General features: G+C 43.2%; 1 protein-coding gene across 1 annotated transcript; it reads left to right on the forward strand.

Moving 5' to 3' along the window:
• Positions 1-31295: 31295 nt before the first annotated feature.
• Positions 31296-77667, forward strand: LOC126260323 (proline-rich protein HaeIII subfamily 1-like). The gene is made up of 4 exons (XM_049957648.1): positions 31296-31368; positions 34488-34967; positions 39626-40105; positions 77567-77667. The coding sequence occupies exons 1-4, from the start codon at positions 31296-31298 to the stop codon at positions 77665-77667; spliced, it is 1134 nt and encodes a 377-aa protein (XP_049813605.1).
• Positions 77668-144179: the final 66512 nt, after the last annotated feature.

The raw sequence follows: 144179 nt of genomic DNA on the forward strand, positions 1-144179 counted from the left end.
GGTGACATAGATGTAGAGGAGACGGAAGGAAGGGGTGGTTTTGCCTACAATGATCGCCTGGGTCTTGGGACTACAAGATGCCAAGCGCGGCCTTATATGCTCCACCGCTGCGGTACTGTGCATGCGGGTCACAGATGCTGGTCGGCGGCAGAGAAATACGTTTACACATGCGCCGCCTGTGGCGAAGGCGTACAGACATCCGATTCGCTTATCGATGTATGATCGGCGGCGGTGACACCATGACGACTTCTCTGCAGTTTAAGTACCCCAAGAGCCAGATTCCATGCTTTGTCCAAATTAAAACCATTATCTCTATTTATTAAATTATTAGCTAATATAATCTCTATAGCTTCCTTGAAGACAGATTCCCAAAAAGAAGAGGTGGATGTTAAAATCTTCACATCACTGTAATTCATGGAGTGCCCTGTGTCAATACAATGTTCGGCCGCAGCTAACCTGTCTGGCTGTAATAAGCGTGTGTATCTTCGATGCTCCACACACCTCCCATGAACGGTGCATGTTGTTTGACCTATGTACGACTTCTCACAATTTCCGCGAGGAATCTGATACAAAGAAGCTTTACGAAACTGTAAATCGTCCCTCACAGAACCGAGTAAAGCTGCAATCTTCGTGGGGGGCCGGAAGATCACCTAAACACACTGTTTCTCAAGAATACGGCCTATGTTCAAAAGTGTGTGAAATCTTATGGGACTTAACTGATAAGATCATCAATCCCTAAGCTTTCACACTACTGAACCAAAAGTATCCTAAGGACAACCACACACATCCATGCCCGAGGGAGGACTCGAACCTCCGCCGGGATTGGCCGCATAGTCCATGACTGCAGCGCCACAGACCGCGCGGCTAATCCCGCGTGGCAATACGGCCTATCTTCGAGGAAAGAGCACCCACATAGGGCAAAAACGCAGTAGATTTGAAGGAATTATCTTCTTCCCCATCACATACCTACATTTTGGGTTTTACATCGAATGCTCTACGAATTTGTTGCGGAGAAAATTCATTCGATTTAAAAATACTCTTCAGGTATGTGAGCTATTCTTGCAAATTGTCTTTATCGGATATACAGTGTGCCCGATGCACTAAGGTCTTAAGGACATCTATGGCCTGTGAAGGGTGATGGCAGCTACTATCTACCGATGTAATTCATCCATCCCATGGGGCCATACCACATATGTGTCATCCACGTACCTCCAGAAGACCGTTGGTTTAAAACTTGCTGAGTCCAGTGCCTTATCCTCGAAGTCCTCCATGAATGAATTAGCTACCAGGGGGGAGAGGTGACTTCCCAGGCAACACCATCAATTTGCTCATAAAATTAACCATTAAACTGAAAATAAGGTGATAAAAGTACACGTTAAAATAAGGCCGTAATGTTCTTATCAAAATTTTGGCCGATAAGAGCTAAAGAGTCCTTTAAAAGTTCGTTGGTGTATAATGATACCACCTAAAAACCAACAAGCACATCCGTACTATTTAGCCTGACATTCCTGTCTCTGAACAAAATCCATAGAATTACGAATGTGCTGACTACATTTTCCTACCAATGGTTTTAATAAGGAAGCTAAATATTTGGCAGAAAAATACGCTGGTGAACCAATAGTGCTCGCTATAGGTCTCATAGACAAGTTCTCTAGACGCTCATCCTTACCCATCTTGTCAACTTTAGGAAGACCATAAGATCTCGGTGATACTGCATCTCGTAGGTTTAAACGTCCTATGACTTCCTTCGGTAGTGATGAAGCGTTCAGCAAGTCAGCAGTCCTTATTGTCACCTTGTTAGTAGGATCTTTGGTGATCTTCCGGTATGCACCACATGCACCACTAGTGCAACACATGTTTGTTCTGCAATTACGTTTGTTTTATTCAGCGATCCAATACAAAATATTATTCCCCACTCTTCTGTCTACAAAACCCCATTTCTACAGGGAGGGCTTCTATGCCCGTGTGGTACCGCTCTACTAACCACTGTCGGAGCCAACGTCTTGCTGCACCAATGACCTCCCCACCATCCATTTACTGCTTCCCACGGAGTACATCTCTCATTAGGCCAAGCCAATGGAAGTCTTTTGTTAGGCGGAGAGGGACCCAGGGGGCACAGACCACTGAGTTCCGCAGATGGAGAATGAGTGTGGCAGTACTAACAACAGAAACGTCCAATTGAACAGCGAGGTCTCAGACTGTGTGTGCGCGTGCGCGTGCGTGCGTGTGCGTGCGCGCGCGCGAGCGGGTGTATACCTGTCCTTTTTTCCCCCTAAGGTATGTCTTTCTGCTCCCAGGATTGGAATGACTCCTTACCCTCTCCCTTAAAACCCACATCCTTTTGTCTTTCCCTCTCCTTCCCTCTTTCCTGATGAAGCAACCGTTTGTTGTGCTAGCTTGAATATTGTGTGTATGTTTGTGTTTGTTTGTGTGTCTATCGATCTGCCAGCACTTTCGTTTGGTAAGTCACATCATCTTTGTTTTTAGTATATAATTAATTTTATTTTGATCACCCCGAAAAATAGTGTCCGCTCGTTCCAACATAGCAGGAGTCACAGCTGTGTGCGGCTGGGAGATAGGATGTGTTTGTGCGGCCTTTTGTTGCCATGACGCCAAACACCTCGCCCTATGACTCATCGTGCTTTTGTTCACTGCCACTTCTCCATACGTATTCTGCAGGCGCCTACGAATGTCTGTGCTGATCTGGATTTCCGCCAAAAGAAAGTCAGTGACAGTTCTTTGCTGAGAACGCACCACCCATACAGAATCTATTCTGAAGACCACGTGTTTAGCCGCCTCCTACCGGATCTTCATGTAACTTTAGGTGCTAAAGCAGGAATAGTCCACGATTCCCCACAGAAAATTCAGCATTTTTTCAGCAGAAATTGTAGTACTTATTGAAAGACCCTCGTAATAACCCAAGTAGTGTGGAAGGCTTATACTGACAGGTGAGAATACTGTCTACCAGTTTGACACGCTCTGCTTCCAAATTCCTGGCACGACAAATTATTTACAGAAGAAAGGAGAACCAGGCAGACACTGATCTTGGGGAGATCGCTTGCGTTATCAGAGGATGTAGAAACACGTGAGTAAATGGTGACCTTTCAACTTGTTGAAGATGATATGTTAATGAAAGGCAAACCTACGTTTATAGCGTTTGTAGATTTAGAGAAAGCTTTGGATAATATTGACTGAAATACACTGTTCGAAATTTTGAAGGGAGAGGCAATAAAACCAAGAGCAAAATGTAATTTACAACTTTCACACAAACCAGACTGCAGTTATTATAATATTCGAAGGTGTGGACTGGCTATGAATGGAATGTAACGGGGTTATAGCCAGTACACGATATTATTTCATCTGTGCAATGTGGTCTGCGGGGGTAGCGGTTTTGACAAGTAATCAGCACATTATGTGCTTTGGGTTGGAAATTAGCAACTGCTTATATTCAGACTAAAAGCTGTCAGCAGCGGTGGCAAAAGAATTCCGAAAAATGAAGTCACAGTCGTTCTGCAGCAGACTTGCCAAATATGACGGTGGAGTGAACAAGGTTCATTGCACACTCTTAGAGCTCAGATCTGGCAGAAGATTCGTGACTTACAAAATTTGAGCAAGAAATAAAGGAAATCAAAGAAACACTGGGAAAAAAAGAAATTTGAAGATGACATTTTAATTCTGTTAGAGACACTGAACGATTTTGAAGAGCAGTTGAACGGAACGGTTAGTGTCTCGAAAAGGGATTAAAAGACTAATATCAACCAAAGCAAACCAAGCGAAGAGGCACGTATTAGAACCACTTCTGGCGACGCTGACGAAACTGAACTAGGAAACGAGACAAACATTGTGTGTGTTTTCCTATTTGGGTAGCAAAATAACAATCACAGAAAAGGAATGTATTCGTACCACTTCAGGTGAAGCTGAGGAAATTGGACTAGCAAATGAGACACTGAAACAGTAGATGGGTTTTGCTACTTTGGAAGCAAAATGACTGATGGTGGCTCAAGTAAAGGGGATACAGACGCGGAAACTCTAGCTTTGTAAAGCAACGAAAACGTCCTAGACAGTTTTACTGTCAAATGGGTCTGGCTTTAAATCGGGAATTACGTTCCAGATTAGTCAGTTACATGTGCACATGCGAAGGCGCGCTTTCAACTGAAACGGGAGACGGTCTCAAAAACAGCTACAAAAGAGGCGTGTCTGGAAAATAGCTATAAAACAGTTGTAAAATTGTCAATATACTCAAAACATTTAGGGAATTCTCCTTGTAATTACTTGAAGGCGATACTGAATTCTTCAAACCTCGAGATTCTTCAGCGCCAGTGAACTTAGGGAACTGGACTGTGTGTGTCAGAGTGTGTCCCTTCTACCACCCGATTTTCTTTTTAAATGCATCGGCATGAAATCAGATCAAAGTGGTTTCTTGCAGTCTCTTACTGGGGGCAGTGTGCAGTCACGTTGACTTAAAATGCAAGGTCTGTAATCAATCCCGGATGTCCTGATTTTCGATCATGGGCTCCTTTTTCCTTCATAAATTCAACACTAGTGATATTTAAATCAAAAAATCGTTCCAGACATTCCCTTGATTTAACCATTACACTTTGTAGTGATATATAAAGTCACCATACTCTTCGTTCGGTTTCATCGAATACTGTTAAAACTGATAGCTGAATAATGAGTGCGACTTCAAAAGTTTTACTATTCGTACCACAAGCTTTCTCGCTTACTCCATACCAGCAAATTTAACGCAAAGTGTTTCTTGACAGACAGAACAATCAATCCTGCCCGTCGATTGTCGTAATTTTTTACTCTTTCACTGTCAACTAATTTTTTAAATTCTTTCTCATGGTATTGCAATGTAAGCAAATAGCAAATGGATAATATCCGTCCCTTATTTGCATGTCTAAAATGTTTATTTCTCGTCCCTGTCTTTTGTCATTCATACTCATTTTCAAAGCTTTTGACAACAGACCGCTAGATTGCCTCTTTTCGTGCAAACAACATCTGGACCTGTGACTCCCCTTCGTACTAGGAACAAATAGCGAAAGGTGAAAAATCTGACACCACGATTCTGCCGAAATGAAAAGAGTTTTGCCGCCCGAAAAATCCCACAGAGAAACGCTGTTCCGGGTGCATGCGAGATGCACCGAGTAAAGCCGAAACGTGACTGGGCCTTGGTTCGCACGTGGCCCACACACCGTGCTAGCACGAGTTTGGCATTCTGTGGCCGGCCGTTGTATACATTTCAGAGGAGGTCCAAAGCAATGCCTTGAATTGCATCATGGGTTCAAAAAATGGTTCAAATGGTTCTGAGCACTATGGGACTTAACATCTGTGGTCATAAGTCCCCTAGAACTTAGAACTACTTAAACCTAACTAACCTAAGGAGGTCACACACATCCATGCCCGAGGCAGGATTCGAACCTGCGACCGTAGCAGTCGCGCGGTTCCGGACTGCGCGCCTAGAACCGCTAGACCACCGCGGCCGGCATCATGGGTTCACTCAGTAAGTGAGAGAGAGTAAGAGAAATGTTAGGAGCAGACAGTACAAGAGGCATTGTGTATCACAGAAAGGTTTGCCGGTGAAATGGCGAAACAGTATCTTCTAAGAAAAGTTAAACAGTTCATTATTTCATTCCACTTACGTCTTGCTAAATTAGGATTATCGAAATTAGCTACTTTGGTGGTAGAAAACTGTGTAACAGGAATTCTTGATGTAATGGACAGTGCAGTACAAATGATGGTTCTCCTACTTTCCTCACATTGGCTATTAAGGATGTAATCCTAATTTTTAGACCAGTAGAAGATTGTAGCAATGCTAACATTTATTCATTTGGAAGTTCTGTATAAATTTTAAGTACAAATTTCTCTTGGCCAGTCTGACTAGGCTTACCCATGACCTAGAGACTGGACGTATCGATGGTATTAGATATTGTAGCTCATCGTATGATTGATTCACCTGTGCATGAAGGCCATTGGAGTTGGCATAGTATCACCACTACAAATGTTCTCCACGTAGACTGGCTTGGTGTCACGTAGCCGTTGATTGACAGCAGACGATTCTTATCGCCACATCGCCTTGCACCCATAGCTTTACCGGCGACACTCACTGGAAGTTAACTAGGGCTCTCTTCAATAATTTCTCCTTAGGCGCTCTTTAGTGATACCCTATTACAACTGGCGCAACTACTACCCGTAGGCATCAGGGTAAATACAGGAAGTGGATTCGCGAATACAGAGGAGAAGAGAAATTGTCATGTCACCTAAGGCGAAAGTCATTTTTTTTTATGAAGAATGGAATGCAAACTACGTAGAATGAACACAAATAAATTTACTGATCCCACCTTTAATGTCCTTGCTCTGGACTTCGTTCTTCTGCCCTAATTCTTGTATTTAAATGGTTCAAATGGCTCTGAGCACTATGGGACTTAGCATGTATGGTCATCAGTCCCCTAGAACTTAGAGCTACTTAAACCTAACTAACCTAAGGACATCACACAACACCCAGTCATCACGAGGCAGAGAAAATCCCTGACACCGCCGGGAATCGAAACCGGGAACCCGGGCGCGGGAAGCGAGAACGCTACCGCCCGACCACGAGCTGCGGACTTTGTATTTAATAACACCGGATTTTCTGTCATATCGTCGTATTATTGAGGGCTCAATTTGCAATCTACAATTATCAATCAACGTTGGAAAACTCACGGTTCCAGTCTTGATTACATGGCGCCACGATTTTCCGTCCATGAACAGCAGGTGTCGAAGTGTACGTGCACCCAGCAACGTTCCCGTTGTAGTCTGATACTGTCTTAGCTGCGCCATGGCCTATTGCTGTGGGAAGTTCCCTAGCGGCTAACACGACGAATTTTATTGAATGAGATTTTCACTCTGCAGCGGAGTGCCTTCCGGTGTGGCCGAGCGGTTCTAGGCGCTTCCGTCTGGAACCGCGCGACAGCTACGGTCGCAGGTTCCAGTCCTGCCTCGGGCATGAATGTGTGTGATGTCCTTAGGTTAGTTAAGTTTAAGTAGTTTTAAGTTCTAGGGGACTGATGCCCTAAGATGTTAGGTCCCATAGTGCTCAGAGCCATTTGAACCTATTTGCAGCGGAGTGTGCGCTGATATGAAGCTTCCTGGCAGATTAAAACTGTGTGCCAAACCGAGACTCTAAATCGGGACCTATGCTCTACACTTGCCCGCGAAAGGAAAAGGTCCCGAGTTCAAGTCTCGATCCGGCACACAGTTTTAATCAGTCAGGAAGTTTCACGGATTTCCTTGGTAACTGCGTCTAGGCGTTCATTCTCTATCTTCCTGTGTAGCTGAGAAGGCTTCAAAAAACACCAGATCGCTTTGTGATAGAAAGGCGTAGAAGTCCTTGCTAAAGTGTCTCATGTCCTGAGATGCCCTGGCGGTACTCGTCAGCTATCTGCCAGTCGTGGAACGGTATATTGCTTTCAGAGAAAAGAACAATGATTTTTCAATACACCTGTTCGCTGGTCCAAATTTTGAGGAAAATGCCAAGTCACGGCTTAGTTGAAATACCTATGCACGAAACGTGAGGCCACATAGTACAACAGTTACGACGAATGCTTTGTAACGAGGGTGAAAATGTACATAAATAAAGGAAGTTCAGATTTTGCAAGCGACATGCGATTTGTTAATAAAATATAACACTGCGATTATCATTGCTAAATGGTAAATTGATGAAGAGTCGTCCTGTGATGAGATTAATACCAAAGCTGCAGAAATATCGGTTGCAGAACATGTAGACCACACTGCACAGACGCATATCTCTGAATTGAGTAAGTCCCCCATAACACAATAAGCCTAAAGACACTTCTTGGAATCCTTCATTGGCATTTTACGCAGACTAATTCACAGAAGCACTGTACCTTCCACAAATGGAACAGAAAATGAGAAAAATGATCGTTGCACGTCACGTATCCTCCGCTACCTTACAGTGTAACGATACTGATTTGTCATACGTCGCTAAGCTACACTTAAATTTTATTTTGCGGACAATGGAACTTCACACGCACTTAGAAGCGTTAACAATTATCAATTAACCAGTTATACGATTGTTTTGGGTTCTATCTGAGCACAAAATCGCTCATATGGTCATTTGTATGCGGAGTTCACGAGTGAGGCAGCTTGGACAAACAACTAGTGAACCCCAGTCTACTCAAACATTGTACAAAAAGTACGACAAGTGACGGAAACATTTCAAATGGCTGTTTCAAAATAGCGAACATGTCTCCATTTTCTGTAAGAGCGCTAGAAAATATGTTTACTCGACTCTTATTGATGTATATAATTACGAAAGATATTTACTTTTAACTATGGGCTCTGAACTGCAAGAATAGTGTTCGGTTTTTATGCACATTCAGGTTACTCATTGGGAGCAGTTAAGAAAAGGGGAACAATTGCGTTAAGCTTTCAGTACAAGAGTCGATGTGCGTTCATCTCAATATTTTACTCCTATGAATAACACACACGCACATACACATACTAGTCTTGTGAGTTATAATTTTCTAGTCCTACACTCTCTGAAAACATGAAAACATCCTCTTTTTGCAATAACTCAATTTGTCATTAATAGATGAGACAGGAGGTCTGGATAATGGAGGGATGCCCAATCGCGTAACACATACACATCAAAAAACGTTTTTCATCACCTCGGTTCCGAGAGTTCCGGAACCTGAACAGAAAATTGCCATAGAGATAAAGATAAACATCATTTCCGTCCTTTTTATTGCTCATGAAAACCACACATTGCATGTTGTAGCACCATACAGCGCGATCTTCAGAGGTGGTGGTTCAGATTGCCGTACACACCGGTAACTCTCATACCCATTAGCACGTGCTCTTGCATTGACGCATGCCTGTATTCGTCGTGGCATACTATCCACTAGTTCATCAAAGCACTATTGGTCCATATTGTCCGATTTCTTAAGGAAGATTCAGCGTAGGTCCCTCAGAGTGGTTAGTGGGTCAGGTCGTCCATAAACAACCCTTTCAGTGTATCCCAGGCATATAAGATAGGGTTCATGTCTGGAGAAGATGCTGGCCAATCTAGTCGAACCATGTCGTTATCCTGAAGGAAGTCATTCACAAGACGTGTATGATGGGCGCAAAGAACTGTGGTCCATGAAGACGAATGCCTCGTCAAAATGCTGCCGATATGGTTGCACTACCGGTCGGAGGATGGCATTCACTTATCGTATAGCCATTGCGGCGCCTTCCATGACCACCAGAGGCGTACGTCGGCCCCTCATAATTCCACCCCAAAACAGCAGGGAACGTCCACCGTACTGCACTAGCTGGACAGTGTGAATAAGGCGTTAAACCTGACCGGGTTGCCTCCAAACACGTCTCCGACGATTGTCTGGTTGAAGGCAAATGTGACACTCTTCGGCGAGGAGAAGTTGATGCCAATCCTGAGCGATCCATTTGGCATATTGTTGGGCCCATCTGTACCACGCTGCATGGTGTCGTTATTGCAAAGATGGACCTGACACTGGACGTCGGAAGTGAAGTTGCTCATTATGCAGCCTACTGCGCACAGTTTGAGTCGTAACAAGACGACCTGTGGCTGCACGAAAAGCATCATTCAGCATGGTGGCATTGCTGTCAGGATTCCTGCGAGCCATAATCGGTAGGTAGCGGTGATCCTCTGGTATAGTAGCCCTTGGGCGGCCTGAGCGAAGCATGTCATCGACAGTTCCTGTCTCTCTGTATCTCCGCCATGTCCGAATAACATCGCATTGGAATACTCAGAGACACCTGGACACTTCCCTTGTTGAGAGGCCTTCCTGTCACAAAGTAACAATGCGGACGCTATCGAACCGCGGTATTTACCGTCTAGGCATGAACTACAGAAAACTCGAGCCGTGTACCTCCTTCCAGGTGGAATGACTGGAACTGATCGGCTGTCTGACCCCCTCCGTCTAATAGGCGCTGCCCATGAATCATTGTTTAAGTCTTTGGGCGGGTTTAATGTCATCTCTGAACAGTTAAAGGGACTTTGTTTGTGATACAATACCCACAGTCAACGTCTATCGTCAGGAATTCTGGGAGCCAGTGTGATGCAAACCTTTTTTTGATGTGTGTATTTGTGAAAAAATGGCTGGTTTGATTATGACACACGTGTAATAGAAATGTGCAAGAGACATGACTGATCGCTAGAATTATAAGTTAGGCTATAACAGTTCAGGCGGTGTAAGAATATCCCTGCCATTTGAAGGTTTCTGGGCACGGCAGGTAACCCGGTCTTCCCCAAGTCAAATGGTTCAAATGGCTCTGAGCACTATGGGACTTAACACCTGAGGTCATCAGTCTCCTAGAACTTGGAGCTACTTAAACCTAACTAACCTAAGGTCATCACACACACCCATGCCCGAGGCAGGATTCGAACCTGCGACCGTAGCAGTCACGCGGTTCCGGACTGACGCGCCTAGAACGGCACGGCCACCGCGACCGGCCAACAAGTCACGTATTGCGATTTCGTAAATGTCTGTATGGCAACACCTGGGTCTTGTCGGAGCTCCGTTTTCATCAGCAGCCGTTTGCGTTTCGGAGCTGAACGCTGGTAACAGTGCTGCCAGCTAACAGCGATCTTATAATGCCGACTCGACTGTAGCGACATGTGTGCATCCCTCCGTGTGACTGAACTCAAAAACGAATTCCAGTTAAATCACAACGATTTCCCTTGTGAATGCATGAGGTGGCAGTGCAGCACTATTGAAAAATGTGGAGAAGCAAAAGGATCACAACAGGGCCCTATTGAAAAAGCCACTGATATACAAAGGGCTGCCTAGCACTGCACACACCGGTTGACGAAGAAACCATTATAAAGAGTGAGGAGCGACATTTTATTAGAAAGTAATCAATTTTCAGAACAAACAGACACTGTGAGGAACTACTTAAACAACGAGCTGTATTAAAAACTGTCTGGTACAACATACAGCAGTCACAAGGAAAAGTTGGTGTAATTATAGAAATCACACCTGCGAACTATGAGAAAGGTCGGAGATACATTATCTAAGCAAATATATCGAAGAACAAGACAGTAAATTTTACTTAATAAAATTGCAGCCAAATAGCCATATACAGTTACTTTGCTTAACATTTTACATTTAGATTTTACATTTTTGCATATTCATTTATCGATTTCACTCTTTTACTGCACAGTTCTATGTGATATCGTTCACAGGCTTCGTTACACAGTTGGGTCGGGATAAGTTTTGTTTTTGCAGATTAGATGATGAAAGCCGTGAACAGAAAGTCTAGTTACGACATGTCGCTGTTCGAAGTTTGGTGCTGTCCATGAGCGGTTCGTCATTGCTTCGGTGCCATAAAACTCCGGCCATATTTTTTCTCGTTTGTCCTCCATGATCTTCAGTTGCTTTCTGGAAGCCCTGGTGTGTGACATCATATATCGAAGTCTGATGTCGTCAATTAGGAATGTCTCTCTCGCTAGCAGGTACACTAGTCTAGATCTTGTTGTCTTTGAGAGACCTAGTGCTCTTTTTAGATAGGTCGATTTTACCTTTTCTAGTGTTTCTAGATTTTTTTCTGTCAGGTGGTCCCATATAACCTCCATCCCATAGGCCAGGATTGGCAAGATTTTTGTTTTGAATAATTTCATGGCTGTTTCTAGACTGATTAGGCGGATGTTTTTGATGTCCTATATTGCTATTATTGCTTGGGCTGCGCGTTCTGCTGTATGTTTTGTGAAGCATTTGGCTGTTGGTTGCAATGCCACTCCTAGGTATTTAAAGTCTGATGAGATTTTTATTTTTGGTCCTCTGATACTGATTTCCGCATTCTTGGGTGTTTTGCCTCCTTTTCTGAAAATTACCATTTCTGTCTTTGTTATGTTTATGTGTAGTTTGTGTTCACTGCACCTTCTGTCTATTTTCTCAATGATTCTCTGAAGCTTCTGAATATCTGTAGAACCTACGGCTATGTCGTCAGCGTATGCATATACATACACATCTTCTTCATTTTCTCCAATTCGGAGTACTTCTTCAGTGGCAAGAATGTACAGCAAAGGGCTCATTGGGTCACCCTGTAAGACTCCGTTCGATTGCAGAGCTCAACTAAACTAAGAAGAAAACCAGAAGATCAAGAAATAAAAGCAGTCTTGTGGAATACAGAGGGAGTAAAAAGTGCTCTTAACCTAACACCAACAGACATTCTGCAAAACTCGGATCTTGCAGTTCTAACAGAACCTTCCTGATAGACAGCTGGTAACATAAAGATTTCTATAATTATCACCTAACGGCAAAGAAGGGAGAAAGAGGACGACCTATGGGAGGAATATCTATCGTACTGAAACCCTGGATGACGCCCACCAAAAAAATCATAAAACAAGAAAATAGTATGCTAATAGAAGCGGCAAACATAAATATAATTGCAGCCTATTTTAAACCGCACACAAATGCTGTAGAAATAATTGACGAAATAGTCACACTCATCAAACAATGCGACAGCAAACCCACCATTATTTCAGGCGATCTCAACTGCAGAATAGACACGGAAAACTATAAAACAAAACTAGTCGTTGAAACCCTAGAAGAAGATGGTTTCACCCTACTTAACGATAGACAGATACCTGGACTCGCATTCGGGAGGACGACGGTTCAATCCCGCGTCCAGCCATCGTGATTTAGGTTTTCCGTGATTTCTCTAAATCGCTCCAGGCAAATGCCGGGATGGTTCCTTTCAGAGGGCACGGCCGACTTCCTTCCCCATCCTTCCCTAATCTGATGAGACCGATGACCTCGCTGTCTGGTCTCCTTCCCCCAACAAACCAACCAACCAACAGATACCTACATACACATGCCACAATGGGAAGAGCACCATTGATATCACATTAACAAGAGGAGACATAGGAGGAAGTATTCAATCAATATGGCATGATTCCATTACTCCTATACGAAAGCACATTCCAATGAAGATAAAAATAAATATCGTCACGTCACCGCCAGCAAGAAAGACCCACCAAATCACACAGAGAAAAATTGATATAGAACAATTAACAAACCAGCAAGAACAATTAACACAAATAGAAACTTTCATAGTGGAAGGAGACCTTGAAAAAGCAACAGACCAACTATAAGACCTCCTAAAAAATTCAGTGATACAAACAATCCCCAAAACAAGGACGGCCAAAAGATGGTTCGATGCTGAATGCTACAGCAAAAGGAACACTGTTCTAAGAACCCTCCACAGACTGAGAAATCAGCAGGACGAGGAACCATACAAACTGTACACAGAGGAGAGAAGAATCTACAAAAAACTAACAGAAGAGAAGAAAAAAGAATACATAGAAAGAGAGGCAAAAAGAGAAGCGGATGAAGCCGAGAAAGACCCATACATAGCAGCAAGACCAAGAGAAATGGCTCATACACCAAATATAGACCTGAAGGAATGGGAAGACCACTTCAGTAAGATACTGAAGAAACGAGGACTCAAAACACCCCCAAAGAAAGAGAAACAACATCAAACTAAGGAAAAAGACAATACATGGGAACCCCTAAATGAAGATGACGTGAAAGAAGTAATAAAAGCACTGAAGAACAAGAAAGCAGCAGGATCTGATAATATATATAATGAACATATAAAAGATGCAAAAGAGGCCCTCCAACACATAAGGACTAAAATGTTTAACAAATGCCTGGAACTTGGAAGAATTCCGACACAATGGAGACACTCGACAATAAAAGTTCTCTACAAAGGTAGAGGAGACCCAATGGACCCAAAAAAGTACAGAGGCATAGCCCTGGAAAATACTCAGTTCAAGATGTTTTCAAAGATAATAACACAAAAAATCCAAGCCTCTGTGGACAGTCATCTCCCAGAACGACAAATGGGTTTCAGATCTGGAACATCAACACTTACGGCAGTCAGGCTTCTTCTAAACAACATCGATGATGCACTGCAAAAGAAACAAAATTTCTACACAGTGTTCATAGACTTTACCAAAGCCTTTGACCTATTGGAAAGAGAGCTCATAGTCCGAAAACTGGAAAACACAATGGGAGAAGATTGCGTATGGGCAAGAATAATCAAGTCAATCCTCGAATACAACTTAATTACAATATCAGACAACCTCTCTTTTTCGAACAAGACAGTAAAGACCTATTACAAACCACACAACATAACAAAGACTCAAGTAGCCACACGTGGTCAAAATCACAGACACTGAAAAATTTAAAAAAAATATTTGAAAACAGAAAAAACCATAAAGCAATAATTAAATAAATGTAACCCAGAGAAACCCAGAAAATCACAAATTAGCCCCTAACTAGCCTCAAACTTCTAACAGTGCTGGTACCTGGTGGTCAATTTCACCACTGCAGGAAAAATGCACTCAGCAGGTCTTGCTCCGACCAGGTCCAAGAACATGGTGTACGTTTATCCTTGTAGCAAATCACTTCCCTGCAGGTATTCAGCCAAAACCCCACAGACACCACAAAACTTGTGAGCCAATATCGACTTTTTCATCTAAATTCGTTTCGTTTGACCTCTCTGGCCAGTAATCTCTGATAGGTGTGATCTGTGTAACATTGAAGTCTTGGTGTACGTATCTTTCATCGAGCGAACGGTTCTATTTGATTGCTCAGTATGGAGCTATTGCTCTGAAGGGAACCTAACTAGTACACAGTTTGGAACGGAATACTTGGCTTCTATTAATGGTTTGGGCGACGTATTTCAGCATCGACGGCCATCCAGCAGCGTCAACCGTGTTGATGGAGGACTGGAGCGTCCTACCATTACAAATCGTTACCAACTTTGTGGGCAGCATGGCATTGCTATTCGTCGTGGTCGCACACCCTATGAAGAAGCACTGGGCGCCATTTGTAATGTTCAAATTACCATCGTAAATCATGTTGATGTTACTGTATTAGAGTAAATGTGTCATTTTTGTTCGTCCCAATGAGTATTCCTTTCAGTTACCTTGTGTGCTATACTGTATCAAATTTTTTAATGCATTGGCCAAGAATCATGGAGCTATGTTACTTGGCAGCGACGCATCATACGAAAGTTATTTTCGCCCTTAAGATTTGTATATCAGTGTATTAATTTTTTATTAACTCCCACTCATCGCAAATAGATTAATGTCATCCCACGCCTTTGCGAAAAATTGGACTTGGGGCTCGATTTGTGGTGGTTCCTTTATTGTAGGCCTTTCGTTTTCCCTTAGTTATTCTTCTTCATTATGCTGTCCCCTGTACACAACGTTTCGCTTTTCCACTACCTTGTCAGAATATTTTATACACCATCTTGTAGGTTTCCTTTGCTTCTTCTTCATGGATAGGCGACCTACCATTTTTAAAAACAACATACACGCTACCTCGTATATCGCAGACTTCATACGACTGTTTAACTTCTGCTGTCATCGTACACCCGTCAGAATATATCCTTTAAGGTGATGCGCCTTTTCAATTTCCTATCTGGTCATCATTACCTTTTTGGTGACTTTTACTCTCGTTGTCGTTATGTTATATCTGGTAACCGTTTCATCTAATTTAAGATAGTAAAAGGAGGGAGGGAACTTTTCTCGCAGTGGCAACACAGCGCTTTATTGTGCAGCCATTTCAGAGAAAAACACTTTCATTTTTTGACATTACGCACTCTCATACACACCGCTACAGCTGGTCCTGTGAGTGCAGCTTAAAGACTTGTTTCTGCGAAAACAAATAAAGCTGCTGAAACCATTATTTGATTGTCAGTGGAAAGAAAGAAAACGAGTAACAGCGGTTATTCCAACAACGAAAATATATTTCAGTAGAAGACTACTTTCTATACATCCAGTAAACCTGCATGTTATGTATTTTATGCTTCCGTATTCCCAGAAATCCTTTCACGTTCTGGTATTACAAGTTCAAGTTCATTCCACGCAGCTGTTACCTCGAATATTGTTCTCAGAGACGGCCTTCTGCAATACTGAATAAATCGACTGGGACATTTTCCATAGACAGAAACTACAAGTGTAAGATCACGAGTATCTTGAATGTATGTGATACTATTGTATACTATTTTTCATTTGTTATGGCTAAAATTTTCCTGTTCAGAACTTTGTTCAAAAATGGTTCAAATGACTCTGAGCACTATGGGACTTAACTTCTGAGGTCATCAGTCCCATAGAACATAGAACTTCGTAAACCTAACTAACCTAAGGACATCACACACATCCATGTCCGAGGCAGGATTCGAACCTGCGACAGTAGCGGTCGCGCGGCTCCAGACTGTAGCGCCTAGAACCGCTCGGCCACTCCGACCGCCTCAGAACTTTGTCACCCCGTGTTTAGCAAGATAAGGAGACCTGAAGATGCTGTGAACGTTCTTTGAACTGCCGTATCATCACTGCACAATGGTTCAACAGTCAGCTAATGTCACAAGCGGCCTATATTAAACAGAGAGCTACATATCCCTAACCCTCTAGAAGGGCGTAGTGGAAACGTGATGTTGCTCCACCATCTAATATACGGCTAAGACACAGATTTCTGTTTTTCTCTCTACTTTTAATGTCTAACCTGTGTATATGGGAATAACACTGTGCGACAGTATTTCCCATCAGTATATATTTGGACGGGCAGACCAGTCTCTACACTTAGAGGAAGGAAAGTTCGGAAAGCAAGACTGCATATTAGAGATTTTAGGCTCATTCAACGCAGGCAACAAAAAAAGTACAAATGTAAGGTGAAGCCTGTTAGACGAGCTGGCTGAGAGGAAGTCGTTCGACAAACCTAGCATTAGATCCCTGAGGCACGCTGTTTAAAATTATAACTAAGAAAATAAGATTCCCCAACCTGCCATTCATAATCTAGACTGAAGGCCGGATAACAACAAAGTGGAAGATTCCGCTGAAGTTCTTCATCAGGTTCTTCTGTGCGATGATGGAGAATAGGATACACAGAATATCACAATAAACTGAGAGAGATGCTCGATGACCTGATACGTAGGTGGCTAAAATCATCTATTAAAAGAGTGAGAGGAGCTCCTGGTTCCGATTGCGTAATAGGAGGGATGGTGAAAACATTAAGTCCCTGTGCATTTGCATATATGAGTAGATCATTCAATGAGTACAGAATACAATTTCATTTTCCTCAGTGCTAGAAAATGGCAAAAGAGTCATTATAGAAATGAAAGTAGATGAAGATCCCAAACTCCTATCATTCTGGCATATCTGCTTGATAAACATAGTGGCTAATATTTTGGAAAAAAAGTGTTTATTAATAGACTTAAGTGCCACAGAATTCTAACTGGATTAAATAATACTCAGTATGGATTCAGGAATGATAAATATACTGAGGATGCAACTAATGAGGTGAGAAAACTGATATACGCTGCAGATACAAAATATGAACCAGTCGTAGTGGTAGACAAGTGTGGAACGTTCGACAACGTTGGTAATCTTCATTCTTTAGACGACAAAGCAGAAGGGGATGCATTGGAATGTGTACTTCGTGGTTTTGGACCGAATCACCGATCACCAAACTTATAGTAACAGAATGCCCCAGGGCTCTGTTTGCAGCCCCGAATTCTGTGGCTTCAACTTAGAATCACTTTTGAATGTCTGAACAGACTACAAAAATCAGTAATTTTCAGGAGTTTGCAATCTCCCCCTCCTTCCTTCTTCCAGCTATTGTCGATATTAAACCATTCCCAGCCCAAGTAATTAACAAGCAAAGTGTTTACGAAGATTTTGAGAGGAGCGAAGGTCACAATAAATTTTCAAGTTTGCTTTACATGTTGACATGGCTCCAGATCTTATTGTCTAGAGCTCATATTCTTGAAGCTGAAAGTCTTACGTCAGGTCCTCACGGTTGGTTTGAACTAAATAAACATGAAGCATGTAGTTGCAGAATTTTGTCTTACGTAAATGTACTTTCTCACATTTTAATGTATCATACAGTCTTTTTATTTTTCGCACCTATTACACAAAAATACACCCGATCGCATCAGAGGCATGCTTACGACCCTCCCACTCTGCTGTAGAAACAACATTCCAAAGGGTTTAAAATTTTTCTTAACAAATGAATTCCTACTAGCTTTCGTTACATTATTAATTTCGACTATTATTTCGCAAATGAATCTAGAAATAAACATAGTAAACGGTACAGGAGTGCGTAATTAATAATAACAGAAATTTTAAGTGTGCAAATATTTCATAATTTCAAATGTTCTGTAAAATATAACTTTAACTGTAAATTCAGAACTAGTATTTACCGACTATAACACTTGAAATTAAACTATTTTATAAAGTAATTCTTTTTCAAAAATTTTATCTTTAGATATAACATACCGTGTATAAAATTATATGAATGTTTCAAGAGAAGCAATTGAGATAATACTGACGTGCCCAAAATTCGAAAAATAATACTGGGAATCCGAACTACTGTTCAGGAAAAGTAATGCTAAAGGAGGATGTCCCGTTACAAATTATAGTGTTTGCTGGTGACTTGTTAGTTTTAGTGCACACCAACAGCCGAGAATCGCTAGAAAATAATTGTGGCAAACTTCCTGGAAACATGCATGAGTCGTGCTTTCAGGTGTAGCTCAAGACATATCACCACAAAAATAGGACGAAAACTGGACATTCATTGCCCACAAAGAATTTTTACCAAGGAAAGGCAGTTGTAAAATGAATAAAATCATTAGTATTTGACAAAAGAGATTTAGTTCACCTCTGAGTGTAATTTGACTATGCTGCTAGTCTACATTAAGTGCAATTTTTACCTGTTTCTAGTATTAGGGGGCACCGGAAACATCTGACCAGATCTGCCGCTTCAGTGAGAAAAGTACAGTACCGAACTCTGCTCCGGTGCTGTTGCGCTTTCAGCACCACTTCTACAGACGTGCTAGCTACATTAATGAATGTCCCTTAAACCTACAAATAAGAATAAAAGGCTGTCATCAATTGAGTGACGATTAAATCAGAATGAAAAAATACGCGAAATTCTTGGAGAGCCGGAAATAAATCCGTTGTTAGTAAAGAATTTTATTTTTGTTAAAAGGCATTATGCCTCCTCAGACACAGGAAGGCGAAAGTTTCAATATCTTCCCGACGTAAACGAAAGGCTTCATATAACACCTTCTGAACCGATTACGGGACAGATCCACCAACTTTCCTGACATGGGCCATATCCTATTACCTTGGTAGCAGTGCAGCGATAAGTTGTGACTGTCCAAAATCTGCTCACCAGTTCATACCTACGGGAATATCCCTTAGTTGAAGATACAGCGAGGACCACTATGCAGTCTTTAAGAGGTAAAACTGTTTACGACATAATTAGGGTATAAGAGGACTGATACCTTAAATCTTATAGATGATGCTGTCCTAGAAAGAACGAAGTATAATTACGACTAACAGACAATATAGCAAAGACGGGCAAGGCCGATCTCATGTGGAACGTAGAGTAACCACATCCCATTAGTAGTAAATTCTGTGTGTGTACGTGTGTTCATCTTAGAATACAAAAAGGAGAAAAATGAAGCTATACAAGACAGTATGCTGTTTAACTGTTCTCTGAGTGTCAGTGACCCTAACATTATCATAAGTAACCGTAGTTGAAATACTGGTGTGAGTATTAATGAGTATTTGTAACGTAATTTCAGTAGTTTTCCTTCTGAAGGAAAATCAAGATTGTGATAGCTGTAATAGAGACTTTCGTAAGGTATAATATTTACATTGTTCGTTATCTTAATAGTAGTAGTATGCACTGTTTTACAATGTTGTTACCAGAAGGTAAAATGATAACTGTAAAATCAGTGAAAGAAATAACGAAATCCTATGGCTCTCTTTCTGCCACAACTAAGGAGGACCCAAATAAGTTTGGAAAGAGATGCCATATATATAGGTGGACATGTAGAGCAGAGCATAAGTGGGCATCTGAATATTAGAGACAGTAGTAGAAAGAACTGAAGCAAAACAGTGTATTAGGGACTCAGTTCAGAATTCAGAAAAGAAAAAAGGGCAAGGAAAACAGATGGTCTGTCATAAACATTCACATGAATATAACCCGATACGTAGCAATCCATTTTTCTCACGAAGAAAGTGAAGATGGATAAACAAATAAATAGAAAGTAATCGACATCGGATTAAAGTTCTGGATGAAATTAATGATAGGATTCATTAATAACATTCTTTCTCTCAGTGAAAATGAGGACCAATTCATTACATTGAACCGTCTAATGCACACAGAATACACTGACAGCAAACCAAAGGACGACCCAAATAAAATGAAGTATCAGAGAGGAAATTAGGACTGAACTTAAAAACAAAGTTTGAAAGCACGTAGCGTTCTGCTACGGTGAGAACATGGAGGAACTAAATAACATAATGATAAAAGTATGGAAACCAGTGAATAGGGAATGGGACAGAAAGATAGGATTTGTTAAGACATGGTAGCTTATAACGTATTAAAGGAGCTGTAAATAGCAGAAATGTGTAGGAAAAATAAAGACTCGAATACATCCAGCAAGTTAACGATTACGCTGAAGCTAAGTGCTTATCAGAGATGATGATGTGGGCACAAAAGAAGAATCGTAGCGGGTCACATTAAATTAGGAAACAGAAAAAACTATCTATACAGTACGAAAGAAGGAACTTATTTCATCGACATTGGTTAAAACATTACACAAACTATGATTGTCTATGATTTTGGCAGCATATTCAAGTTTTCCTACAGTCATAACACAAAATAAACACATAACATTAAAAACGTACATAATAACATTTGTACGTAGTAATTACTTAATCAGTTTTAGTGAACCAGTTTTAATTCGGACTAAAAGGCGTAAACTAATTTGTCCAAGTCTCATATAAATTCCTAAACCAATACAGAGAGTCCTGAACCCCTGTGGTTGCGAATTTTTGATACCTACGAAAACATTTACAAGATTTAAAACTAAAAACGTGGTATACATATAGTAAAAATTGTTTGCACGCGAATTACGTACTGCATGCGCCCCACGTTTTTCGATTTAAATCTTTAAATCAATTATTTTAATAGCTACTAAAATTGCACAGTCATAAGTTTTGAGGACTATCTGTATCGGACTACGAAACTGCATGGGGTGCTAAGAGAAATTACTTTACACTTTTTCTACCTATTTAAAAGCATGGTGTATTAAAAACTGATCTTTATTTCAGTCATTATTTTCTGAATTTTAGTTTCGTGATGACATTTATCAATCGATTTCATAAATTTTTCTGATGTTACAACTGAGGCATGTTGTGAATTTCAGCATTATTTTACTTTCTATTCACCTACGTCAACCACTATATATCTACCTTCTACGGGTACCTTGCGGAAAGACAGTGAATATAAAGATTAGAGAGATTCGACCTCGGACGGAGCCTTAGCAGCAGTCGTTCTATCCGCGAACCATTCACTACTGGAACAGGAAAACGGGGAAATGGCAGTGGTATAGAAAATAGATAAAACCGAGATAATATTGCATTATCATCGAGATCTGAGTTACGTTGAAACTTTCAACTCTCTCACCCACCGAGGAGTGACAGTAGTAAACGAAGTACGCTTCTTCAGACAATAGACGGGCAAGAAAATTAGTATTCCATTGTCATTCAGTTCTGAGCTACGTTCAAAGTTTGAGGTCTCGCGCTCATCGGGAAATAGTATTAAACAAACCAGACTGCACTACACACAGGTGAGCGAATTAATACTGCATTGTCATTCACTTCCAAGCAATGTTGAAACGTTAGTCTCTAGCTGTGCGGGAGGTCTGGTTAGGAATAAAATGCCAAAGTGTGCTGAATAGACAAAGAGATAAGCATGTGACCTGATAGAAACGTCTTAAAATCGAAGTACACCTCATAAATTTTTAGCGTCTTCCCGAAGACTTAAAAAGAAGTGACAGTAAGTGGCACGGCCCTTAATACGTTGTAGAGACAACATAAGCATTTACATTTGTGGAAGTAGACGTGGAATTACTGACAGAGTAGAAAGATGTGTGCAGCATTCTGCCACGTCACTAATATAAAACCGAAATAGTCACATGATATTAATACGAAGATGTTTATATTTTCCACTAAATCCTGATTTTTAATGTTACACCTGTTTCCTCTGTATTCTTACATTTGTATTTTTAGTAGCAGCTATGTTGCTAGTATGTTGCTATTAGTGACGCAAATATAAAATCCTCAACGGAAGAAACGTTGCTTTTCCTAGTTAAGTATAGCAATGATCGAATTATAGTTTTTATTGTAGTAAGACATATTCTATGTGTTCATCAACATCTAGTCCTATGAATGCATGGCGTCGTTGAGTTACTGGATGTGACTGTACGGCTGTATATCTTTGAGATAAGTGCTGGATATATTCGAAACTATAGAAGAGTGCTGCAAAATAATCCAATGAATATGGGCAAATTTCGAGCAGTGTTCACAGGAGACAAGAGTAATTTCCTTCGTATTACGCAGTTGTCCAGATCACTGGGTTTATTTTACATAAGCCACAAGTTTTCTGTGACACGGCGAATCATTACGCTCAGGAGACGCAATTGTTTCCCCACGGATGAATGATGACTAAACGATTTGTACGAGAAAGTAAAAACATAAGTATCTCGTCCCTTCAAACATATTTTAGACTCATAGAGCTATCTTTTGCTGCTTCTCATAGCTCTGAATACGATATGTTCCGGGACACTTTCGATATCGCATGCTAGGAAGGCATTTTGCAATGGCACCGCATCATAATTTATTGAAAAAGAGTCTCGGAATTACTGTCAAGACGTATCGATGGCTATATCTACTTTCCCTATTACAAAATATAGCGACATATGAGCTGTGACACCGATCGTAGATAAGTGAGATGTCCTTGCGTTTATCTCTTCAAAGCTTTGCACTAGTTTCATTCCAGACATTAAGTGCTACTTGGTAAGAAACTCAAGAACGCCAATACAAAAATTAAGATACTTTTGAAAGAGCTCTGCTGTCGCGAAGTAAAGGCATTCAAAACTGTTGCGCGCTTCGATAAAAATCTTAAGCCACACCACAGTCACCTAACGTTTGGAGTCAAATCATCTGAAAATGTTTAATGACTCAACTGTGGCTCAGTCACCCGTCCAATGTGTGGAAACTTTTTACACTTTAGATGGAAAATTAAGACGGGATACGCTAGGCTTTTTCAGAAAAACGCATAGTTTGAAACGCAACAATGAACGTTCTCGCTGTAATTTACTTAAGTGGCATGACGTCATTGTGTTCGGCATTCACTTTCGGAATGATCAGTGCTTTGGGTCACAGTAAATTCTCTAATAACAATTACAATGTCCCGAGATCGTCCATAGTTGCTATAAGATCACATAATCGTCATTTATTGTTACACACTACACCCTTCCGTCGTAGTTTCCCGTCTTCCCACTTCTCTCAGTGGAAACATGTGATTGTTTTTTTCTTTGTGTGCAGTCACTGCAATTGTTCAATATGCTCAAACTCCTTTGATGACGACCTGGACAATTCTTGTTCAATCGGTGTCTTGCTTTCTTTGTAACTAATGAGCTTCATGGTCACAGGGTGAAAAGAATGGCTACCAAGACCAAAACGTACATTTAATATCACTCTTAAATAGGAATAAAATAATTTGTCTTGCTTTCTCTGTAACTGATGCGCTTCTGCGTTGACTGTGGAAAGTCTACTACACCCGTAAATATTAACTTTCCGCTCCTCTTCCTTCCCTTTACTCCTTCGTCACATCTCGTTCCTCATTGAAACATTTATACTTCGAAGTTTCGTCATAAAATTCAATGACTTATTACAAACATGATGCCATCATTCATTTCTGACAATTTCGTCTTTTCACTGGTCTTAAAACATCCAAAACTGTCTCTCATGCTGTCGGCCGGTGTGGCCGAACGGTTGTAGGCGCTTCAGTCTGGAACCGCGCGACCGCTACGGTCGCAGGTTCGAATCCTGCTTCGGGCATGGATGTGTGTGACGTCCTTAGATTAGTAAGATTTAAGTAGTGCTAAGTTCTAGGGGACTGATGACCTTAGATGTTAAGTCCTATAATGCTCAGAGCAATGTTTTTGTCTCTCGTGTTCTTAATATTTCGATTCTTCTCTTCACACTTTACCGTCCGAACATACCACTAACGAACAACTTGAGGCGCACTCTGAAGATAGGGGAACGGTATACGGCCGAAATATTACAAAAAATGGAATTTAAGTTGCTGTATGTCCGAAAGTTAATGGAGAAAGCAACATATATTCCACAAAATACAATTCATTTCTCCGTCACGTCCACCCAGTCTAACGTCTTCTCTGGTCCAACTACAGCCAAATATCTCTTCTGTGGCGATAAAATTACGAATTTCTGGTTACAGTTGACATCACATACAGTTTTATGTACGATCGCCCATATAATAAAAAAAGTGCATAAAATTATTCATTACATTGCATTTGCTTCTACGTACGAACATTTGTGTTGCTATCCAGGGTTTGTATTAGAAAAAATAAAACACAAATTACTTTTGAATTTTCATTAAAACCGTAAATCATGGATAAAAAGTTTTACGCAAACGTATAACTGTGAAAACATTTACTTTAGAAAGATGCATATGAAACCCGGTCACAGAGTAAAAAGAATCACTACTAAGACCAAAATGTACATTGAATGACACTCTTAAATATAAGTAAAATAATTTGTAAGGAAATGCAGCAAATACTGAAAATTCGAATGCAGGATCTCAAGCGACAATTTCGCAGAGCTCACTAGTCCACAAGACCCATATCCTTTCCGTTCTTCGACGTAACAATGTTTACTCACAAGAAGGGAGGCAGTTGTGATGATTACCTACCTAACTCAACAGCTGCTAACGAAAGGTGTGGAGAACATATTCAAAAGAAGGTATGAGGCATTTACTTTAGGGTATCATTGCATATATTGTTGTATGCATCACGAGAGTGCTCATTTCATGTGAAAATGACTGTGAGCACTATGGGACTGCTGTGGTCATCAGTCCCCTAGAAGTCAGAACTACTTAAACCTAACTAACCTAAAGACATCACACACATCCATGCCCCAGGGAGGATTCGAACCTACGACCGTAGCGGTCGAACGGTTCCTGACTGTAGCGCCTAGAACCGCTTGGCCACTCCGGTCGGCCTCATTTCATGTGAACTGAAGGTGGTTGGGGAGAAGGAAACGGAAGGCAATGAACATTACTCGTTGACAGCGGCGACGAGTGAAAATGGGTGCCGGACTGGGCTTCAAACCGGGGATCTCCTGCTTACTAGGCAGGTGCGTTAACCACTGCGCCACCCGGGACACAGTGTTAAACGAAACTGCTCTGTCTACCTCGGTATGCCTCACGACCGACCAATATTCCCATCGGGCGCCACCTATCCGTAGTCCCTGCCCTTTCCTTCATGCTCGCTCTCTTACATTTCAGGAGGAAGTCGGACGTACTTGTGCATTCGAACAGAAGAAGGTGGATCCATTGCCCAGCTCGACGAATCAATTATGAATGCGTGGTGTCTGTCCTTTCGCATATTTCCGAATGAAAAGACATCACGAGGAATCCGCAGATGTTACACATTATACGTAAACTGAAGATGTAGGGGAGGGAAAGGAAAGGAAAGAAAAGGGACGGGGTTACTCATGACAACTGCATCGGGACATTACAAGGGATCAGCGAAAATGTATGCCGAACGAGGATTCGAACCTGGGGTCGCGGGCTTAGTAGTCAGGTGATGTAACCACTGCGCCACTCCGTGCACAGTGTTCAATGCAACTGAACGGACTGTATTGGCACGCCTGACGGCCGACCCGCGTTTCCATCGAGTGCCACCCATCCTCAGTCCCTGTCCATCTCTTGCATGCTCGCTAGTCTGAGGTTCCCGCAGGAGGTCGGCTGTACTGCTGCATCCGCACTGACGATGTTAGTTTCATTTCCCATCTAGGCGAATCAATGACATGAATGTATCCGAAATAAAAGACACCACGCGTTCATATAAGGGTCACTTTGTCCATTATCTTATCTGGTTGTTCCCCTTTCGCAAAATACGAGGTGACTAAAAGAACTAAGTTAAACATTATTGTGACAGACCAAGTAACTCTAACTGAAGGCTGCCCCATACTCCATTCTGACTCAGATACATGCCACTACTTTTCAACATGGTCAGCAAGTCTCTTTTAACAACAGGTGGAACGCTGTTCAGGTCGTTCAGTTCGTCGGCGACTGAACTCCACTCCACCATCACGGAGCTATTCGAGAAAAGCTGTTGGACAGTCTCCATTGTCCGACAATCCTCCATTGCCGCGACTTAGTTCCTCGAGTGTCTGGACGATGTCGCCTGTGTTCCATGTCGATGGCCTAACTTCCCGATCGTCATCACACTCGTCTGCAAGGTGTTGATTAAATTGCTGACATAATTTGATTAAGAACTGCCAATACACTGCGCTTGGTCCGCATACAGCAATAATTTCACTGGGAATTTATGTACAGTTTACACTTTTGCCCACAAGAACCGTACAAAACTGGAGCACACTGCCAGCTGCTACGCCATTTCTCACAAGATACTCTGTCTTCTGAGATTGTGTTAGTCTTGTGCAGAACACAGCTACTCAAAATTAACAGTCATTTCTAGATTCTAATCTAACAAGTTAGTGTAGTAGATTTAAGGTCGAGAAATTATGATTATACCGTTTATTACAAAACTTTAGTTGCAGCTTGATCGAATTTATCATTACAAGATGGAGCTTCACCACTAATGTAACAGTTATCATTCTTCGATGACCATACTAAACTTACCGCCAAAATGATTATTCTCAGCAAACCTTAAGGACATTGGTATTAATTTTCTCTTTGGAGAATGAGCTGGAATATTGGATAATCAATAAGAATACTTATCCGGACTGAATTAGGACAACCTTGAACTCTAATTGGAGATGACCAAATTTGTAATCTTATCAGTACTGCCCATGTATTCGTAATAATAATCTTTATTGGCAATTTTCAATGTGTAACCTAGACGAATGATTCTTCTGTAAGTATAAGAGAATAATCCTGTGAAATTATTAAATAATATTATAATAAAGACTGAAATGAAGATGAGCGTTCTGCTATTAAGAGTTTCTGGTTTTAATAGTATCTCGTCATAAGAGCTTCTCCGTATACGCAATTCAATATGGTCACACATTGTCATCCATAAAAGTGAAGTGTAACCCTGAAAAGGTGTAAACGGTGAAGAGTACAGCGTCACAATAACCTTTGTGGGTGAGTGTAAAGTGTTCAAAGATTCAGTATGGAGCCTTTCCAGAGCATTATACCTGAACCACCAAAACGATCATGTCCTATAATTTTCCTACCTGCTTTACATACCCTCATATGACCAGAAGTGAAAAAGAGAGGATAATAGGCGAACGGACAGGCTAACAATTCCCCTGACTTAAATCCTGTCGTGGATGTGTGGGACGGATTGGGTGAACGAGTTGCAGCATCTCCACCAGCACCAACGACCATCCGCCATTGTTGTCAACCGCTGTGTGGGGGAATGGAACTCCCCACTGCAAAACTTCTTATGAACCGTGTGGCCAGAATGGGAGCACGATTCATGGCATGCATTGTTGACCGTTTTGATCACGTCCCTGTTAGGAACAACGTCCCTCCTTTGCTAATGTCCTTCGGTCCATTAGAAATAACGGTGACTGCAGCATAATTATTGTCACTGAATAAAAATGTCATATCTATAAGTCTCGTTAGGTATTTGTTTCAGTTACCTGCTGCAATATACTCTAGCAGTTCTTTCTACGTATTGTGCAAGTTTCATTACGCTGTGTTGCTTGCCACTAACACACCACATATGTAAGTTATTTTCTTTCATGACTTTTACATGTGTGTTTAGTTATTTCAATTTTGTCTAAAGGTATGCCGAAATATGACGAATTCTTATCTTTTTTATTTCTTTGTTATTTTTATTTCTTTGTTTTCTTTTAATTTATTTTGTATCGGCAGCACTGCTGACTCCTTGGTCGTTTCAGCAGTTTGTTCCAAAATTTGAAATCATCTTCCGATAAAGATAAGCGTGACCTAGAACAGAAGCTTCTTCGAATATAATCAGATAAAATAAAGATATATGTTGGGTTCCTAAAAGTACCAAAAATATTTTCCATAACTACAAAGGTGATAATGTCTAAACAGTTCAGCGCACTATTTCCTTCCAATTCTAAAGAGAAATGTATGTTATAAATCACTAGCACCCGGCACTGGCATCGTATGAGTAACACAACTCATCAGTCCCAGACAACTCGTTTATAGCGATATACACAAAATTTCATCGTGAGTCAGCCTGTTAGCGAAAACCCTATCAAAAACTGCACAGTTGTTCTTGATACTAGCATTCAGACATGGGCAGAAAAACTCTGCGGCAGACTTTAATTTATAACATTTATAGATTGTGACCAAACATCCCTGCTCTCAGGAGTTGCGAGACGACTATTTACCGCGTATACTGCCTCATTTGTAGCTATACCAGCTCGTAGCTCTCCCATCACCACCAAGAGATTTCTCTCCAAACGCCAGTTAAACATGGAATAGGTAATCATAATACGTTACAGACTCATTATTACTATAAACAGTAAATCATATACATAAACCACTGTCGTGAATTAGACTGTCACTGACAACCTCATCAAAAGTCCAACAGTAGATCTTGAGACAGGTTATAACATTTTCCTTTTTTGGTCATCAGTCTACTGACTGGTTTGATGCGGCCCGCCAAGAATTCCTTTCCTGTGCTAACCTCTTCATCTCAGAGTAGCACTTGCAACCTACGTCCTCAATTATTGGCTTGACGTATTCCAATCTCTGTCTTCCTCTACAGTTTTTGCCCTCTACAGCTCCCTCTAGTACCGTGGAAGTCATTCCCTCATATCTTAGCAGATGTCCTATCATCCTGTCCCTTCTCCTTATCAGTGTTTTCCACGTATTCCTTTCCTCTCCGATTCTGCGTAGAACCTCCTCATTCCTTACCTTATCAGTCCACCTAATTTTCAACATTCGTCTATAGCACCACATCTAAAATGCTTCGATTCTCCTCTGTTCCGGTTTTCCAACAGTCCATGTTTCACTACCATACCATGCTGTACTCCAGACGTACATCCTCAGAAATTTCTTCCTCAAATTAAGGCCGATATTTGATATTATAACATACAGAGAGGAAAAAGCAGAATGCGACTAACTTAAAATATGTTTGGACAATGCACACTGTTTTGCTCTTCCTCTCACCCAACGAGGTGGCGCAGTGGTTAGCACAACGGGATCACTCCTGGGGGGTCCGCTGAAACCCGCGTCCGGCTATACTGATTTTGATTTTCCGTGATTTCTCTACATCTTTTCAGGAAAATACTGGGCGGGCTCCTCTGACAAAGGGCATGGCTGATTTCCTTCCCCATACTTACATAATCCAAGCTCGTGTTTCGTCTCAAATGACCTCGTTTTCTGTACAGTATAATTGCATGGATATTTGTTTCCTTCAATAGAAACCACTCATGGGCTTTGTGCCCCTTTAAATGTCTGAAAATGGTGACACTCTACTAGTTCTTAAGTTTACATTATTTAATATTAAAAGATACCCAGATTGCAAAGGAAATCTAATTACTTTAATGTTAACAGCTCTGTTTTAATTCCCTATTTCAGATGCCCTTGTTAGAATATGGGTCTCCAATTTACGCCTCATACGTATCTTTTACCATATAAAATTTGATCAGACGCAGCAGCTGGCACAGGACTTGTTATATCCTAGCCAGTAATGCCAACCGAGCCCGCTGCCAAAAAGGTTGGCAGCATCAAAGTCCGGACGCCGTCCGCATAAGCAGCGCCAGCGATACAGGAAATCGCCGCAAGTCTGTGCGCGCCACCGCTGGCTTCTGGCTTCTTAAGCGCTGGAGTCGCGAGCGCTAGGACAGTTCTGGATTCGCCGCTCAGTTGTATACTCGCCAGCGAATTGTGTACCTGCTAGTCAGTTGTGTGTTCATCGCAGCAGAGTTGTTGTTTGTCGTCAGCCGACGCTGACCAAGCCGCTCCGACTCGAACTAGACAGTTTTCTGTAGACCATGTTCACCACTGTGTTCTGTATCGTCGTTAATAAAGATAAGTACCGACTTTCATTTAAGCCGAGTGTTTGGGTTTTCATCTTTCTGTTCACTGTTCCAGCGGACCGGTCGGCCCGCTATTAAAAGTGTGGTGGTGACTTCGTAGGCCGTTTCTACAGCGAAGTGTTGTCGCTACGAAGGCCGCCACAAAACTGGCGACGAGGACTTCCGAACTCGTGTGCAGGGCTGGTTTAACTTGTTTCTTGAGATAGAATTTTGGGGGCTGGTTTAATTTGTGTTCACTATGTCTGCCGAATTACAACAGTTGATCTTGTTACAGAGTCAGCAAATACAAAGTCTGGTGGAAGCAATCGCCAAACAAGCGGCTAATCCACCACCACAAAAGGAACAAGCACAGGCAGCACCGCCTTTCCGTGCTTTTGATGCATCACGAGAAGAATGGCAAGAATATTTCGCGCAGTTGCAGGCGCACATGTCGGTCTACAAAATCACAGGTAATGAGCGGCAGCTTTATTTAATTTCCACTGCAGGCGTGGAAGTCTATAGACTACTTTGTAAGTTGTTCCCGGAATCCAAGCCAGAAGCTTTAGACTATGACGTTGTTGTTAACAAGCTTGCTGAGTATTTCGAGTCGCGAGTTCATGTGGCAGCAGCCAGATTCAAGTTCTTCAGATTAAAGAAACTGCCACATCAATCTAATAAACAGTGGTTAACAGATTTACGGGGCCTCACCCGTCAGTGCCGATTTAATTGTGTGTGTGGAACTTCCTACAGTGATGTCATGTTACGAGACGCTATTACTCAAAACATTGCAGATTCTCGTATTCGTGCTGCTATCTTAAAGTTGCCTGACCCGTCATTAGAGACTGTGATGAACATTATTGAAGCCCAAGATACTTTTGACTATGCTGAGTGTGAGTTAGATCAGCCATGTATTTCTCAAATTGCCTGTGCTAAGCACGTTATGTCACGCCCGCGGCCCCACCGGCAGAGTCAGACTGTAAACACTAGCCGGCCGCGTCATGTTAAACACATTCGTCAGCCGCGTGTGCAAAATGATAGAGTTAAGTCTTGCCATAAGTGTGTTCTTGCTCATCCTCGTGAACGTTGCCCGTTACGAAACGCGGTTTGTCACTTTTGTCAAAGGAAAGGACACATCCAGACTGTTTGTTTGCGTAAACGCAAGAACAATTCTAGTGCTGCCCAGCCCATGGATATTCATGTTCTTCAAAGCCAGCCCGCCCAGAAGGTCGCGTTTAAAGACTCTTCCACGGTTCCTGTGGGTAATAAACTTGTTCGCAATAAGCCACCCACCCGGCCCTCTGCTAGGCGACCCAAGCGTAATTCAAACGCTGTAACACATAATGTACAGACTGCAAGTGAAGCGGGAGTTGTTGATCCACCCGCCCAACCCACGAGTTGTAGTAAGCAGCGAACACGCGCTAAACGCGCTGATTTTGTGTCTTCCGCCTCCACTGCTCCGATTCAGAGGCAGTGTAATAAACTATTTGTGAAGCTACGAATCCAGGATGAGACCTTCAATTTTCAGTTAGACACTGGTGCGTCTGTGACTCTCATAAATAGTGCTACGTATGCGGCTATCGGCCGCCCTAAACTTTCAGCGGCAAAACATTCTTTGGCTACTTATAGTGGAGAACACATTCCTGTGTTAGGTGTATGTAGCGTGCCAGCCACATTCCGGGGCAACACAAAAACAGTTTCATTCACAGTGCTCCGCGCTACAGACGGTGTAAACATTTTCGGATTAGACTGTTTTGACTTGTTTGGCCTGTCTATCCAAGACAATGTGTTGCAAATTAATTTTGTTGTTGTTCCTCAAGACAGCATAACCGATTTGTGTAAACGATCCAGTGACATATTTAAAGACGAACTCGGTTGTGCTGCGAACTCTGCCGCTCATATTACGTTAAAAGATAATGCTCAGCCTCGATTTTTTCGTGCTCGTCCAGTGCCTCACGCCCTCCGGGCACCTGTAGAAGATGAACTTCGTCGTTGGCAAAACGACGGTGTTATTCAACCCGTTTCAGTGAGCCAGTGGGCTTCTCCCTTAGTTATTATAAAGAAACCGTCTGGCAAGTTACGTTCGTGTGTTGATTTTAAGTCGACAGTTAATCCTCAGACTGTCATTGATTCTTTTCCTTTGCCTAGATCGGACGAGCTGATGGATAAGTTAGGGGAAGCTCGTTTCTTTTCCAAAATTGATCTCCGTGAAGCATATTTGCAATTGCCCCTCGACGAGCAATCACAACAGTATTTTGTCATAAACACGTCGTTGGGGTTGTTCCGTTTTCTGCGTTTGCCTTTTGGTTGTGCGTCAGCTCCAGCTGTTTTTCAGCGTTTTTTGTCCCAACTTTTGGCTAATGTGCCATCGTGTTGCAACTATTTAGACGATATTGTTGTGTCCGGTCGGACGCCTGCTGAACATTTCCGTAATTTGGAGTGTTTGTTTACAATGTTGTCTCAGGCAGGCCTACGTTGCAACATCGATAAATGTTCATTTTTCCTTACGGAGTTGGAGTATATGGGACATGTTATTAATGCTCAAGGCATTCATCCCTCCCAGTCACATTTAGCAGCTATTCGTGATTTCCCGCCCCTCGCAATCTGCATGAATTGCAAGCAGTTCTTGGCAAATTGACATATTATATTAGGTTTTTACCTAATGCATCACGGATTGCTGCACCGTTGCATCGTCTCCGCCGTAAGAATGTTCCGTTTGTGTGGTCAGCTGATTGCCAATCAGCCTTTCAGCAGCTTAAAGAGGCTTTATTGAATGATCGTTGTCTGGTCCATTACGACCCTAACAAGCCTCTGGTGTTAGCTTGTGATGCTTCTTCTTTCGGCCTCGGTGCTGTGTTGTCTCACCGAGTCGGTAACACCGAACGTCCTATTGCGTTCGCATCTAAATTGTTAAACAAAGCTCAGTGTAATTATAGCCAATTGGACAAGGAAGCGTTGGCTATTGTGTTCGGTGTCACAAAATTCCATCACTACCTCTATGGTAGACCATTCTATTTAGTCACAGATCACAAGCCCCTGACGTCGCTGTTTCATCCGTCTAAACCAGTTCCTCAGCGGACAGCTCAGAGACTACAACGTTGGGCTCTTTTGTTATCACAATACCAGTATGAGATACTGTATCGCCCTACAGCTCAGCATGCAAACGCTGACGCGCTTTCTAGATTGCCGATTGCTGCGGATGATGTCTTCGATTCCTCTGACGACTCTTGCCATCAGATTGACGCCGATGAGCATCAATCCCTCCGGGATTTTCCGATTGATTATCGTCAGGTGGCACGTGAGACAGCTACGGATCCTCATCTCAGTTTACTATTACGTTTTGTTCAACGTGGTTGGCCGTCCAAGGCAAAGGACATATCGGATCCTGTGGTTCGTCGCTATTATCCGCAACGTCATCTGTTGTCTGTTTCGCACGGAGTTTTGCTGTTACGCACCGAGAATGACCAGCTTCGAGTAGTGGTTCCCCAAGTGCTCCAATCCAAGGTCCTCGACTTGTTGCATCAAGGTCATTGGGGAGTGGTCCGCACCAAGCAGCTTGCCCGCCGTCATTGTACATGGATCGGCATTGATAAGCAGATTACGAAGATGTCTACAGAGTGTTCGACGTGTGCCGAACACCAAGCTGCTCCACCTCAACGCTATTTTGAGTGGGCACGCCCTGCCGGTCCCTGGCAGCGAGTACATATTGATTTCGCTGGTCCATATTGGAATTCTCGTTGGCTCTTCGTGATAGATGCATTTAGTAATTTTCCGTTTGTTGTGCCCATGCAGTCTACAACGTCTGCACAAACTATACAGGCGTTGACTTCAATTTTTTGTATTGAGGGTCTTCCAGAAGTTTTAGTGTCTGACAATGGTCCACAATTTACCTCTGCTGAATTTGAAGGTTTTTGTTCTGCCAATGGCATTCGCCATGTTCTTACTCCGCCGTTTCACCCTCAATCGAATGGTGCAGCGGAACGTTTTGTACGCACATTCAAGGATCATATGGACCGCCTTCGTGCTACGCACTCTCGTCAGCAGGCCCTCATCACGTTCCTGTCGTCGTACCGGACCACGCCACGCGACGGCCCTTCGCCTGCGGAGCTTCTCCACGGCCGTCGTCATCGCACCCTACTACGGTTGTTGCACCCCCCGGATCGACCCGCCGCTTCTGAGCATCGCACGCGTTTTCAGCGCAACGACGCCGTTTTTTTCAGAGTTTATCACGGTCGCCGTCGTTGGGAACGTGGTACCGTGATAAGTGTCCAGGGTCGCGGTTTTTATACTGTTCAAGTTGCTACTGGGGTGCACAGGAGGCATCAGAACCAGTTGCGCCGCGCTGGCCGCCCGGATTCTGCCGCTCGTTCTTTGTCCACAGATTTGGTCCGCGGCGGGTTCCAGCCGCGCCTTCCGACTTCGCTGCCGCCCCCAGGGCAGCAGCAGCAGCAGCCGTCGCCGCTACCACGCAGACAGCCCGTCCCGTTGATGCCTCCCGCGCAGCTTCATCCGGGAGCGCCCCAGGTGGTCGCTCCGGCGCCTGCGGTCCCTCTTCAGTCGCCACGGCCTTCGGAGCTGATGGACGTCGACCCCACAGCCGGGCCGCCTTCCCAAGCGGTGGCTGTGCAGCCTGTCCTGCAGCCGCTTTCCTTGGGCACCCCCAAGGAGTCTGACACCACAGCGCCTTGTCCGGCGCCCACTCGGCAGCCGTCGACGCAGCGTCAGGAGACGCTGCCTCTCTTCGTGGGTCCCGACGCCCCGTCGCGTCCAGTACCAGAAGCTGCGCCCGTGGTCACAGGCGTGCACCCTGACCTCGGTTTTCAGTCGGTGTTTCCCGAGGCCCCGCGCAGCCAATGCTGGGGTGCGGACCGGGGACTGCCACCGACAACAGTCTCCGCCCCGGTCTCTTCTGCTACGTCTGTGGCCAGACCCCTCCCCCGCCGTCGACGCTCGCCACGTCATTATTCAACGACGGTGCGGCGATTTGGGGGGGGGAGGAGTGTTATATCCTAGCCAGTAATGCCAACCGAGCCCGCTGCCAAAAAGGTTGGCAGCATCAAAGTCCGGACGCCGTCCGCATAAGCAGCGCCAGCGATACAGGAAATCGCCGCAAGTCTGTGCGCGCCACCGCTGGCTTCTGGCTTCTTAAGCGCTGGAGTCGCGAGCGCTAGGACAGTTCTGGATTCACCGCTCAGTTGTATACTCGCCACCGAATTGTGTACCTGCTAGTCAGTTGTGTGTTCATCGCAGCAGAGTTGTTGTTTGTCGTCAGCCGACGCTGACCAAGCCGCTCCGACTCGAACTAGACAGTTTTCTGTAGACCATGTTCACCACTGTGTTCTGTATCGTCGTTAATAAAGATAAGTACCGACTTTCATTTAATCCGAGTGTTTGGGTTTTCATCTTTCTGTTCACTGTTCCAGCGGACCGGTCGGCCCGCTATTAAAAGTGTGGCGGTGACTTCGTAGGCCGTTTCTACAGCGAAGTGTTGTCGCTACGAAGGCCGCCACAAAACTGGCGACGAGGACTTCCGAACTCGTGTGCAGGGCTGGTTTAACTTGTTTCTTGAGATAGAATTTTGGGGGTTGGTTTAATTTGTGTTCACTATGTCTGCCGAATTACAACAGTTGATCTTGTTACAGAGTCAGCAAATACAAAGTCTGGTGGAAGCAATCGTCAAACAAGCGGCTAATCCACCACCACAAAAGGAACAAGCACAGGCAGCACTGCCTTTCCGTGCTTTTGATGCATCACGAGAAGAATGGCAAGAATATTTCGCGCAGTTGCAGGCGCACATGTCAGTCTACAAAGTCACAGGTAATGAGCGGCAGCTTTATTTAATTTCCACTGCAGGCGTGGAAGTCTATAGACTACTTTGTAAGTTGTTCCCGGAATCCAAGCCAGAAGCTTTAGACTATGACGTTGTTGTTAACAAGCTTGCTGAGTATTTCGAGTGTCGAGTTCATGTGGCAGCAGCCCGATTCAAGTTCTTCAGATTAAAGAAACTGCCACATCAATCTAATAAACAGTGGTTAACAGATTTACGGGGCCTCACCCGTCAGTGCCGATTTAATTGTGTGTGTGGAGCTTCCTACAGTGATGTCATGTTACGAGACGCTATTACTCAAAACATTGCAGATTCTCGTATTCGTGCTGCTATCTTAAAGTTGCCTGACCCGTCATTAGAGACTGTGATGAACATTATTGAAGCCCAAGATACTTTTGACTATGCTGAGTGTGAGTTAGATCAGCCATGTATTTCTCAAATTGCCTGTGCTAAGCACGTTATGTCACGCCCGCGTCCCCACCGGCAGAGTCAGACTGTAAACACTAGCCGGCCGCGTCATGTTAAACACATTCGTCAGCCGCGTGTGCAAAATGATAGACTTTAGTCTTGCCATAAGTGTGTTCTTGCTCATCCTCGTGAACGTTGCCCGTTACGAAACGCGGTTTGTCACTTTTGTCAAAGGAAAGGACACATCCAGACTGTTTGTTTGCGTAAACGCAAGAACAATTCTAGTGCTGCCCAGCCCATGGATATTCATGTTCTTCAAAGCCAGCCCGCCCAGAAGGTCGCGTTTAAAGACTCTTCCACGGTCCCTGTGGGTAATAAACTTGTTCGCAATAAGCCACCCACCCGGCCCTCTGCTAGGCGACCCAAGCGTAATTCAAACGCTGTAACACATAATGTACAGACTGCAAGTGAAGCGGGAGTTGTTGATCCACCCGCCCAACCCACGAGTTGTCGTAAGCAGCGAACACGCGCTAAACGCGCTGATTTTGTGTCTTCCGCCTCCACTGCTCCGATTCAGAGGCAGTGTAATAAACTATTTGTGAAGCTACGAATCCAGGATGAGACCTTCAATTTTCAGTTAGACACTGGTGCGTCTGTGACTCTCATAAATAGTGCTACGTATGCGGCTATCGGCCGCCCTAAACTTTCAGCGGCAAAACATTCTTTGGCTACTTATAGTGGAGAACACATTCCTGTGTTAGGTGTATGTAGCGTGCCAGCCACATTCCGGGGCAACACAAAAACAGTTTCATTCACAGTGCTCCGCGCTACAGACGGTGTAAACATTTTCGGATTAGACTGTTTTGACTTGTTTGGCCTGTCTATCCAAGACAATGTGTTGCAAATTAATTTTGTTGTTGTTCCTCAAGACAGCATAACCGACTTGTGTAAACGATCCAGTGACATATTTAAAGACGAACTCGGTTGTGCTGCGAACTTTGCCGCTCATATTACGTTAAAAGATAATGCTCAGCCTCGATTTTTTCGTGCTCGTCCAGTGCCTCACGCCCTCCGGGCACCTGTAGAAGATGAACTTCGTCGTTGGCAAAACGACGGTGTTATTCAACCCGTTTCAGCGAGCCAGTGGGCTTCTCCCTTAGTTATTATAAAGAAACCGTCTGGCAAGTTACGTTCGTGTGTTGATTTTAAGTCGACAGTTAATCCTCAGACTGTCATTGATTCTTTTCCTTTGCCTAGACCGGACGAGCTGATGGATAAGTTAGGGGAAGCTCGTTTCTTTTCCAAAATTGATCTCCGTGAAGCATATTTGCAATTGCCCCTCGACGAGCAATCACAACAGTATTTTGTCATAAACACGTCGTTGGGGTTGTTCCGTTTTCTGCGTTTGCCTTTTGGTTGTGCGTCTGGGACATGTTATTAATGCTCAAGGCATTCATCCCTCCCAGTCACATTTAGCAGCTATTCGTGATTTCCCGCCCCTCGCAATCTGCATGAATTGCAAGCAGTTCTTGGCAAATTGACATATTATATTAGGTTTTTACCTAATGCATCACGGATTGCTGCACCGTTGCATCGTCTCCGCCGTAAGAATGTTCCGTTTGTGTGGTCAGCTGATTGCCAATCAGCCTTACAGCAGCTTAAAGAGGCTTTATTGAATGATCGTTGTCTGGTCCATTACGACCCTAACAAGCCTCTGGTGTTAGCTTGTGATGCTTCTTCTTTCGGCCTCGGTGCTGTGTTGTCTCACCGAGTCGGTAACACCGAACGTCCTATTGCGTTCGCATCTAAATTGTTAAACAAAGCTCAGTGTAATTATAGCCAATTGGACAAGGAAGCGTTGGCTATTGTGTTCGGTGTCACAAAATTCCATCACTACCTCTATGGTAGACCATTCTATTTAGTCACAGATCACAAGCCCCTGACGTCGCTGTTTCATCCGTCTAAACCAGTTCCTCAGCGGACAGCTCAGAGACTACAACGTTGGGCTCTTTTGTTATCACAATACCAGTATGAGATACTGTACCGCCCTACAGCTCAGCATGCAAACGCTGACGCGCTTTCTAGATTGCCGATTGCTGCGGATGATGTCTTCGATTCCTCTGACGACTCTTGCCATCAGATTGACGCCGATGAGCATCAATCCCTCCGGGATTTTCCGATTGATTATCGTCAGGTGGCACGTGAGACAGCTACGGATCCTCATCTCAGTTTACTATTACGTTTTGTTCAACGTGGTTGGCCGTCCAAGGCAAAGGACATATCGGATCCTGTGGTTCGTCGCTATTATCCGCAACGTCATCTGTTGTCTGTTTCGCACGGAGTTTTGCTGTTACGCACCGAGAATGACCAGCTTCGTGTAGTGGTTCCCCAAGTGCTCCAATCCAAGGTCCTCGACTTGTTGCATCAAGGTCATTGGGGAGTGGTCCGCACCAAGCAGCTTGCCCGCCGTCATTGTACATGGATCGGCATTGATAAGCAGATTACGAAGATGTCTACAGAGTGTTCGACGTGTGCCGAACACCAAGCTGCTCCACCTCAACGCTATTTTGAGTGGGCACGCCCTGCCGGTCCCTGGCAGCGAGTACATATTGATTTCGCTGGTCCATATTGGAATTCTCGTTGGCTCATCGTGATAGATGCATTTAGTAATTTTCCGTTTGTTGTGCCCATGCAGTCTACAACGTCTGCACAAACTATACAGGCGTTGACTTCAATTTTTTGTATTGAGGGTCTTCCAGAAGTTTTAGTGTCTGACAATGGTCCACAATTTACCTCTGCTGAATTTGAAGGTTTTTGTTCTGCCAATGGCATTCGCCATGTTCTTACTCCGCCGTTTCACCCTCAATCGAATGGTGCAGCGGAACGTTTTGTACGCACATTCAAGGATCATATGGACCGCCTTCGTGCTACGCACTCTCGTCAGCAGGCCCTCATCACGTTCCTGTCGTCGTACCGGACCACGCCACGCGACGGCCCTTCGCCTGCGGAGCTTCTCCACGGCCGTCGTCATCGCACCCTACTACGGTTGTTGCACCCCCCGGATCGACCCGCCGCTTCTGAGCATCGCACGCGTTTTCAGCGCAACGACGCCGTTTTTTTCAGAGTTTATCACGGTCGCCGTCGTTGGGAACGTGGTACCGTGATAAGTGTCCAGGGTCGCGGTTTTTATACTGTTCAAGTTGCTACTGGGGTGCACAGGAGGCATCAGAACCAGTTGCGCCGCGCTGGCCGCCCGGATTCTGCCGCTCGTTCTTTGTCCACAGATTTGGTCCGCGGCGGGTTCCAGCCGCGCCTTCCGACTTCGCTGCCGCCCCCAGGGCAGCAGCAGCAGCAGCCGTCGCCGCTACCACGCAGACAGCCCGTCCCGTTGATGCCTCCCGCGCAGCTTCATCCGGGAGCGCCCCAGGTGGTCGCTCCGGCGCCTGCGGTCCCTCTTCAGTCGCCACGGCCTTCGGAGCTGATGGACGTCGACCCCTCAGCCGGGCCGCCTTCCCAAGCAGTGGCTGTGCAGCCTGTCCTGCAGCCGCTTTCCTTGGGCACCCCCAAGGAGTCTGACACCACAGCGCCTTGTCCGGCGCCCACTCGGCAGCCGTCGACGCAGCGTCAGGAGACGCTGCCTCTCTTCGTGGGTCCCGACGCCCCGTCGCGTCCAGTACCAGAAGCTGCGCCCGTGGTCACAGGCGTGCACCCTGACCTCGGTTTTCAGTCGGTGTTTCCCGAGGCCCCGCGCAGCCAATGCTGGGGTGCGGACCGGGGACTGCCACCGACAACAGTCTCTGCCCCGGTCTCTTCTGCTACATCTGCGGCCAGACCCCTCCCCCGCCGTCGACGCTCGCCACGTCATTATTCAACGACGGTGCGGCGATTTGAGGGGGAGGAGTGTTATATCCTAGCCAGCAATGCCAACCGAGCCCGCTGCCAAAAAGGTTGGCAGCATCAAAGTCCGGACGCCGTCCGCATAAGCAGCGCCAGCGATACAGGAAATCGCCGCAAGTCTGCGCGCGCCACCGCTGGCTTCTGGCTTCTTAAGCGCTGGAGTCGCGAGCACTAGGACAGTTCTGGATTCACAGCTCAGTTGTATACTCGCCACCGAATTGTGTACCTGCTAGTCAGTTGTGTGTTCATCGCAGCAGAGTTGTTGTTTGTCGTCAGCCGACGCTGACCAAGCCGCTCCGACTCGAACTAGACAGTTTTCTGTAGACCATGTTCACCACTGTGTTCTGTATCGTCGTTAATAAAGATAAGTACCGACTTTCATTTAATCCGAGTGTTTGGGTTTTCATCTTTCTGTTCACTGTTCCAGCGGACCGGTCGGCCCGCTATTAAAAGTGTGGTGGTGACTTCGTAGGCCGTTTCTACAGCGAAGTGTTGTCGCTACGAAGGCCGCCACAAAAGGACTGCTGCAGGCATTTGCACGAGTGACAGTGCCTAGCTGATCCCAAACGTCTCGCAGTACGTACCAAATATGCAACGTACATCAGGATGTCTGTGGCGGCAGGATATAAGGCATTCACATCACGTACTGATGTGCTACGAGATTTTCAGAATCGGTCGCGCTACGCTATATGGTTGAACACCCTTCGATACACTTATATCTCTAATCTCACTAACGGTCATTATCAAAGGCTTCCTCGGAATGTTTGGAATGAGTCGCTTGGAGTGGCTGAACGGACGGCAGCGATCTTGCGAGAGCATTGCGAGTTTCAGAGCTCCACTATGTTGTCAGTCAAGGCGTATGAAGTTTCCAGCTTCGTTGCATCGGACGATTACAACGGCAATACCTTTATGTTGGTGGATAAAAATCTGCTTACCAACTCTCCCAGCACACACTGGCTGCACAAAAATATTCCAATACCACTAGAAACAGATATTGGAACACAAATGCAGGTGATATCCAAGACTGCTAATTGCGCTTTTGTATTTGACGACGAACGGCATCTTTGCAATGTCCTCAGTACGTCGCAAGAGTCAGTCGTGGTCAGAAAAGCATTCTGTGTACACTATGTGGTCAAAAGTATGCGGTGCCCTCCATCGGTAATGGTGGAATTCAGTATGGTGTTGGCCCACCCTCAGCCTTGATGACAGCTTCCATTGTCGCAGGCATACGTTCAGTCTGGTGCTAGGTTTCTTGGGGAATGGCAGTCCATTCTTCACTGGGGAGAGGTATCGATGTCGGTCGGCGAGTCCTGGCACAAGGTCGGTGTTCAAAAATATTCGAAAGGGGTTCTTCATTATTCAGGTCCGGTCAGGTCAGGATGTTGTTGTCGTGTAACTACTCCGCCACAGCCGTGCATTATGAACAGGTGCTTGATCGCGTTGAAAGATGCAATCACCATCCCCAAATTGCTCTTCAACAGTGGGAAGCAAGAAGCTGCTTAAAACATCAATGCAGACATGTGATAGTGCCACGCAGAACACGAAGGGGTGCAAGCCCCCTCCATGAAAAACACCACCACACCGTAACACCAACGCCTCCCAGTTTTACTGTTGACAGTACACACGCTGGCAGAAGACGTTCACCAGGCACTCGCCATTTCCCCACCCTGCCATCGGATGGCCAAATTGTGTACCATGATTCGTCATTCCACACAACGTTTTTCACCTGTTCAGTCGTCCAATGTTTATGCTCCTTAAACCAAGAGAGGCTTCCTTTGGCATCTACCGTTGAGATGTGTGGCTTATGAGGAGCCGCTCGACCATGAAATCGTAGTTTTCTTACCTCCCACGTAACTGTCATAGTACTTGCAGTGTATCCTGATGCTGTTTGGAATTGCTGTGAGATGATGTAGATACATGTCTGCCTTTTATACATTACGAATGTCTCTATCAGTCAACATACGAGGTCGGCCTGTAACTTCTGTGCTGTACGTGTCCCCTCACGTTTCCACTTCACCATCACATCGGAAACACTCGACCTAGGGATGCTTCGGAGTGTAGAAATAACGCGTACAGATGTATAACGCAAGTGAAACCCAATCACCTGACCATCTTTGAAGCCAATGAGTTCTGCGGAGCGCCCCATACTGCTCTCTCACAATGTCTTGTGACTACTGAGGTCGCTGATATGTCGTACCTGGCATTAGGTGGCATCACAATGCACCTAATAGGAAAAACGTATGTTTTTGGGGTGTCCGGATACTTTTGAACACATAGTGTACCGCAAGTTCACTATGGAGGAGCTAGGCGAACGCTTGGCGCTCGTATAGCAAGTGCTTCCGTTACCAAGGTAACCCTAGTGTTCGGTGCTTCAAGAGGCACAATATCGGAAATATACACCGCGAACAGGGAAGGTGGAGATATATACGCTATGTCACAACTTGGACATAAGTCGTTGTCGAGTGACTGTGACAGACGGTCATTGACGACGTTGTTGTTGTTTGTTGTGGTCTTCAGTCCTGAGACTGGTTTGATGCAGCTCTCCATGCTACTCCATCCTGTGCAAGCTTCTTCATCTCCCAGTACTTACCGCAGCCTACATCCTTCTGAAGCTGCATAGTGTATTCATCTCTTGGTCTCCCTCTACGATTTTTAACCTCCACGCTGCCCTCCAATACTGAACTGGTGATCCCTCGATGTCTCAGAACATGTCCTACCAACCGATCCCTTCTTCTAGTCAAGCTGGGCCACAAGCTCCTCTTCTCAATTCTATTCAATACCTCCTCATTAGTTATGTGATCTACCCATCTAATCTTCAACATTCTTCTGTAGCACCACATTTCGAAAGCTTCTATTCTCTTCTTGTATAAACTATTATCGTTCACGTTTCACCTCCATACATGGCTACACCCCATACAAATACTTTCAGAAACGACTTCCTGACATTTAAATCTATACTCGATGTTAACAAATTTTTCTTCTTCAGAAACGCTTTCCTTGCGATTGCCAGTCATTGACGAGATTTGCGACAAAAAATAACGATGACAACCACAAAGTAACTACACTCGCGATCCTTGTCAGCACCAAAACAATATAAATGGAGCTCCATAATCTGGGGATGGCAGGGCGAGCTGGAATCCCAAAACTATTCACCATTAATCGAAACGTCCGGAAAGCGAAAATATGGTGCCGAAGAAATAAAACAAGGATCAGTGGAACAAAATCGTTTGGTCGCATTGGTTTTGCATCACACGGTTTCCAACTACTGGACGAGTTTGCATCCCATTAGTGAAACATGATGATCTGGTTAGGCATATCGAGATATAGGATACATGGTTACGCTGCAACGTGGTGCTCAATGTTTGTTTTCCAAAGCTGTAGCTACGTATGGAGACGACTCCCATCGTCCTGTGCTGGTTTTGTGAACACAAGGATGTATTGTCACATCTCCCTGGCCAAGCTGTTTTGCATGCCATGTTAAGGCGTTGTGTTTTTGTTGTTTCCATACTTCCGTCCTTTCCATGTGTGTTTGCGTAAGCTGTCGCCAGCACTCCAGTCGGCAAAGAGGTTGTTCAAAGGTCGATAGTAGGCACTGGAGCAAGGAAGCCAAGGAGAAACTCGCAAGAGGCCAAACTCGTTAGAAACTTGCAGCCAACGCCCTCTCGACGGAGGGCTCTGTCACTTATCCATTGAGTCACCGAGTCGAGTCATTAGTCACTTGCAGCCACAGAGTGTCGCAGCCGCAATCAGAGTCTCAGTGTCATGCAGCCAATAGCGATCAGTGTATAGCAGGACTTGCACTTCACCAGCAGTGAGGCTAACGTAGACTATTATGCAAGAGCTGGCATCACAACTAGAATAAATTAAGTACCTTTCTTATTCTTATGAATGAAGAACCCAGTTAATACATGCTTGCAGTTGTGTTATAGAAAGAGTATACCGGACAGCAAACAACATCTTCTTGCTTCTCAAATTGCAAGCCTACAGTGACAAGACGACACGAAATCCTGGCCATCTCTGACCGTGACTTATGGAGGAAGACCATTATCTTCAGTTTACAATCGGTTAATCCGTTGACCTCAGACCTATGCATTCGCCATTCGTTGGCACTATTCTGCCGTTCGTCCACTGATACTCGTATCACTAATATCTCAGCGACTCTGTTCTCTCCACAACTCTGATAAAGCTTTTTCCCAAGGTTTTAAAGTTGCAGAGCTCTCTCCCAAACGTAATTTGCTGCTGTTTTACGGCACGTCAAGGTTTCAGCTCTGTTAGTCTCTTTTCGGAAAAGCGATCACATCTGTGGCCGGCTCTTTGAAAGTATCAGGGTCTAGTGACTGCCTGCTACCGGGGAAATACCGGAATGCTTGAGCGTAGTGTTTGTGATGCCTTTGGGATGCTTTTTATTTACACCAGCGAAGTATCTTGACAGCTGGAGAAGACCACAACTTTCATTGTAATTTCAATACTCTTTTACGTCTCAACGACATCTAAGCAGACTTCCTCCACCTTAGAAATAGGTCTTGCATTGAAAGGGTACAGAACCGCCCGTCATTAGAAACAGGTACAACATTCTTCGTTATTCTTGTCAGCACAACATATTTTTTCAATTTCAATTAATACAGCGAAGCCGTATACCAGTGTGGGAAAGACTGACAATTTATTTATTTAATTGATCACAAGTGCACTCCCACAAAATAAATCTCTACATCCAGTTCTGTGAGATCTGTGAAATGAATGAATGTATGGTCGTCTGCTAACCGCAGATAGTGATTGTGAATATATGATCATCTTTGAGATGATATGTGGCTGACCAATACGGTAGCAAGGTGCTCCCCCACTTCGCAGAGGTGCGAGAGGACCTGAAGAACGGCCATGTTTCAGCACTCTGCCGCTGGATCTAGTGGTGGTAAGACCTGTATTAGGTGTGCTCCGTAAAGACAAAGTGGAGACATGGTATGCATGTGAAATACTTAAGAGTAGTTTGGAATAATAATATCTCTATCTCAGGAACTTTTGTGGGAGAATTAAATGTCAGGCAGGTAATATTAAGGGGATCGTAGTAATCTTCGGAAATGACCAACGGTCACAATGAAACCACGTGTAGCAATAAGTTGAAATACTTCCGAGTGCTTAGGTTAAGCTGAATTACTAGCGTGAGTACTATAAGTTGGAAATATTTAAGAAATGGCGTGTGCAGGACTTGAAATTACAGACGAGTACTTCTACGTGGTGAGTACTGTGTGAGTCTCAATCTGTGTGTGAGACAAAGGATAAAGACAAGTACTCGTCCATAGTGTCAATTGAGGACTCGCGTGTGTGATGAATATGTTCTTAGTATTGCTTTGCGTGTTATGATTCCGTGTGACACTTGATTCAAACTATAATGCTCTGAGAGAGAAGCAAGGTGAGTCAGCCGTCTATCCAGCAACGCCATTTGGCTTGCATTGCACAGGACGACGTGCATATATCCTCCAGAGTTCACAGTAGGAAAGAAAAGTTACGAAGTGGGGCAGTGTCGTGTGAAACTGGGATAAATACTAATTGAAATGGGAAAGCTGAAAGTGATGTGATTATAATGTTGTGACTATTCTTTGTATTGTATGTTGCCAGTGTGATGTATTTCATGAAATTTCAGTATGTGTGGTTGGCATGGGAGAGTAACAAGATAGTTTCAGAGGCAGTGGGTTATGCATGTTCCTTTTTGTACCGCTCGGTCTGGAGGAAATTTTCGTAATGATGGGTGTGAGAGTCGAAGTGTGAGATATAACAAAAGATCCACCATCCTATCCAGAAAGTGCACTGTAGCTTTAAATAATTACGAGACCATAAGATAGAGAATCACCAATGCAAAGCCATGCCCACTGGGCGGAATTTCTCATGTGTTATTGTTGTAGGTTATAGAATTTGTGTGTTTAGGTCATAGAATTTATCGGAATAAATAAGATAGTGAAAAGAAAAAGATTGGTGGCCTTTTCCTTCGAATAGTATGTTGTCATGATACCCAGAATTTATAATGTGTGCACCATTCACATTCAGTGTGGTGGTCACGTGTTGACCAAAGCCGTTAAATAAGAAAGAAAATGTGTTATTGCCAGTGCGTAGTGAACAGAGTTGTGTAAATTACTAATAGTCAGATGTGCGTTTCCGTTGTGTAATATTCAAACAGGAGAATAACTTGTAACTTAATTGTGAGTACTAGAGTTTATGTTACTCGATAAATAAGAATGAGTCCACTCGCTTGGCAGACCACTCATCTTGCAGGCCCGACTGCTTGATGCCACGGTACGAGCAAGGCATGTGTGTGCCTCTCAGCATATGCGAGATGATCGAAGTGAGAAGTATTGCCACATGACAATGACAGCCTATCTCCATCTGTATCCACCACACTATATGGCAGCCAAGTCCGTCCACTAATCACCGACTGGAAAAAATACAGGATATAGGGTAACGAAGTGCATCCCCTAGGAAGAAAAAACCAACCTTCATTCTTTCGTTGATGAATAAAACCTTATCAGAAACAAATGTTTCCACGAAAAGCACATCAATCGAAGAAGGAACCAAGTGAGCGAAGAGACAGAGAACTACGCAGCCATAAAACAGGAAAAAGGGGAAGCACATTAGAGAAGACAGTCCAAATTACTCTCCCTATCTCTCCTAATGGGAAAGTGGCTAGGAAAGTGGCACGAAATTTCGATGAGAGTCTTTTCTAAACGCCGTTAAGGTGATTCACGCCCAGTTGCGGATACCACAGACTGAGAATTTTCGACGCCAGAGTAGACAACACCCCTTACCTCTCCATAATTGGTTGATGGTTGACAACTTAAGTGGAACAGGAACATAACTAAGGGGGATACAAAATATAACGTCAGGTGCCGACGTCACGTACTTACAAGTCTGGTTCAGACGTGTAAAGTATCGACTAGGCACGTACATGCAAGTCAAAGATCTGGCTATTTGTAGAAGACTTCCGGACCGCCGATTGGCTTGGGCAAAGACAAACTATTGCTCACCTACGGAGAGAGAGATAATACCCAGAAGGCCATCAGCGCATAAAACAAATAAGTCCAAGTATCACCCTCCGTTGGGGATAGGCAAATATTTCGAAACACCTGTTATGGTGTACGAAGCATGTGTCATTCAAAATAGCTTCCGGTCGTCTCGGAATACATGAGTAAGGAACTATGCCCTCTGCATGGCTTTCAAAAGAATCTTCCGACATTATTCCTGCAAAAGAATGGAAAGTTGAGGCGCTGGATAAAACCAGGCAGCGTTTTCTCCAAAGTAAGCCACAAAGGCTCGATAATATTGAAACATGTCGACTCTGATGGCGACAGTTCATGGTCACAAAGCGAGTCCTGGATTATACGAGGTACGTGAACAAGGGTCGTGTTTCGAATTCGCTTAACTCCTTACGTAATGGACTCACAGTACATAGAACACAGTTATAACCACGGCTGAGTCTGGCAAAGTATTGAGGGCACTGCACAGGTGGCGTTCATAGTCCAATACAACAGCCCAACCGGCGGACTTTTGCATTTAGGTGCAAACATGCATTTGTCACTGTCTTCCAATATTTTTGTCTATCCCTGGTATTGCTTATTGGCAATGTGTTTAGTGTCGTTAGTTCGTCCAGGCAACGCTTCAAAAAGGCGGGAAAAGACAGAAAACGGGCCCCTTGAGCTATCGACTGCTTCATCCTGATTCCTCCTTGTGTACGGAGAGTTCCATTGTCGTCTTGACGGCCACTTCTCATGTCGCAACAGGTATAATTGTCTGTATCCAACTCCATTGCCTGAGGATAGTCATATTTGTTCAATAACCGTCCAGTCATTAGGGATCAGCGGGAGGTGTACCGTTGGCATCTAACAGTTTGATGGAAGTCAAATCCTGAGCTTCTCTGTGTTAAGGAGGGCGATTTTAATTTTAGAACTGATTTGGTAATGGAAGACCAATTTTGTATTTTAGCAGGCACGTTCAATGTGATGTACAACTATAGCAACAGTGTACTGTCTTGTGCAAACACAGATCCTTCCTTAACGTCATCGTCGGTGTGATCATTTTAATTTGTCAATTTCACATACCGTTCTTGTGGATGTTTGTCATTTGCAGCACAGCTTATTACTCAGTCGAAAGAGTCATATTTGTTGCTACTATGTAAATTACACTTTCTGCCGCTTACTTTATCGTTGTTTACAACACGTTCACCATATTCCCAACATGGCACAGCAGGTGAGTGTTAGTAATCAATAATAAAATGCATATTAGAAACTACGCATGATAACGTGGAAACACCGGAAACTGCGATGAGGAACAGCTCAGTATACACTTCAGCTGAAGTGCAATGGACATCTCCAAAAAGGGCTGTCGCAAAAGTTGGAAAGAAAGAAACAGGCACAAAGAAGGTAACTGTGAAGAAATCATGGGTAACAGGAGATTTAACTCAGTTGATTGATCAAAGAGGGAAGTAAAAAAATGTTCAGGCGAAGTCAGGAATACCGATACACAAATCGTGTAGGAATAAAATAAACAGGAAGTGAAGTGAAGCTAAGGCGAAGTGGCTGCATGAAAAATGTGAAGGAATCGAAAAAAGAAATTACTGTCGGAAGAACTCACTCAGCATACAGAGAAGTCAAAACAACCTTTGGTGAAATTAAAAGAAGGGGTGGTGACATTAAGAATGCAATGGGGATTCCACTATTAAATGCAGAGGAGTTGGCAGATAGGTGGAAAGAGTACACTGAAGGCCTCTACGAGGGAGAAGACTTGTGTGATGTGATAGAAGAAAATATAAGAGTCGATACAGAGGAGATGGAGCATCTTCTCATTCTGCCAACGGCCTTGTCAAAGAGGCCGGAGGAGCGGATAGAGGTTCAGGGCACTCTCTTGTCCTAGGGGTGGGAAATTCCCCCTAAAGGCGGAAGAATCAGCAATGATCAACGACATGAGGATGCAGAAGGCAATGGAAACCACTGCATTAAAGACACGTAACGTGTATCTACAGAACATGTGGCCTATAATTGAAGAAGTGTCAAGATGATCTCTCCATTGGCAAAAGATTCCGGTATAGTCCCCCATTCGGATCTCCGGGAGGGGACTGCCAAGGGGGAGGTTACCATGAGAAAAAGATTGAATAATCAACGAAACGATAACGTTCTAAGAGTCGGGGCGTGGAATGTCAGAAGCTTGAACGTGGTAGCGAAACTAGAAAATCTGAAAAGGGAAATACAAAGGCACAATCTAGATATAGTAGGGATCAATGAAGTGAAGTGGAAAGAAGACAAGGATTTCTGGTCAGATGAGTATCGGGTAATATCAACAGCAGCAGAAAATGGTATAACAGGTGTAGGATTCGTTATGAATAGGAAGGTAGGGCAGAGGGTGTGTTACTGTGAACAGTTCAGTGACCGGGTTGTTCTAATCAGTTGTAGGGGAAGGAGTAGAAGAAAAGGTTACAGGAGAATATGGGCTTCGGGCAAGGAATGAAAGAGGAGAAAGACTAATTGAGTTCTGTAACAAGTTTAAGCTAGTAATAGCGAATACCCTGTTCAAGAATCACAAGAGGAAGAGGTATACTTGGAAAAGGCCGGGAGATACGGGAAGATTTTAATTAGATTACATCATGGTCAGACAAGGATTCCGAAATCAGATACTGGATTGTAAGACGTACCCAGGAGCAGATATAGACTCAGATCACAATATAGTAGTGATGAAGAGTGGGCTGAAGATCAAGACATTAGTCAGGAAGAATCAATACGCAAAGAAGTGGGATACGGAAGTACTAAGTAATGACGAGATACGTTTGAAGTTCTCTAACGTTATAGATACAGCAATACGGAATAGCGCAGTAGGCAGTACAGTTGAAGAGTAATGGACATCTCTAAAAAGGGCCATCACAGAAGTTGGGAAGGAAAACATAGGTGCAAAGAAGGTAGCTGCGAAGAAACCATGGGTAACAGAAGAAGTACTTCTGTTGATGGATGAAAGGAGGAACTACAAACATGTTCCGGGAAAATCAGGAATACAGAAATAAAAGCCGCTGAGGAATGAAACAAATAGGAAGTGCAGGGAAGCTGAGACGAAATTACTGCAGGAAAAATGTGAAGACATCGAAAAAGATATGATTGTCGGAAGGAGAGACTCAGCATACAGGAAACTCAAAACAACCTTTGGTGACATTAAAAGCTACGGTGGTAACATTAAGAGTGCAACGGGAATTCCACTCTTAAATGCAGAGGAGAGAGCAGATAGGTGGAAAGAATACATTGAAAGCCTCTATGAGGGTGAAGCTTTGTCTGATGTGATAGAAGAAGAAACAGGAGTCGATTTAGAAGAGATAGGGGATCCAGTATTAGAAGCGGAATTTAAAAGAGCTTTGGAGGACTTACGGTCAAATAAGGCAGAAGGGGTAGATAACATTCCATCAGAATTTCTAAAATCATTGGTGGAAGTGGCAACAAAACGACTATTTACGTTGGTGTGTAGAATATATGAGTCTGGCGACATACCATCTGACTTTCGGAAAAGCATCATCCACACAATTCCGAAGACGGCAGGAGCTGACAAGTGCGAGAATTATCGCACAATCAGCTTAACAGTTCATGCATCGAAGCTGCTTACAAGAGTAATATACAGAAGAATGGAAAAGAAAATTGAGAATGCGCTAGGTGACGATCAATTTGGCTTTGGGAAAAGTAAAGGGACGAGAGAGGCAATTCTGACGTTACGGCTAATAATGGAAGCAAGGCTAAAGAAAAATGAAGACACTTTCATAGGATTTGTCGACCTGGAAAAAGCGTTCGACAATATAAAATGGTGCAAGCTGTTTGAGATTCTGAAAAAAGTAGGGGTAAGCAATAGGGAGAGACGGGTCATATACAATATGTACATCGAGGAAGCAATGATGGAAATAAAAGAAAGGTTCAGGAGTGGAATTAAAATACAAGGTGAATGGATATCAATGATACGAGTCGCTGATGACATTGCTATCCTGAGTGAAAGTGAAGAAGAATTAAATGATCTTCTGAACGGAATGGTCTAATGAGTACACAGTATGGTTTGAGAGTAAATCGGGAAAAGACGAAGGTAATGAGAGGTAGTAGAAATGAGAACAGCGAGAAACTTAACATCAGGATTGATGGTCACGAAGTCAATGAAGTTAAGGAATTCTGCTACCTAGGCAGTAAAATAACCAATGACGGACGGAGCAAGGAGGACATCAAAAGCAGACTCGCTATGGCAAAAAAGGCATTTCTGGCCAAGAGAAGTCTACTAATATCTAATACCGGCCTTAATTTGAGGAAGAAATTTCTGAGGATGTACGTCTGGAGTACAGCATTGTATGGTAGGGAAACATGGACTGTGGGAAAACCGGAACAGAAGAGAATCGAAGCATTTGAGATGTGGTGCTATAGACGAATGATGAAAATTAGGTGGACTGATAAGGTAAGGAATGAGGAGGTTCTACGTAGAATCGGAGAGGAAAGGAATATGTGGAAAACACTGATAAGGAGAAGGGACAGGATGATAGGACATCTGCTAAGACATGAGGGAATGACTTCAATGGTACTAGAGGGAGTTGTAGGGGGCACAAACTGTAGAGGAAGTCAGAGATTGGAATACGTCAAGCAAATAATTGAGGACGTAGGTTGCAAGTGCTACTCTGAGATGAAGAGGTTAGCACAGGAAAGGAATTCGTGGCGGGCCGCATCAAACCAGTCAGTAGACTGATGACCATCAAAAAAGAAAGATCACATAGGACAGAAGGGATAGACAAGATTTCATCACAATTTCTAAACTCATCCGGGGAAATGGGAAGAAAACGACTATTCACGTTGTTGTGAAGGATTTATGCGCTTGGCTATCTAACATCTTACTTTCTGAAAATTGACGTCCACATAGTTCTGAAGACTGCAAGAGTTGACATATTCGAGAATTGTCGCACAATCACGTTAACAGCTCTTGCATCGAAGTTGCTGACAAGAATAAAACAGAGAAGAATGGAACAGATAATTGAGGGTCTGTTAGATGACGATCAGTTCGACTTTATGAAAGGTAAAGCCACCAGAGAGGTAGTTCTGACGTTGCCGTTAAATCAGAATGGAAGCGAGACTGCCGGGAAATCAAGACACAGTCACAGGATTTGTCAATCTGGAAAAAGCGTTCGACAATGTCTAATGGTGCGCTATGTTTGAAGTTAAGGGGTAATTAAGGGATACGATAAAGGGAGAGGCGGGCAATATATGACACGTAAAACAACAAGAGGGAATAATCACAGTGGAAGACCAAGAACGAAGAGCTCGGATTAAAAAGGGTTTACGACAGGGATGCAGTCCTTCGACGATAATGTTCAATCTATTGAGATTCGCTGTCGTCGGTGAGTGAAGAAGAATTAATAGGATCTACTGCATGGAATAAACAGTCTGCTGAGTACAGAATACGGACTGAGAGTAAATCAAAGAAAGACGAAAGTATTGAGATATGGCATAATTGAGAACAATGTAACTTAACATCTTTACTGATGGTCACCATGTACACGAAGTTAAGGAATTCTACCACCTAGGCAAAAAATAATCTTCGGCGGACGAAGCTAGGAGGGCGTCAAATACCTAATAGCACTGACAGAGAAGACATTCATGGGCAGGACAAATCTACTAGTATCAAACGTAGGCCTTCATTTGGATAAGGAATTTCTGAGAACGTTCGTCTCGAGCACAGCCACGTATGGTAAAAACTGTATAGGAAGACAGAGATTGGAGTATACCCAGGAAATAATTGAGGACGAAGGCTGCATGTGGTACTCTAAAATAAAGATTTTGGTATAGGAGAGAAATTCATGGCGAGCTGCATCAAACGAGTCAGAAGCCGCAAAAAAACAAAAGAAAAGAACATAGGATTTTCTTTGATTGGCACTCAGACTCGTGAGGCCAATTGAAGAACTATTTGAGTAAGACGTATTGATTTCAAAGTCTGGAAAGCTGAAAACCGCTGGAAAAAAAAAATGGTTCAAATGGCTCTGAGCACTATGGGACTTAACATCTTAGGTCATCAGTCCCCTAGAACTTAGAACTAGTTAAACCTAACTAACCTAAGGACATAATACACATCCATGCCCGAGGCAGGATTCGAACCTGCGACCGTAGCAGTCGCGCGGTTCCGGACTGCGCGCCTAGAACCGCGAGACCACCGCGGCCGGCAAAACCGCTGGAAGAGTGATGTGTTAACCTCATGACCCTCCATGCCGCATCCACAGAACGACATTAAGAGAGGATGAGACGACGGCCCGTCACCATCCCGTGATCCTCCAGACACCATCATGAAATTATTTATTTATTGTTTTTTGAGATGAGCAGGAAATGAACATACTTGCTTAAAAGGAGGTTGATCTCATTCCTTATGATTCTCCAGTCGAAGCCTTATGTCCATCTCTGTGATAACTTTGTCTTTTCGTGTGGCTTTGTAATGTTTCGAATGTTTCAGATACCATATTACACTAGGGATAGCATGATTATAACACCAGTTTTGTTATACCAATCTACTTTTTTAGTCTGTCCTTCCATACCATACTTGTAGATCGCACGATCTAATTTGCGGTGTAGATGTTCCGTTCTATATATCTAACTTGTGTTATGAATGTAGCTGTAAAATTGTATTTTTGAGAGTAAGCTTAAGTTATAGAGAGTTTGCTTTCTCTTAGATAACGTGTATTTTACTTATTACGACCGGTGCAATGGCCTAATTTTCCTTCACATCCAATCGTTGTGATCTCTTTCCTTACTTCGAGTATATTTTACAATACTACCACTCTACTCTTGATAGAATTCTCGTACTTCAATGTCACCAACCCACTTCGTGAAGCGGAATCCGTTAGTCTGCATACACGACCGCTCTGTGAAACCACAGATGAAACTATTTTGACACCCAGTAACTACACATTATTCCGCTGTTTAAACAAGAAAGCGTCGTAACACAAATATTTGCTTTCTGTAGCTGGATTATGAAGTTGGATTCCGGCACTCTCGTTGTTTTCTCAAACGAACTCTTCTGTGTCTTATACCACATACTTCTTACGGCATAATACCCATTTCGGTATTCCAAGCGGCACCGAGCGAGGTGGCGCAGTGGTTAGACACTGGACTCGCATTCGGGAGGACGACGGTTCAATCCCGCGTCCGGCCATCCTGATTTAGGTTTTCCGTGATTTCCCTAAATCACTCCAGGCAAATGCCGGGATGGTTCCTCTGAAAGGGCACGGCCGACTTCCTTCCCCATCCTTCCCTAATCCGATGAGACCGATGACCACGCTGTCTGGTCTCCTTCCCCAAAACCAACCAACCAACCAACCAAGCGGCACGTTTAATTGCGTGTCGCATTCCATTAGGTGCAACTGCAGGGAATGGTAATCTGCACAGACACTGTGTTTACATATCTGCGCTTCTCACGTTCTATTATGCCCATATATTCGAATCCACGACAGGTACAGCAGCGGCAAAGCTACATTTTTCTATCCGCTAACGACGCAATACGGTCCCGTTCTTCTGTTGATTTCACTTGTTTATACACGTGTCATTGTGGAACTTATTTCTTTAAATCCACAACGTTGGGGCATTCTGAGAAAGTGTGTTGGAATTTCTTTGTGTTCCTTGTCTGACACCCGCAGGAGTGCTCGAGCTGATGGTGCAATACCAATTGCAGCTCAATTGGGTAAGACTGCCATTGCTGCTGAAACTCTCAGTGACTTAAATTTGTCAGCTGAAACACGTTTTTTGATACGGGGTGTTTTGGATTATGGGATATCATTCAAGGGTTTAATCATAGCGTCAGTTTAGCTGGGGTTGTTGGTATCAATTGACTACAGAATAAAATAACTAAAAGCACGAAAAGCTACAAATGATGATGAGATAAGACACTTTGTGAACTTCTTACATGTCCTAAAATATACGCGCGAAAATTGGGACCCCATTCTCCCTGATCTAGAGTTCTTGTCAGTGCAATTACTATCAGTCCTTAATTTCCGAAGGTGTGCGTTAAGAACAGGGAATTATTTAATGATGGAACCAAGAATGAAGTGGAAGGTTTGAATTCAGAAATTTTTTTGAAGAAAATTGTATTTTATATCATTATTGACAATTTTATATGAAACAGTGAAGATTTCAGATGAAACATTTAGGTTTTATGGGAATACTGAAACATGAGGTCGCTGAGGCATGCGCATTATTTATCAGTGAACACTGTAATTATGTCACAACAGATTTAAAGGAAGAACTTAAACCTTTGAAGTCAATTCATACTTCCAACTTCGAATACATTGCTTTTTAACCATTCCATATCTTGAATAAAATGCACAAGGGTAAAACTTTCAATTTGTTTCTGAATTTATATGTAGCTATGCGCATTTTTTACACTCTTTGAGTCACTTTATCTGAAACAGAAAGGTCATTCAGCCCTCTGTCTCGCCTTAAAAATTGTCCCAGATCAACTATGCATCAACCATGCCTCACACATTGGGGAACCTAGGCAACTGAATATAATTTAGCAAGACAACTAGGCTCTGAAGAAAAGTCTCACAAAGCATCATTGATAGTGTTATAGGCAAGTAGATTATAACACGCTGCCCTATGGGCAATTCATGGCGCTTTGTACGCGATTGCGCTAATGCCTGTTTACTGAAACATATGGGCACGCCAGGGAACGAGTGGGGCAGAACACTGCTTAACACAGCATTACTAGCACCAGACATTTCGTCAATGTACAAATCAATAAAATTCTTGGCCTTTTCTTTTAAAATGAAGTGAAAGAAATTGAAACCAATTCAGAAATAAAATTAAGAGATGAGTACATACATTGTACAGTAATTCATTTCTTGAGTAGCATCTGAAGCCGAAATTGTTAGTCAGTCAGTCAGTCAGTCATATCAGTTTTCACCCTTACCATGTTGGTCGTGGCTGAGCCATCATTCTGTTCCCTAGCCAAACCCACCACAGGGTTTGGCTCCTGATAACTGGCTTCGTCATCACTTTCCAAACCAATTTATGACTATTCTTATAGTCTGCTACTCGATGAAAACTTACGGCTGTAGTATTCCTTCTCGATATATTTAGCTTTCGCACACTCTTTCATCTGATTGGTGTATTAGTTTGACGCATTTGTAAAGTAGGGAGATGGTTCATGACTATTTTTGTTTTATTGCATTCCAAATAACTTTGATTGCTATATCATGATATATAAGGTGTATCATAATAGCTATTACTACTTCTGAAATAGCAGACGGCATAAAATTAAACAGCCGGCCGAAGTGGCCGTGCGGTTAAAGGCGCTGCAGTCTGGAACCGCAAGACCGCTCCGGTCGCAGGTTCGAATCCTGCCTCGGGCATGGATGTGTGTGGTGTCCTTAGGTTAGTTAGGTTTAACTAGTTCTAAGTTCTAGGGGACTAATGACCTCAGCAGTTGAGTCCCATAGTGCTCAGAGCCATTTGAACCATTTTTTTGAACCATAAAATTAAACATTTTTCTTAATAAAGGAGTATCCAATAACGAGTCGTTTTGAGGCTCCACTGGGTTGGAGGAAACTGGATATTGTAATAAAAGTGCTGGAAGGTCTTCATTGGAAAATTGTTGTGAAATTTAGAACATGGTCTTAGCGAGGGTATACCACACAGGTGGGCTATAAACCTTTTTGTTCTATGACATTGTTATAATCAAATACAATGTAAATTGTAAGTGTGTATGTATAAAAGTTAGTTAAATCTGCAGCTACCGCAATCTACTCTAATTCTAATCAAAAATTTGTATGGAAATCAGAAATGTGAAAGCATGAAATGTGCTCGGACAAAAATTACGCTCTGGAGGCATATAAAATTGTAATTGACACCAGTTCATAAAATTAAGTAACTTGTAAGCATTCATTTCAGTGCACACATTTCTGTTGGTCATAGCATAAGCACAATATGTGACAAGTTGGGACTGTTAGTGTTTGCACATGTGTTAATAATTCAGCAAGGGACTGGTTAACAGCATTGCTGATTCTAAGGACAATTCCAAAAACTTTGTGAGTGCACAAGTGGTGGTTCATGGACTTGCTATATTGTCCGCAAGACTCTTCGATGGTGATTGTGCACCTGCACAGTCTCAACAGATGGCTGTAGGCCGTCTCTACAAGGACTGCAGTGGGTCTGCACCTCTGGTGGAGAACCAATACCGTAATCTCTACCAGGACTACAGTGGGTCTGCTGTGTGATGACCTACCTACCAATATTCTTCAAATCTTCAACTGACTCTGCGGTGGGTTTGATCTTCTGTGGCGCATTACCAGTCTGCATGTCAAGAGTCAACACTGTCTAGCCGGTGAAAGGACAACACTACTTCTTCAAGACTGCATGGAAATCCACTACTTCCACTCGCATTTTCTTTTACTGCTCAGACTTTGAGAAAAAAAAAACACTGCAATTTTACTGTGTGAATGATCAGGACTGTCTTAATGGCCTGTGAGAAAATTTTAGCTTTTGACCAACATTGTACCAATTAGTGTGTGCATTTGTTATCTTTGTTATTGTAATTATAAAAATTCTTTTCAAATCTGTATTGGCCACTGCCCAAAACAATTTGTAAAATTTTATGTTGGGAGCATGGGGGCTATGTAACTAGGCTTTTTAGATGTAAGTAGACTGTTTAGGTTTTTATGTTGGTAACGCCATGTAGCGCTCTATATGAAAAACACTAGCTGTTCTGTGTGTAGTCTGTGGCTGGTTTGCATTGTTGGAATTCGCCATTGTAGTGTTGGGCAGTTGGATGTGAACAGCGTGTAGCGTTGCGCAGTTGGAGGTGAGCTGCCAGCAGTGGTGGATGTGGGGAGAGAGATGGCGGAGTTCTGAGAGCGGATGATCTGGATGTGTGTCCATCAGAGGCAGTAAATTTGTAAGACTGGATGTCATGAACTGGTATATATATATATATATATATATATATATATATATATATATATGACATTTGAACACTATTAAGATAAATACATTGTTGGTTCTCTATCAAAATCTTTCATTTGCTAAGTATGCCTATCAGTAGTTAGTGCCGTCAGCACTTAGAATCTTTTGTTTAACTGGCGGTGTTGGCGCTCGCTGTACTGCAGTAGTTCTAATAACGAAGATTTTTGTGAGGTAAGTGATTCATGAAAGGTGTAGGTTATTGTTAGTCATATAAAACCGTCTATTGAGAGATAATCTGTTTTTCAACTTAGTCTTTCCTATAAAATTTTTCACTTCACGTTACTAGTACCCTTTGTCACACTTAGAAACTGTTAATATGCAACTATGTTTTAAAGTTAACTATCCAGTCAAGAGCCTAGGGAACTTATTTAGACAAGTAATTACAAATGCATTGTTTTAGTGAACAGAGGACACTGTGTTATAGTGAACAGAGGACACAGTGTTACTGTGTGTACATTCTTGCTTGTTAGTTGCACGATTGCGTAACGACTATAAGGTTTACATACTTAGATCATATACTGCTAATGAGATTTTAATGCAACATTTAGGTTTACTTGAAAAGACATTCTTTATTTGAAGTACTTTCTGTGAGATTAAAGATGACTTAGTTTTTTGGTTTTTTGACAGCTACACGATTATATCACGACGCTACTAATGTGTGACACAATTTAGATTGTTGCTTTTGTTCTGTATCTGTTTTATATCTGCACAGTTTTTCTGAATTCTTCTGGAATGTAAAACATGCTTTAGTAGCAACTTTTGTGGTATAGCTACAATGAGACAGCCCGTTTTCGTAGCACAACAATACGTTACAGTACAGTACTTTCTTCATCACGGCAATAAACGTAATAACTACGATATCTATACGCATAGCATTTCACTTTGTTTATTGCGAGGTAAGTACATTGACTTCTACATAACTTTGCTTACGGGCGACGATAATTACGACACTTGGCACATTTTTTACACTTAAGTAATGGCAGAGATTATCTTACAACGAGACGCACAGTTTAGCTCTACAGTACACGCATTTCAGTGATTAATTTTGTACTTAAAACATTTGTTTTTAAAGATTTTTGAATTACAATGATACAAATGTATTCTGTGATACATTTCATTCTATTGCTGTAATCTGTAACACCTGAGGGTATAATTACATTAATCCTCAGGGGGGTACACGCCTACTTTGTGCACCATGTGTGTAGCAAGCACAAGGAGCCCTAGCTAATACGGTATTTGCTTATACAACTTTACACATCGGTACCATATTTCTCTAACACATAATTACACAGCCATCTGATTATTGAACAGAGAAACAAACTTTTTTTACTACGTCAGTGACAGATGTTTACCCAATTACACAGTTGCATAACTTCACACTTACGAAAATTGTATTTTGTCTGTACTTTGTGAACTGTCGATATTTTTTCGGAACCATTGTGATACTATGAGAGCTTTGAATGTCGTATTTATTAAGGGATCATGATTTTTGAAGTACGTTTGAGGTAGATGACTTTATTGGAAGAAACTGCGACGATTTTGAGATGTGACTGATCTGTTATGATGTTATTACGACGACGATGTGTATTATGCTGCTGAGGTATGATCAGTAAGCTGTTGCTATATGAGGAATTTGATTATGCTGCATATTTATTATGATGAAATATTGAAGAAGTGTCGACGAATATGTATATGTGTAATAAGATAAGGAGTAATGAGTAGTGGTTAATTACTCTGATTTGTAAAAAAAGATGTTGGAAACCAAGAAGCGTAGTTTAAGACTTATGAAATGGTGTAAATGCGTGAATGTGTCACAATGCCACCGAAAACTGTTTGGAATCCGTTATATTTATAGGATTTTGTTTCTACGCATTTGTAACGCAAATTCTCGACCTGCGAAATTTTTAATATGAGACTGTCACTGTAGCGCAAACTGATGTCGTAAATATTTAGGTAAGAAAGGTAATTGACCTTGACATAATGCATTGTGGGCTTCCATCTGTGCCAGCCATCTGGAGAAACAGCCATTAGGTGGAGAAAATATCTCGTGCAACATATAGTATCATAGTGTAAACCAGTGGATAAATGCTCTTGTCTTCGTGCCAAAAGCGGCTACGTTCATCTTGAAAAGACTCTGAGAGAGAAGCTGCGTCAAGTATCATTTCGGTTCCTGACCAAAAATTTTGGTATGCGGATATATTCGCAGAATAAATTTCATTATTTCACGTCTGTGATCACAAATAATGTAGGTCCTCAGACTAACGGTTTTGGTTGGCAATTACCATCTTCTGATATGCAGTAAGAAACAAATACAGCTATTGGACATCTACAGCTTGAATCAATAAAATAGGCCATGAAGTGAAGTAATACTGACATACATGTGAAAATTATGCCCTTTACATATGACGAGGCATACATGCTTCATAAAAAAAAAAAGTGGCGTCGTCAAATAATGAACACAAAATCAGCGCCAGCATCACCGCAGATATACAAATTTTGGTATATACTTGATACTTGAGTCATGGTGTTACCAGTGCTGCTGTTCAAAACAAACTACCGCAGAGAAGATACAAAATTTTTGGGTTGCAAACTCGCAGAATGTCGTTACTCTAGGTGTGCACATATCCTTCAATAATAAAATTATGACATATAAAACAAAAAGAAATATACAGTCAGTAAGTTCTGTAGAAGGTTTACCATTTCTTTATTTCACGTCTATTATCCCAACTATTGTAGGTTCTCAGACTACCGTTTCCGACCGGCAATGACCTTCTTCAGATCTGCTGCTAAACAGAATTAATACAACTAGTGGAAGTCTATAGCGTAAAACTATAAAATAGATATAATAAATTATTACTGACATATATGTGAAATTTATGCGTTTTAAATGTGACGAGGAATACCTGTTTTATGTAGAAAAAACCATGTCCTAATGTATAGGAGCATCAGCGCCAGCATCGTCATAAATTATGGTATATACTAGAGTCATCTTGTTAACAGTGCTACTGTTCAAAACAAACTGCCTTATGATAGCACAAAATTTTTGTGTCGCAAGCTCGCTAGTTGTTGCTACTCTAGGGATACACACATTCTTCAATGGTATATTTGCACAATTAAAACAAAGAGAAGAATACAATCAGTAAAGTATGTAATAAGCGGTAGTTTGATGACCTACATTATTTGTGATCATACACGTGAAAGAAGGAAATTTATTCAACGTTTTTGAATCACAGTTTTATTCGCGACCATGTCGCAGTCTGTGGAACATATCAGAGCTATTTTAACACAGAACATTCTACATCCTTTTACGCCGTCTCTTTTTGTAGAGGAGCCTTAAACGGCAGCATGTCTCTCTCTCTCTCTCTCCCGCGGTCTGAGTCTTAGTTCCACCGTCTCATTTTTCTCCCATTGATTAACTGTATATCCCACTACCACTGTCTCCTCTTTCACTGTCTCCTTTTGTCTTTCTTTGCCACTGCCACTGTCTCCAAAATATTTCGGTAGCACAAGAACTTTGGAGGAGGAGGGAATCCTACTTATTTCCCCCCCTATATCCACGTGTTTAAAATTTCGGTCCGAAATGCACCCTCCCCTATACCTGTTGAAGTTCGGCAGTCTGGCTGACTCCAGACACCCCTGCCCCCCCAAGCCTACGTATGGTGTCCACTTATCTCTTTCTTGTTTCCACAGTGTCCTCTCTCTTTTCCTTCCACTGCTTGTGTCTCCTTGCATTTTGCTTTCTCTTTTACTGCCACTGTCTGTCACTGACAATCAGCATCTCCTCTGTCTTTGGCTGCCATTGCTGTTTTCATCCATCTCCCTTTCTCTTTCACTGTCAAATTTACTCTCTATCAGCATCATGTTTCGTCTGTTTCTCTCTTCCACTCACACTGTCTCCTCTCTCTTCGACTGTTACCGTCTCTCTGCTATTCTCTTGCAGCACAAAAGACGCTTATATGTTCGCACGCCAAAATGTTTAACGAAGAATGCAGAATGAGAATTGTGGCGGCCTGGTTTCTCTAAAGAGTCTTTACTGGAGGAACATATTCACCTTCTTGTCCTCCAACTTAAACGTTTTTCCGCCGATTCCCTTCTTTGTCTTGCCACAGCACCACGTGCAGCTTATATGAATTCCATAGGTTAATAGAGTTTCGACAGTTTATTTATACACTTCGACACACTTATGTACTTTGACACACATACGCAACAAATAAGTATTCATAATATGAGCTTAATGCAAAATTGGCTGCTTTAAATTTTTTTCTCAATACTTTGCTCATTGATCGCTATTCATTGAAAACGCCCAGCTTATGATTTGTATCATAAAAGATTAATAATGTTATTACAAATATTTCTTTTTTGCTGTCATTTCAGTGTTACATAATTTATTTACAGTCATTTATAGCTCTTCACAGGCATGTTAGGTCCATTTTAGCTCATTTTTGTTGCTGCAATACTATTTTGTGATATATGTATAATCATGAAGTGGTTTTTATGTAAAGAAATATTATCATAAAGTTTTATTGGTGAAAAAATGATGACTAAAAACACAGTTCGGTGACCTCAGAAACTTTGCGATTACCTTAGAGTACTTTTCTTGTGTCCTAAACGTCAGTTAAAACAACATTTACACCTCTCTCCTGATATTTGTGCTATTTTAGGCCTACTGCATAAGTACAACAGATTTGAACCTCTGTATCTTGGTAACGTATAATGATACCAAAAATGTTTAGGTGTCCTCCCAAAGAAAATCCACTGTTTCTTTTAACCAAAAAATCGTGGTTTTCGAATTTCTCTCATGAATCGCCCATGTCCAAATCCTGTATTCCATGAGTGATAGTCACTGAATGATTGTTTGGGTATTAGAAAATTAACGTAGCATGGAGACAAGGAAAGAATAACAGGCATGAACTGAATGTTGGTTGGACACTTCATATGCAAGGAATCTCTACCTTTTGAACGAAGAAGTCTTTTTCTGGCCAGCGTGGGGGAGAAATGACAGACAAGAGACATCAAATATGACGAATCTCTCTCTTCAAAGCTCCCCACCCCCTCACTTAATGGTATCATTTCGCTAGCGGATGTTTTCAAATAACGCCTGACAGAAGTGGACAAGTGTGAGGAATTCGTCATTTGAGTGCTTTGGCATGGTATTGGGAAAAGCTATTAGACAGTCTTAGATTTTTGATTTCTCGTTTTTTATGAGTTTAGTCCAATTATTTCAGGGAATTGTTTTGTGGTTATTTAGTTTTACATTGAGTCTTGATTAAAAAATTGTGTCATAGGACTTTTCGTTGTGCAGCAGACAGTGCAACGTTCTCACTCTGTCACCCTCTATCAGCCTCAGTGAATGGTAATTAATAGGAAGGCACGTTTTCCACGTAAATGCGCGATGAATATTAGAGAGTACCATTTTTCCTTTATCTGAAATAATTATATTTCCTCCTCAGTGAGTGTATTTTCCATTATTTTTAGCCGAATCGCAAACCACTGCATGCCAGAGAAAGGAGTCACTGATGCTGTATATATTCTGATTAAAAATATAGTTCTTTGTTAAACTATTTTACTTAGTCTAATGAAGTAAACAGCTAGAACTGCAAATTATCATAGCATTTCACCACTCATGGATAAAGAACCTGAACTTTGCTGAGACATTTACGCACCTCAACCTACACTCTGAGAAAGATTCACACCCTTTTTCAAAATAATCACTTTAAAATTGTATCTTGAGCAGTGTATCCAAATGCAATATGCACTTCAACAAGTTACTTCTTCACACCTGTTTTCTTGTAAGCCGTTATCATTTTGTGTGAAATTACATTATCTTTTCATTGGGTCATGATTTCTGTCTTTCATACTGATCACTAAGGCAACATGCCAGGCTACTGACCGTGATGGAACACAGTTACGGCAAAGAGACATTTCCACGTTAACAAAAGTGTTTAAGTTCGTGGTTTTACACCAGGATAATAGCTCTAACGGCTAAATTTCAGCATGATCGATCAACTCGGTCAAGATACACGAGAGGAAAGATAAAGAAAGCAACACCTTTCATAAAGGTTGAGTGTAATGAAATGCGGGCACTTTCGACTGACACTCTCATATCATATGGTACGTTAATATTACTGTTCGATTTATGGACGCCACGAGTTTTTCCCACTCGTCCAGTAGAGTCGGTTCACCGTGCTTCACCTTGGCATCTGGGAGTCTGTGCTACCTCGATCGGCCCAGTTGACCTGTTGCCCTGTTTCACATTTAGAGTTTCACTATTCGACGAATTATTGGATGCTACTAAAACTCTGTTGTTGCTTTGTTCTGACACACTGAGACCCAGTGCCGTCCCCTGAACAGAGACATATCAGTTGGTTGGTTGGTTTTGGGGGAAGAGACCAAACAGCGAGGTCATCGGTCTCATCGGATTTGGGAAGGACAGGAAAGGAAGTCGGCCGTGCCCTTGCAGAGGAACCATCCCGGCATTTGCCTGGAGCGATTTAGGGAAATCACGGGAAACCTAAATCAGGATGGCTGGACGCGGGATTCATCCGTCGTCCTCCCGAATGCGAGTCCAGTGTGCTAACCACTGCGCCACCTCGCTCGGTCAGACATATCAGTATTGTAACTGAAATCATTAACAGTTTCAGTTCACGTAGAAAACATAAAATAATTTAACACTAGAAAAATTGAGCATCAACCAATAAAATAATTGTGTCCCAAAACTTACTATTTATTTTATCGGCTTGGTGCTCACAACTAGAAAGGTAAATCTCGGTCACCGAATGTCAAGTGAAAAGTTAACTGGACTGCGTACAAAGATCATCAAACAGTACCGTCGCACATGTTACTGACAATAGCGTCCTTTTAAGAAACAAATCCACGAGTGAATGCAGGAGCATCACTCCCCACAACTGATTACTAATTTTACGCGGCGACGTCAGCACTAACGTCTCACTGCCAGCAACCGCATTGCAGGGTGCTAGCAGTGGAGAGACTTTGCCTTGACCTGGAATGTCTGCAAGTGCAGTCCGCTCGAGGTGACTGCGAATACAAGAGCAGGTACGAGAATGTCGCTAGCCAACGATTATGTCAGGATCAGAATGTCAAAAAACACTCTTGGGATACCATAATGTAACTGATAGGAATTTAGTTTCTTCATTTACTCTTCGAGCAGGGGAATTTACGCTAAGTAGCAGCTTCGAACAACAGTCCAGAACTACAGAATTATCTCACACACGCCTAATCGACCCCGCCTTCTGAACACCTCAGCACACAAAGTTTCCTTTTAGCATGGACCACCTAAGCTGCGGCAACGTGCCTCTCTGCCACTATTCCTGAGAGGTGGCATGCCTTTACGATGCACACAGTGACTTGCCCCCTCTCATATTTATATCTTACTCTAATTCGATTTGGAGAAGTATAGCCGAGTATGGTCACTACAAGGCTAGTATTGAGAACTCAGAAGATATGAATATTTTCCTCTGTAACTGCAGGCAATGAAAGGATGCTATTGCTTTACACGCAGACTTCCCACACAGTGTCTCTCGTCACCCGGGTGGTCCGGTGACAGGCGGGTTCTGCTGATCCTGAAAGGGGTATACCGACGGGTGTGAGGGAGCCGAGTGAATGCTGTCCAGACGCGGACATTGTCATAAGAGTGGGGACGACCACCCACAGGGGCCTGAAGGAGCAGCTGGGGTCAGAGACTCCGTTACTTCGCAGAACTTAGTGAAAACGCTTTCTGACGGGCTACGAGCGAGACGTGGGAATAACGTGTGTTCCCAGGCATTCTTGGCGGGCAAATTCCCGCGTTTTCTGAAAAGTCATAAATGTGATTGGCTTGCTCAGGGGATAGCTCCGTGACGTAGGAAAATCGGCGCAAAATTTGGCACCAAGTACCACCATTGGTGGAATAGTAGTGCTTTGACAATAGAGTGGAATTTTCCGCCGGTTTTCGAGTTGCTGATTGTCACGTTTAACCACGGCCATTGTCCTGGGGGCCGTAATGTTCTGTGTTCGGCTTGTACGGGTGCTCTTGGTGGAGTCGGCTCTCGCCTTTCGGTCGGAATAGGTTACAAGACTATGCTCTTCCAGCTCTGGACAGCCTGCCTTCCGTTGGCTGTCTAATATACTTTCATCTAATTATAACTGTTTGATGAAGTTGCTGAAGATTCGACTGCAAGGTAACTTTCCGAGTACAGATGGCAATTGAGCATTCTGCGCACAAGCGACCAATGTTGTCCGCCTTGAGCAGTTTTGGCTAAAGTTGACTGTATCGGAGTTACTGTGTGACTTCACTTGTTAAAATCAGTCACTGTAGCGTCAGTGATTGCGTGGCGAGCCTTCGTCGTCTCCCTGAGAGGCGCATTTGTTTTGCTATGAAGTCTTTAGTCTGGAACAACAAGACCAGGATAATTTGTTTCGGGCTATACTCGCAACATTATCATCACCATGACGGGACGTCGAAGCCACCAGCCATCGCCTCCGGTAGGCCAGATCATGTTCTTGCAGTTAAGAAGACAGCCTGGTAATGTATGTCCGCAGCACCGGTAGATTAGGGAATTTTGCTTTGTGATAATCAGAGCTGAGCAGAGCGCGCCTATTCCCATCTTTTCTAATGTAGTTTTGTCTTGGGTGTTCATTGTCTGAGTTCTCACTGCTGTAGCAGCAATTAATGTTGGGTTGGCTGGGTGGTTCTCTTACGATAGGAGTTGCAAGGAATTGGCTTCCCATACACTTGGTCATAAATGTCACAAGCTAGTTTATGAACAACTTCACCTTCACAGCATTCATTTGAGTATCCGATTGGACGTATTGTAAATGTTTCATGCGTTTTGTTTATTAGTTTGAGTTTGGTGATAATAAATCAAATTGTTATTTTGGACAGAACTTTCATTCTGTGGCTCGGTAGAGGAACCCTTTCATTTCTTACTACGTTAATGAAACTTCCCTTTATCAAATTAATTTCTATAAAATTAAATTATTGCAGGTGCCTAACTCTTTTCAACTCCACTTGCAAGGTCGATTACAATCAGTTAGCGTTTCTTCTTAATCCATGTGCAATAGCAAAAGTCGGAGATAAAAAGTGGGGGCTTAGAGCAACAAAATTCTATAATTTTGCAGGATTTTATTTCTTAAGCGCCTCCCCACATACACACTTAGTAGAAAACTATTTATTTAATTAATATAGATATATTTCACAACATAATCAACATTAAATCGTGTAATGTCAACTATCAAAATTTAATATTACAACAACTCAGTATGCAGTCCTGCACAGTCAGTATTTATCAGAGATAACGTATTCACCAGAAGTGCCATTGGAAAGTCTGACTGGACCGCTCTTGTTCTCTCCATGCTTGTACGCAAATGACCTGAAGAACAGGGTGAGCAGCAACATCCAACTGCTTGGTGATGAGGCTGAAGTGTATGTGAAGGTGTTGTCGTTGAATGACTGAAAGAGGATACGGGACGACTTAGAATTCTTGTTTGGTGTGAGGAATGTCAGCGTGCTCTAAATTCAGAAGAAAAACGTAAGTTGATGCACACGAATAGAAAAATAGAACACTGTAAATTGCGAAAACAGTGTTAGTGGTGTGCTCCTTGACTAGATCTGCTGGAAATTGTATGTGATATTTTCTGTTGCTGCGGCTATTGTTATATTGTCTTTGCTTTTCAACGAGCGTACTACTCATTCACCAGTACCACGATCTTTTCAAAGGGCGCTGGTCACTAGGTTGTTTAGCGCCTTTAAATCCGTCCTTGACAGAGTCACGAACATTAACTATCTAGGAGTAAACTTGCATAGAAGTACGAAATGGAACGAGAACGTGAAGTCGGCAGGAGGAAAGGTATTGGGAGAATTCTAGGAAAATGTACCTCATCTATTAAGGAGATCGTGTATAGAACACTCATGCGACCCAATCTTGAATACTTCTAATGTGTTCGGGATTCCCACAAGGTCGGATTAAAGGGAAACATCGCCGTTATTCAGAGCCGTGCATTCGTTACCAGAAGAATCGACAAAAATGCGAGCATTAAGAAAATACTGAATAGTGAATCCCTGGAGGAAAGACTGTGTTCTTTTCGAGAAACAATATTAATAAAAGTCATTAGTACATTTGGTACGCTGGTTGCAAAAAGGTTCTACTCTCGCCAATATATATTTCGCGAGAGGACCGTGAAGACAAGAGGAATTAGGTCTCATACTATGGCGCAGAGACAGTCTCATTTACATCCCATCTTGTGCGAGCGGAGGGCAACGGCCTTGCCACAGTGGGTACACCAGTTCCCGTCAGATCACCGAAGTTATGCGTGTCGGGCGTGGCTGGCACTTGGATGGATGGCCATCCGGGCCGCCATGCGCTGTTGCCATTTTTCGGGATGCACTCAGCCTCGTGATGCCAACTGAGGAGCTACTCCACCGAATAGTAGCGGCTCCGGTCGAAGAAAACCATCGTAACGACCGGGAAAGCGGTGTGCTGACCACACGGCCCTCCTATCCGCATCCTCACCTGAGGATGACACGGCGGTCGAATGGTCCCGATGGGCCACTTGTGGCCTGATGACGGAGTGCTTTGTGCGAACGGAACAGGAAAGGGGGTAACTAGTGACACGACATGCCCTCCGCCAAGTACCGCATGGTGGCTAGCAGAGTATGTATCTTAATGAAGATGTAAAGTAACCGATGAAAACTTCGCAAACCTAGATCGCTAAAAAAGCATTTTATTGGTTGACCTGTTTCGAAAGAGACATCTGTCATCATCGGATCTTCTGCTTTCCAATTTTTACATGTTGTCCATCAGTGTTACAAGTCACTTCACAGTGCGTATGTACTCCCCACTACCATTGATATAATTACACATGACTTGTTAAATGTAAAAGGAACATGTACAAACACAAACAGGATTACATTACCACAATTGCAACTCTTCATGTTCACTAGCACTTGGCAACTAAGTAAGTTCAAATAATTCTTACAGGTATACAGTAGTTTTTTGCGACAATGCTACCAATTCTGTTTTTAGCACGGCAGAGCGGCAGGGAAAATAAGCAGAAGGAGAGTTCGTGTTTGTGGAAAGCTAGACAATTGTCCGATGATGGAGTGGTCGTGTAATGAGTAACCAGGTGGTGCTCCACGTGTAAAATACTCTGATGCTTGAAGACATCTCATTTAAATTTCATCGAGATCTTAGTGAAACTGACGCAGCAACATAGTCTAAATGACCACTGGAAGGCCACATCAGATTTGACGAGTAGTAAGAGGTGAGAGTACGTTCTTCAGCACCAGCTTCGTTATTTTTGTAACATAAATCATACGCACTTCATATCCAGTTTTCTGTGCCTAGCCTATATAATGAAAGGTATATGAGAATGTATTTTGGTCAGTGACAAATGTTCGGCCAGCAATGTTGCAGATGAAGTGGAAATGTTATCAAAAAAGTTCATGTGAATGACATTTCTTCATATTTTTATTAGAGTTTCGCGCAGAGTATTTTGCTGACTAATCTAGCCATTCTTCTGCTCTGAGTAGCTATTCTGTATGGTCGTTACCTGGACTACAGTCATCGTCCATCCGGAGTTCCCAGCAGTCAGCACACGGAGTCTCACTGATCGGAGCACCTACAGAAAATCATTAGTTGGACGAAAATTAAATCCTTAATTCCGCTACTAGAATTTCGACCGTGTGGCTATGGTCAAGTCGGGTAGCTACGATGTAGTACATCCCAGAATCTAACACACGTCTGACATACTAAGTGACAATACGATCTACTTTATAAGCACCATGTGTTAGAACCATTCTCTAAGCTATCTCTTCGTAAACGCTGGTAAACTGTAAATTTTTTTCCTCTCAGTACCCAATGAAAACATTTTTCAAAAATTTTGTGTTCACTGTATTAACGCAAATAAGCATGTAGCTCCTTTTTCCCTTGCTGATTTATTTCAGAGTTGTTCCAAGTATTGGCTTTCGCATTCCTACGCAAATATGTTGTGAAAAATCCTGCAATTTTACTTTGATTATGTACCTAACCATACAAGTTGAAAAATTGAGGCATAAAAATACTCATTTATGCTGCTACCCCAGACAAACGCTAAATGACGTGGACATTGAAACAGATCGAATTCTACGTCTGTATAACCAGCAGATAACGATAAATGTAAAGTAAAAGAATTTGGACACAATTTAGGAAGCAATATGCCAAGCTGTGACTCGAGTTTTAACTGAACGCGTATAGGAATATTGATACCGAAAAATACTGACCGGTATGAGACGTTATTTTCGTTTATTATACACTTCCAATTAGAGACACAGTCTCTCTGTTAATAAAAGAGAAACACACGTTACTTTCAAAACCAATTAAAACGTGCAGCTCTCGTCTGCGTGGAGGAAAAAAAATCTCGGCCGCTGGGCGAACAGACTCTACTGACCGTGCCTGCATGGCCGTCTGCTAATTGACATTAAAAATTCAGGTCACCATTTGCGTACGAGGCTGGCTGCGTGACTGAAGTGGTGGTCACGTGTCGATAGCAACAACGGGAAGCCGAGCCACAGCGGCGAAATTTAAGCAGCACCTTGCTACGCGCCGCGGCAACCAGTGTGATAAGAAAAGTATTAGATACGGGAGATTTAGGCGTCAGGCCTCTAGTGAATACTACACGCGTATCATTTTAGAACGACAATTTACGTTTGTTGCACTAGATGAAATTTAACTTCGTTTTAATTATTCCCCACATACGTCGACTCCCTACCTGGAAGACTCTTATGTACTAGCTTCGAATGATACACTAATGTTTGGTCGTTGATTTCTCAAATGTTGCACGACCACGTGTTGATTTGACGTCTGGTATGATACTGAGAATTCAAATCGAAAAAAATAGAATAAATTGTGCGGATGTTCAATTAAGGCCATTCAATGCAAAACAACGGCATTTGATTTACTTCAATATGACAGACACCGATGTTGCTACCGAACTACTTTTATTTCTGGTCATCAGTCTTCTGACTGGTCTGATGCAGCCCGCCACGAATTCGTCTTCTGTGCCAATTTCTTCATCTCAGGAGAGCTTCTGTAAAGTTTGGAAGGTAGGAGACGAGGTACTGGCGGAAGTAAAGCTGTGGGGACGGGGCGAGAGTCGTGACTGGGTAGCTCAGCTGGTAGAGCAACTGCCCGCGAAAGGCAAAGGTCCCGAGTTCGAGTCTCGGTCCCGCACACAGTTTTAATGTGCCAGGAAGTATCATACCAGCGCACAGTCCGATGCAGAGTGAAAATCTCATTCTGGAAGCATAACTACTGCCACAGCAAATTAGAAAGGACTCCGTAAAAATTAGCTAAGTTGTTGTGGTACGCAGTCGAAAGCGTGGTTAGTCGCAACTATCCACGGTAGTCTCCTAATAGGGGCAAAGATACTGAAACTTACACACATTTGGAAATGCTAATTGTATTCTGGCTTTAGTTTCCTTCTAGCTTTTACCCCCAAGTTTCCATCCACCACCTAAATGTCGATTGTGTCCTGGCAAGCAATCACTTCTTTTAATTTCTTTGTAGCAAAAATATCCCCATTTCGGTTTCCTGTTTCATCAGTATTTAAAATGCCTTCCCATCAAACCTGCCATATTATATATAACACAATATACTGTGAACACACAGGATGAAAACGGCACATATTAACACTGAAATAACAGAAAACTAACAGGATGTGTTATTTAGAGTAACCTGAGACAATGACTGGATCTTTGATGGACAGCAAATGTTATATACTAAACACTGAAGAGGCCTGGACTGCTGTTCAGTTTCTCAACATCAAGCTTCCAATGCCTTTGGAAAGAAAAGCTCATGATCAGTGTCAATTAACAGTTAATCATTATTGTGGGAAGGAATGAGGTTTTATTAAAGGCATTCACAGACTGACAGGCTATTAGCTACCACTGTTATGAATTACTTGAAACATGCTGGAAAACATGAAACGGATCAGAAACACTCTGGAGTGGAACATACACTCCTGGAAATGGAAAAAAGAACACATTGACACCGGTGTGTCAGACCCACCATACTTGCTCCGGACACGGCGAGAGGGCTGTACAAGCAATGATCACACGCACGGCACAGCGGACATACCAGGAACCGCGGTGTTGGCCGTCGAATGGCGCTAGCTGCGCAGCATTTGTGCACCGCCGCCGTCAGTGTCAGCCAGTTTGCCGTGGCATACGGAGCTCCATCGCAGTCTTTAACACTGGTAACATGCCGTGACAGCGTGGACGTGAACCGTATGAGCAGTTGACGGACTTTGAGCGAGGGCGTATAGTGGGCATGCGGGAGGCCGGGTGGACGTACCGCCGAATTGCTCAACACGTGGGGCGTGAGGTCTCCACAGTACATCGATGTTGTCGCCAGTGGTCGGCGGAAGGTGCACGTGCCCGTCGACCTGGGACCGGACCGCAGCGACGCACGGATGCACGCCAAGACCGTAGGATCCTACGCAGTGCCGTAGGGGACCGCACCGCCACTTCCCAGCAAATTAGGGACACTGTTGCTCCTGGGGTATCGGCGAGGACCATTCGCAACCGTCTCCATGAAGCTGGGCTACGGTCCCGCACACCGTTGGGCCGTCTTCCGCTCACGCCCCAACATCGTGCAGCCCGCCTCCAGTGGTGTCGCGACAGGCGTGAATGGAGGGACGAATGGAGACGTGTCGTCTTCAGCGATGAGAGTCGCTTCTGCCTTGGTGCCAATGATGGTCGTATGCATGTTTGGCGCCGTGCAGGTGAGCGCCACAATCAGGACTGCATACGACCGAGGCACACAGGGCCAACACCCGGCATCATGGTGTGGGGAGCGATCTCCTACACTGGCCGTACACCACTGGTGATCGTCGAGGGGACACTGAATAGTGCACGGTACATCCAAACCATCATCGAACCCATCGTTCTACCATTCCTAGACCGGCAAGGGAACTTGCTGTTCCAACAGGACAATGCACGTCCGCATGTATCCCGTGCCACCCAACGTGCTCTAGAAGGTGTAAGTCAACTACCCTGGCCAGCAAGATCTCCGGATCTGTCCCCCATTGAGCATGTTTGGGACTGGATGAAGCGTCGTCTCACACGGTCTGCACGTCCAGCACGAACGCTGGTCCAACTGAGGCGCCAGGTGGAAATGGCATGGCAAGCCGTTCCACAGGACTACATCGAGCATCTCTACGATCGTCTCCATGGGAGAATAGCAGCCTGCATTGCTGCGAAAGGTGGATATACACTGTACTAGTGCCGACATTGTGCATGCTCTGTTGCCTGTGTCTATGTGCCTGTGGTTCTGTCAGTGTGATCATGTGATGTATCTGACCCCAGGAATGTGTCAATAAAGTGTCCCCTTCCTGGGACAATGAATTCACGGTGTTCTTATTTCAATTTCCAGGAGTGTATATGGAAAATAGAATATAAGATGGTGACAATATAAATCTGTCTGCTAGTTTTGATTCCAAGTAATCCTAATATGTACTGGTAAATGGAAGTCTTGTACCGCCTTCCTCGGTTTTATCTCCCACTAGTTATAGTTATCTGTTAACTTAGTAGACCTACTTTCTGTCATATAACCGTGGTCTTTTTCCTTTCCGAGCACATGAAAGGTGGAGAAGCTATTAATTTTCTTATTTATTGTGTATAACTCTTGTCTAACGCACGCTAAGTTCTCTTTTCCCCGCTAGTGTTCATCCTTTATTAATCCCTGAATCCAGAATGCGCAACGGTGAGACGCTATGGATACGGTACCGGCACATGAAGACGGCGCAAATGATCTGTTTTATTCATCTAGGTGAAATTTGCTAGTCTATTATGTTACCTCTTGAAAAAAGCGACTAACTGACCATTCGTGGGATATGGAAAGGTGAGACGTACTTCAACATTTGCAAGTCAATTAGAATCTAAATTAGAGATTTTTACAATAATCTGAGTACCCATGGAAAGAAAACCAGTCAGTTAACATATGAAATGATAACACTCTGGCAAGACTCAGCTGGCATACGTTACTTGTGAGGGTATGGACATGAAACTAGCAACTTTCACAAAAGGGGCATAACTCAGCTTTATACGTGCAGCCACGTGCCCAAAAAACCATTCAGACCTAAAAGGTTTGACTCCAGTGGGACCGAATTCGACATCAGAGGTTTCGAACAGAGGTCCATGAATTCAGTAACTTCATTTACATCGATGTCCCGCTACACAAACAGGGAATTGTTCTTTCTACATTCCTTTACTCTTTTCAATGATACGATCCCTGTCCGGAAAGTAGTTACTTTTATCACACGTGACGATCGCGCAACCTGCAGAGTGAAACAACAGAAAACGCTTACAAAATCCGCAATAAACTTAACAGGAGTACGCACAAGAACTGTGGTCTGGTCACCGAAAGCTGTTACCCAAACAGATAGTTACAGATTTTACCCAACACGGATTTGACATTGAAATCATCATTCAAGATTTCAAACTACTCTTTGTCCCGAAAATTCAGTTTAATAGGCCACTGTATGTCCTATGCCGCAAATGTCAAATTATCGAATTTTTTGACCCATTATCTTCGAAACTTTTTAAGACACCAACTTACAATTTTCCATAGTTGGTGAATGCACCTTTCTAGATACACTGAACTCGAATTATTACTAAAATTGTATTGTGGGGAAAGTTTTTTTTTATCACTCAGTTCTTTGACAGAATTTTGTAAATAAATGAATACAAAAACAAAATAAGTAAGGGTATTTTAATTATTTTAGTTCCATATGTGTTGAATCTCACACTCGGCATGCTGTAAAAATTTCATGTCTCTACCATCAGTACTTTTTCAGAAAACGGGTCGTTTATTGGAAAAATATGTAGTTCACAGGTATTGAGGTTTAAAACTTTTTTATTAGAAATTTTTAAACAGTCTTATATATCTGTGCCTTTTATGCACTAGAATTGCCCTGGCTCATATTCCGTGACTTCTTTAGTGGCAGAACATCCCAGTGAGAACGTGTGGTACTAAATTTTGCTAAAGTCTAAGGTTTTTTGCGAAACGCCGACTCAGCGGCGGCCAGAAGAATCAAGAAAAGTGCCAGTCTAGCTTTGGTAAGAGAGAGAGTTCGCTTCACGCGGTGGCGCTTGGACACTACCAAGAACTCCTACAGTTACATCTACAACTGGCAAACCGGTTCAACCCCTGGACGTGCGATTAGGTTGATGGTGTCACATGGGCCACAGCGGACTCAACCCAGAGGAAGTCAGCCGAACGACAGGCATCCAAGTTTGAACGTATATCGGAGAAACAACCTTCTGATGGCAGCGGAACGACAATCATCAATCTCACTAACAAGGAACTGGATGATGATGCTATTTCGGTTCTTAAGAAATGATTGAATTTTGCTCCGACTCCTGAAGATGTACCCATTGCTCACATCATTAGCACAGTGGAACGAACAGCTGCTCGACTTCCACCTGAAGCTGCTGAAGAAGTTCGTCGCGAAACCTGCAGAGCCCTAACCAGAACAAAGCTGATGAAACCGAACACTTCCTACAGGGACATGGCCGCCATACGGGAGCTAAGAGAAGATCCAGACATAGTAATATTACCTGCAGACGAAACAGTGATCCTATCCCGACAGGATTATGCTGAGAAGATGCGGGGCCTACTTGGTGACAGCTCATACCGCAAGATTGACACCGATCCTACCAAGAGGGTCGAGATAAAGACTCTGGCGCTTCTCGAGGATTCCGGCTTCCCTGACGAGATTACCAAGAAGCTACGCTCGAGGGCTGCTGTTCCTCCGAGACTTTACGAACTGCCTAAGGTGCACAAGCAATCGATTGCGCTATGTCCCATTGTCATCAATATTGGTGCCCCAACGTACCTTCTCGCAAAGCCCCTCAAACAAATTCTTAGCGCTTACGTTGGAGATGTACACACAATATCCGTAACCACGTGGATTTTCTGGGACGCATCAACAACCTTACGCTTAAGGAATCTGACATACTGGTGAGCTTCGACGTGGTATCTCTATTCACTAAAGTTCCGTTACGAGAATCCTTGGAACCCATCAGACAGAAATTTGACGAAGGGACCACCAACCTTTTCAGACATGTTCTGACATCAACTTACTTCTTATTTGACGGTGAATACTACGAGCAAACAGGAGGAGTAGCCATGGGGAGTCCACCCTCACCTGTTGTCGCAAATATGTTCAAAATGTTCAAATGTGTTTGAAATCTTATTGGACTTAACTGCTAAGGTCATCACTCCCTACTCACTACTTAACCTAAGTTATCCGAAGGACAATCACACACACCCATACCCGATGGAGGACTCGAACCTCCGTAAATATGTACATGGAGCATTTCGATGAGGAAGCTCTTGAATCAGCACATCTAAAACCCATCTGTTTCTTTAGATATGTGGATGATACCTTCGTTATCTGCCCACGTGGAAGAGATAAACTGGCAGACTTCCTCACACATCTCAACTCCAGACACGAGGATATTATGTTCACCATGGAGATCGAAATGGATGGGATGCCCCCTTTCCTAAATGTGTTGATTAGAAGACGAGCTGACGGCTCTTTGGGCCACAGCGTGTATAGGAAGAAGAAGCACACCGATTTGTACCTACATGCGGAAAGCTACCACCATCCGGCACGAAAGAATGGCGTGCTCAAAACTCTTTTACACAGAGCTCACACCCTCTCCGACAGGGACAGTCTCCAACAAGAATTGGACCATCTGAAGACCGTGTTTCGGAGGAACGGTTACAGGGAAGGGCAAATTCGGAAGGCTCTAAATCCCACACCTGCAGCACCGGCGAAAACTGAGGAAGAACCTCAGGAGGAGGCGGCCTTGGCTATTATCCCGTTTTGTGGGGCCTTATCCAGAAACGTTAGACGCATTTTACGGAAACACCAAGTGAAAACCATCTTCCGCCCTCCAAGCAAAACAAAGAGCCTTGGTCTAACAAAAAATAGGGTACCAATGCGGGAGTGTATACACAGGTCAGACCAATCGTACCATTGAGGACCGATGCCGAGAACATCAACGGCACACTAGACTGCCACAGCCCAGTAAGTCGGCAATCGCTGAGCATTGCCTGTCGGAACTCCACAGCATGGATAATGAACAAACCAAAATCCTGACACAGACTTCCAAATACTGGGACTGTGTCATCAAAGAAGCCATAGAGGTTAGAGTAAGGGAGCCACAACTAAATCGTGACAGCGGTTACATCCTTAGCACGGCGTGGGAACCCGCTATCACCCAGATTAAGAAGAGAAAGGATATTTCCCAGAATGTACCGACATCGGGGGAGTAGGGAAGAATAACGAGAGCGGTGCCGGCAGACCCTCCTGAACGAGAAGACCTAGGACGCAGCTCCCAGACGGCGGGAGAACGGACGCTGTACCTGGACAGCGCGCGGGGCGCGGACCGCGCCGACTCATAGGAAGCGCCTGAGGGAGGAACGGGAAGGGGATTGTCCTATATATACCTCACGCCGGCCCACCGCCGGTCAGTGCATCAGCGCACCTGATGATACCAACGTAGTCGATTGCCGAAATATTGTGTCCTATACACACTCATACCAGGCTGTTCACCCGAGATTTATTTCATCGAATTAATCCTGTCTTCGACGAGATCAAAAGTGAATGTTTCTGCCGACGCATTTGCGTACAGCTCCACCTTACAGCATGTTAGAGAGTTTCGTGGGGTGTCACTCACTATATCGGTGCAACATGTTGACGCGAGGGATGCCAGAATGTGGCGTGAAAATGCATGCTTTCAGAAGTTTGTTGAGTGATTTCAAGTCCATGACGATTTCCCTGTTACTAATTTTGTTCTGTCCATCAGCATGGGAATCGTAGGGGATTACTCAATCAGCTGCCACAGAGTCACTGAAATTTGCAGTTTCTCAGTGCTTGACCTGATTGGCCAAACATTTGACAACATAAGCTTCGTCCGAAAAAGAAAAAGATTATTCCGTACACAAAGATTCAAATCCAAGGTGATCACTGATGGAGAGGAATTGCCTGTGAAGTGAAACCATATTCCACCTGATAACATACTTACAGTATACATGCCGACATCTCAAGTAGAAGATGATAGAGAAAGTACATGAGGATACTGAAAAGGTAATACAGTACGTAAAGGGAGATGAAAATCCGATGGACATTAGGGACTGGAATGCAAAGGTAAGGGAAGGAATAGAAGAAAAGGTTACAGGAGAATATGGGCTCGGGACAAGGAATGAGGGAGGGGAAAGACTGATAGAGTTCTGCAATAAATTTCAGGTAGTAACAGCGAATACTGTGTTCAAGAATTACAAGAGGAGAAGGTATACTTGGAAAAGTTTGGGAGATACTGGAGGATTTCAGTTAGATTACATCATAGTCAGGCAGTGATTCCGAAATCAGGAACTAGATTGTAAGGCGTACCACGGAGCAGATATAGACACATATCACAATGTAGTAGTGATGAAAAGTACGCTGAAGCTCAACAGATTACTCATGAATAATCAATGTGCATAAAAGTGGGATACAAAAGTGCTAATGAACTACGAGATAAGCTTCAAGTTCACTAAGGCTGTAGCTACAGCAATAAGGAATAGCACAGGAGGCAACAGAGTTGAAGAAAAATGGATTTTTCTAAAAATGACAATCAGAGAAGTTGGGAAGAAAAACATGGGTACAAAGAAGGTAATTGCGAAGAAACCATGGATAACACAAGAAGAACTTCAGTTGATCGACGAAAGAAAGAAGTACAAAAAAAAAAAAAAACTGCGGGGAAGCTAAGACAAATTGGCTGCCTGAAAAATGTGAAGAAATCTAAAAAGAAATTATTGTCGGGAGGAGTCACTCAGCAAAAGGAAAGTCGAAATGGAAAGAGTACACTGAATGCCTCAATGACGGGGAAGATTTGTCTGATGTGACAGAAGAAGAAACGGTAGACGATTTAGAAGGGACCGGGGATCTAGTACATGAATCAGAATTTAAGAGAGCTTTGGAGGACTTAATATCAAACAAAGCAGTAGGTATAGATAAGGTTAAAACACAAGTTCTAAAGTTACAGGGGGAAGTGACAGCAAAACGACTATTCACGTTGGTGTGTAGACTGTATGAGTCTGGTGACATTCAATCTGACTTTCGGCAAAATACCATCCACACAATTCCGAAGACTGCGAAAACTGGCAACTGCGAATGCTATCACTCGATCAGCTTAACAGCTCATGCATCCAAGTTGCTGAATAGAATAATCTACAGAAGAATGGAGAATAAAATTGAATAATTGTTGTATGACGATCAGTTTGGCTTAGGAAAGGTAAAGGCACCAGAGAGGCAATTCTGACGATGCAGTTGATAATATAAGGAAGACTAAAGGAAAATCAGGACACTTCACAGGTTTTGTCGACGTAGAAAAAGCGTTCGACAAAGTAAATTGGTGCAAGATATTCGAAATTCTGAGAAAAGTAGAGGTAAGCTATATAGAGAGAGAGCGGGTAATATACAACAGGTACAAGCGCTAAGAGTGAGTAATATGAGTGGACGACCAAGAACGAAGTGCTCGGACTAGAAAGGTTGTAATACACGGATGTAGTCTATCACCCCTGCTGTTCAGTCTCTACATCGAAGAAGAAATGAAGTAAATTAAAGAATGGTTCAGGAGTGAAATTAAAATTCAGGGTGAAAGGTATCAATGATACTTCGCTTACGACTTCGTCGTCCTGAGTTAAAGTAAAGAAGAATTATATGATCTATTAAATTGAATGAGTATTCTAATGAGTACAGGATGTGGACTGAGAATAAATTGAAGAAAGACGAAAGTAATGAGAACTAGCAGAAATGAAAACATTGAGAAAATTAAAATCGGGATTGATGGGCACGAAGTAGATGTAGTTAAGGAATTCTCCTATCAAGGCAGCAAAATAACCAATGACAGACAGAGCGAGGAAGACATCAAAAGCAGACTAGCACCGACTAAAAGTGCATTCCTGGCCAAGAGAAGTCTATTAGTATCAAACATAAGCCTTAATGTGGGGGAGAAATTTAGAGAGCAGTATTATATGGTAGTGAAACATGAACTGTGCGAAAACCTGAACAAAAGAGAATCGAAGCATTTGAGATGTGGTGCTACAGAAGAATTTGAAAATTAGTGGACTGACAAGCTAGGGATTGAGAAGTTTTTGCGCAGAATCGGAGAGAAACGGAATGTATGTAAAACACTGACAAGGAGAAGGATCAGGATGTTAGAGCAGCTGTTGAGACATCAGGGAATGACTTCCGTGGTACAAGAGGAAGCTGTAAAGGGCATTCTGTAGGGAAAGATAGAGATTGGAATACATCCAGAAAATAATTGTGGACATAGGTAGCAAATGATAACATGAGAGCAAGAGGGTGGCAAAGGAGAGCAATTTGTGGGAGGCCGCATCAAACCAGTCATAAGAATCATGACTAAACAAAAAACAAAGCACTCCTCCAGACATCAGATGAACAGCTTGAAGAATTCCTTTACTATGAGGTGCCACCCTGTCCCTTCTCACTATTCGGTGCAGCTGGAATGAGGAAGTTAGTGTTATACTCGTATGCCATGTCCACATCACTGGGTGAGGCAAACCAGGAAAGAGCAGCTTTTGCTATCGACGGTGGATTTCTTATCCACGGGGTTGTGTTCAAGAATGGCATTCCAATCAAACCTAATCCAGTACGTTGGTTACTTAAAAAGGCACTACAACCGAAGTGCGACAGGTGTTGAGTTCGATGGCTAATCACAAGACCTGACCACCAAGAGCATCAAATATTCTGAGCGCCCGCACCGAACCACAATACACAAACAATACTCCTGAGGTCATCTTCAGTGAGTTAATGGTGGTAACTAGGCCTCAGGATGAAATTTCTTTCCAACGACAGAGATAAAGAGCTTCTCATTAGCTTGCTTACATAGAAGCCTTAAGATGAAAGCTTCTCACTAAAGCAAGTTAATGAAGACGCAGGCCACCTGGTCGCTTCCACAGCCCTTGAGGTATCACTGAAGCAGAAGAATGCTGTGGTAGTTAATAATGATACGGGTCTTCTCATCGTGCTCAGTGCCCGCGCCACACCATCAGCAAACATGTATTTCTCAAAACCTGGAAGAGGGACGACACCATAAAAAGAAATTGATTCCAACAGCTGCAATGCGACAGACAACACCGGAAGACCACTCACTTCTTCACGCTGTAACAGGATGTGACAGAACTTCAGCAGTCTTCAAGAGGGGCAAGAAGAAGGAGGCCAAGCTCGGATTCTAAAATAAATACCTTCTAGAAGAAATCAAACATTTCTTCGAGCATGAAGCTATTTTCGAAGCTGGTCTACGAATTTTAACAGTCTTGGCGGAGGTTGGGCAGGAAACACTTAAGATAAATTGCGATTCGAACCTTTTTTCAAAACCAGAGTGAAATCAACATTTAACATGGCATCCATACCACCAGTAGCAGAAGCAGCCCGCCAAAATTGCTTGTGAACTTGCGTACAAGTACAAATGTAGTTGGGACACCAGATGGGGTGGCAAGCTTCAAAGTTTGGTCGTCACGCCGTTCCTATCTTCAAACACCCAGCGCCTCAGTCTCTTCTCCCACGACTCTGAAAATGCATCGAGGGGTGTGCAGGTTTTTGTGGGTGTCAGAAGGGTGGGATTAAGTGCTCATTGATTCGTACCAACTGCAGGGGGAAATCCTGCACTAACTCCCTCCCACCGGATTAAATTGACATTCCAGATATTGGCGAAGAGTTGGACTGCATATATGGTGCGACGAAACTTACAGACTTTGAAGAGCCGAGTGATGCGTCAACGGACTCCGAATCAGAAATTACAGACTCTGAGACGGCGAGTGGCCCAACGACAGTGAAACGGCGACGTCTGTGAAATTCTTGATTCTACCTATTTTACGCTTTTCATCTTCACACCTTTGAAGATAATTTTAATTATTATGAAAAACAATCATCATTAATTATCTTGCCTCCATCTTCATATCAGTAGAATGTATCTCATCATATTCTACATGAAATCTTTTCTCAAAAATTATATTTTTATATATTCTATATTTTCAATATTTTATTGTATTACTATATTCACTAAGTACAAGATTAGTACAATGGAGTCCTATAGTACTACAATATAGTGTAAAAAACACTTACTGAAGAACTGCAGTTCGAACAGTCTTCACTGATGACGAGAAATGGTCCACTTTTATGAAGGAGCTGTACGGAAACGAGTGGTCCAAAAATTTCACTTTTCGCTTCATGGAATACATATTTATTTCTCCATAAATTTTATATGGAGCACTATGTTGACAGATAGGTTAATTGAGATGGTATTACCAAAAAATAAGAAGTTAGTACGAAGGTTTCCTATAAATACGTTAAATTTGTTCAGATTTCATGACCAATAGTAAGGGAACGGGTGGCCCAAACAATATGCGTCTGGTCTCATTCAACGCAGAATTTACTGTCCTACAACTTTTAATAGAACCATGTTTTCGATACTGTGAGTCCTTTACAGGATATAACTGGAAAACGGCAAGCATACCCTTTTGGGGGTACTTTTTACATCCAAGCACTTGAGCGCAACTCAGTCGAGGTGAAGAAGCTAGGACAGTCCTAATGGACCACAAATGAAGTCATCAACACAATAAAACTTTCTGTAGCAAATTGTTTCCAATTTCTCTACCTCTCTGGTTTTACACTGCCTGCCTTTTTCGGAAAATCAGAAAGACTGAAATTCTCGTTAAAAAGTTACTAGTTTCACTAAGAACAAATTTCGAAAAAGTAAGAGGAACTCTGTTCCGTTACAAACAGAGACTACGATATGAAGTTAGGTACACGAATGTTATTAAACATATGTAAATGCAACTCGTATTTTTATAGCTGAGGATCACAATGCGAGCAAAATTCTAGAGGACGGATTTATCGAGCAGGGAATAGGAGATGATTAATCGTTGTTTAAAACAAAAATGTAAACTCATCGCGTGTGCGTGAACAAAAGTCACACTGATTGTAGAGGACTTGTTTGTTGGGTACAAACAATAAGTTTTAAGACAGGGTTTTTGAAAATAGAGCCCATGTGTCAGTAATTAAGATCCTCATTCCACTGGAAGAACTTATACGTATCAAACAGCCTCTTTGTGTTTAATTATACTTCTGTTTTTCGTCTATATAATGTTTATAAAGGGACTAATGTCTTTAGGAAAACAATCTTTTTACGACTATATTTCTTTGCTGATGTTGTGTGCAATATCTGCTTTGTTTAAACTGTCTGAGGTTGTTATAGAAAGTAGGAAGTCAGTTCGCAAAGAACTTCTTGTTCTTGTTCTCCACCTCAACTTTTAGGCACATGTGCCTTTCTTCACTTTTCACTGCCACCTCATTTTATTTCTTCCTACGTTTGACAAGACGTGAGATTCTCTCTACACTAATTTTCTTGTAGGTGAGGTTTTATTTTGTTCAATCTTTTCATTAATGTTGTAAACATCTTCTCCGGTAAAACCAACCAACGTTCCTAGAAAATCTCACTTCTGCTTTTTGTAGGCTGCTTTTATTACGGTTTTGAGGGATCCGAGACTTACTTCTACGTAGCATTTCAGGTATAGACACGGTTTTACAAAATTATGATTTTGTTTCTTTCCGTATTTGGTTCTAGAGTGATTTTTATCATTCCCCATATTTGTTGATCTTATTTTTTGTGTGTTTGTCCAAGTCACAGCTACACAGCATCCTAAATTATAGTTGGAGACATGCTCAAGTGGTGTGTTATTACTATTTTCGAGTGTGTGGGGTATTTACCATGGTAAGCCACTACTTTAGGTTTCTTTGTCGGTATTCGAGGGTTATATTCTGTTATCCCTAACTGATGTAATTTGTAGACTGCCTTTGTAGCTATCTTCAATTTCTTCCAAAAGCGGTAACATCATCTGCGGACATAGGTGCAGTGACACACTTATTTCTATTAATCTGTATATTCGGATTTGCTTCCTGCCTCCAGCATTTAATCAAATCGTTTACATATTTATTAAATAAGAACTATAAAATAAATACTATTTTGTAATATCAGTAGTGTGTATTTCAGTTTTTAAGATCCCTACAATTTGGGGAAAATATAATGAAAATAGCGAAGACGAGAAAAGCGACGTGATTTAACATCTACATACAGTATTTGACACTGCGTTATGAGACACAAAGCCATATAATAAACAGGGTGACATTTATAAGTAACAACAGGAACAGTCACCATTTGATTCGTTGTGAAGTTTCGTTTTTGACTGGGAGAAATAATAATTCAATAACGAATTCTAGTTAGTTTGCCAACTCATCAGTTACGTGATCATACTGAGGCACGTCACTCACGGGTCCATTCCAGAGCCGTTACATATTTGTCATGGGTAATTATTCCAGGCTCGCGATATTCACGCCATAATGAACAAGCATTCAGTTGAATAAAAGCTAACACACGTGGCAAGTTTGTACTATGGATGGGCGCTACGTCAACACCTCATTAATGTTAGGCTACCGCACAAGGCCCGGCCTTATTACGACGTCACAGCGTAGCTAACTGTGAAGAAGGGAATGCTGAATTTAATGAAAATAGGCGTTGATTCACTGTGTGTATCGACGTACAATAATTTGTGGATAAATAGAGCTGTCTTGACAATAATTAGGAAACATGTGGTATAATACTACAGCTTCTCCTCAACTTCTGTGCTACAAGGAAATTTACATTGACTGTATAATTTTCTACTATTTCAGAAGTGTCTAATGTACTCATACTAAAAGTTAATGTAAAATAAAGTATTCGAAAGATTTTGCAGTACCTGCGGCTTTATTTGTTAGTATATTCTCGTGTGCAGTGTATAGGGACTTTGCACGTTCCTACTGCAATCAGAGTATTGTACGAAGGGATAAGTACGGAGATTTGTATTCTACACCTAGACGCATTCTACGAAAATATGATTGATGGAAGGATATTGCTCAATATTATAAACAAGATTATAACGAAATGGTTCCTCCTTTACTTTACTAAGTGACCATCTTCCATTCTTTTCATTTATTTCCTAAAATAGTACGATACAGTTCTTAGTACATATGTAAATAAAAATGGGATAGTGTGTCTTTTGAAGGTTATAAGATATCTGAGCACTGTGAAGTAGAAAAATTTTCTAGGTTACCTACAGAGTCACCTGTAGCAGAGTGGCTGAACAAAAGTTTTGATATCGAGAAGTCACTGGATTGATTCTCGTTGGTAGCAACTCACTTTCTACTTTTCTTTTGATGCGATATTTATTAACAAATGGGAGTGAGAAGTAAAAAGTACTGAAATATATTATGAAGGTGGTATTGTACAGCTTTAGTGAATGTTGAAAAGTACATTGTGCGATGTGCAAGTGTACCAGCATATTTTGTTACAGACTGTCGATTTCGCTGAAGGTTCAGACAATTATCAGCTCCAAAAAACATTTCAGCTACGCATTTACGTAAGTGGAACAACAGCCACCTAATGTAAAGTTTTATGGGTAATGTAAAGTTTTATGGGTATGGTACCGAGTCATAATGTATAAAACTACTGCTGTTTGAGAAAAACCAACGTTTCGGCCGCTGCAGCCGTGGCCGAAACGCGGTTTTTTCTCCAGCAGCAGTAGTTTTATACATTATGACTCGGTACCATACGTAGAAAACTTTTATGTCGACTGACTCTGGCCGCGGAAACCTACGCAGTTACACTAATGTACATTGTAACACCACTAATTACAGCTGTATATACGTGACATATGTGTTCATTATCCTCATGAAGGAGATAGTGATAATGGCAATGATGATGATGATGGTGATGTCTATTGTGTAATGCAGTTCTTACCTTAAAAATTGTTAATTATAATTAAACCTTTATTTTTAGTTACTATTGAGGTGAAAATAAAAGTACTCACAGTGGATTAAAATTTAGAAAAACGAAACGGTAAAAAAAAATACTTTTGACTTCTAGAGATTGAATAGTATTTTTGTAGTGTATAATTTTTTTCATGTATCAATTTGCCATTTTCCGTTTTTGCATGTATCTTCATACGACTAACAATTAAAAATAGAAGTTTTATTTTTATTACAATTTTTATCCTTATTACTGAAGAAAAATTTCCGTCTGTTAAGACATACAGTACTTAAACGAATAAAAAAAATTTGTTACTAGCTAGATTCGAAGCAGGGACTTCATGATTTTACGTCCATTGCCCTAAGCACATTTTGTAGACGTTAACTGAAACAAATATGCAATGAGAAGGAAGAGAATTACCGCTTTTATTCAAACGCAATAGTAACATTGCAGTCACGGCGATTGATGATGATCCCATGGACACTACTAAAGGTGGGACATGGTTCGTAGTAGGTTGTGTGATCATCACAAACCGCAACGCCGGTTTTGTGACGCTCACTCATGCTGACCGCGAGGTTGGTAGGGAGGTGTAGGCAAAGCGCTCTATTCCTCCACCACGGCGCTTGACAACTGCTGTATAGCATTTGGTACATGTGGATGTGCTGTCTTATGTCTCCCAAAAGGATCCCATACGTGCTCGTTAAGTTCCGGGAATCTGCAGAGATGTCCATTCGCTGAATATCCTCCTGTCTGAAAATCTTCTCCAGCTGCGCTCATCGATGCGGTCGCGCCTAGTCACCTATCTACCCACGAAAATGCAGACAAGGCCGAATAGTCTCATGAACAGACGCACAAGGGGGAGTAGTACAGTGTCACAATAGTGCTGGCTGGTACGTATACTGTCTTCAAAGATGTAGAGTCCAGTATGCCCAAACAACATTATGCTCCTCCACACCATAACATCTGGGTCCTCCAAACGATTATGCCAGACGATGACGGACGTACCCTCATACGGCGCGAGGTAGGAAGACGTAGTGCACCCAAGAATATTGTCCAGCATGATCGTTATGATGGTCCAATTGTTATAGTGTGGGGAAGTATCACGATTCATGGCCGTACTGACCTCCAAATCTCTGAACAGGGTACACTCACTGATCAACGCTACTGCGACTCTGCACTCCTTCCCAACATTCAGGGATGCATTCAGTTGTGACTTCATTTTCATAGATGACAATGCCTGAGCACATGGAGAAGTCCTTGGAACGAGAGCGTATTCGGCCAAAGAACTGGCCTTCAGGTTCCACTGACTTAAATCGCAACTCTTCCACGGGCGTCAACAAACATCCAGCAGTTTTCAACCATGTGGTGAAGGAATGGAACTCCCTACCACAATAATTCGTTATCAGTCTTGTGGAAAGCATATGAGCACGGTTCAGACAATCCACTGCTATCTGTGTTGATCACACAACCTATTAACAATCACGTCACGTATTTCTTACTGTACAGGGGATCGTCGTAAATTATGGTGACTTACTAGCTTTGCATAAAAGTGGCATTTCTGTTCTCCTAATTGCGTATTTGTTTCGGTTAACTTCTGTACTTTTCTGAAGCAGTTCTTTCTACGTGTGGTCCAAGTTTCATCGAGCTACCCTGATCAGCCAGAACATACGATCACCTAGCCGGTAGCTGGTATGTCACCTTCGAAACGGATAACAGCGGCGACGCGTCATGGCATGGAGGCAGCGAGACGTTGGTAGGTAGCTGGAGGGAGTTAGCGCAACTTGTGCACACACAAATCACCTAATTACCGTAAATTCAAGGGAGGGGGCAATGAGTTCCGACGCCACGTTCGATTCCGTTCCACATCGTTCCGATTCAGATTTGGCGAGTTGGGGGACAGCACATCAATTGGAACCCACCACTGTGTACCTCGGACCACTCCATCACGCTACTGACCATGTGAGCTGGCACATTATCTTGCTGGAAAATGTCACTGAGTTTGCGAAACTTGGTCGTCATGAAGAGATGTCCGTGGTCTGCAACCAGGCCGTTATGGTGCCTTCAACGATTTCCACATGACCCATCCATGCGCATGTGAATGTTCCGCAGGGAATACTGGAGTCACCACCTGCTTGTACAGGTGTCAAGGAGCGGTTCCCCTGGAAGAAGGCGGATTCGAGGCATCCCATCGGCACAGATGAAGAAAATAAAGGTATTCATGAAACCATGCAAAGCTCTGTCACTGCAGCAACGTCCAGTACCGATGGTCACGTGCCCATTCCAGTCGTGGTTTACGATATCGTTTTGTTAACGTTGGCACATGCATGTGTCGTCGGCTTCGGAGACCCACCGTTAGGAGTGTTCGATGCACTGGGTGGTCAGACACATTTGTACTCTGCCCAACACACTGTCCTGTTTTCCCAGTCTGCCCAGCCTACGACGTCCGACAACAGTTTCTTGGTTGGCTGATTTGAGGGAAGGGACCAAGCAGCGAAGTCATTGATCCCATCGTCTTAGGGCAGGATGGGGAAGGAAATCGGCCGTACCCTTTCAAATGGACCACATCTGCATATGCCTGAAGTGATTTAGGGAATCATGGGAAACCTAAATCAGGATTTCTGGACGTGGGTTTGAGCCGTCGTTCTCCCGAATGCGACTCAAGTGTGCTAACCACTGCACCACCTCGCTCGGTTCCGACATCTGTAATGACGGATGGCCACCCAACATCAACACGTCTCGACATGGTTTCACCTTGCTTTTGTCACTTCTTGTAGACATTCGCCTCAGTATTCCTTGAACACCCTACAAGTTCTACAATTTCAGAAATGCTCGTGCTAAGCCCCCGGGCCATCACAATCCGCCCACTGTCACGCTCAAGTAGACCGCGCGCCTTCCCCATTCTAATAGGGACAATACGCTCACTGATACTAAATGTACCTAACGTGTGTTTGACAAGCAGTCACTCGTCTCCTTGCTGACGTTGCTATCGCCTCGACGGGTTTATACCGATAGTAGGTCGGTAGTTATAACGTTGTGGGTGGTCAGTGAATGTTCGTTGCCGACAGTTAATTTCGCCCATACGTTTTGCTTGCCACTGTATATCAGATATGTTAGATGTTTTGTTACGCAAGGAGCAAGTGAATAGATGTGCACTAGATATGAACTAACGACGTGTACTGGCTGTTCGGCATTTCGTAAGATATTCAGATTGACATTATTGACAGAATATTTAATACTGGTATATCTGCCTTCTATGAACGTTCATAGCTAGCTTACAATTACATAACCGTATTATAGAATGAACTTGTAGTGTAAATTGATACAAGCAGTTATTAATAAAACCTTAACTCAGAATAACTATTAAATGAAAGTTAATTTCTTCTTTTTGTTACATAACACTATCTTTAATAAAAGTTTTCCTGGACAGAAGTGTGCTCCCTGCCGCCGTTGGATAAGCAGCTGCAGCAGCAAGTCGTATACTCCTAGCTCACTCATTTCTTACATAGTTTAATTCTTAATTTCTTTGCGTGTTTTTGATACTTGCATTGTTTGATACATAAGTTTCGGGCGTATTATAGTATTTGAGAGTTGTAACATCGCGTTTTAGTACCTGAATAGTGTAAATTCGCGTAGTCGTTTGTCTTATGTTTTTGTTTTGAACGGCCAGTGTCGGTTGGTCACAGTCAGTGTGCTCCCTGCCGCCGCTGGATAAGCAGCTGCAGCAGCAAGTCGTATACTCCTAGCTCACTCATTTCTTACATAGTTTAATTCTTAATTTCTTTGCGTGTTTTTGGTACTTGCATTGTTTGATACATAAATTTCGGGCGTATTATAGTATTTGAGAGTTGTAGCATCGCGTTTTAGTACCTGAATACTGTAAAATCGCGTAGTCTCCTTCCGCTGCCGAGCAGTGTGTCAGCAGTGCGTTAGTAGCAGCATTACTGCATTTACTAGGCAATCTTGTATTTTAATAACCGTTTAAATTTTGTCGATTTGTTTGCGCTCTCTGTAGATTAGTTCAGACGTTCTTTGCAAAACAGTTTTTAGCACGGATAGGGACTGCAACTGCTGTGTTCGGATGCAGGCTGAGTTGGCATCCCTTCGCTCCCAGCTTCAGGCAGTGTTGGCTTCGGTCACACAGCTTGAGGCTGTTGCCAATGGGCATCACTGTGGGGGTCCGGATGGCGGTTTGTCGGGGACGGCCAGCTCGTCCCACGCATCCCCCGATCGGACTAAGACTGTGGTTGCCCGGGATACTGCCCGCATTGAGGCTGATCCCTCACCTGTGGTAGAGTGGGAGGTAGTCTCAAGGTGTGGCAGGGGGCGAAAGACATTCCGGAGGGCTGAACGGAAGGCCTCTCCAGTTTGTCTGACGAACCGGTTTCAGGTTCTGTCTCAGGCTGATACTGATCTTCGGCCTGACATGGCTGCTTGTCCTGTTCCAGAGGTTGCCCCTCAGTCTGCAAGATCCGGGCGGTCGCAGAGGGTGGGCTTACTGGTAGTTGGGAGCTCCAACGTCAGGCGCGTAATGGGGCCCCTTAGAGAAATGGCAGCAAGAGAGGGGAAGAAAACCAATGTGCACTCCGTGTGCATACCGGGGGGAGTCATTCCAGATGTGGAAAGGGTCCTTCCGGATGCCATGAAGGGTACAGGGTGCACCCATGTGCAGGTGGTCGCTCATGTCGGCACCAATGATGTGTGTCGCTATGGATCGGAGGAAATCCTCTCTGGCTTCCGACGGCTATCTGATTTGGTGAAGACTGCCAGTCTCGCTAGCGGGATGAAAGCAGAGCTCACCATCTGCAGCATCGTCGACAGGACTGACTGCGGACCTTTGGTACAGAGCCGAGTGGAGGGTCTGAATCAGAGGCTGAGACGGTTCTGCGACCATGTGGGCTGCAGATTCCTCGACTTGCGCCATAGGGTGGTGGGGTTTCGGGTTCCGCTGGATAGGTCAGGAGTCCACTACACCCAGCAAGCGGCTACACGGGTAGCAGGGGTTGTGTGGCGTGGACTGGGCGGTTTTTTGGGTTAGATGGCCTCGGGCAAGTACAGAAAGGGCAACAGCCTCAAAGGGTGCGGAGCAAAGTCAGGACATGCGGGGACCAAGCAGCAATCGGTATTGTAATTGTCAACTGTCGAAGCTGCGTTGGTAAAGTACCGGAACTTCAAGCGCTGATAGAAAGCACCGAAGCTGAAATCGTTATAGGTACAGAGAGCTGGCTTAAGCCAGAGATAAATTCTGCCGAAATTTTTACAGAGGTACAGACGGTGTTTAGGAAGGATAGATTGCATGCAACCGGTGGTGGAGTGTTTGTCGCTGTTAGTAGTAGTTTATCCTGTAGTGAAGTAGAAGTGGATAGTTCCTGTGAATTATTATGGGTGGAGTTTACACTCAACAACCGAGCTGGGTTAATAATTGGCTCCTTTTACCGACCTCCCGACTCAGCAGCGTTAGTGGCAGAACAACTGAGAGAAAATTTGGAATACATTTCGCATAAATTTCCTCAGCATGTTATAGTCTTAGGTGGAGATTTCAATTTGCCAGATATAGACTGGGACACTCAGATGTTTAGGACGGGTGGTAGGGACAGAGCATCGAGTGACATTATACTGAGTGCACTATCCGAAAATTACCTCGAGCAATTAAACAGAGAACCGACTCGTGGAGATAACATCTTGGACCTACTGATAACAAACAGACCCGAACTTTTCGACTCTGTAAGTGCAGAACAGGGAATCAGTGATCATAAGGCCGTTGTAGCATCCCTGAATATGGAAGTTAATAGGAATATAAAAAAAGGGAGGAAGGTTTATCTGTTTAGCAAGAGTAATAGAAGGCAGATTTCAGACCACCTAACAGATCAAAACGAAAATTTCTGTTCCGACACTGACAATGTTGAGTGTTTATGGAAAAAGTTCAAGGCAATCGTAAAATGCGTTTTAGACAGGTACGTGCCGAGTTAAACTGTGAGGGACGGGAAAAACCCACCGTGGTACAACAACAAAGTTAGGAAACTACTGCGAAAGCAAAGAGAGCTTCACTCCAAGTTTAAACGCAGCCAAAACCTCTGACAAACAGAAGCTAAGCGATGTCAAAGTTGGCGTAAGGAGGGCTATGCGAGAAGCGTTCAGTGAATTCGAAAGTAAAATTCTATGTACAGACTTGACAGAAAATCCTAGGAAGTTCTGGTCTTACGTTAAATCAGTAAGTGGCTCGAAACAGCATATCCAGACACTCCTGGATGATGATGGCATTGAAACAGAGGATGACACGCGTAAAGCTGAAATACTAAACACCTTTTTCCAAAGCTGTTTCACAGAGGAAGACCGCACTGCAGTTCCTTCTCTAAATCCTCGCACAAACGAAAAAATGGCTGACATCGAAATAAGTGTCCAAGGAATAGAAAGCAACTGGAATCACTCAACAGAGGAAAGTCCACTGGACCTGACGGGATACCAATTCGATTCTACACAGAGTACGCGAAAGAACTTGCCCCCCTTCTAGCAGCCGTGTACCGCAAGTCTCTAGAGGAACGGAGGGTTCCAAATGATTGGAAAAGAGCACAGGTAGTCCCAGTCTTCAAGAAGGGTCGTCGAGCAGATGCGCAAAACTATAGACCTATATCTCTGACGTCGATCTGTTGTAGAATTTTAGAACATGTTTTTTGCTCGAATATCGTCGTTTTTGGAAACCCAGAATCTACTATGTAGGAATCAACATGGATTCCGGAAACAGCGATCGTGTGAGACCCAACTCGCGTTATTTGTTCATGAGACCCAGAAAATATTAGATCCAGGCTCCCAGGTAGATGCTATTTTTCTTGACTTCCGGAAGGCGTTCGATACAGTTCCGCACTGTCGCCTGATAAACAAAGTAAGAGCCTACGGAATATCAGACCAGCTGTGTGGCTGGATTGAAGATTTTTTAGCAAACAGAACACAGCATGTTGTTATCAATGGAGAGACGTCTACAGACGTTAAGGTAACCTCTGGCGTGCCACAGGGGAGTGTTATGGGACCATTGCTTTTCACAATATATACACTCCTGGAAATGGAAAAAAGAACACATTGACACCGGTGTGTCAGACCCACCATACTTGCTCCGGACACTGCGAGAGGGCTGTACAAGCAATGATCACACGCACGGCACAGCGGACACACCAGGACCCGCGGTGTTGGCCGTCGAATGGCGCTAGCTGCGCAGCATTTGTGCACCGCCGCCGTCAGTGTCAGCCAGTTTGCCGTGGCATACGGAGCTCCATCGCAGTCTTTAACACTGGTAGCATGCCGCGACAGCGTGGACGTGAACCGTATGTGCAGTTGACGGACTTTGAGCGAGGGCGTATAGTGGGCATGCGGGAGGCCGGGTGGACGTACCGCCGAATTGCTCAACACGTGGGGCGTGAGGTCTCCACAGTACATCGATGTTGTCGCCAGAGGTCGGCGGAAGGTGCACGTGCCCGTCGACCTGGGACCGGACCGCAGCGACGCACGGATGCACGCCAAGACCGTAGGATCCTACGCAGTGCCGTAGGGGACCGCACCGCCACTTCCCAGCAAATTAGGGACACTGTTGCTCCTGGGGTATCGGCGAGGACCATTCGCAACCGTCTCCATGAACCTGGGCTACGGTCCCGCACACCTTTAGGCCGTCTTCCGCTCACGCCCCAACATCGTGCAGCCCGCCTCCAGTGGTGTCGCGACAGTCGTGAATGGAGGGACGAATGGAGACGTGTCGTCTTCAGCGATGAGAGTCGCTTCTGCCTTGGTGCCAATGATAGTCGTATGCGTGTTTGGCGCAGGTGCAGGTGAGCGCCACAATCAGGACTGCATACGACCGAGGCACACAGGGCCAACACCCGGCATCATGGTGTGGGGAGCGATCTCCTACACTGGCCGTATACCACTGGTGATCGTCGAGGGGACACTGAATAGTGCACGGTACATGCAAACCGTCATCGAACCCATCGTTCTACCATTCCTAGACCGGCAAGTGAACTTGCTGTTCCAACAGGACAATGCACGTCCGCATGTATCCCGTGCCACCCAACGTGCTCTAGAAGGTGTAAGTCAACTACCCTGGCCAGCAAGATCTCCGGATCTGTCCCCCATTGAGCATGTTTGGGACTGGATGAAGCGTCGTCTCACGCGGTCTGCACGTCCAGCACGAACGCTGGTCCAACTGAGGCGCCAGGTGGAAATGGCATGGCAAGCCGTTCCACAGGACTACATCCAGCATCTCTACGATCGTCTCCATGGGAGAATAGCAGCCTGCATTGCTGCGAAAGGTGGATATACACTGTACTAGTGCCGACATTGTGCATGCTCTGTTGCCTGTGTCTATGTGCCTGTGGTTCTGTCAGTGTGATCATGTGATGCATCTGACCCCAGGAATGTGTCAATAAAGTTTCCCCTTCCTGGGACAATGAATTCACGGTGTTCTTATTTCAATTTACGTGAATCCAAATTCTTTAGTGGGGCTTCTTTCATTGAGAATTCTCTCTCGTCAGTCAGTTCCACAAAATAAAAATAATCGTTGCACGGAATTATTAACGTTTATGAGACGTCTCAAACAAATTATTGTACCCATTGTTTTGCTGCTCTTAATACGATTCCAAACTGCGGCCGCATTCAAAGTTCGTTTTCTCCTGTATACATTGAACTGCTCAGTTTACTATTTTTCGTCTCCAGCCAAGCATTTTTTTCATCTACATCTACTGATTACTTTGCAGTCCATAATTAAGTGCCTGGCAGTGGGTTCATTGAACCACCTTCAGGGTATTTCTATATCGTTCCACTGTCGAACAGTGCGTGGGAGCTGTCATTTCACTTGCTTTATTACGCTGATCATTCCTCACTATGTAGGTGGTCATCAACAAAGTATTTTCACACTCTGAGGAGAAAGTTGGTGCTCCAAAATTTCATTAAGAAGATCATACTGCAATGAAATACGCCTTTGCTTTAATGATTGCCACCCCAATTCACATATAATATTCATGGCTCCTCTCCCCATTTCCGTGATAGCACAAAACGAGTTACCATCCTCTCAAAGTTTTCGATCTCCTCCGTCGATCCTATCTCATGCTGATCCCACATGGCACAGCAATGCTTTAGAAGAGGACGTACAAGCGTAGTGAAGGCAGTCTCTTTAGCAGACTTCTTACATTATCTCACTCTTCTGAAGGCTTTTGTTTGCCTTACCCAGAACGTTACCTATGTGATCGTTCCAACTTAAGCTATTCCCACTTTTAATCTCTAAGTATTTTGGCGCTGAATGACCTTTCGCACTCAGAGATGGACACTAGAACTGTACGGATAACTTGCATTACTCTTTTGAAAACGAGGAGCGGCGCCAACCGACCGCGTGGTGAAGGGATGCCGGGGCTGTGCCTTACTCTGGCATGCTATAGTAATTTTATGCTTCTGAGCAAGGGTAGATTAACTTAGCCGAAACCTGGTAAAGACCAGAAAATTTGTGGAACTGGCGCTGATTCTTCAAAATATTAGTCTGTCACAGTTGCTGACGGAGCTGCAATACGCTAAAATTATTAGAGCTACGATAGTTTACAACAACAGGATCGATTGTTTCTAGTTTTTCCAGCACATTTGTAGACCGACACTCTATCTGTAGCTCTCCCAGTCCCCTACACATACACACAACTACCGATGTATTGTACCACTCCAAAGTCCAGCATGCCCATAGCAAAGTTGTACACTCACCGGGCACTTGGGTTTCAACAGATTCATTGTTCCTAGTGTCGCCAGTATTGGAGACACTGAACACATTCTCGTACCTCTACCAGGGTGACTTACACCCGCGGTTCCTCGTTTTGAGGTACTTTTCAACCACTTCAACATCTGTAACTTTGGTACTGCTTTATAGGTAATACACACGATTTCAAACTGATAGGTAGCTGAAAACACATGCATAGTACCACAAAGTGCGAACTAAGACAATGGCAACTTTGGTGGACATACCGATTGTCTCCGAATATGCCCAAAGCTTTCGGAAGAGCAAATACGAAAACCGAGGCCGAAATTCATAATCAAATATTGGGTCAGGCTGGGCAACAATTGCTCTAAATTTTACAAAAAAGTTACTGAAGATTAGGACGCTTGTGTGTGGAGAGTTGAATAATGCGTCGTCGTTGTTAAAAAATATACTCGCATTTTGAATCGGAAATTTAATGTTTTATAACAATATGATTTTCCAGGTTGCCAGTGCGGAAAGAGGATAATCATTTTGTACGCAGTACCTGTGAACTTCGGCCAAGTTACAGGAGAGATTTTCTTGATGGAGTACTTCAGTTTTTAAAATATTCAGTATGATACTAGGTTTCACGCTGGATCTTCAGAAAATTCTTCTCTTCGTAATTCTTGCCTCTTGTTTCCCTACTTTTCTTCATAATTTTTCAATGCTTGCAAAATACTCTTCTATGTAAAATGCCGGAATTAGTTCCCGAAATCTTGATGAGTTATGGCAACAATGTTCTACACCATGTTCTCCGTCTCTATACACCTTTCGATGATCTTCTTAACTTTCTGAACCTACTATTTACTAAAACGGTTCTGCTTTCCTCAAAATATTTAATTTTTTCACTAACTGACTCCGTGCAAGATTCGTGTATTCATGCTCATCTGACCTACAACAAAGACTGATTTTTTTTAATATGCACTTACCCACTTACAACTTTTTACATGGATAAAACGTTCTTTACCGACCCAAGTTCTCGAACACACAGTGGTTACACTTAAATACTTGAATGACAATAATATTACAAATTCATACAACATTTTTCTTTACATTTTCGCTTAAATTAAGACATCAAAGGGAGACGAAAATTTAATAGTAACGGGGACTGGAATTCGATAGTAGGAAAAGGAAGAGAGGGAAAAGTAGCAGGTGAAAATGGACTGAGCGAAAGGAATGAAAGAGGAATCCGACTGGTAGAATTTTGCACAGAGCATAATTTAATCATAGCTAACAATTGGTTTAAGAATAATGAAAGAATGTTGTATACGTGAAAGAGACCTGGAGACATTGAAAGTTTTCAAATTGATTGCATTGTACAATGGTAAGATAGAGATATGTGAACCAGACTTTAAATTGTGAAACATTTTCAGAGGCATATGTGAACTCTAACCACAATTTATTGGTTAAGAAGTGCTGACTAAAACTGAAGAAACATGAAAAAGGCAGGATTTTAAGGAGATGCGACCTCGATAACTGAAAGAACGTGAGGCTGCAGAGAGTTTCGGAGGGACCATTAGGGTAAGACTGACAAGAACAGGGGAAAGGAATACAGCATAAGAAGAATGGGTAGCTTTGAGAGATGAATTAGTAAAGGTAGCCGAGGATCAGTTAGGGCCGGCAGTGGTGGACGAGCGGTTCTAGGCGCTACAGTCTGGAACCGCGCGGCTGCTACGGTCGCAGGTTCGAATCCTGCCTCGGGCATGGATGTGTTTGATGTGCTTAGGTTAGTTAGATTTAAGTAGTTCTAAGTTCTAGGGGACTGTTGACCATAGATGTTAAGTCCCATAGTGCTCAGAGCCATTTGATCAGTTAGGTGAAAAGACGAGGGCTAATAGAAATCCTTCGGTAACATAAAGCACTCCGTCTTCAGGCCACAAGCGACCCATCGGGACCATCCGACCGCCGTACCATCCTCAGCTGAGGATGCGGATAGGAGGGGCGTGGGGTCAGCACACCACTCCCCCGGTCGTTATGATGGTTTTCTTTGACCAGAGCCGCCACTATTCGGTCGAGTAGTCCCTCAATTGGCATCACGAGGCGGCGTGCACCCCGAGAAATGGCAACAGCGCATGGCGGCTGGATGGTCACCAACCCAAGTGACGGCCACGCCCGACAGCGCTTAACTTCCGTGATCTCACGGGAACTGGTGTATCCACTGTGGCAAGACCGTTGCCCTGGGTAACATAAGAGACATTAAATTTAATTGATGAAAGGAGAAAATACAAAAACGCAATAAATGGAGCAGGCAAAAGGGAATACAAACATCTAAAAAATGAAATTGACAGGTAGTTTAAAATGGCTAAGCAGTAATGGCTAGAGAACAAATGTAAGGATGTAGAAGCAAATGTAAATAGGGGTAAGATAGATGCTGCCTACAGGAAAATTAAACAGAGCTTTGGAGAAAAGAGGACCACCTGTCTGAATATCAAGAGCTCATATCGAAAACCAGTCGTAAGCAAAGAAGGGAAATCAGGAAGATGTAAGTACATCGAGGGTCTGTACAAGGGAGATGTACTTGAGGGCAATATTACAGGAATGGAAGAGGACACATGAAAATGAGAAGGGAGATATGATACTGCGTGAAGAATTTGACAAAGCACTGAAAAAGCTAAGTCGAAACAAGTCCCCAGGAGTAGGCAACATTCCTTTAGAGCTGCTAATAGCATCGGGAGAACCTGTCATGACAAAAGTCTTCTGTCTGGTGAGCAAGATGTATGAGACAACCGAAATATCCTCAGACATCAAGAAGAATATAATAATTCCTATTACAAAGGAAGCAGGTGCTGACATAGGTGAAAATTACCAAACTATCGCTTTAATAAGTCCCGGCTCCAAAATGCTAACATGAACCCTTTACAGAAGAGTGGGAAAACGGTAGAAGACGACACCAGGACAGAACAGTTTGGATTCAAGAGAAATGTAGGAACACGTGGGGCAGTACTGACATTACGCCTTCTCATAGAAATAGGTTAAGATAGGTATAAGAGTCGAGGGGTAAAAAATGGAAGCAATGGCTGAGAAGGAAGTGACATAGGGTTGTAGCCTATCCCCGATGTTGTTCGATATATGTATTGAGTAAGCAGTGAAGGAAACCAAAGGAGAATTTTGGGTTGGAATTAATGTCCAAGGAGAAGAAATAAAAAGGTTGAGGTTGGCTGGTGTATTGAAATTCTGTCAGAGACAGCAAAGGACTTGTAAGAGCAGTTGAATGGAATTGACAGTGTACTGAAACGACGATGTAAGATGAACATCAACAAAAGAAAATCAAGGATAATGGAATGTGGTCGAATTAAATCAGACGCTGCTGAGGGAATTAGATTAGGAGACGAGAAACTTAAAGTAGTAGATTCTGTTTAGTCCCCCTTAAACATCCCAACAACCACCACCAGTAGTAGATGAGTTTTGCTATTTGGGAAGCAAAATAACTGCTGATGCTTGAAGTGCGGAGGATATAAAATGTAGATTGGCAATGGCAAGGAAAGAATTTCTGAAGAAGAGAAATTTGATAACGTCGAGTATAGAATTAACTGTAAGGAAGTCCTTTCTGAAACTATTTGTATGGAGTGTAGCCATGTATGGAAGTGAAACATGGACGATTAACAGTTTAGACAAGAGATGGATAGAAGCTTTTGAAATGTGGTCCTACAGAAGATTGCTCAAGATCAGGATGGTAGATCATCTAACTAATGGTGCTGAACAGAACTGGGGAGAAGAGGAATTTGTGGTACAGCTTCACTAGAATGAAGGATTGGTTGGTAGAACACGTTCTGAGGCATCAAGGGATCGCCCGCTTTAGTACTGGAGGGAAGTGTGAGCGGTAAGAACCGTAGGGGGAGGCCGAGAGGTGAATATAGTAAGCACATTCATTGGGATGTAGGCCTGCACAGGAAGGGGCAGCATGGAGAGCAACATAAACCGGTCTTTGGACTGCAACCACGGAAACTCGTATTTATGCCAGCAAAATGCGAAGTATAATTAACATTGCAGCTGAATATTAAAAAGCGAGAGGCGGTTGTGTAAGCACAGAAGGGATTGAAGACACGCTCGTTACAAGGCACAAAGCACAGAAAATATTCCTCCTGTATTTCTGAAATCAGAAAAGAAAGTGGCAACTAGACGTATGTTCATGCTCATTTACAGAACACCGGGAAACCATGATACTTCAAAAACTAATACTTCCATGTATAAATTAACTTCAAGGTTGTGATTACTCTAAAAAAATGGTTCACATGGCTCTGAGCACTATGGGACAACTTCTAAGGTCATCAGTCCCCTAGAACTTAGAACTACTTAAACCTAACTAACCTAAGGATATCACACACATCCATGCCCGAGGCAGGATTCGAACCTGCGACCGTAGCGGTCGCGCGGTTCCAGACTGTAGCGCCTTTAACCGCTTGGCCACCACGGCCGGCGTGATTACTCTACTAATGTGTATAAGTTAATATTTGAAGTTAAGCATGGAAGCGAAATAAAATTTAGAAAATGTTTGAAACTACTCTTGATGTTTGTTAGAAGTCGCTTGGTGCTCTCATTATGAAACAATAGATGAATATACGAGACTTTCCGCTCCATTTCAAGCAAAAGCATGTCCTTCATGCATTTCAATGTTTGTATCACTCATCTCCTTAAATATCTTCGTAAAATTTCCAGCAAAGGCATGTCTTTCCTATATCTCAAAGCTTGTGTCACACATCTCCTGAAATATGTGTCGTACAGTGATATAATTTGGGATGTATATTTATCATATATATGGACACTGCCTACGAAGTGTGTTGCGAACACAGTTAGTACTGAATAAGTAATAAATTTTAATGTCGCGCGTCATGTTATCCACATTACGCAGAAGCTAATTTTTCACTCATCTAAAAAAATTTATTACGTCAAGTGTCCTATTGTAGTGTCGCGGAATAGTAAAGAGTTGGAAACGTGGAATATTGTCAAAGTTTCGTGGCCTATGTTGAGAGCCAGAGGCAGTAGGTTAGCCAAGAGATAGGAGGATTGCACATATATAGGAATGTGTCGTCACGCAGGGGCAATGGCCTGGTTACACACAACAGGTGAGAGAGAATTGCTTAGCATGTGGGTTTGTGTTAGATGGAGACTTTTGTAGAGTGTAAGACAGAGGTATAGAGTCAGCTGTACTGCATTTCACAACTTCGCGTAAGTCTGCCGTAACAACACATAACTCTGTCGCAAGAACACCCAAGAGGCGAGTACGAGAGATGAATCAGCAGTATAAGTTGAACGAATGCATTCATTACAAATGAGCATGACGTCAGGACGTCGCTCGTGCTTCCTTTAAATACGCCAGCTTTGATAGCAACAAGGCACTCGCAGTTACACTTGCAGTTAGATATGTACTGGGTCGCTGCGTAGTGCTCAGCTCGGTGATCGACATGTTAATCTTTATTAAGGAGACGTTGCAGTAAGGGTGGCCCATTCAGCAGCAGATGTGAGGGGACAGTACCAGCTATGGTCCTCTCAGCTGCTGCTGTCAATCATCAAGCCAGGATTAGCAGACATTGCGGCAGACTCGCTCGCCACCAATGCTGACCACATCAGTGGGCCGTCATCGAGATTGTACAGGGCCTAAGTCCTGTGATTCCGCCGTCACAACCGGGTGAGCCGACGACGCTGGGGGACTGTAGCTCGTTCTGCCCGTCCACCGCGGGATAGCCACCAGGAGGAGCAGGGAAGAAGACGGGGTGGGATAGAGTACACTCCGCACTATGAGAACACCTCTCATGCCGACAGCGCCACGTGCGGCCGAAGTACGAAGTAAGGACATTCCTCCGCTACGTTACGGTACGCGGCGCTGCGCTAGCAAGGCTCACGCGGCCCGGAGCTGGTGTCATCGCTACAAGTCAGCGAAGACTCAGGGAAGATCGTTGATATCACCAAGCTCAGCCAGCCTGTGTACACGGACCACACTGTACTCCGCAGGAATAAAGGTGTTATGAATTAATAGTTTCAGCTAGTAATAGAAAATACCCTGTTCAAGAATCACAAGAGGAGGAAGTATACTTGGAAAAGGCCGGGAGATACGGGAAGATTTCAGTTAGATTACATCATGGTCAGACAAGGATTCAGAAATCAGATACTGGATTGTAAGGCGTACCCAGGAGCAGATATAGACTCAGATCACAATAAATTAGTGATGAAGAGTAGGTTGAAGTTCAAGACATTAGTCAGGAAGAATCAATACGTTAAAGAAGTGGGATACGGAAGTACTAAGGAATGACGAGATACGTTATCTAACGCTATAGATATAGCAATAAGGAATAGCGCAGTAGGCAGTACAGTTGAAGAGGAATGGACATCTCTAAAAAGGGCCATCACAGAAGTTGGGAACGAAAACATAGGTACAAAGAAGGTAGCTGCGAAGAAACCATGGGTAACAGAAGAAATACTTCAGTTAATTGATGAAAGGAGGAAGTACAAACATGTTCCGTGAAAATCAGGAATACAGAAATACAAGTCGCTGAGGAATGAAATAAACAGGAAGTGCAGGGAAGCTAATACGAAATGGCTGCAGGAAAAATGTGAAGACATCAAAAAAGATATGATTGTCGGAAGGACAGACTCAGCATACAGCAAAGTCAAAACAAGCATTGGTGACATTAAAAGCAACGGTGGTAACATTAAGAGTGCAACGGGAATTCCACTGTTAAATGCAGAGGAGAGAGCAGATAGGTGGAAAGAACACATTGAAAGCCTCTATGAGGGTGAAGATTTGTCTGATGTGATAGAAGAAGAAACAGGAGTCGATTTAGAAGTGATAGGGGATCCAGTATTAGAATCGGAATTTAAAAGAGCTTTGGAGGACTTACGGTCAAATAAGGCAGAAGGGATAGATAACATTCCTTCAGAATTTCTAAAATCATTGGGGGAAGTGGCAACAAGACGACTATTCACGTTGGTGTGTAGAATATATGAGTCTGGCGATATACCATGTGACTTTCGGAAAAGCATCATCCACACAATTCCGAAGACGGCAAGAGCTGACAAGTGCGAAAATTATCGCACAATCAGCTTAACAGCTCATGCATCGGAGCTGCTTACAAGAATAATATACAGGAGAACGGAAAAGAAAATTGAAATTGCGCTAGGTGACGATCAGTTTGGCATTAGGAAAAGTAAAGGGAAGAGAGGCAATTCTGACGATACGGCTAATAATGGAAGCAAGGCTAAAGAAAAATCAAAATAGGATTTGTCGACCTGGAAAAAGCGTTCGACAATATAAAATGGTGCAAGCTGTTCGAGATTCTGAAAAAAGTAGGGGTAAGCTATAGGGAGAGACGTGTCATATACAATATGTACAACAACCAAGAGGGAATAATAAGAGTGGACGATCAAGAACGAAGTGCTCGTATTAAGAAGGGTGTAAGACAAGGCTGTAGCCTTTCGCCCCTACTCTTAAATCTGTACATCGAGGAACCAATGATGGAAATAAAAGAAAGGTTCAGGAGTGGAATTAAAATACAAGGTGAAAGGATATCAATGATACGATTCGCTGATGACATTGCTATCCTGAGTGAAAGCGAAGAAGAATTAAGTGATCTGCTGAACGGAATGAACAGTCTAATGAGTACACAGTATGGTTTGAGAGTAAATCGGAGAAAGACGAAGCTAATAAGAAGTAGTAGAAATGAGAACAGCGAGAAAATTAACATCAGGATTGATGGTCACGAAGTCAATGAAGTTAAGGAATTCTGCCTCCTAGGCAGTAAAATAACCAATGACGGACGGAGCAAGGAGGACATCAAAAGCAGACTCGCTATGGCAAAAAAGGCATTTCTGGCCAAGAGAAGTCTACTAATATCAAATACCGGCCTTAATTTGAGGAAGAAATTTCTGAGGATGTACGTCTGGAGTACAGCATTGTATGGTAGTGAAACATGGACTGTGGGAAAACCGGAACAGAAGAGAATCGAAGCATTTGAGATGTGGTGCTATAGACGAATGTTGAAAATTAGGTGGACTGATAAGGTAAGGAATGAGGAGGTTCTACGCAGAATCGGAGAGGAAAGGAACATGTGGAAAACACTGATAAGGAGAAGTGACAGGATGGTAGGACATCTGCTAAGACATGAGGGAATGACTTCAATGGTACTAGAGGGAGCTGTAGAGGGCAAAACTGTAGAGGAAGTCAGAGATTGGAATACGTCAAGCAAATAATTGAGGACGTAGGTTGCAAGTGCTACTCTGAGATGAAGAGGTTAGCACAGGAAAGGAATTCGGGGCGGGCCGCATCAAACCAGTCAGTAGACTGATGACCGAAAAAAAAATTAATAATGTTTCTTTGGCGTTTCTGACGCGTTCACAGTAATTTCCTAGCATCCTGACAACTGGAGAGGTCACGGCTCGGCCTCCAGTCCACCGTAGGCGACCGGGACCACCGGGGCGCCTATAATATTCTGTGTGTTGTGCAATGATATAATTTTTCAGTTATATTCAGTGGTATTTGTAGATATTGTCTACAAACTGTATGGCGAATACAGTCGGTGATAAGAAATAAGTAAAGATAATCGTCACCTGTAGTACTGAAATTTAACTGTATGAACAGCGGAAATGTAAAAAATGTAGTAAGCAACAAACTTTTTCCTATCATCATTTTGTGGCTGTTGTCGGCAAGGGAAACTACCACAAAGTTTGAAATTACATGTAAAATTCATTGGAAGTTTGTAGTGCTTTCGTCCGGATATTAGTGTGCCCTCAGTTACACGTCCATAAGAAAAACACACTGATTTTAAATGCAATACTTGTCTTATTGCGTTACTCTTTTAACGTAAGATGACACTTCTGAAAGAGTGATAATGACATCATATTAAATTTTAAAATTCTGTCAATAACTATGCGAAATATTGAAAATCAAAATTTTTTAGGCCCTTGGAAGCAGTTAACAGCCAGTCTGCAACTAGTACTGCGATCTGGGATGGTACCTATGCAATATAGATACGACTAGCGTTGCCTGGGTGTGTACTGCATTTATTTTAATCTTCTATTAGCATCCCCCGCCCCTATACATCTCATACGGCCCCCTCTCTCTGTTCATCTCCTAGTAGCCATCTCTGTCCATGTCCTCTTTTTAAGTGTCGCACTTCTAATCCCCCTGTCTCTGTCAGTCTCCCCTCTCTGTGTCATCTCTCCAAATCCCAATTTCTTTGTCAACTCATCCTCTCCCACTTTCTGTCCCTCCCCTGCCCCCCCCCCCATCCTCTACGCATTTCCTTTTGCTCTCTCTGTCTTATCTCCTCCACCCTTCTACCCGTCCATTTCTTTCTCCCCGCTCTCTCTGTCCATCTCCTCCTCTTCCCTTTCTCTGTCCGTCTCCTCCTCTCCTCAATCGGTATCCACACCTCCTCTCCATATCTCTGCATATATCCTCCTCGTACTTTCTCTGTCCATCCCTTTCTCTGCGTGTATGTGTGTGTGTTTCCACCCTTCCCTGTCTGTCAACGCCCCCTCAATAGGAAGTTTTTGGCAGGTAGTAAGTAATATGTGTACATAGTTTGGTTGAGATCGATCAAGGGATTTAGGTGGAGCTTCCTTTCCGTAACTTCACCCATGTCCGCTAATGTCACATGTATTTTATATATATTTAATTTCCTTCATACGTATTTGTAGACATATATCAGCTGTATCTTAACGAATCTCGCCCTGCAGTTTCGTTTCCATTCCGCTCGATGTTCATGACGTCATATTTCCTGATGCATGTGTCGTACAATGAGGTAATATAGCAGGTCTATTTAGCGTCATACGTGGATAAAATATGCGAAATGTTTAGGAGTTAGTAGCAAAGAAGTAATAAACTAAAACTTCATGCACGATACGGCAGTTTTACTGCATTAAAAGCGAAGTTGCAGTGGTCGATAACCTTCTTCTCTTTCCTAATGGTATGCGACGGTGTTAGCGAGAAAAAGGTTCGTGAAGCGTAGAAGATATATGTAAAGTTAGTTGCATACATACATTCGTTTCCATAATACGTATGGGTTCTGGAGACTTACATTCAGTCTGGCGAAAAAATATTTGCCATGCTGCGAAGATAGCAAAGGCAGATCAGTTGCTGACTTATCGTACAATTAGGTTAACATCTCATGAGTCCAAGTTGCATACAAAAGAATGGGTAAGAAAACACGATATATTGAAGATATGTTAAATGAAGATTTGGTTTACTTTAGGAAAAGTGAAGGCATCAGAGATGCAGTTCCTACATTGCGCTATGTACTGAAATAAAATCTTCAAGACAATCAGTACGCTTCCGTGGGATCTGTGGAAATAGAAAGACGATTCGACGTTCTATAGTGGTGCTAGATTTTTCGAAATTCTGTGGAAAATAGGTGTAAGACACAGGAAAAAAGAGCAATATACAGTACCGAAATCAGATTGGATGACCAAGAAAACGTGGTCGTTTTAGATAGGGTATAAGCATGCATGTAGTCTTTCACGTCTACTCTTCAATCTCTGTACCGAAGACACAATGACGGAAGTAATAGGCACATTTGTGAGTGGGATCTGAATGCAGGGTTAAACGTTATCACGGCTTAGATTCTCTGATAACTTCGCTATCCTCAATGAAAGAGCGGGTGATCTGCAAGTCCGGTTCAATGGACTGCGAATAAAGTAACGAGAGACGAAGGTAACGAGGAGTACCACAAATGAGATTAGTGATAAACTCAAGGTCACAATAGGGGACCACGAAGTAGACGAGACAGAGAGAGTTTTTTTTTTTTTTACAATATCTCTGTTCGTATAATCCGTGCTGTTTTTTATAGATTTTTTTTTTATAAAAGTCACTTCTGATCAGAAAATATGTTCCATATTTCTACAAAAGACTGAAGTCAGCGATATAGAACTATAGGTAGCGTTTCTATTCTGCAACTATTCCTGAAAATGGAAATAACCTGTTCATTTTCCAGTAGCTATACGCCCCTCCTTGGTCTGTCGTCTGATAGGACAAAAAGTTTCTTCGTGTTATCTCTATAGAATCTTACAGGTATCTAATCTGGTACAGATGCCTTTATATTATTATGCGGTTGTGGTTGCTATTCTATTCCACGCTCATTTCTCTTAACATATGACATTCTACAAAGTGTAATACGAAGGGGGAGTACTTGATGCCCAGCACGGAAAAAGAAAAAAAACTTTACTTAATTGTTGTTAACTTTTGTTAAAACTAGTTATTAAATAAATAGTGATGTATAAGTGGGATGCAGGACCTGAACTATCTTTTAGCACAGTCTTACGGTATCAAAGCATTTTCTGTAATGTGTACACCGACGGGAGCAGACTTCATGACTACCACAAGAAAATTAAAAAATATTACATTTTATATTTTACATCTTATATTTTATATTTCGTTAACTGTCTTTGATTTTCATTCACAACATAGTTTTTCAAGATGTATAGATGAGTAAGAAGAGTCCTGAGTTTGAAAACATGATATCTGTTGCTGAAAGTCACAGTCACTACTAAAAGTTAAAATTTTAGGTTAAGCTTTACTGAAAAATTTAAAACAATTACGGAATCGACTATAAGAAATCACTAAAACAATTTACATATTCTTCAAAATTATAAAATATTAATTACCTGACTATTCTACAATAGTTTCCAAAGCTTGGAATAATAAATCCTATCTCCATCCGCACTTGGTATTGCGAGGGAAAATTGAAAGGAAGAACCATATTACGTTCTTCCACGGTGAAGGTTTCCGAACACAGAAGTTAGTATTTCAGTGTTCTCTCTGTCGTCTTCCGTTCCGGTGCCAGGTTCGTAACTGAGTTAATGAATAGACCATTTCGATACGCTTATTGACTCTACGTAACAGCAGAACTTCATTTCACATTGTGCTTTCTTCTGACATGTGTGGTCTTTCGGCTTGTTGAATTTAAAAAATCGACCGAATGTAACTACAGGTTTTTCTCTCGGAAAAAACCTCGGTGGGTGGCGAACTGACATCACATTTTAAAAACTGTTTCATTCGATTTTGGTGATTAGAACTGGGAACTTCATTTCTTAGTGTCGTCAGGTTACTACACTTTCTTTATGTTTCTGTTAGTGACTAGATCTGTCATAACACTTTTGCTGGTTGTTACGTGGCTAGAACTGTCATTCGAAGACATTGGCGCCCGTGCCCATTTGGAGCGCCTGGCGCCGCCATTACTCGCGGTTATTTCCAGTGGAGATGCCGGCGCGCCTCCCCGGACCGCTCTAAAACTTTGTTTACAGAGACTCCTGGGGGAGCAGGGAGCCCTCGGGAGGCCCAGCCGACAGGTAGCTTTATAGTTGGCCAAGACGCCGCCGCCCACGCCACTGCCTCCCTCACGGGCAATCCATTTAATCTGCGCTCCCTGGAAAACGTATTTCATGATAATGCTCGTGATAAACAAACCACTTCTGCGTAATGCTGAAGTAAGTGTTTCGAGGAGCATTTCCGGGGGTCGGGAACTGCGTTGCGCACTGTCTTTCAATATTTTTCAAGAGTGTCGTGTCCAAGTTCAGTGACCGTAGACAAAATATCCTCAAGTGGGCCAGGTATTCTCACTCGCTGCTAGAGGAATAAATATGCTCTGTAATAAACTGTGCTCTTCGCTGTTCGTTATTCTCCTGCGTTGCTCCTGTGATGTTCAGACACTTTAGCTTCGTATTCTTCACATCATTTTGTAAACTATTGTTGACGAATGGTCAGAGAAAATGTGATATTTTTTCTTAGACCGTTACTCTTTGAAGTCATGAAAGCGCTCTATGACCTTTTCCAGTTTTGAGGCCCAGAAGGAGACATGAGCTGAAATTAACTTGACACTGAGGTGACAAAAGTCCTGGGACACATCGTTTCGTACCGCCTGTTGCCCGACGTAATGCTACAACTAGACGTAGCATGGACTCAACAAGTCAGTAACCATTTATAGTCATAGGATCCAGTACATTCCATGCAAACACAACCCACACCATTATGGAGCCACGACCAGCTTGCAAAGCGCCTAGTTGAAAACCTGGGTCCATGGCTTCGCGGGTCTGCACCACACTCAAAGTGTACCATCACCTCTTACCAATAGATATCGGAACTTATCTGACCAGGCCATGGCTCTCCAGTCATCTAGCGTCCAACAGGCATGGTCACGAGCCAAGGGACGGCTCTGCAGGCTATTTCGTGCTGTTAGCAAAGGCACTCGCCTCGGTCGTCTGCTGCCAAAGCCCATTAACGCTAAATACGCCGCACTGTCCTATCGTATATGTTCGTCATACGTCCCACATTAATTATTGATTTTTGCGGTTATTTCACGCAGCGTTGCCTCTCCCTTAGCAATAACAACTTTCCTCCCCAACGCTGCTGTTCTCGGTCATTAAGTGAAGCTCGTCAGCCACTGCGTTGCCCGTGGTGAGAGATAATCCCTGAATTTGTGTACTCTCGCCACAGTGTTGACACTGTCACTGTGGATCTCACAATATTGAATTCACTAACGATTTCCGAAATAGGATGCCCCATGTGTCTAGCCCCTGCTGCCATTCCACGTTCGAAGTCTGTTAATTGCAGTTATACGGCCACAATTGCGTCAGAAACCGTATCATATGAATCACCTGAGAGCAAATAACAGCTCTGTCAGTGCACTGGCCTTCTGTATCATGTGTACGCGATACTACCGCGATCTGTATATGTGCATATCGCTATCCCATGTCGTCTGTCACGTCAGTGTGTAGTTCGTTACATCTACCAACAAATATACCCACTCATTGAAAATGATTATGAGGTCCATGGCAGACGGTGCTTTCCACTGTAACAAGGGTCAATATTTCTGCCAGTGCCGATCACGTGTGAAATGCAGGTACCATGACTTCTTAAGTGCCTCTGTTGGCGCTGTAATCACTTTAATCCTCTCTTCTAGGTCCCTATGAGGGCAAGACGTAAAGAGCTGCAATACACACGATGGGTCAGGAGGAAATGTACATGCTTTGAGTGTAGTGTTAGCAGTTAGCCAACACTACGCACACGACTTGGTTGAGGAGACCGATATGCACGCTATAAGCTCACGCAGGATGGCGTGAGGTCTGAAACAGGATACGTAATGAATGCTATAAAGAAAAGTACGTAGCTACTGGAATACTTAAGTTTAATCCATCATTTGTATACATCGTTCTTGATGAGACATGTTTCATACGATAACTATCAATTGCTATGGCGCCTTGCTAGGTCGTAGCCATTGACTTAGCTGAAGGCTATTCTAACTATCTGCTCTGCAAATGAGCGAGGCTTCGTCAGTGTGCATCGCTAGCTAAGTCGTCCGTACAACTGGGGCGAGTGCCTAGTCCGTCTCTCGAGACCTGCCGTGTGGTGGCGCTCGGTCTGCGATCACTAACAGTGGCGACACGCGGGTCCGACATGTACTAATGGACCGCGGCCGATTTAAAGCTACCACCTAGCAAGTGTGGTGTCTGGCGGTGACACCACATTGAGAACAGATAGCATTGGTGATACTGAACAGAAAACTTCAGATGAACATATGCCCTTTCCTCAACCGTATTCGACATAGAGGTCTTTGAAAGTCACGGGCTTCAATCGCATGTCCTTCTTCACCAGCACTCACATGCGAGTACTACCAAAGAACATTAGGTTACGTAGTGCTGACTTTACTGACCATTTCAATACGAACTTCACTTGCGCATCAGTTTGGGGCGACGAGTCCTGCAAGCGTTCACGTGTCACGACTACAGTGGTTGCACCAGTGTGCTACTCTGTTGTTACCGTACATTGAAAACAGTGCATGCCAGTGTAGAAAAAATGCCACAGATCATCACATACACAAAACATGGTGACCTGAAATTCTTCTACAGTTTTGAGATGGGAATTCCAGAACCACTGTTCGCCAATACGAACGACGATTTCCTGTTCGCAGAGTTCCGGATGCCACGTTATTTAGTAGGGTATCTGACTGCGAGCGTGATATGCTTGCAAGTTATATATGAACGTGCCAGCGTTCAAAATCTTAGTGCAGTTGAGAACGTTATTTAAATGGTAGAATGCATATCATTCACCAGCTCTAGAAGATTTGCTGCATAGTTTCGTATTCCACAAACACGAGTGAGGTGCGCAGTACAGTACATGAACAGGGCCAGCAATCCTTCTCCCCGACGGAGAGGGCAACGTCTGTACATAGGAGCCGGCCGCGGTGGCCAAGCGATTCTAGGTAGTTCAGTCCGGAAACACGCGATCGCAGGTTAGAATCCTGCCTCGGGCCTGGATGTGTGTGATTTCCTAAGGGGAGTTAGGTTTAAGTAGTTCTAAGTTTAGGGGACTGATGACCTCAGCTGTTAAGTCCCATACTGCTTAGAGACATTTGAACCATTCGTACATAGGAAATGATATTATACGAAAGACATTCTGTAAATGGATCAACACCAATGAGCGCTATATTCCATGTATTCTGTTCAACGATGAGTCAACATTTACAGGCTAAGGCATCATGAACACGCGCTGCTCTTAAGTGTGGGCAAATGAAAACCTGTACGCTACTATGGAAACAAATTTTTAACATTTCTCAGTGAACGTTTAATCTCCACATTGGCCCAGCTGTTTAAAAAAAATGGTTAAAATGGCTCTGAGCACTATGGGACTTAACATCTCAGGTCATCAGTCCCCTAGAACTTAGAACTACTTAAACCTAACTAACCTAAGGACATCAGACACATCCATGCCCGAGGCAGGATTCGAACCTGCGAACGTAGCAGTCGCGCGGTTCCAAACTGAAGCGCCTAGAACCACTCGGCCACCAGCGGCCGGCCCAGCTGTTTTAGATAACCATCTTGACGGTGTATGGTGTCTTGATTTCCTTCAAAATATGTTGCCAGAATAGCTGGGGGATATTTCTTTGGCTACACGACGTTGTATGAGCTATCAAAACGAAGAAGCTCCTGCACATTCCGTACGATCAGTGACACGGTACGTCACAGAAAGGTATTCTGGTCTTAGGGTCGGGCGTCGTGAAGTCATTTCTTGGCCACTTAGCTCCCCTGATGTTACTTCATTAGATTAATGTTTGTGGGATTGGCTTACGAGTGAAGTGTACAAGTGCAGAGTGGACAGAAAGGAGAATCCTCTAGATCGTAGTTTACATTCGTATGCTCAAGTAAAGGACAGTACGAAAGAGCTCAGATCTGCATCAGAGTAGCATGTATGACAGCTCAAAATGCACTAAAATCGGCGGTGGAATTTTTGAACATCTTGTACACTGGAAAGGTATACACTCAAAGAAAATAGTACATTGTAACGCTTCATTTACGATCACGTACATTTGTCCTGCTCCCTATAGTTTTCAATAGTTTCTTCGGAAAGAAATGCTCATGGCATTTTTTTTTTGTCCAGAATGACTAAAACTATCATCCCTCATTGCATGTTCCTCTCTATTGACTCACATTAAACTCTTCGTATATTCCCTGCCTTATATTTGGTTAGAAAAATTGTAAGTAGACTTTAGCGGGATAATCGGTATCTATCTTAAGCATCTGCCTTTATATTTTTGCATCATTCCTGTGGCACTTTAACGTTGGTCAAAGAAACTCAGACCATTCGCGCTGTATTTCTTTGTACACCCCCAGTATTCTGCATAGTTAAGCATTATTGTAAGATGTCTCGCACTATTTTTTGTGAACAGTTTCCTTCTCTACTGACCGCTTTCTGCTGGATAACATACGCGATTTACTGAGATTAAGTGAAATTTGCTCTCCTTTCAGCTGAAATATATCGTAGATCGACAAACAAAGGAGAGTACCAAGCTCTAGGGAAAAAAAAGGACGCGCAAATCATTTCCACATTGAAGGAGTGTATGCCGGCCGCGGTGGTCTCGCGGTTCTAGGCGCGCAGTCCGGAACAGCGCGACTGCTACGGTCGCAGGTTCGAATCCTGCCTCGGGCATGGACGTGTATGATGTCCTTAGGTTAGTTAGGTTTAACTAGTTCTAAGTTCTAGGGGACTGATGACCTAAGATGTTAAGTCCCATAGTGCTCAGAGCCATTTGAAGGAGTGTATTTCGAGAGATGTTCGCATTTAGACGTCTGCCTCCGTCACATCAATCTGTTGTTGAATAATAGAGTATATTATACGTTCAGGTACTAGGAAGCTTTGGAAAACGAAAATCTGTATAAAAATGTTCGTCAATGAGATCCATACCGCTTTGTACATCCATGTGTGCTTTGGTCCATTGTTCTGCATCTACGCCTACATACCTACTCCGGGAGCCACAGTACAGAGCGAGGCGGAGCGTATCTTCTATCCCTACTTGGTATTTTGTTTCTTGTTCCACACGCTAATTGAGTTCTAGTTTTTCATGGCCTATATTCAAGGCACTTATGCGAAATGTATGTTGGTGGTAGTAGAATAGTTCTGAATTCAGATTCAAAAGCTAGCACCAAATTTTCTCAATACTGTTCCTCGAAAACACCGTCACCATGACTGCAGGGATTCCCATTCTAGCTCCCAAAGCATCTCCACACTGTTTGCGTGTTGTTTCCACCTACCGACTCTGAACGGCTTCGATGTCTTCCCAAACACTCTAGCAGCGCTCAAGAATGAGCGAACCACGCGTTCCTAAAATTCTCTCAATAAACGGAAGTAGACCATTACGCTTCGACCATTCGCCTTCTCTACTACCGTACTTATGTATGTGTCACATTTCATATCGTTTTACAAGGATACGCTCAAATACTTAATCTACCAGACTGATCTAGTACACTACTAACGCCGTTTTCGAAAATTACTGGTTTCTTTTTCATGGTAATCTGCATTAAGTTAGGGCTCTCTAGATTGAGAGATAGCAACCGTTCATCATACCAACCAAAAATTTTGAGTAAGTCATCTTGTATCCTCTCACAGTCACTTAACGACACGCCCCACACATCGCGGCATCATCAGCAGCCAGCAGCAGATTTCTGTTCAACCAGTCCATCAGATCATTTATTTGTACAGATAATGATAGCGGTCCTATGATTCTCCCTGGGGTACTCCCGACGATACCCTTGTCTCTGATGAACACCTGCCTTCGAGGACAACGTACTGGGTTCTATCACTCACGTATCTGTGAACATACTCCATATGCTCGTTCCTTCTTTAACAGTCTGCAGTGATGCAGCGTGTCAAACACTTTCCTGACCTCTAGGGATATGGAACCTGTCTGGTGCCATTCGTTTATAGCATCCAAGAAGTGAGAGAAGGGCAAGCTGAATCTCGTAAGAGCGACAGCATCCGAAATAGGGACAGAAGCTTTTCCGTCTCAAGTAAGTCTATTATGTGGGAAATGAAAATATGTTCAATCAATCAGCGAAAATTGGTGCTACGGATATCGGTATGTAATTTTGAGGGCGGCCGGAGTGGCCGTGCGGTTCTAGGCGCTACAGTCCGGAGCCGAGCGACCGCTACGGTCGCAGGTTCGAATCCTGGTGCGGGCATGGATGTGTGTGATGTCCTTAGGTTAGTTAGGTTCATTTAGTTCTAAGTTCTAGGCGACTGATGACCTCAGCAGTTAACTCGCATAGTGCTCAGAGCCATTTGAACCACTTGTAATTTTGAGGGTACGTCCTTTTACCCTTCTTACATACAGGAGTCACCTAAGCACTTTCCAGTCGCACGGGAATTTACACTGACGACAGATTCGCGATAAATTCAAGCTAAGTAAGGACCAATACCTTAGAGTAACCTTTGCAGAACAGAATTGGGATTCCATCGGAATCTGGCGATTAATTCATTTTTACATCTTTCAGTTGTTTCGCTACGCCAGGGATATCTATTACTATGTCATTATTCCTTGACTTAAGGAAGGTATTTCATACAGCTCTGCACTGTAGTTTAGGAAGACAATCCGAGATTGCCGCATATTTGTCCTGATTTATTGCTGGATTCAGGACTTCTAGCAGACAGTGATCAAAACTTTTGGGAGTACCCTCAGAGAGTGTTTCTGGTCCATTAACTTCACAACGTACATAAATGACGTTTTGCTCGATGTCGTGAGCTCCATGATGCTGTTCGCGTCTGCGACGCCAGGACACTTACGCGAAATCCGCACAGACTTGTGAAGTATTGGTTAAAGGTGGAAGGACCGGGTGTAAGCACTTAACATAAGTAGATTGCACATAAACAGGCGAAAGCAAGGATTGAAGGAAGATAAAGGTTTAATGTCCCGTCTACATAGAGGTCGTTACAGACGGAACACAATCTCCGATTGTATCGCGGATACAGGAAAGTAGGCTGTGCCCCTTTCCTGGGGGTATTGGAGCTATTGAGGGAAAGATTTGAAGATCAAAGTGTTAAAATTCAGTAAAACCGTCTCGATTGCAATAAACGTTTATTATAGTTGACTTCTGGTTTGGGTCTGTAATTTAGGCACGCCCATGTTCTATGGATGTTGCTCCGTTCACCGCCACCAGCAGCCATCATGGCGCTTACAGCCTGAAGACGGTCTAAAGTATAGACCGAAACCGGTTGGCAAATGTAATAACTGTGTTCTACTGTATTTTAAATAATTGAACACCTAGACCTGCGTAGCCGGATGCGGAATTGAAACGCCGTCCTCCCGAATGCAAGTCAAATGTGCCAACGGCTACGCCAGCTCTCTCTGCAGACTGGCGAAATATTTACTGCTGTTCGACTACGCTATCGGTGCTAAATCACTGGAATATGTCTGGGGCTAATATCAGGGATGGATTATTAGAGGAGGCAGAAGAGCGCCGTGTTTGTTAGCGAGATCTCCTGTATTACTAGAAACAAGAACATTACGTCGATATGAGAGCTGAATTTCTTCCAGTGTGCTAAATATTCATATAACTTACGGGAATGCAGCCGGGAGGCGTCGTCGACAACCGCCGATATTTAGACAGGAGCCAAACTGCAGTAAGTAAGAGTAGGAAGAGGTCAGAGCTTCATGTCTCGTCGACAACGAGGTCACTAAAGAAGGAGCACACGTTCGGATTAGGGAAGAAAGGGGAGGAAAATCAGCCGTGCTCTTTGAAAGTAACTATCCCGGCATTTGGCTGAAGCGATTTAGGTAAACCACGGAAAACATAAATCGGGGATGCCGGACGGGATTTTGAACAGTCGTCCTCCGGAGTGCGACGATGGTGTGTAGTTTGTGGGGCGCTCAAGTGCGTGGTCACCGGCGCCCCTACAAAGTCCCAATTTTTTTACAGTCCAATTTTGTTCACAGTCCAATGTAGCCACCGTCACAAATGATAAGGATAATAATGAAACAATGAGGAGAACACAAACACCCAATTAGCGGGCAGAGAAAATCCCCAACCCGGTCGGGAATCGAATGCGGTACCCCGTGATCTAGAGGTAGAAACGCCAGCTACTAGACTACGAGCTGCTGACTACCGAATTCGAGTCCAATGTGCTAACTACTGCGTCACCTCGCTCGGTAGCATGTAAGAGCTGTGCAGAGAAATTCCTGAAAGGTAACACACACTAGCGCCTCCCCCCCCCCCCAACCCCCCCACCACACAACGAAACAGCACTGACGTCAGAAGCTATCGATAGTCAAATTAGTACATAACGGGTGAGAATAATAACCCTATCACTCTTCACGCAGGTGAAAACTGTCGGCCTGAGATAAAAGTCAGTGTGAACATTCTTTCTACACACAGCATTTCCCAACGTACCATCAACCTTCCTCCTGACAGACACATCCTTTTCCACCTCCATCGTGAAACGACTTTTCGGGTGGATTGAACTCAGGTGACCTAAACAGTCATTAACATTCTCATTGACATGAGGCCAAGCAACAAAACTATCTTCTACTAAATTGAAAAAAGAAAAGTTTGAAATGCGCCGACTCCAAGGCACATTCCTCGGAGTCTTCCATAAATAAATTTTGTGACAATAGGTAACAACGGGCTTCCCATCTCTCTGTTCATAGTACTGATCATTGAATAAAAAGTAAAAGGTCAACAGACGTCTCATTTGGAAACATAGGTTTTAAATTCCCTTGCACAGAGGTTACTTGCTGCAGTTTTGCCTTCAAAATGATAAGGTGTGCACCGGTCGAAACATCGGTGGCTGTCTACGACGTCACTGATAAGATCCTGTAAGATATTTGAACATTACGCCGATTTTCAATACTCTCCACAGGTGCATGCTTCAAAAAAGGTGTCGCAGAACAGAGAGAGGTTGGGTGATAAATTTCCTAGAGCGTATGTTCCATGAAGATTCAGTAATAATGTGCCTTACCACCACCTACTTCTCGTTAAAAGACAGCGATGTGAAAGTCAAAAGTTAGAGTTCCTATGGGGATTTATCGACAAACGTTCTTGCCACGTCCCAAAGTGGGGATTTCATGTTGTTGTCAAAACTACACTCCGCCGCACGTCATAAGGTAGCGTTAAAATGATCATGTTCTGTACACAGATGGAGTAATCAATATTTTATGTAATTGTTGCAACTGTTTAACTATTACTGAAAATACTGTATATTAATTTGATTCGACAGCCTGCAGAAAAGTGACATAAATATCTTGAGTCGTCTGTGGTTGTACAATCACTCTGATGTGTGATATAGTTGCAATGATGTTTCACGAATTATGAAAACCATAATATATTAGATGGTGTCAATGAATGTAATGACGCAGCATTCTATAAATCCAATATAGTCACAACAGAATATTTGTATTCATGTCTTCCAGTCACTATTAGTATAATGTCGTATGAGTGAATTGCTCATCTATACTGAATTCATCCAAAGAAACCGACATCATTAAATGTATTTAGTCTGTCACATTATCAAACGATTAAGAAAATTACTACAATAGTTAAGGTGAGAAATTCTGTGTGCAGGCTACATTTAACTCAGCTATTACGAGGGCGTGTTGAAAAATGATGCTTCCGTATTCATTGTGTGAAAACATTTAAAGATTTTCAAATACGACGAACATTATTAGCATTCTACACTTTCATTCTTCATGTGTTTACATTTATTTCTCAACGTAATCACCCGGGTGAGGAACACGTTACTCCTAGCGAAAGACTATTTTGTTGAAACCGTCACTCGAGGATGTTTGACTTTGTTGACGAAATTGTAAACTCACCTCTTCTTGCTAGGCTTCATCAGTATAGAAGAGAAGTCCACGAAGGTATTCTTTAAGTTTTAAGGAGAGATAAGAATCGGATGGGCCCAAGTCGTGGCTGTATGGAGGATGGTCGAGGACTGTGAACCTAAAGCATCGGATTTCTGCAGATGTTACAACTCTCGTGTGCGGTCTGGCACTGCCGTGCTGAATGAAAGCAGGCTCCACGTGTGGACGAACTTTTGGAATTCATGCTTTCAGTTTTCTGAGGGTCTCAAAACTGTTTCTCACGCACAAACTCCATTACGTTACACACCGCTATGTTACACGCTGCAGTTCGGAGCCTTCTAGAGGCATAGAGTTGGCACTTGCGTCAGTGAATTGAGAAAAAAAATGGAGTAATACGAATGACAGTCAACGATGTTTAGAACAGAATAAAAAATACGGTGGTATTACTCTTGAGCACACCCCCGTACGAACTTCAGTCACTGGCCAAAGCCGTGCGTGTCAGGAGGTGGATTTCGACTTTGTACTGCCAATCTCACTTTTATGCCTGAAGGTAATGCGATAAATGGAACAATATCGATAGTAGTATTCAGTAGTAAGATTTGAAAATTAGAGAAAAATGCGTTTCATAGATACTATGTATAATTAGTGGTCAGTTTTGGCAAGTACTTACTCTTAGTTACGTAACATCAACAGTGAGTAGTATTGATTGCAATCACTGTAAAAGGTCATCAAGATGCATGAGTTTCTTTCACTGCAATTCTCGAACGGATCTCGGACTCTTATCTTCATTGAGGAACGTAGGTGTACCACGCCATAGCCGAAAATGTGGAAAACGTTCAGCGATCGAGATGTGGCCCACTGGGAGGCAATCATATTCGAGTCAGACTTCAAAAAATGTTACGTTAACTGTGATTACGCTCAGTCGAAGTTGTGGGTGGGAGAGGAAGGAGTAAAATGAGGAAGAGTGAGAAAGGCAGCACCGGGTAAAAATAAGGGTGGCTATAAAACTCGTACGTACGGCGTTCGCTGCACTATCCATGGCGCGGCATCGCGTGACGCCCAGCCGTTACAAAAGACCCGTTAATAAGTAAAATTGGCCAGATTGGGATCACAATCACGCCCCCTCGCTGCCACTCCCAACACCGCGCCGTCACGCGCCGGTGGCCGGTCGGAGCGAGTTTTGCGGTTTTCGGGCAGCAATTTTCCCTGCACAACTGGAGCCCCGCGGGGTGACTTTTCATGCACAGCTGGGGGCAGATACCCGGGGGTCGGCTGCGCGCACTTGTGCAGCGCCGCGCAATGATTCGTTTACCTGGGCGCGAGTGTTTTCCATGTAGATCCGTGTTGCCCCAGAGCGCAGGCAAAGTGGCCGGCCGGCGCTCTATTTGCATGACACAGCGCTGGTTTGCATGCATACTAGCGCCGCCAATACTCTGCGGCCGCGCGGCCCGGTAGCTCTGCCGTGCAGAAACGCCGGCCCTGCTCCAAAACGTCGCCTCACCTCGCGCCGCCGTCCCGGTATTAGCCGCGACAGCTCGTGCAAAGTGGGGGCGTCTCGCCCGATGTTATCCGTGTATTTGCTGCCGGACCGTCTAGCTGTAGATGAAACAGTGTAGAGAGAGTTGCTCCACTGCCACTGAGTCACAAACGACCAGGTCTATGATAATGTTATAAGCATGAAAACAGAGAGCTTGTGAAACTCTGATGGGCAAACACGTGGTGGTACTGGGGAGTGCTAGGCATCCTTGAATATAATTCTTTGAATATGATCAATATACAATGTGATCAGTATACCTGAAAGAGCAGTTACACGGAATGAACATTGTCTTGAAAGGACAATATACACTACTGCCCATTAAAATTGCTACACCAACAAGAAATGCAGATGATAAAAGGGTATTCACTGGACAAATATGTTATACTAGAACTGACATGTGAATACATTTTCACGCAGTTTGGGTGCATAGATCCTGAGAAATCAGTACTCAGTACAACCACCTCGTAATAACGGCCTTGATACGCCTGGGCATTGAGTCAGAGCTTGGATGGGGTTTACAGGTACAGCTGCCCATGCAGCTTCAACACGATACCACAGTTCATCAAGAGGAGTGACTGGCAAATTGTGACGAGCCAGTTGCTCGGCCACCATTGACCAGACGTTTTTAATTGGTGAGAGATATGGAGAATGTGCTGGCCAGGGCAGCAGTCGAACATTTTCTGTAACCAGAAAGGCCCGTACAGGACCTGCAACATGCGGTCGTGCATTATGCTGCTGAAATGTGGGGTTTCGCAGGGATCGAATGAAGGGTGGAGCCAAGGGTCGTAACACATCTGACATGTAACGTCCACTGTTCAAAGCGCCGTCAATGTGAACAAGACGTGACCGAGACGTGTTACCAATGGCACCCTATACGATCACGCCGGGTGATACGCCACTATGGCGATGACGAATACACGCTTTCAATGTGCGTTCACCGCGATGTCGCCAAACACGGGTGCGACCATCAAATGGTTCAAATCGCTCTGAGCACTATGGGACTTAGCATCTGAGGTCATCAGTACCCTAGAATTTAGAACTACGTAAACCTAACTAACCTAAGGACATCACACACATCCATGCCCGAGGCAGGATTCGAACCTGCGATCGTAGCGGTCGTGCGGTTCCAGACTGAAGCGCCTAGAACCGCTTGGCCACACCGGCCGGCGGTACGACCATCATGATGCTGTAAACAGAACCCGGATTAATAAAAAAAATGGCGTTTTGCCATTCGTGCACCCAGGTTCGTCGTTGAGTACACCATCGCAGGCGCTCCTGTCTGTGATGCATCGTCAAGAGTAATCGCAGCCACGGTCTCCGAGCTGATAGTCCATGATGCTGCAAACGTCATCGAACTGTTCGTCCAGATGGTTGTTGTCTTGGAAATGTCCCCATCTGTTGACTCAGGGATCGAGACTTGGCTGCACGATCCATTACAGCCATGCGGATAAGATGCCTATCTCGACTGCTAGTGATACGGGACCGCTGGGATCCAGCACGGCATTACGTATTCTGCTAACAGTCACTGGATCTCTACCAACGCGAGCAGCAATGTCGCGATACGATAAAAAGGCAATAGCGATAGGCTACAATCCGACCTTTATCAAAGTCGGAAACGTGATGGTACGCTTTTCTCCTCCTTACACGAGGCATCACAACAACGTTACACCAGGCAATGACGGCCAACTGCTGTTTGTGTATGAGATATCGGTTGGAAACTTTCCTCTTGTCAGCACGTTGTAGGTGTCGCCACCGGCGCCAACCTTGTGTGAATTCTCTGAAAAGCTAATCATTTGCATATCACAGCATCTACTTCCTTTCGCTTAAATTTCGCGTCTGTAGCATGTCATCTTCGTAGTGTAGCAATTTTAATGGTCAGTAGTGTAAAACGAACGTCAACAAACGCAAAACACGGATAGTGAAATGTAGTCGAATTAGATCTGGTGATGCTAAGGGAATTAGATTAGAAAATTAGACGCTTACAGTAGTATATGAGTTTTACTATTTCGGCAGCAAAATAACAGGGTATAAAATGAAGAATCGCAATCGCAAGAAAAGCATTTCTGATGAAGAGAAATTTGTTAACATCTAATACACATGTAAATCTTTTCTGAAAATATTTGTCTGGAGTAAAAGCATGTATGGTAATGAAACATGGACTATAAACAGTTCTTAGGAAAAAAGAGCAGAAGCTTTCAAAATGTGTCGCTACAGAAGAATGTTCAAGATTAGATGGGTACATCACGTGGCTAGTGATAAGGTACTGAATAGAAGGGGGGACAAGAAATTTTCGGCACAGCTTGACGAAAAGAATGGATCGGTTGATAGGACACATTCTGAGACGTCAAGGGATCATCAGTTTCGTGTTGGAGGGATATATATATATATATATATATATATATATATATATATATATATATATATATATATATATATATATATATATATATATATATATATGTGTGTGTGTGTGTGTGTGTGTGTGTGTGTGTGCGCGTTTTGGAGGGGGGGAGGGGGAATTAAAAATTGTAGAGAGAAAGCCAAGAGATAAATACAGTATGCAGATTCAAAAGGATGTAGGTTGCAGTGGTTATTGGGGATATCGAGGCCCGCACAGGTTAGGTGAGAGTGCATCAAGCCAGTCTTATGACTGTAGATCACAACAAGAACAAGTGAATTTAGACAGGAAGTGTCCGTCTTTTTGGCTGTGTGTTTGGCTGCCATGTAGTGGGCTCGGACTCGATTCCCGGCCGACTCGGAGTTTTTGTCTGTTAGGAGACTGGGTGTTACCAGGTCCTCACCATCATTTCATCCTCATCTACGCACAAGTCGCGCAATGTGGCGTCAACTGAGAAGCACCTTGGTGGCCGAACTTCCCTTCAATGCCGTATGAACATTTAAACAGGGTGTGGAAAGAAGATCTGAAATAAGGCAAAAGTAAAGTACGAATTTTCATAAAATTGTCTTTAAATTTTTTAATGTCACGAAATACTTTCTCAAATACTTTCATTCCCTGTAACACTCCCTTAGGGGTTGTGTTTCCAGAAGCACTGAATCAAGCATATTTTTATTTCTAACAGAGACGTCAAATGACAACCGTCATGTAGCCTTAAAATCCTTTAATTATTCTTTAGTAATTATTTATTTTCAAAAAGACTTTCACCCACCTTTTTACCGCTTAGTGACTGAATTTTGAAAAATGTTGAAACACATATTTTTTTATTTTATGAGTGAGAAAGCGAATACCAGTTTTCATAGCTTTAGCTTCCAAATTCCCTTAATAACGACATATTTTCAAAAAGCATTTCATCTCCTATTTCGCCCCCTTAGGAGTGGGATTTCGTACAATACCTTGGTAAATGTTGCATACAGTATAATTTCCACACCCTGTCCTAACTTCTAGTTTCCATCATCACAGTTTGGGCTAGGCGGTGATGAGTCAGTGAATCAGTCTGAGCCTATTTCACCCTGTTAGGGAGCGAATTTCCAAAACGAGAATCTCAATGATGCTTGCCTGTTTTTGACATAGATACTGGAAAGATATCAGACCCAGGAATTCCAAAACGGTGCCAAAATCTCTACAATATCTTCTCATACAAGACTAGACAAGCAAAAGAAGCAAGCAGGGGACTTCAGCTTATATATTATGTAAGTATATCAGATTTAATAAATCATTTCTTCATTTACTTACAACAACATGACCAAAACTTACATTTTATGTTTTCATGCAGCAATGCTCGTTTATTATGCTTTTGACGGACGATGAATGTAATGTAAGTTCCAATGGCGAAGAGATATTTTTGAATGATATAAATACAGTTCAATAATTCTCATTTCATTCCTTTATTTGTACTGTAAAACTATGCTTCTCGCATAATTTCGTTTTTCTTGGTCAACGGTAAGTACCCCATAGGCTTTAATGAGTGAGTTTTAGAGTATCAAAGTATGTGACATAAATGACAGTGTCGTTTTACTGCACTGATGTTAAAACTTAAAATTTTTGCAGTGCCCAGGTATCATAGACCTTAATAAGTGATATGAAATGGAACTTGATATGTCGGTCCATTCCTGAGAAAAATAGATAGACAGACAGAAGGACGGAAGGACGGGCAATAAAGCGAACTTGTAACGGTCCCGATTTTACAGACTGAGTCATGGAACCATAAAAATAGTCTTCTATACACGAGTGTTGATCGAAATATTGTAGCCCTTTTGCAATGTCATTATGCAGACGTGGAAACTCTGCCAGAAGAAAACAATGTAGACGTCCTGGACTGTTTTAATGTCAAACGATTTCTCTTTACAACGGGGATATCTTTGCGAACCCATCATACACAACCACACATGTACAAGGGCGCTTTGAAGTGAAATGGCAAACGGTCTTGGAAACAGATCGAAAACGAATATACGATTGGCAGGATCCTCAAAACGGATAGAAAACTATCCTGACAAATCTTTAAAGGGCATAATAAATTTTTCAGATCTCGCGTTTTCTCTAATGTCAGTGACCTTAGGGAACTGGGCTGCGTTTGTCAGAATTTGACTCTTCCACAGTGCCGTTTTCTTTTTATATGCATCAATATCAAATCAGAAACAAGTTATTTCTCACATCGCAGTGTTTTATTGTGGACGGTGTAGAGTTAAGTCCACATAAAATGCAGGACATGGAATCCATTCTAGATGTTGTAATTTTTTATCCTGCATTTCTTTTACCTACGTAAATTCCACGAAAGCTGCTTTTTAACCGAAAAATCGTTCCAGGCAAGCCCCTTGACTTAACCAATGTCCTTTGCAGTAAAATACAAAATCCCCCATACTCTTTGTTCAGTTCCATCGACAGCTGTTGAAATGGTTCAAATGGCTCTGAGCTCTATGGGACTTAACATCTGAGGTCATCAGACCACTAGACTTGGAACTACTTAAACCTAACTGACCTAAGGACATCACACACATCCATGCCCGGGATAGGATTCGAACCTGCGACCGTAACATCAGCGCAGTGGCGGACTGAAGCGCCTAGAACCGATCGGCCACAGCGGCTGGCGACAACTGTTGAAACTGACATTGGAATAATGCGTGCGACTTCAGAAATTTTAGTATTCGTACCACCAATATCTTCATGCGCTCCACCCGCCAGATTTAGTATAAAATGATTCTGGTGCAGAATACTGAATCTCATCAGTCGATCGTTGCAATATTGCAGCCACATCTCTTAACTCTTTTTCCACGGTACTGTAATGTAGTTTCAGAATTAATTTGCAGCAGCCGTCGATTATGCGACTACATAACAGATCCTGAGAATTCTATCCCTCTCTTCTGTCATTTCCGTCGGTTTTTATAGGACTGTGACGGCAGATTGCCTGACTGCCTCCGTTGGTGCTAACAACTTCAAGTGAATATCCTTCATACCACGAACAAATAGCGAAGGATAAACAGCGCTGAGACTACGATTGTGCCGATCTAAAGAGAGTTTTGGCAACCGAGAACCGTTAAACGGAAACAACTGTTGATACATCATTCCGTACCGGGTTGCTTCAGAGAACGACAGAACAAAGTCGAGTCAGGCTGATTCTCGGCCCAAACGAGGCTAAAACAACGGACTTGCTTCAGGCTTCTAATGCCGTGGTCGGCTCTGTCATACAGATTCATTTAACCAAAGTGGAATTTCGTAAGTATCAATAAGCACTGAAGTGCCAAAGAAACTGGTATAGGCATGCTTATACAAATACAGAGATATGTAGACAGGCAGAATACGACATTGTTGTCGATAAGGCCTACGTAGATTCTGAGGAAGGAAAGAAACAAGCATCTGCCGCAGTTGTTAGATGGGCTACTGGTGCTACAATGGCAGTTTATCAAGGGTTAACTGAGTTTGAACGTGGTGTTATAGCCGGCGAACACAGCATCTCCGAGGCAACGATGAAGTGAGGATTTTCCCGTACAACCATTTCACGAGTGTACCGTGAATATCTGGAATCCGGTAAAACATCAAATCGCCGACATCGCTGTGGCTGGAAAAGATCATGCAAGAACGGGACTAACGACGACTGAAGAGAATCGTTTAACGTGAAAGAAGTGCAACCGTTCCGCAACAAGTATCAGCGTGAGAACCATTCAACGAAACGTCATCAATATGGGCTTTTGGAGCTGAAGGCCCACTCGTGTACCCTTGATGACTGCACGATACAAAGCTTCTAGCCTTGCCTGGTCCGTCAACACTGACATTTGATTGCTTATGTGTGGAAACATGTTGCCTAGTCGGTCGAGTTTCGTTTCAAATTGTATCGAGTAGATGGAAGTGTACAGGTATAGAGACAACCTCATGAATGGATGGACCCTACATATCAGCAGCAAGGAGGTGGCCAATTCCTATGAGATCAAATCAGTCCCTCGGCTTACACACTAGTTAAACTAACTTACGCTTAGAACAACATACACACTAATGCCCCAGGGAGGACTAGAATCTTCGACGGGGGAGCTGCACGAACCTCTGATCTCGCGGCTATCCCGCTCGACTTTACTCGCAAGTTCTAACAGTCACTTGCTATATCCCATCCCACTCAGCAGGTAACAAAGTTAAACATCGAATAATTTTAGTTAGTCGCAAACTGACTAGCATAGAAGATCTGTATGTCATAAGATAACCATAGACTCTCAGAATTAGCGCCAAACGCCAAGGTTTATAGCCTCGCAAACCCTCCGCAACTTTTCTCGAAGCCAAAATATAAAATCTGAATAATTATATCATTAGTGAATTAATTTTTACAAAAGAATACATCTGTAGAAACCTAAGAATTAGGGTTGTAATAATGAAGTACTGCATATCCAAATATTATTAAATTTTACAAAATAATATTTTATATTATGGAGGGTTTTACCTGTAGTAACCTCTCAGACAACATATTCTACTTTAATTAGAGTGGAAACAAATTGGTTTTAGTTCAGGTATGAGAACACTAACACAAATAACATTCACTTGTGCAGAAATTTTAGGGTACACACAACTTCTTAATATTACAGTTTTATCATATTTCTTAAAGCAAAATGTTTGCAATGAAACTAACTGCTCTATTATAGTCACGAGACTGGTAACTAATTACTGTATAATGATGTTTAACGTGAGATGTTTTTAATAGTACTCCGACAATTTTGGGAATGTTTTACGTATTTACCAGACAGGAGAAAAGAAACATAAATAGTTATTTAGATCATTAACTTCCCTTATTTTAATTTCTTCCTTTGTTTTAAAACTACTGATGGATGGTGAACCTACTACAGGTAAAACATAGGTATTATAATTAATTATAGTTTAAAAGAAATGCTTTTATAACTTACAACGCATGATGAACCAAATAATTGCCTAAATGTGATCACATATAACACATAATTCGGATATATCAGTGTCGAACAGTTTTATATTTGTATCGACTATATCAGTACTGGGCCGCCCCGGATTAGCCGAGCGGTCTGTGGTGCTGCAGTCATGGTATGTGCGGCTGGTCCCGGCGGAGGTTAGAGTCCTCCATCAGGCATGGGTGTGTGTTTGTCCGTAGAATAATTTAGGTTAAGTAGTGTGTAAGCTTAGGGACTGATGACCATAAGAGTTAAGTCCCGTAAAATTCCACACACATTTGAACAGTACTGGGAATTGACCTACCCGACCCATTTCACGCTGCAGATGGAAACACATCTCTAGGTGTTATGACAAGATCAGGATCGAGACGCGACCTTTCCAAGAACATGCCGAATATCAGTAACAAAAGTGGAGCTCATGGAAGACAGTTATTGTGAATGTAGCTGATGGGGTGGGGTCTGCCAACCGGTGCCGCGTTTTGGTTCAAATGGCTCTGAGCACTATGGGACTTAACTTCTGAGTCCATCAGTCCCCTATAACGTAGAACTACTTAAACCTAACTAACCTAAGGACATCACACACATCCATGCCCGAGGCTCGATTCGAACCTGTGACCGTAGCGGTCGCGCGGTTCCATACTGTAGCGCCTAGAACCGCTCGGTCACCCCGGCTGGCCAAAGCCGCGTTTTCCTGGGTCATTCCAGGAAGGAAATCTCCTGGTGTGCCTGGAAGGGATACTAACACATTAAACCTTTGAGTAGGTAGAGCCATCGATGTGATAGCAGGAAAACTTTCCTGCTGACACAGTAGTCTTCTCAGGCTCTGAGAGAGGAAATAATTTCGTATCAGAAATATTTACAGAGGAATCTATAACGTATACGGACAGGGCTAATCACTGGTATTCTGACTGTAATAATATAGTGTACTTTTATAACAAGTAGTTACACATAGTTCTTCTTGAATGGTTGATATTAGGTTCTGACTGTTGCAGCGCCAGATACTCCTTCGATACAGAATCGTAGTTCGTATAAAAAACGGAACGTGCACTTAAAATAAAGTACTCTTAATATGTAGTTTTAAAGTGTTAAATGGTGGGGTCTTAGTATTGATTATTTTAACTGTGGCAGATTTACATGGCACCGTATACCGATTACATGAAAGCATGGTTTAATATATGCACAATTATATATTATACAACCTGCTTTATGTGACGTATGTGCAGTTTGGTCCTCATCGTCAGTATACAGATTTTAGGAGCGTGGGACATAGCAGACGATTCATCGTGCAAAGTCTCCTGGCAACGGCGGGCACCGAAGGTTTCAATGTATAGGCGAATAACTTGCAGCAGTTCCATAGAAGAGAGAGAAGGTATGAAAGAAATTTTCGTTTGTTCATTCATTGTTTATACTTAAGGTACTAGTTTTTTATAATTTGTACGTACCATAACGTTTTTACGAAATATCATTAATGTAGTCACCGCTGTTCAATTATGTCACGGCAAACTCGCCATGCAGATTTGTGAGTGGAATGATACCAGTGGTCGGCCGTAGTGGCCGAGCGGTTCTAGGCGCTACAGTTTGAAACCGCGCGACCACTACGGTCGCAGGTTCGAATCCTGCCTCGGGTACGGATGTGTGTGATGCCCTTAGGTTAGTTAAGTTTAGGTAGCTCTAGGGGATGATGACCTCAGCAGTTAAGTGCCATAGTGCTCAGAGCCATCTGAACCATTTTTGAAGCCAGTGACTTGAAACGGGATACTGTGATTGTGTCTATAAACAAGAATATTTTCCAGAATTCTAGATAGCTATGAGAATGTAAAAAAAGCCAACAAAATCATTAAAAGACGGTCTTGTGAAAGTCAGCACGTTGGGCCTTGACATGCACAGTAGCATAGGCAATGGTGGCCTAGTTGGTGCAGAGGTTTTGAAGAGCGCATTTGGAACAGTTCTGCTCTATGATGCTTCCAACAAAATACGAGATCACCGAGTATTGGACCTGATTTGGGTTCAGGATTACGTTACCGACAGAACTCAGCACCCAGCTCTTCATTGGTCAACATCGACAGCTAAGAATTGTTTGACAAGAACAGAATACGCCACAAATACTTTTAGCAACAGGTTTCTTTGAATTGGCTGCATTTGCTTTATGACAATGTAGCCATCTGAAGATGGTTATGATAATCTGTAACCTGTCACTGCTCTCCCCCAACAACCGTTCATTTGAATACATACATACACAAACACTTAAAAACATTGTACATTTAGACTCTTTTTCCTCTCTCTGTCTATCTCTTCTTTTCCCATCTCTCTACTTTCTGTGCCAGAGATGTGGGGGGGGGGGGGGGGGGTTTACTTATTCCAGTCTGTAACTGTGAATGCCATATCGAGAAAACAGTCCTATTTTGATGGTTATAGTTTGATTTTGTAGCCGCTGGCACCTCTCATTAGAAAGCTGATCGAAACATTCCCTATTGTCTGGAATTTAGTTACATTGTTTAGACTGTTAAGGCGTCTTATCTACCTGGTATATATATCCATTGTTCATAGTAAGTATACCAGGTGTTTGTCTGTCTCCTCCTTTTCTTCCTCCTCCCCCTTCCTCTCTCTGCCCATCTCGCCCTCTTCCATCACCCTGTTTATATCTTCCTTCCTACCTCCATGCGTCCGTCTGTCCTATCAATGTCCATGTCATCTTTCCCCTCTCTAAGGAAATCTCATCGTCACCCCTCTCTGTCCATACTCTCCTCCCCCTCTCTGGCTATCCCCTCAAAACCCCTCCCTCTGCCAATCTCCTCCTTTCTCAACCAATCTCCTCTTCCCCAGTAGCCCAGGGCAACTTCCGATTCCATTCTGTCCACTTCCTCCTCTCGATTGTTTCTGTCCATTACATCCCATTCCCGTTGCATCTGTACACCTCCTCCTCTCTCTCTATCCAGCTCCTCCTACTCCATCTCTGCCAATCTCCTCTTTCCTGATATCTCTGAACCCATCTCCCTATCCCTATCTAACCATCTCCTCCCCACTTGCCCCATCTCTTCGTCTCTATCTATGTCACCTCCATCTTGCTCTTGACCTATCCAATTTCTCCTCCACCCGCTCCTCAACCCAAATCTGACAATCTTTTCCTCTTCGTCTCACCGTGTATCACACCTCTCTCTGTCCATACCCATCTAACAATTGTTAATTGACTGTGTCCACCAGTCGCCTGTGTCATCTTTTGTCACACTCCCTATATCTTTCTCCTCTTCCCTCTTCTCTATGTCGACTTCATCATCCTGCCCTCTACGCTCCACTTTCCCAAACTATTTGCTCGGCTGTACCCACCAGCACATGCAGCCTCTACAAGGTGTGCTGATGCCACCATCACAATACTATTGTTTTGTAGGACACAGTTAAAGAATTCTTTTTGTCCACGTCTCCGCTCCTACGGGAACTAGCAGTTTCTAACCTCCACAGTGCTTGTTCTCATATAGCAAGCAGTACGCCAAATTTGGTTGATTGACTTGTTTAGGAATAGATACTGGATACATATAATTGGATGTACCCGTGTACATGAAATCTCCTCCTAAATCGCTGGATAGATTTCAACCAGATTTGGTACATGTACTGCTTGTTGTCTAGAATGAAGTACTGTGTGGGTAAGTAGTACCATGGTCCCATAGTGGTGGGGTGGCGTTGAAAAAGTGTTGGAAAAGGTTGATATCTAGGCTGCTTTATATGGCTGATGTGTTGTACAGGTAGAAACAGAATGCATTACTGAAGGATGTCTATCAAATACGCTGTGTAGATAGAAATGGGAGGAAAAGATGAACAGCAAGAGGGGGAGGATGAGATGAGCAGAGCATGGGGGAGGAGGAGATGAACAGATATAGGTGGGGGTAGGACATGGTCAAAGAATGGAGCAGGAGGAGGAGAAGATGGTCAAAGACAGGTTGAGAAGATATAACAATAAAGAGATTAGATTAACCAAGAGTATGGAATAAGATGATGGACAGATGGGCAGGGGGAGAGACTGATGGTGGGTGAGGTGATGGGTAGACGTGGAGGAAGAGAAAATTTGGAATTTTTGCGGTAACTTCCGATGGAACCAAACTGCTGAAGTCATCCATCCCTATTCTTACACATTACTTAATCTAACTTAAACTTACGCTAAGCGCAACACACATACCCAGGACCGAGAGAGGACTCGAATCTCCTATGGGGGGAGTCGTGCAATCAATGGCAAGGCGCCTCAGAACGCTCGGCTACCCCGTGCGGTGAGGAAGAGATTTAAAGAGAGAGAAGAGGAGCAGATGGATAGCGAATGAGGGGAGAGGGGACAGATATATAGAGCAGGAAGAGGACATCTACAGAGAGTTAAGGAAGGAGAAGGCAGAGAGAGTGGGCGGTGAACAGTGACGTGGAAAATCTGAAGGAGGTGTAGGAGTGAGTTGGAACACAGAGAGGGGTGGAGGGTGGAGGGTAGGTGGAAAAGGAAGAGAGAGAAAGGGGTGGACAAGGATCGTGGGGAAGTGGGACAGATGGAGAGACATAGGAAAGCTGAAAAGGGAAGAGGGGGAAGCGAAAAATGGATAGAAGGGAGGAGGAATGAGAGTGGGTGAGGAATAGATGGACAGAAATAGCGACAGAGGCAGATGAAAAGAGATAGCGGGAGATGATGCTACTCATTTAATAACCAGTCTAGTCCGAGAATTATATCTGTGCTCAGTTCTTGCACAAATGAAGTTCAAAGATAGCCCTCGGATATCAAAACAAATAAATATTTCTTTCTGTATGGTTTTATCCCTTTTTCCGGTAGTACCCATTTGTTTTACTCATATAACTGGTTAAATCTGCTTTTCTAGGACAGAGTGGATCAGGTTATGGTTGTGGAAGGTACCGTAATGTGTTACTGATAGTAGCACAAAGCACAGAAACTTTTGTTTTCCTAAGAACCACTTCATTACACATTGCCTTAAAAGGATCAAATTAAAACAATATTGCTGAAGGCCAAGTTAAGATAACTTGCGATACCTCCTGGGCAGAAGGCCCTAAATCACACCAAAAATTAGAACAGCTGAAGACCTGAACACAAGTTATTAAAATTGCTGTAAAGAATACACACGGCTGAATGCCTTACTTTCAAAAGTATTTCACGTAAATACTCGGCTGAATGTCACACACAAGGCATTGAACAACTAAAGGCTTAGGGCCTGGATAGCAAGAATTTCAGATAGAGCAAAGTTTTTAAAAAATAGTTTCAAACAAATCAATTTTCAAATTTTAATTCAAGATGGCTGAAGGCCTTATCTTAAAATTAAAACAAACTAAATTAATAGACAGCTGAAGGCCTCGCACAGTTCAAGAGACTAAAAAGAAAATCACAATGTAAAACCAACAGAACCGTGGCGCTCAGAAGAGTTCCAAGGGTCGGCCTGAGGAGGTAGCTCTAACGTAAGGTGAGGTGAGACAGGCAGCCAAGAGTAAGGTTAAATAATCGGATGGCAACCCGGCCCAGGGATGGCTGAAGGACTGACCAACAACCTAATCAATTCCCTTCCGCCCGACCAATGGTACGACAACGGAAAATATCAGCCAAGGACGAAGATTCCAACCACACTATGTCTTCAAAATTGGCATCTAAAAACAGCCAAGGTATAGTAACCACTCTTTTGAAAAAAATATGAACAAACATCTAAAAGCCTGTCGAACTACACACCATGACGGACAGCATCAATACGGCGAGGAAAACACACTGCAGGAAAACTACACTAACGAACAGCGCAGGTAACTGGGGCGTTAATGGCCACAAGGCAGAAAATACCGCTGGTTTACTTTACTGATTAGTAACAACCAATTTAACTGTTAAAGACCGCACAGGAGGACAGCTGGAAAATTTCACCGACTCCAACGCACTGCTAGCCGGACTGCCCGGGAAGCAACAACCGACAATGAGCAAAGAGATGTCACAGCAGTTGAGGTTTCACGAAAGGTTAACTGATCACTCAGTTTCAGTGTCCAGGTTTGTTGGGCCATGAACTTTGTAGCTCTCGCAGCTAGCGCCTCCCAATCTGACGGCGTGTGCACGCCGCCAGTGGTCCAGGCCTGACATCGCACCGTGGAGACTTCCTCGCTGCTTTCCCATCTGACCGACTCGATCCAGCACGCAGACAGCAATAAAATAACTACTCAGTCAAAACCACACAAGCTACACATGGTCTTCCACAAACAACTCGAACAATGCTAAAACCAGTGACTGTGGAACAACAAAAACGAATCATAAGTCGACACACACGAAGAGCCCAGAAGTGGTCGGCGATCAAATACACGTCGTCTGAGGAGACGACCGACCGAACGACCAACCGAGGTCGTCATCACTCAAGTCACGTGTGTCGGCAACTTTCGGGGGGGTCATGGCTGTCCGCACCTCAGTGCTGCTCCGTCCCGACTAAACTCCCGACACACGACGACCCGGAAATACTAGCGGTCACTCCAAAGATAGTACGACATTGCTCTTACCGATAAGCGCTGCTGCTGCCACTCATGGGCAGGCAAGCCAGCAACTTAGTGACGCCAGTAAATCGAGTAACAAACGAGACGTGAGTATCGCCAAGACAAGATGTCAAGCAATAAACGGCACGCGGACGAGCCCTGCACAGTTCAACTGGCATTACTATAACTCTTGGTTTTTCTGTAGGACGATGGAAAGCTGTTTGAGACACAGTGCCAAATTTTGCATATGTGTGTGAAAGGGACAACCAAATGAAAACGAGAGAGATAGAAAAAGGTAAGTAAACTCTTTATTATTTCTATGGTAACTGGAAATACACTCATCGAAGAAAGTTTTGCATCACCCTTGTTCCCAGAACTCCTGAAGATAGACGTTGACTGTGGATGTTCTGTCCCAGACACAGCCCCATTGACTGTTCTCACGTGTCACTAAATCCGCCCAAAGATGTAAATAAACATGCATGAGCAGCGAGTATTTGACGGAGGGGGTCCGACAGCTGATCAGTTCTTGTCATTCCACCGGGAAGGAGGTACACGGCTTGTGTTGCCTGTAGTTCAACCATGCCTAGACCGTCAATACCGCTATTCGATCGCGTTCGCATTGTAGCTTTGTGCCAGGAAGGGCTCTCAACAAGGAAAGTGTCCAGGCACGTCGGAGTGAACAAAAGCGATGTTGTTAGGACATGGAGGAAATACAGAGAGACAGGAACTATCGATGACATGCTTCGCTCAGGCCTCCCAAGGGCTCCTGCTGTAATGGATGACCCCTACCTAAGGTTTATGGCACGGAGGAATACTGACGGCAACGCCACCATGTTGAATAATGCTTTTAGTGCAGCGACAGGACGTCGTGTTACAACCCAATAGGTTTCCTGATGCGCTAATTCACTCCCAACGTCCATGGCGAGGTCCATCTTCCCAACCACGACATCATGCTGCGCGGTATAGATGGGCCCAAAAACATGCCAAATGGGTCGCTCAGGATTAGCATTACGTTTTCTTCACAGTTGAGTGCTGCATATGCCTCCTTCAACCGGACTATCGTCGTAGCAACGCGATTAGGCTGAACGCCTTATACACACTGTCCAGCGAGCGCAGCAAGGTGGAGGTTCATTGCGGTTTTGGGGTGGCATTACGTGGGGCCGAGATACGTCTCTGGTGGTCATGGAAGGCGCCATAACGGCTGTACGATACGTGAATGCCACCCTCCGACCGATAGTGGAACCATATCGGCAGCATACTGGCGAGGCATTCGTCTTCATGGACGACAATTTGAGCCCCCATCATGCACATCTTGGGAATAACTTCCTTCAGGATAACAACATCGCTCGACTAGATTGACAGACAAGAACCCTACCGAATCATGCATGAGACAGTTTTAAAAGAGCTGTGTATTGCCGACGTGACCCGCCAATCCCTCTGAGGGATCTACGCAGAATTGCCGTTGAGGAGTGGGACAATCTGTACCAACAGTGCGTTTATGAACTTGTGGATAGTATGCCACGACAAATACAGGTATGCATCAATGCAATAGGACATGCTACAGGATATTAGAAGTACTGGTGTGTACAGCAATCAGGAAGGACTCGCTGTATGGTGGTACAACATGCAATGTGTGGTTTACATGAGCAATAAAAAGGGCAGGAACGATGTTCATGTTGATTTCTATTCCAATTTTCTGTACAGGTTTCAGAACTATCGGAACAGAGGTGATGAAAAATATTTGTTGATATGTGAACATTTATCCCACTGTGAAACCAGATGGTCAATGGCTTCGTGGAGAAATATCTGCAGCTGCCTACGGAATTATGACTGCGCACAAGTGTGCACGTTTTCATCCAATGCAAATCAGGACCACGTGTGGCTATGGTTGATTCGACAACACTGCTGGGAATTCCTTAAATGTCCTCTCACGGTGCCACTTTCCACATTACTGGAGAACTCAAGAAAGACGATTGTGGTCATCGATTTGCTTTGGACGAAGAGATGCGTGCCTGCATACGGTCATGGTTCTCAAGGCAATTGCATACATTTTTCGATGAAATCACTGTTAATCTAGTCTCAGATTATTTACTTTCTCCATCTGTCTCGTTTTCATTTTACTGCCCCTTACATTAAAACTTAAATATGTAGTTTGTGCATTTCAGTGGGTGCAACTATTAGTCTACAATAATCTGCATGACTTTCCCACAGAAAATATTCCTCAAATGCTTGGTCATCCCAGAAAAATCTTGTTCTGTTCCCAATTGTGATTTATCTGGAGGTTTCATCTCTCTTTTTCATTTTACTTTTTTCATTTCTTCTACTTGACTTTGTACTTAAAATGGTCGAAATGACCGTAATATGGTAAGATGATTATCTAAGTCACCTATTAACGATTCTTTCTCCAATGAAAGATCGTTAAATTATGATTCTGGTTGCGATTCATTGGAAAGACTGTTTTCCCCTTCCGACTGATACTGAAGAACGTGCTCCGTTTCTATTACTTTCCTTAGATTTGAGCTATCCTACTTCTTCAGTCCACTTATATTTCATCTGCTTTTACCCCTTACGCGCTACAGTCATCGTAGCTTTGCAAAACTACTTCATGTTGCCCTTCACACTATTTTCACCGCTGAATTCGCAACAACTAGTTTTGCAACGTTTGACAACAACAACTACTCGATCTTTAAATGTCTGTATCTTTTATACAATGCTTTCATTTTCATAATCACTAATCGGATCGAAGCTGAGTAGGTCCACTTTTTTCCGTTCTCCAGTACTTCCCTATATACTCTTTCACTCCGTCAAACATCGGAACGAACTGATTCAACCAAACGGTTTCATCTGGTGCTGCACCCTACTCAAAAACCGATACTGTTTCCAAAATCGGTTTCTTCACTTTTCTGGTGAATTTGTCTCTGTTGGAGCCTACAATTCTGTTGTTGATTTAACTTCAACGTATACTTTTCTGGCCATATCACAGAGGGTGTCGATTTCCGTGTGATCTGTCCGTAAATTTTTTAGGAAACTGATAGCGTAGATTCAGACCTACAGATTTTTCGTACTTGAGACTAAACTCTTTAAGTTCGAAAATAGCTAATACGAGTTGAGATGATTGCTTTCGACTACAGTAGTACTCCAATACTGTTCAGAATCAAACTGTTAACGTCTGGAAACCTCAGACCGGTTTAATGGTTGATGCTTGCAAATCAGCTGCTCGATCTTCCGTTTCTGTTGCAGGGTGGCCCGTGGCTCGTCTGCGTGTGTGCAGTCACAGAAACTGCTGTTCACGACACGCACTGTTTCCAGAAACGCTATCACTTATCTCACTGAGTGGAAAAATGGCGTCTGATCTGCATGTTACAAACAATTAACTGTATGAGTTTATAATCATTTTATTTAATGCTGACTATATATAACCTAAAATGGAATTTACGTGCCGGTTAAGGCAATCAAAAGGCAACACTGGCTTCTTTCCAGTGTGTATTGACAATAAAGGATCCGTTTTATAATTATTGGTACACAGATAAATTATACAGCACTACACTGCCTACTCGAATAGTATTCTTTAAAACTTGGTTTTACCCTCAGTACAGCAGCATGTAGTTTGGAGTCACAGAGGGAGCTAGTGTATCTTAGCATATGACAATCCCTCTGAAAGAAATATAGTTCTACGAAGATTTCGGTCGTCATCTCTGAAGGAACAAGTTAATTAGCTATAGTCAAACTGTCTTTTACGTGGAGAAAAGGAGGACACGAACTGAGGAAGTACTATATAGCGTGATAAGACAACCTTTATATCTTTAAATTTTGAAACTAAATCAATTGTTTAAAAATTATGAAGTTACTTTAAAGCAAATTCAATCGTCGTCCAGCTGGTAAAACGACCGCAATAACAGCTCTTTAAACAGAACAGTTAATATTGAATGTAACTCGAACTTACAACGATCATGATTCAGAGTAAAATTGAATTCTTAGTACGATATTTTAAATCATATTACTTTGCACATAAACATTTACCAAATTTATGACTGAGAAACAGGTTTCAGTAAATGACAATTGGAAAATTAACTTACGAAGCTTTTGAATAGCTACTATTTTTCAAAAGTAGTACAATAATACTTGACTATAATAATCACTACGTATCTAAGCATATTTAACTTTCGGAAACTCTTCAAGTCGTTGGCTTTTGGAGGCTGGTAATTTGGTAAGATTTTCACGTTTCAAAACTAATGCAATAATATGTAGCAAACCACGCTGCCAGTCAGAGTCATTCTCCTTGAGGAAGCCATGTCCCAAAATTTCGTTTTACATTATGAATGGCAAATCTTGTATTCCGTGACTTACACTTCTGAGAGACAACTTTTCACCACAAATGCCACAATCTCACCAAATATCACTTCAGTCGACTCAGTATTTGCACTTTTAGCTTCACTTCTCCGGATATGATACAGTATCAAGTCCGCAAACATCTATAACCTGTCTTCGACTCCCGTCTTTTGTACGCCTGCGTGCCACTCCTCATTACAAGGTCATCCGAAGAAACCGATGGAACTCCCCAGTGCCTTGCATATGCTTTGTTTCAAAATGTTAGTACATGATCATCATCTCTAAGACTATTACTGTCACATTCACTACAGTGAACATTAATGATGAACTAATAGTTATTAACAAATAGTTATTATGTACCTTCATTGGAATGTTATTAACGAAACTTCCTGGCAAATTAAAACAGTGTACTAAGCCGAGACTCGAATTCGAGACCTTTGCCTTTCGCGGGCAAGTGCTCTAGCAACTGAGCTACCCAAGCACGACCCACGCCCCATCCTCACAGCTTTACTTTTGCCAGATGGTATTAACGAATTACCATTTGTGCTTGAAGTCGAGATTTCTATTTAGACTTTCGTTCTCACAAATATAATTTAATTTTTTTTCTAAATTTTAGGACTAATTTAAGCTGTTACGCTACAACCGGGACTATTTCATCTACATACACGCTAAGCTATTTCATTTGCGTCTGATTCCATTATTGTACGCGCAGTTACGTTGCGCTCCTATGGCCGATTTAACCAAGCAGTTTTATCGTAGTGATACGTACGCTGTTACCCTAACTGGCGTGGTAAATGGTTTCACAGATTTTTTTAAAAATTTTTTGCGTGTCTTGCTTCTGAAGTTCGATTCCATCATTGGCTTGTATGTTCTCGTGTGTTGGGACCATACGTTCGGGAATCGCTTATAGCTCTACTGGAAGTAGTTCCACTATGACATGTGATCGGTAACGAGCCACAAATCTCATGCTAGTCTTCTGGCCCAACCACGTTAAGGATAGTGCTGCATAATTTGGCTGTCTGCTGTGTTGTATTTGTGTTAAGACGGAGAAGCTACTGTTTGTAATCGGGTTCATTGAGTATCTTATTGATGAAACAGTAGTAAGTTTACTGACAAGAAAATGATTGGCACTTTCCGAGAGGAAAACAGGACAGTATTGCGCATGTGTATTAAGCGCAATACCAGTCACCAAACTAAGATAGGAGATATCAATGTTCGTTAAATGTCCACGTAGTGGCTTATCAGAGAACATGTTGTTTTTGGGAGGTGTGACAGACATAGTATTGTCTTTGTCTTGATGGATTATAGTTTGCTGTAATCTCGTTGTTCCTACTTGTAAGTGTAACTACGTATTTAAGGGTGTCGCTGTTGTTCTTTCTACTGGTTTCGTGTGTTTCCATTGTAAGCTGTGGATGACGTGTCTCTGACTTGTGGTCTCGGAATTGTTGTGCAGTTTCACTGCTTTTAAAAATGGGAGGGCGTTGTGGCTTGATGGATTAAAATGTTTTATGTTTGTCGATGTTGTCTATTATGGGCGTCTCCACCGTTCTTTAATTGACATCGTGTTGTACTAGGGAACAATAGACGTGTATCTGTTGTCGCCCTCGTCTCTCAGTGGTGGCCCTTAACTTCCTTTTGTGATGTCCTACGCCAAGAATTTTGCTCACTTTGTGGTGCTCGAGTAGCCTAAGGCGCATTTTAGTAATATATTGCATTTAACTATAGTTTACGGGTAGTGCCTCTTTAATTTTATTGGGGTTAGGTCCCCACTTTGCACGGAAGCCTAATTTAAGCTGCAGCAAGTGCCTCTAAGACCAGACAGACTTTGCTACAAGGGCCCATCGACATAATCGTAAATGGCGCCAAGCTAATTAAGATACTAATTGTGAACTCACTAGTTCGATATTTGCTTGTTATGTGTACTACTTTTGGATTACTATCTGGGCATGCAGAGAAAGGTTAGCAGTGTCACTTACGGCGAATGCTGGTTTGTGGCCATTCTGTGTTGTTTTTAGTGTCCAAAACTGACTGTGACATGATCTTCATGAATGCATTACTGGTTCATTTAAATGAAAATGGGTACCGCAATGCTAATTACTAGAAACGTAGTCAGGATTTTTTCAGTTTTTCCGACTATATTTTACGCCAGTACTTAGCTAATGTTTTTCTGTGTGGCTTTTTTTCTTTTTTTTAATGTCATAGAACGTTGTCTTGCAGTGTGACGTAGTCACTTACTCAGTTTTGTTACAGGGAGCAAGACAGTTCAGTTTTCTCTGTGTCTTGCTTCTTTGGCAGCTGATGTGGTGTCTGCCATCATTTCTACCAATTTTGCTTCAGTACTGGCGGTAAAGATCCTTACTTAGAGCACATGGTCAAAGAAGGGATCTCGGGCGTCTGGATAGGTGCTACTTCCCACCAACTATTGATGCACCAAAAAAATTTTTAAAATATAAGGAAAAAATTTTACACTAATTTGTCAGGACTAAACATCCATGGTCGTAGTTACCCAGCACTTCACTCCTCCCTTTCCCACGCTCTCTACGTTGCAAGTCATCTTAATAAATAAAATACATAAAGAACATTATGCGAATATGCAGCTGTTTGCTTTACTGCTGGATTGTATCTTTCTGAATGCACAGTCTTCATGAATAAGCTGTTGCATACTGAAGAGTTCCATTCATAAGAAAGAAATGCATGCATATGCTAACTTGATGTCTATAGTAAAGATTTAAACTTGTGATGCGAGAATGAGAAGCATATCTAACTGTGAGTATGTAAATGAAAGAAGCCCTGTTTGAACCAACATTGTGTCTTCCAAAAAGAAGACTTTGAAATTTAATGAAAATAATTAAATTCAGCATTGTTACTTGAACCTTTGAAACTGAAAACTTGATTCTCCTGTATCTCGCTTCCATGTGTAAAACGCCGTTCAACTGCTTTCGTAAAGAAAGAAGGAAGGGCGTGCCTCAATTACTAAGCTGCTAACAACTATAAAAGAATAGCGATAATGCAATACGTTGTCTTAAATGCAGGAGGTGCAAACTTGGTTCTTACAAAATTTATCAGTTAATGGGTGCTGGATAATGACGTGAATAATGGGAGATGTTTTATATAGCGAAACAGTCCCAACCGAATGAAAATGTTACGTAATATACTGGTCACCGTCTTTGGCTATTGTTCTGGTCATCATCAGACCGTTTACTCCACGGGAGTCTGCTGAAGGTGGTGAGGAGCACGAGACACTCTACGGCGCTTACAGCCAGAGCAGCTAAGACAGTTTACTATACAAAAATAATAATAAATAGAAATACCGCTAACTTCCAACAGACACAAGATAAAATATTGACACTGTAGATATACAAAAGTGTAACTCAACACGAAAATTTACTCTAATGCAGGAGTTCGCATACAAATGTTTAAACACTTCTTGTCATTTCAAGTCAACTAACTTCAATTGAGAAAAAACGTTGTAATAGTACGAAGATATTCCTGATTCGTACGTTTGTATTAAACCGAGAATGCTTAACTAAATACTGCCGCATGAAGTAAAATAAGTTCATTCGTTACCTTAATCCCAGTCTTCCAGAAATATCGTAGCAAATCCGTCTCATTCAATGTAGGTGATAATATTTTCCTTTAGATCAGTAAAATAATCCCCAAGAGCACCATGTTCTGCGTCCTTCCTGTAGAATCTCACTTCCAGTACACCCCACTACAACTCCCTATCTCTTCTCCTCGCGATCAACACTTAAAACCCGCGCATCTTCGCAGAGCAATGATGACCTACGTAGACTCTGGGCAGTGTAGTGTCTCTGACGAGGCTGCGCGTGCATATCTAAACGATAGAGATATTACAGGGTGTTTCAAAAATGACCGGTATATTTGAAACGGCAATAAAAACTAAACGAGCAGCGATAGAAATACACAGTTTGTTGCAATATGCTTGGGACAACAGTACATTTTCAGGCAGACAAACTTTCGAAATTACAGTAGTTACAATTTTCAACAACAGAGGGCGCTGCGGTCTGGGAAACTCTATAGTACGATATTTTCCACATATCCACCATGCGTAGCATTAATATGGCATAGTCTCTGAATGAAATTACCCGAAACCTTTGACAACGTGTCTGGCGGAATGGCTTCACATGCAGATGAGATGTACTGCTTCAGATGTTCAATTGCTTCTGGATTCTGGCGGTACACCTGGTCTTTCAAGTGTCCCCACAGAAAGAAGTCACAGGGGTTCATGTCTGGCGAATATGGAGGCCAATCCACGCCGCCTCCTGTATGTTTCGGATAGCCCAAAGCAATCACACGATCATCGAAATATTCTTTCAGGAAATTAAAGACGTCGGCCGTGCGATGTGGCCGGGCACCATCTTGCATAAACCACGAGGTGTTCGCAGTGTCGTCTAAGGCAGTTTGTACCGCCACAAATTCACGAAGAATGTCCAGATAGCGTGATGCAGTAATCGTTTCGGATCTGAAAAATGGGCCAATGATTCCTGTGCTAGAAATGGCGGCCCAGACCATTACTTTTTGAGGATGCAGGGACGATGGGACTGCAACATGGGGCTTTTCGGTTCCCCATATGCGCCAGTTCTGTTTATTGACGAAGCCGTCCAGGTAAAAATAAGCTTCGTCAGTAAACCAAATGCTGCCCACATGCATATCGCCGTCATCAATCCTGTGCACTATATCGTTAGCGAATGTCTCCCGCGCAGCAATGGTAGCGGCGCTGAGGGGTTGCCGCGTTTGAATTTTGTATGGATAGAGGTGTAAACTCTGGCGCATGAGACGATACGTGGACGTTGGCGTCATTTGGACCGCAGCTGCAACAAGGCGAACGGAAACCCGAGGCTGCTGTTGGATCACCTGCTGCACTAGCTGCGCGTTGCCCTCTGTCGTTGCCGTACGCGGTCGCCCTACCTTTCCAGCACGTTCATCCGTCACGTTCCCAGCCCGTTGAAATTTTTCAAACAGATCCTTTATTGTATCGCTTTTCGGTCCTTTGGTTACATTAAACCTCCGTTGAAAACTTCGTCTTGTTGCAACAACACTGTGTTCTAGGCGGTGGAATTCCAACACCAGAAAAATCCTCTGTTCTAAGGAATAAACCATGTTGTCCACAGCACACTTGCACGTTGTGAACAGCACACGCTTACAGCAGAAAGACGACGTACAGAATGGCGCACCCACAGACTGCGTTGTCTTCTATGTCTTTCACATCACTTGCAGCGCCATCTGTTGTTGAAAATTGTAACTACTGTAATTTCGAAAGTTTGTCCGCCTGAAAATGTACTGTTGTCCCAAGCATATTGCAACAAACGGTGTGTTTCTATCGCTGCTCGTTTAGTTTTTATTGCCGTTTAAAATATACCGGTCATTTTTGAAACACCCTGTAAGTGCGATCCCTAACACATCCGAAAACAAGAAAACTATCTATAACATTACATACACACACACACACACACCTTTCAGCGCCTGAATACACTTGCCTGTTGGCAGCTAGTGGTGATGAGTACTTTAGTACCCCCCTTAGCGCTGCCCACGAGCTGCCTGACGTGGTCTCGCAGGCAGCTAGCCGACTTGGCCGGCCAATTTGGAGGCAGCGTTGGAAGCAAACGACGAGGGAGGAGCTGTCAGCTGCAGCCGGCGGCTTCCTGCCAATAGGAGGGAGGCAGCTCCGGCCAGAGCCCACCTGGCGGTGGCCTGCGATGTCGACCGAACCCGCCGCCTCACGACCGCGCTCCCCGTGTGGCTTCTTGCTGTCACAAACGGGAGACGGCCGGTCAGCCACCCTCTGTACATGTACGCGTATGGTGCTACAGCACAAATCTGACGTACTGAGAACGATCCTGATGTGGCCGCACAGTGCGGTCCTGCAGGCTGTGTTAATTGTATAGAAGCGTTTTGGAATGATTTCTTATTTGCTCCCCACACGATAATTCGACAATTTCCCTAGCTGTGAAGAGGAATTCCGCCTTATGAGGGACACAGTTCTGAAATTTTGTTTTGCTACCAACAGTGGATTTATTTGTTGATTTCCTTTTCGCAAATTTTTTGTTACATGTTAACCTCTCAGTGCCTTTTATGTGCTTTTGGCACAAAATATTTACACTTGTGGGAGGAGCGAATATTAAATGTCCAATATATTACATTTGTTCGCATACGGTTCCATTCAGTGAACAGAAGCATTATCTGGCACCCGGCGCCGTGGAGGTTGAATGCACGCCAGAGGAGATGGTCTTAGTTGGCCGTCAGGGGTCATGAGGTCCGCGCAGTGTTGTGCGCGCTTGGCAACAGCCGCACTTCAGCCGCGTGAAAACGGCGGAAAATAGCGTTTTAAATGGCTGGTATATAGGCAGCCGCAGATAGCAGAGCTGGTCTTTGTCACACATGAAAGTCTCTGTGTACGTGTATATTGTAGTCCCTTATGTATCCCCTGAGGCAACGGCCTTGCCGCAGTGGATACATCGGTCCCGTGAGATCACTGAAGTTAAGCGGTGTCGGGCGTGGTCGGCACTTGGATGAGTGACCATCAAGGCCGCCATGCGCTGTTGCCATTT

Source organism: Schistocerca nitens, chromosome 5 (genome assembly GCF_023898315.1).
Source record: "Schistocerca nitens isolate TAMUIC-IGC-003100 chromosome 5, iqSchNite1.1, whole genome shotgun sequence".
NCBI lineage: Eukaryota > Metazoa > Arthropoda > Insecta > Orthoptera > Acrididae > Schistocerca > Schistocerca nitens.

What these genes read in the sequence shown, in the direction of transcription:
- LOC126260323 (XM_049957648.1), top strand. Translation starts at nt 31,296, where the DNA reads ATGGATATTCATGTTCTTCAAAGCCAGCCCGCCCAGAAGGTCGCGTTT. An exon ending in CTCTTCCACGGTTCCTGTGG is followed by an intron (nt 31,369 to 34,487) that starts GTAATAAACTTG and finishes CTTTGTCCACAG; the next exon opens with ATTTGGTCCGCGGCGGGTTC. An exon ending in CCCGCGCAGCCAATGCTGGG is followed by an intron (nt 40,106 to 77,566) that starts GTGCGGACCGGG and finishes CGGTGCCGGCAG; the next exon opens with ACCCTCCTGAACGAGAAGAC.